The sequence below is a fragment of the Rhinatrema bivittatum genome, chromosome 2, assembly GCF_901001135.1.
Source record: "Rhinatrema bivittatum chromosome 2, aRhiBiv1.1, whole genome shotgun sequence".
NCBI lineage: Eukaryota > Metazoa > Chordata > Amphibia > Gymnophiona > Rhinatrematidae > Rhinatrema > Rhinatrema bivittatum.
In genome coordinates, this window is record NC_042616.1 from 740,186,221 (window position 1) to 740,330,399 (window position 144,179).

Sequence of the window (144,179 nt, forward strand, 5' to 3'; positions counted from 1 at the left end):
TTGTCAAAGTGGATGCTTCCGCCATCAGAGCTGGAGAGGTTCTGAGTCAATACTCCACTAAAGGTACCTTAGTACCATGTTCCTTTTACTCACAAAAATTCTCCCCCCCCCTGAACAAAATTATACTATAGAGGACTGTGAACTCCTAGCGGTGAAACTTGCCCTCCAGGAATGGTGTCCGTGGTTGGAAGGGGCACAACACAAGTTCACAATATTTACTGACCACTAGAACCTACAACATCTAAAGCCCGCTGGGCCCTGTTTTTTGAACATTTCAACTTCGAGCTCCGTTATCACCCAGCAGCTAAAAACCTTCGGGCAGATGCACGCTCTTGCTCCGTCGAGCCGGAAGATACACCCAAGACTCCTAGGCACATCATCGACCCCGACTGCATATCCATTGAAGTTACCACCACAATACCAGCTGGGAAGACGGTGGTACCCCGCCGTCTCCGTGAGCGTGTGCTCCTTTGGGCCCACGACTCTAAGCTAGCTGGTCACCCCAGATGAGCCCAGACTCTCGAGATGCTTCAAAGGCACTATTGGTGGCCTCCCATGTTAAAGGACTCCTGTGACTATGTGGACACCTGTCCAGTTTGTGGGCAACAAAAACCTACTACTGTCACATGGTAGGAGCACTGGATGGCCCGCGCCATTTTTAAAAATGGCACCGACCATCCAGTGCTCCCTCCATGTGACAGGGGCCGGCCAATGGCACGGATACCCTGTCACATAGTAAGGGCAAAGGCCATCGGTGCCATTTTGATTAGTGGCAGCCGATGGCCCAAGAGCGGGAGATCGCTCCCGGGACCCCCACTGGACCACCAGGTACCTGTAAAATGTTTTTGGGGGGGTCAGGAGGGTGGGGGAAGCAAAGGGATTAGTTTTAAAGGGTCGGGGTGGGTTTTTTGTTTATCAGCTCGGGTGCAGCCGATAAACAAAACCGCGATCAGGCCCGATTAAAAAAAATCCACATGTGAATCAGAACCGGAATCCGAACCAATTCTGGTTCCAATTCACATCTCTATTTATTTGCTAGACCTGTGTCTTTTAAGTGTTATAAAAGAAAAACAATTTTGGGTTTCTCTTGTTTCCAGTTATTGGATTTCTGATGACATGTCTGGTGTAGAGATACATTTGGGAAACATCAGAATAAAGATGATACTGAAAGGCACGAGAGGAAATCAGAGCACCAGTGGAATTAGTATTCAGAGAGAATAGAAAAGATGAAGGTCCCGGACAGAACCCTAAAGCACTTTAATTGATAGTGATGGTGGTAGAGGAGGATCTAGCCCTTGAAGATCTATTTATTTTGAATTCCTTGCTGTACCATAATCATTTACTCTTCTTGCAAGGATCTTAATAACACCTGTTTAATCATTGGTCCACAAAATGTCCAAATATTTCATGGGGGTTTTTTTTGTTAATTTTTATCAATTGCATATAAAAATGAAAAAAAAAAAAAAAACCTTCCCCATATTTATTGAAGGAAGGTGAATGAAACACAAGTATTACAATATATGTACTGTGTGAAGTGGTTCTGCTAAGGATAGTTGAATGTTTGTTTTAATGTATTGAGAGGTTGCAAATTTCTATTGGGGTTCCTGTTGGATTTGGTTATGTTTACCCCACAACATATGTGTGTTTGTAGGCCAAAGTGCAAATGCATGTAATGCATTGAAACTAGAGGTGTGCATTCGTTTCTAACATATTTCTCATCCACAACGTATAGGGTCCTTTTCGTTGTATTCGTGGGGAAGCGAAATGTATCGCGATTCCCCACGAATACATCGAATCCACCGAATTATTCAGCCATCTAAAGGACCCAATTTAAACAACCCTCCTGACCCCCCCAAGACTTACCAAAACTCCCTGGTTTTCCAGCAGGGGGTCCGGGAGCCATCCCCTGCACTCACACCCTCACTGCTGGTTTCAAAATGGCGCCGATAGCCTTTGTCCTACTATGTCACAGGGGCTACCGGTGCCATTGGTCAGCCCCTGTCACATGGCCATCAGCGCCATTTTGTGCTCCTACCATGTGACATGGGCTGACCAATGGCACTGGTAGCCCCTGTGACATAGTAAGGGCAAAGGCTATTGGTGCCATTTTGATTACTGGCAGCCGACGGCCCGAGTGCAGGAGATCGCTCCCAGACCCCCGCTGGAACACCAGGGACTTTTGGCAAGTCTTGTGGGACCCTCCTGACCCCCACAAGACTTGCCAAAATCCGGCAGGGGTCCGTGTACTTCCCCCAGTTCTCCCAGACTTCCCACCCAGTCATTATTAATGTACAATAAATATGTTTAATATCACTTATTCCAGATAATTAGCAGATGTAGAAATATGTAAGTTGGAAATATATATGCATGTTTTTCAAAATTGCAACTTACATGCAATTATAATGAAATCCCTGCCATGAAATGTCCCTAGCCCATCCCCTTTTTACATGTATATAAGTGCACGCAAAAGTGAAAATATATGCTTATCTTTGACTTCTAGAAAATATGAAATGCACAAGTAGAGGTTACTTATGCATATATACGTGAAGCTAAGAGGAAGTAGGACCCTCTGTACCTCTAGGCTTGGTTTGTGGGGAGACTGCCAGTGGTACCAATGGGGACGGGAAAGAAGGGGGATGCAGGGGAGCTAGTGGCTGCCTCTTACATTTTCTAAGTTCTGGAAAGAGGCGAGTTGTTTTTAATTTGAGAGGAATGGAGCGGAATGGGTAGGTACCAAGGGATTGGTAGATACACCCGAAATGTATTTTATTTTTCATGGAAGGAAGATGAGGTGCTTAAGAACATAAGAACATAAGAAAATGCCATACTGGGTCAGACCAAGGGTCCATCAAGCCCAGCATTCTGTTTCCAACAGTGGCCAATCCAGGCCATAAGAACCTAGCAAGTACCCAAAAGCTAAGTCCATTCCATGTTACCATTGCTAATGGCAGTGGCTATTCTCTAAGTGAACCTAATAGCAGGTAATGGACTTCTCCTCCAAGAACTTATCCAATCCTTTTTTAAACACAGCCGAAAGAGTAAATAACTGATTCACATCTACCCATTCTAGACCTCTCATAATTTTAAACATCTCTATCATATCCCCCCTCAGCCGTCTCTTCTCCAAGCTGAAAAGTCCTAACCTCTTTCGTCTTTCCTCATAGGGGAGCTGTTCCATTCCCCTTATCATTTTGGTAGACCTTCTCTGTACCTTCTCCATCACAATTATATCTTTTTTGAGATGCGGCAACCAGAATTGTACACAGTATTCAAGGTGCAGTCTCACCATGGAGCGATACAGAGGCATTATGACATTTTCCGTTTTATTCACCATTCCCTTTCTAATAATTCCCAACATTCTGTTTGCTTTTTTGACTGTCGCAGAACACTGAACCGACAATTTCAATGTGTTATCCACTATGATGCCTAGATCTCTTTCTTGGGTTGTAGCACCTAATATGGAACCCAACATTGTGTAATTATAGCATGGGTTATTTTTCCCTATATGCATTACCTTGCACTTATCAAATTAAATTTCATCTGCCATTTGGATGCCCAATTTTCCAGTCTCACAAAGTCTACTCTGAAAGAGCCTATATCTGGCCACTCAAGTTAAGTGCCTAGTGCTGGAAACCAATGTTAAGCATATAACTTCCTCTCCACAATCTGTCACTACTCTCTTTTAACACTCACTTATATATTTAGGCACCTTAAGATTAAGGCACCTAAATTTAAGCACGTGGAGACCGCATGTTTTTAGGTTCAGAAATTTAGGGTCTAACTATTAAAGTCAAGCACCGAGGGTCTTATGAATATCTACCTCAATGTATCTAATTTCAACTTTATAATGAAAGGTATATCTGACAAAAATGATCAATTGAATTTATGTCAGTTATATGCAATCCATAGAAATGTGATTAGTGTTCGTCCTGTTGTAAGAAGAAAAAATATTGGTCTTAGTGCCTGGAATACAGCACTGTATGTTCAAATAATAGTAGCAGCTGCTGGCATTGGCAAGAAGTGTTTCTGAGCCTACCCAACCATTCTTCTGGCTTTGGTAGTACTATCCACACCACAGAAGCCATATGTACCATCTGACAGCTTCCAGAGATGTCAAGCACATGCACTAAGAAATGGCATTGTACTCTAATAACTTGGACATGATTTACTGCAAACAGATTATGCATTTCCAAAAGCATTTCTGGCTTTCATTTATACAAATGCAATAAGTTTATCTTGTTACTGCAACTATTTCAATGTGTCTCTGTAGGAACAGAAGGAACTGAAAGGAATATGCACACAAAAAATGTACAGTCCATTTTGTTCTTGTTTTTTGGCATAAAAATATTTCCTTTTCAGTTCATTTCAGCTTTTCTTTTGGCACATCTTTTTTAATTTGTTTCATTTGTTTTAGTGTATTATGTGCATAAATATCATTTTATAGGTATAAAATCAAATTGTATGTAAAAAGTATACATGCATAAACTACCAAAATGGGTGAAAATGAACACACTTCCTTAGGAGATGACATTTGTAATTTCACAAAATATGGATTGGATAGTTTAGTTTACCAATGAAATTCATCACTACGATTCCTGATGTTCCTAATTTTACAGTTAAAAGGCTTTTCAATGTCTTGAGGGCAAACCCCAAAGAAATGTGTTATATATCGTTTAAATGAATGTGATTTCACATTTGGAAGCATACTCTAAAACATTAGACTAATAAATCTCTCTATCAAGAGGTCATAAACTTGCATGAATAGTACAGTAAGCACTTAATGAAAAGAATCATTATAAGGGGAGAGAAAGCAAATGTAGATTTCTCATAACTGAATTGAACCAATTATACCTAAGAGGAAATTACATATGCAAAGAGAATGGAGGTGTTTTGACATAAAAAGAGACCACAAAATGGATTTAAGGGAAGCCACAGCATATGCATCAAAATTCCATCTGCAATACTACCTTGAAAATATCAAAGGAAGAAGCCTGTCGCAAAATAAACTAAATTGAAAACATGGAAGATGCTGCCAACTATAGTAATAAAACAGAAGTATTTATGGGCAAACTCAATCTGCTGAATGAAATAGGAGAAAAGAAATAAGAATTCTGTTAATAGAAAAGGTGACAAGGAGAACTATGAATAACACTAATAAAATGAATTTATTGTGGGAATGCTATATCAAAGACTACACTAAACTTATCCTCTTATTTTTAAATTGCCATTCCTTGAACTACACATTGTTACTGCTGATTAAATGTCATTCAAAAGGCCTCTTCAAAAAGAGTAATGGCACTATTTTACATAGTAAGTATTCCAGGGTAACCCTAGAAAGCTTCCTCATTGTTTCATCATTAGCTCTTCAAGGAAGGACTCTTAGATTCTGAAAATGCTGATAATGAAAGGAAAGCTTTCATTTGCTTCATGTGAATCTGAATGTTCTGGAGTTTTTGTATATATTTGAATGAAAGGGGGAAGGGAGAATGTCAAAGAGAGAGAGGGAGAGTGTTTATGTGTGTGTGTGTGTGTGTGTGTGTGTGTGTGTGTGTGTGTGTGTGTGTGTTGGGAGGAGGAGGGATGGAATTCATAATCTCAGATATATGTTTCTACACAAATGTTCTCAAGCTGCCAGATTTGATAATACTCACTTAGCACAGTTTTTAATTCAACTCTATCAAGTGTATTAGCCTTGTCTGAGTGGTATAGACAACTTAAAGTCAGAATTTTCAGTCCTTGGGTCTCTGAAGCTAATTCCTGCTGTGCAAGTAGTGACTTGCAATAGAGATTACATGATACATGTTGATATTTATTATTATTATTATTTTTATTAAGTCACATTTTCTCCAGCAGGTAGTGCTAGAAGTCTTTCATTTCTTAAAGTTTTAGCCAAGAACCCCCAGCAATAAAGTAGGTATCAGCTGCACTGCATGAAAACATTTGCTATGTTTACTTCTAGGGACAGTAACTTTCAAACCGGCGCATGGGTGAACATTGGCCCATGTGTGCCAACGTGTGACCAGGGACGTGGCCATTTTATAACTTGCTCGCATATAATAAAATAGCCTGGGCATGTGCATAAGTTCTCCTAATTTTAACGGTCAATGGTTTTTATTGAGTAGCTCAGAAACAAGTGAACAGTGGCAACACCGATAATACATATGATCAATTTTAAATAGGTTTATACATAGGCATGCAAATCCTGCTGCTACTGCGTAAGTTGGGGGATTTTAAAAGGTGCCCATGCTCACGCCATTTCCAGTTCCACCAGTTCATCTACCACTTCACCCAAATAAAACCTAGGGCCCCCAAACCTCCTTGTTTAATAGACTATACTCCTCCCTAGTTACTCAAGACCTTAAAACCCCCTCTTAGAAGGCATTTTTCAAAGGGATCTCCATCAGTAAAAAGTATTTTACTTGGGTATATGAGCTGTTTGAAAATTTGGGTGTGGGTAAAGACTTGGAATCCCATCACTCTCATGTCTGGACCATTGTCCAGTGGCTTAGGGACCACCGTCTTTACGCCAAACTTGAGAAATGCCTTTTTGAACAGTCCGGTCTCCCATTCCTGGGCTACATCATCTCTAGCCAGGGATTCACCATGGACCCAGAGAAACTCCAAGGTATTCACAACTGGCCCCAGCCTGTTGGTCTACAGGCCCTGCAAAGGTTCTTGGGATTCACAAACTATTACCGTCATTTTATTGCAGGCTACTCCACGCTAGCCACTCCACTTACCACCATGCCTAGGAAAGGATGTAACCTCCGGGAGTGGAGTCCTAAAGCCCAGTCTGCATTCCAGGCCCTTAAGGAGGCCTTCCGTACTGGTCCCTGATTCCACCATCTGGACCCGAACCGCCCCTTCATCGCAGAGGTTGACCCGTCTGCCATTGGCACGTGGGGGCGGTCCTCAGCCAGTACTCCACGAAGGGAGCCCTAGTCCTGTGCTCCTTTTTCTCCCACAAGTTCTCACCCACAGAATGCAACTATACTATTGGGGACTGCGAACTCCTGACTATAAAGCTGGCTCTCCAGGAGTGGCACCCCTGGCTTGAGGGGGCTCAGCACAAGTTTACCATCTATAAGGACCACAAGATTCTAGAACATCTTAAACAAGCCCAGCTACTGAACACATGGCAGGCCCACTGGGCACGGTTCAAGTTTGAGTGCGCTACCACCCAGCTGGGAAATATTTCCGCGCCAATGCACTCTCATGCTCGGTAGATCTAGAGGATACCCCCGAAGGTCCTAACCACATCATTGATCCCGCATGCATCTCCCTCGCAGCTACTACCACAGTGCCACCCAGTAAGACAGTGGTGCCTCATCTCCTCCGAGAGCGAGTACTACGCTGGGTCCATGATTCTCGACTCGCTGGTCACCCTGGTCGGGCTCGGACCCTGGAGATGCTCTGCAGGCATTACTGGTGGCCCAGCATGGTGAAGGACTCCCGAGATTATGTAGATTCTTGTCATATCTGCGCCCAGCAGAAGACACCCATTAGACACCCATGGTGTCTTCTCCAGTCTCTTCAGGCGCCTACAGAACCATGGATGAACCTTGCCACTGACTTCATTGTGGACTTACCCCCTTCCAAGGAAAACACCGTGATTTCGGTCATCATAGACTGTTTCTCCAAGATGGCCCATTTCATACGTCTGCCTAACCTGCCTTCCGCTCCCGAACTAGGGCACTCTTCTTAACCCACATCTTTCACCTCCATGGGCTCCCATAGGAGATTGTGTCGGACTGAGGCCCAAAATTCGCTGCGAAGTATTGGAGGTCCTTATGCCACAAGTTTATCATCACTCTAAACTTAACCTCTGCTTATCACCCTCAGGCGAACGGCCAGGCCGAACGAACAAACCAGTCCCTAAAGGCCTTTCTTCAATCCTATGTAAACGACCAGCAGGACAACTGGGCTGATTTCCTCCCCTGGGCAGAATTTGTGCATAACACCCTCATTGCAGCCGCCACAGGGAGCTCCCTGTTCCACGTCGTCTACGGCTGGCAGCCCTGTCTGCCGCTTCCAGTCCCTCTGAATGTGCCATCTCCGGCAGTTCAAGCAACAGCCCAGTCAATTCAGCACCTCTGGGAGCAAGTCACACAAAGACTGGGCCAGGCCACCGAGTTGGCAAGAAAGATTGCTGATGCCCATCGCCCGCTGCCCCCACATTCCTTCCTGGCCAGAAGGTATGGCTTAGCACCAATCATATCTGACTTTGTTTACCTTCCCAGAGGTTGGTTCCAAAATATGTGGATCCTTTCCCAGTTTTGCGGCAAGTGGGGGCTGTCACATATCAGCTTCGCCTACCCGCCAGCTTAGGCATTCACAACACGTTCCACGTCTCGCTTCTTGGCCCTCACGACAACTGCCACCTCCGACCCAAGTCTCTGCAGATTCGGAAGCATGCCTCCAAGTAAAGGATGTTTTAGATGTCCATCAAAGGAGAAGGAGCTGGGAGTATCTCCTGTCATGGGATGGGTTCTGACCCGAAGAAAACTCATGGGAACCCTCTTACAACATTCTGGACAAGGAACTTCTGCGGACCTTCTGTCAAGGGAACCCCGAGAAGCCTAGGCCGATGAGGGGGAGGCCTACAGGGAGGGTACTGTTGTATGCCCCGGCTACGCTAGGGCTGCGACTGGCCATGCTCACCTTCAAGACCCAGCCTCCATTGCTACCCTGGTCTCTCCTGTGGTCATAGCTATCCTTCTGCGCCCTCGGGCTCCTGGCTCCTCAGCCTCCTCAACTCCAGACCCAGTTCCCTCCTGCTCAGGTGCTCCACATCCCTCGTGGCAAGGAGAGGCCCGCACGCCTTCCTGCAGTCAGCCCCTAGGTGCACACATGTGCACAGGGCTGACCTTTAAAGGCGCTGCGACAGGAAACCGCTTTGCATCACCCAGCGATGGTGTCACATGAGCCTTGCATAAATGGCAGGGCTCAGCCCTCCATTCCTTGCTTTGGCAGATGGGTCGTCACATTGTGTGAGCTAGTTGCCGTCCTCGTTCCTGAGTTCCTGTGCTTGTTTCAGCATTCCTGCGTTTGTTCCTGTGTTACTGTTCTCATTCCACTGTTCCTGCATTGTTCCACTGTTCCCGTGGTCCTTCCTGTGATCCAGCATCTGTTCCTGTGTTCCTTTATTCCTGAGTTATCATCATGTGCTAAACGGGGTCTAGCATGCGATACACGAGCAATGCTTACTGCAACATGCGCTGGTGTTTAAATATAATGATGAGTATGAAAAAATCAAGAAAACTATGCAAATGAAGGACTCCTACCACATTTTGTGGTAAACTATTGCATACTAATGCCAGATTTAATGTGTGAAATAACAACACCTCTTTGATTTGTGGTACGGTGGCAAATTTGATTTTATTTTGCCATAGTGGCCATTATTGCAGGCTAGCAGCAATTATCGTGCATGGTAAAATGAGGTCTTCTCTCTGACACACCTAAACAGCCCTTTGAAATCAGCCTGAACTTGAACCCTTCATTTTGCTATTCACTAATGTTTTTCAAGGTTATCATAGTTTGTATATTTTGTGGCAAATTATCAATTTAAGTGACAGTATTTTTCAAATTATTTTGATACATTGGATGCATTCCTAATATGTGTTTTCCATCTGATTTAATACTATAAAATTTAAAAGTATTTCTGAGGAGGTTTTTTTGACCAGTTATTGAGAGTAAGGCCAATTGTGGTTTCATACTTTTTGCTCCTTCTGAGGTCATTCCCCTTCCTTTTCTATCAGTTGAATAAGACTATATTAGTACGAGTTTTGGTTTACTTGTATCCATTATATGGAACCTTAGAATAAATAAATGTGAGATGATTATACTAATTTCCAATCAATAGTACATCAATGTAATGATGTCACAGGATATGGGTATAGCTAATTTACTAACATATTTATTTATTTATTTATTTATTTATTTGAAAGTTTTGCATGCCATAACCTACACAGAAAATTGCTTGGGGTGGTTTTCAAAATTACATTCATATTAAAACATAGTCAAACTAAATTGCATCAAAATAAAAACACTCATATAGAATCCTTTAGTGTCTGTAATTAACCACAGTGAGTGAGGTAGAGCATTCCAGAGAATAGGATCCACTTCAAGAATGCATGCTTTCTGTTAAGACTTAATCTTGCTACTTGTTACCACAAGATACATTGTACATTTGTGAAGTTATAAAAATAAAGTTATCAAAGAAAGAAATTATTTTGGGGCCAGCCCAGAGTCTCAACTGCAGTAATACATCAAGAATGCAGTATCAAAGGTAATGCATCTGTGTTCCAAGGACGATTACATCTCCCACAGGGAACCCTACTGCCTGAGAAGTATTGATGAAGGGCTTAATTTCAGAAGAGACTTCTCCTCCAGGCATTAGCATGCAAGATTACCCAGGTAAGTCATCCTATGGATGGAGAAAAAGAAAAAGATAAAACTTCAAAGACCCAAAAATGGGCAAGAATTTTGATAATAAATAAACCTCAAATTTTTAAAATTCCAAAAAAAAGAAACAGGAGAAAGATAAACAATATTCTCAAAAGGGAATTGGAGCAGTTATATTGACATTGGTTGGTAAGTGGCAGTACAGTACCACTAGTAGGAGACAATGACTATCATAATAATTTTGCATGCAACAGAAATAACATTATTGTTCAGATTTTCCCTCACCACCAAAATCGAACTTAGCAATGTCACAGTATGTTCCTTCAAACAGTGACAGGCATTCTATATAATGCCAGCAGGTGTAAAAAGTGAGTGTATAACAGTTAGTAACAATGCCACTGTTGATTTTTTTTTCACTTCATCAGAAAACCTTAAGTGCAGCCACAGTGGGAGCAGATCAATACCATAGTAGAAGCAAGAAAGATGTGTGCCTACATGAAAAACAAAATGTTAAAGGAAAAGCGGAGGCTTTTCACAAGTTGATCATTAGGTAATCCTTCTGTGTCATGTGGATATCTTGCCAACTATTAGTACAACAATGGGAGTGATAGATTTGATGATGTTAAGCACTATTCACTCCTACCTCTCAACCTAACATGCAACAAAAAAGTTCACAATGTGAACAAAAAAGTCTAAAATGTTATATTGATATAACATTGAAACTGTATGTTAAATGGCTCAGCTTAACTGGGCTATTCTCTTGCATTTAGATTATTTATTTATTTATTTATTTATTTATTTATTTAGAGTTTTTCTATACCGCATTCGTGATTAGAAACCACATCATGCCAGTTTACATACAACAAGGGATGAGAACAAAAAACGGAACATAAACAAGTGCAAAGAGATCAAAAGTTACATTACAACAAGGGTCTTAAAACTGGGAAGATAGTTAGAATAAGAAAGCCGAGCAGTTAGGATTATATTATTTACATTATATTGTGAAGTCTCTTATACAAGTTGCTATCTCTTATAAAATTGCTATCAATTATAGAATTGCTATCATTTAATTCGGATCTGGGAAGGCTTGTTTAAATAGCCAAGTCTTAAGCCTTTTTCTAAACGTAGGTAGGCATGGTTCTTGTCTCAAATCCGGAGGAATAGAATTCCATAATGAAGGACCGGCTGTGGAAAAGGCTCGGTCTCTGAAAGTTAGGTGGTGAGTGGTTTTGGTTTGGGGAACGAAGAGTGATCCTCTGTAGGCTTATCTGATGGGTCTGGTGGATGTGTGTTGTCTAAGTGGTATTTGTAAATCGAGCGTTGCTTGGTGATGGATAGCCTTGTGGATGATAGTGATGGATTTGTGGATGATTCTAAAGTGTATAGGCAACCAGTGCAGGTTCTTGAGAGTGGGGGAAATGTGATCTCTTCTCCTGGTGTTAGTCAGGATTCTCGCAGCTGAGTTCTGGAGCATCTGAAGGGGTTTAATGGAAGCGGAAGGGAGACCTAGTAAGATAGAATTGCAATAGTCTATCTTAGAAAAGATGACTGCTTGAAGGACCGTTCTGAAGTCTCGCACGTGAAGGAGCGGTTTGATTCTTTTAAGTACCTGAAGTTTATAGAATCCGTCTTTAGTAGTTTGTTTGATGAAGGATTTTAAGTTAAGATGGTTGTCGACAATTATACCTAAGTCCCTTGTTTGGGTGGTAGGTGGGTTGGTTGGAAGACACGGAGATGGGTTGCTATTTTCTGGCGAGATGATAAGAAGTTCCGTCTTAGCCGTATTTAATATCAAGTTTAAACTCGTGAGGAGGAGATTGATTTCTTTAAGACAGAATTCCCAGAATTCAAGCGTTTTGGTGATGGTTTCTTTAATAGGGATCAAGATCTGCACATCGTCTGCGTATAGGAAGTGAGTTAGTTTCAAGTGGATTAGCAGTTGGCAAAGCGGAAGAAGATAAATATTAAAGAGTGTAGGTGAGAGGGAGGAACCCTGAGGAACTCCTAAAGATGAGGAATGGCGGGTAGATTCCTTGTTGTGGATCTTGACCTTATAGCCTCTGTTGCTGAGGAATGAATTGAACCATGATAGAGCAGTTCCTGAAATTCCTTTGTTCGACAGTTGATTGAGGAGAGTGGAGTGGTTGACGGTATCAAAAGCGGCCAAAAGGTCTAAAAGAATAAGTAGAAAGGATTACACAAAGGGCCTAATTTACCTCTCGTATGCCCCTCATCATGTAGGTGTGGAGTGAAAGGGTGCTCCTCTCTAAAGCCATAGATTCTTCTCTGAAGCTGTGGGAACAGGAGATGGTGAGATGGGGGGCGGGGGTGGTGCTGAAGATAAGACACAATGGGCAGCTCCTTCACCTGCCTCTGGGCAACCCTCATTCTCTTTAGACCCCCTGCAGAAAAAAAGCACCTCCAAGTGGGTGACTACTCTATCTTAAATGAAAACCAGTCTTGGTCTCACACACACAATATTAGCAGTCCTAAAGAGGGTCAGTCAGGAGATGATGTCTGGTTCCTCTAGGGTCAATGCTATTCCTGCTCAATATCCAACCCAGTCCCTCCATACAGAATATGTATTTGAAATTGGTATTGAAAAACTTTTTTTTTAAAGTCTGCCCATAACAGCAGCAGTTACTGTTTCTAATAGCAGCAGCATAAATGTTTGGAATTGTCCATTTGAATAAAAATATGCATCAAAAGATTTTTTTTTAATTGTCTACTTCTTTTTCTTCTTTAACTAACTTCTTTTTCTTCTTGAATAACTTCTGGAAAGAATATTCTGATATATGCTGCATCTGAGATTGGGGCATTGGTGGCACAGCAGAGAAAACAAGCATCCAGTATGCTAAATTCAAGGAAAATGATTTTTTTTTTATGATTGTGAAGTTCTATCAGCTTGTTCATGCCAACTAATGCATTTGCAAGCCAAATGTCAGTAAGAGATTATGAAAAGGTCACTTTGGAACATTTGCTGTAATCAGACTCATGTGCTATAATGTTCTCATTGGCATATGGTATGATACTCGCCCAGCTGCAATCTCTTCTCCCATTCCAATTCCTCTTTTTCCACAATACAGTCCAGAAAAGGCAAACACATAGGGCAGCATTATCCCTATTGCTGCTTGCAACAAAGAAAAGCATATAGATCCTCTAACATTGACTCCATTCTTAATTCACCTGCTGGGAAAAATAAAATACAGGCAGAAAACATATCAATATGGATGGTTATCAATCCTAAATAAAACTAATTCCTGTTGTTAAGTCAATTAATAACATGAAAAGATAACAACAAGACCTACAAAATAAAGAGGAAAGGAAACTTTGATGGAGTAAAAATAAATTGTAAAATCTTAGTAAAATATGTAAATATAAGCTCTACAAAAGAATAGGCACAAAAAATGTGATGTACTTTTATGGCAAATTTTTAGAATATCATTAAATGGGACAATATGGGCATGCATGCCACAATTTTACTTTCCAGCTCCTTATTTGTTCCTTCCATTCTCCCAGTACCTGCAACCTCTAAATATTAAAGCCAGACAGCTCAAAATCCTGGAATGTTACTTTTTCAGTAGATGAAATGACCACAGCTTTATTTCAATATAAGAACTTCAAACCATAGGTTGCTATCAAGTATCCTAGTATTAAAGAGGTAAAAAGGAGCTTGAACAATCTGGAACAGCAGGTATTTTCCTGTCCTCAGAAGGCTTAAAATCTAAGGGGATCTATTTACTAAACCACAATATTTTCCCCAGTGGTAAAATACTGCAGCTTAGCTGACCTGAAAAAAACATTTGAAGGGAAAGCCCTATGTAGAGCTGGTAAATGAAACCTAGATACCGAAATGTTCAGATCCTCTGACTTCTCAAGATTAATTTTAAACTTGGAATCTCTGCTGAACCTGAGCAGTTCAACCATGATTTCCTTTAGGGACTCCTAAGGTTGGGATAAAGTAAACATAATATCGTCGGCAAACATTGAGGGCCGGATTTTAAAAGCCTTATGCGCGTAGGAGGGGTTATACATGCTGAGCCTATTTTATAAAGCCCCAGGATGTGTATAAATCCCGGGGCTTTACTAAAGGGGCGGTCCGGGGGCAGGGTGGTCCATGGGTGGGGCAGGGGTGGTGCCAGAGGCAGGCGCAAAATGTAAGATAACAATTTTGGGGGGGTTAGAGTAGGGCTGGGGGGAAGGTTAGGGGAAGGGGTGGGAAGGTTAGGTTGGGGGGAAGGGAATGGGGGAAGGCAATGCGGCTTGGCACGCACAAGCTGCACAATTGTGCAACCCCTTGCACCGATCCCTGATTTTATAACTTGTGCGCCTCTGCTGAGAACTCAACAATTGCTGAAAAAAATGAGGTCATCAAGAATAGGTCTCAGCGGTGTAACCTCCATATTCATGGCATTGAGGAAAACTCTGACTCCACTGATTGCAAGGCCTTGATCTTACAATTTTGAGCCTTCCTACAGACTCAGAGGAGGCTTCACATTTCACTTGTCTTGATGGCATCGCCATAAAGAGGCTCACAGTGCTTTAGGTCTGGTCTGCTTTTTTGATTCTTTTTTTTTTTTTTTTTTCAATTCTTTATTTTCAACTTTTTGAAATTTTTCCAGGAAAACTCCTTACAGAAAATTCAATGTCATTACAAAGAAACAAATCTAGCAAATATACATATTTCATCATATATATATCACTGACATTTTAATTATAAGAAAAATTACAGTTAGCAATTAGGAGGCAGAAGGAGCAAATCAATATATATTACCAGCATTATGATTAGCACGCCTTGGCTACTGCATCTTTTTTTTTCCTTTTTCACACTGGATCTGTTGGAGCATCAGTGAGGGTTCTTCCAGCTAAGAATGTTTTCAGTTGTTCTGGTTCCAGGAAAATTTAATTCATATTTTGGTACCTGATGCAAGCTGTACAGAGATATTTCAATGTGAACCTAGCACCTAGTTTCAGAACATCGGGCCACATCAAGAGGAATTCCTTCCTGCGTGTTTGTGTAGTTTTTATCACATCTGGAAATATCCAAATAAGAGACCCATAAAAGGGAATTTGATGATTTCTGAAGAATAATCGCATGACATGATTTCAATCCGTAAGAAATGCGAATGACACCAGCAAAGGTTTCCTCTGATTGACCTCCTGCTCATAAGACATTTCCAATATGTCAGTTAAATTCAAAGCTGAAATTGGTTCTTCCATCTGAATAGATTGTTGAAGATAGAATGCTTTAACTCTCACAGGTAGAGCTGACTCAGGAATTTTTAAATTTTTCTTCAGATAAACTTTAAATAATTCCAGCTGTGAAATGGATTTAATTACAGGAAAATTAAGTATGCACAAATTGTGAGCTCTTAAAACATTTTCAACGGCTTCTAACCTTTTGGATGTTATACAGTCAGAAACAATTTTTCTTGCTTAATTTCCACTGTGCAAATTCTTCTTTCCAATTATTCTGATTTACTTGTGAAATTTGCAATTAAATTATTATTTTTAACTGTTTGATTTTGAATTTCCACTGTTGTTTTAGATAAAATTTTTATAGAGCTTTCAATCGCACAACATATTCCAAATTCCTTCCAAGGATATAACATCAGGTCTTTCTGTTGAGGAATTTTCTGAAATCACTCAAAGCTGTCTTATTCCCTCATCTCCAACAGCTCTCCTGCTCAACCCGGTACCTTGAGCTGATAGTAAACCGGCTGCTTCTTGTTCCAGTGGTGTAGAAGCCCTCAGGGGATCCTCCAATCCACCGAGATGTTCCTCACTCCCCTCTACTGGGGTCTCAACCCATCGGTTTCCGAAGCCTCCGTCTCTGGCCATCATCATGGCTGCTTCAGCTTCCACCAAAGCTGGGCAAGAGATCGCAATATTTTGGCGGTGAGCGGGTTTTCACGGTGTATCCAGGGTCAAGGGGGATGGGCTCTTGCTCCTGAGCCGTTCCCCCAGTGACTGAGCTCTCCGAAATCGAAGGTGTAGTTCCCGCTAAAAAACAGGGATCGTAGGCTGTCGGGGATCCGCTACGGGTGTGCTAGTGTTCTTACCTCTTAGCTGCCCCTTTCGCTTAGTATGTGGCATAATTTTGTAGAGTAGAAAAAGAAATTCCAAGATTAAACAGCCCTTTCCTCCAGCGTTTCAAATGGGTTCATGCCGCGGCGGCCATCTTGCCTCCCAGCTTTGTTGATTCTAATATCTTTGTGGGATCTCAGAACTATTCACAAAACTCAGCACACAAAGGTAAGTCAGATTCCAGTTGTAAATACTGAGCTGGAGTGCAGCATTACCTTGGAGCAAATCAGCCATGCCTGCAGGCCCCAAGTCGCCATCAGCTCTGCTCAGTTTCTCTCTGATTTTGGAGAAAGAAAAATGTTTCAAGTCTACAGTTTTTTTCTTAGAAGACATCGCCGGTCTTTCAGCTACCCTCTAAGCCAACTGGTAAAGCTAAGACAATGCTGTGAGATGACAACAAACATAAAATGCTATCTTGCATTGGGAGAGAAATCTCAGGAAGCCATCCAGGCTGGTGACATCATCATCACCCCCCCCCCCCCCAGCTCCCGAGTCTGGTTTTCCACCAGCAGAGTCTATGAAAGTGGATCGTTTACAAATCTCAGTTGATGAGAGGCAGACATGTTAGACTCTGTTCCATGTTAAACATGGAACAGACGTCATTTCCGGTGTTATAATGTCTAAGAGGCTTATGAATGGTGACACATTAAATTTAAGTGTTACGTGGAAGTGTCCCCGTTAGAGAACGGGTTGAACTTTAGAGTGAGTTGAGAGATGAATGATTTTTGAATCTTCCTTGAAGGTACCTCGTATCGAACACATTTTGAAGTTTGATCGCATGTTGGAAAACTTGTTAAGAAATTGAAGTTTCGAAGCTCTACAGTTGTGTCACTCATTAATATTTTGAGATGATAGCTGTTATTCATTCAAACCAGTCCTATCCCTGATGAAGCCATTAAGATAAGCTTGGCGAAACGAAGATCTTTGTTGGATACGTTGAGGACTGACTTCGTTGGTTGATTTATTGTATAATGTTTAAAATATGATGTGAGCATTTGCACTTTATATTACAAGTGAATTATTTGATAATATTTCTGATTTTCATGTTTCTTGAAGATGTTTGTTTTTAAATGTGAGTGCATGAGTATAGTATGAGTGTGTTAGATAGTTTTTAATGTTAGATAGGTTTATAAAATGCAAATAAAACATTGATGCAATTTATTGTATTCCTCTTCTTATGTATGTTGTGTGTTACCCTCTAACCTAACATTACATTTACATGGGTATCTTAAACTAAAATATCCCCCTTTATCCACAATTGTTTTCCTATATTGTAGAAAGGCTTTTCTACGAACTTGTGTGGCACGAGTTAGATCGGGAAAAAGCCATACCTTTTGGCCATAGAAATTAACAACTCTATTCCGGAAAAAAGCTCTCAAAATATTTTCCTTATCTGTAGAAAAAGCTAGTTGAACCAAGAGTGTTCTCCTTATACTTATTTCTAATTCATCCTGTGATTTCTGAAGCAAATCAGATAAGTCAATTGACTCTTCTCCACTATCTTTCACCTACACATCTTCTAATTTTTCTCCCATTGCAGTTTTTATCTTTTTATCTCCCAGGTAAAAAGCTTTTACAATTACCGGCAGTGTTTTTTCAGGAAATTTTAATATCTGCATTAAATAGTTCCTGAATAACTCTAATGGGTCCAATTTATTAGAAAAAGGAAAATTATTAACCCTTAGATTCAATGATCTTACAGTGTTCTCTAAATTCTCTATTCTTTTATTAACTTCATCTTCTACTTTTATCTGATGGACTTGGATTTTTTCAACATATGAAACACGATTTCCCATATCATTTATCATATCTTTTTGCTTCCCTATTTCATTAGTATTCAATGCAAGCGATTTAGTAGTTTTCAGAACAACCTCTGTTAAGTTATTTATAGAAGTGTTCAATTTTGCCAAATAATTCCACAGAGTTTCTAGAGTGATATTTGCTGGATTTTTTGGCAAACTGTCTCTCTTATTAATTACACTGATATTCTCCTGATCTCCTTTTTCCACCTCATCATTCTTTGGTGTACTAAACTCTTTTGGTGAAATATTAAGAGTTTCCATGAAATCAAGTTCTCCTGATAATTGTACCTTCCGCTTAGAGGGTTCCATATTTTCATTTAAGTTCCCCAATTTCCCTTGTTTGTCCTGTGGGGTAGAAGCCTCCTCATATAGGCCACCTGGTATATCCGGGGAGTTCCCCCCACCAGGTGGTGTTGGTGGAACCGGCGCGCCCGGGCTTAATGTTGTTTCATTGGCTAGAGATGAAATGCTCCGTTCTAGAATTTCATCTACATCAGCCTGCTCACACGGGATTTTCTTAGGGTCCAACCACTCCAATACTGTTTTCTGTCTAGAATCTGTACAGCCGTCTCACCAACGGGCCTTATCCTGGCCTTCTGTTTGGTGTGCGGCATATCAAGGAAATGGTAAGATAACTAAACTTAGGACTTCAAAAAAGTATTGGTAATGTGATGTTTAATTTATAAGGATTTCACTAAACGAAGGCAGCAGGTTAGACTAAGCCTTATATTCCTACCTGAGACGAATTTGAAACTTTATAGGCAAATCCCGGCGAATTCCGTCGAAGCCCGTCAAAGCCCAGCTTTGACGTGCGCGCCCCTTGAGCGCGCGCGGCTTAAGCTGCGCGCCGGCGTCGTCTACGTGCCGCAGACGCCGCGGCTTTTATAGTCACTTCCTTGTTCTCCTCCCGTAGGTAACCAATAGGAAAGCAGCGTCTTGAGATGTTACACCGTTGGGGCCAATCAGATCACCCCCGGGTCCAGCTGGTCATTCAGAGGAATTAAACATAGAATTGAGAGGAGACCGCTCAGGTAGTAAAAAAGCCAGTTCTCACCTGCCTGCCTCGATTTTTCTAGGCAGACGCCGCGGCTTTTATAGTCACTTCCTGGTTCTCCTCCCGTAGGTAACCAATAGGAAAGCAGCGTCTTGAGATGTTACACCGTTGGGGCCAATCAGATCACCCCCGGGTCCAGCTGGTCATTCAGAGGAATTAAACATAGAATTGAGAGGAGACTGCTCAGGTAGTAAAAAAGCCAGTTCTCACCTGCCTGCCTCCTATTTGCATATACTTTTGATTCTCAAATTGTTCTATGTATCATTGTTTCATTTCAATGTAAACCGGGGTGAAGGCATGTGCTAAACCTCGGTATATAAAAGCTTCAAATAAATAAATAAATAAATAATTACTTTTATTAACTTATTATTATTATCTTTATCTTATTATCTTTCTAAATTATTACTTCAGTTACAATGTTACAATGTAAAATAAGCAGCCTCTGCCTTATTTATGTTCAGTTACATGTAAACCGGTGCCGATGGCCCTTTGCCCTTACCATATGACAGGGTATCCGTGCCATTAGCCGGCTCCTGTCACATGGTAGGAGCACTGGCTGGCCGGCGCCATCTTTAAAGATGGCCGCCGCCTTCGTAAAGATGGCCACCACTGTATTTAAAGATGCCTGCTGCCATATTTAAAGATGGCCACCACCATCTTTAAAGATGGCACCGGCCATCCAGTGCTCCTACCATGTGACAGGAGCCGGCTAATGGCACAGATACCCTGTCATATGGTAAGGGCAAAGGGCCATCGGCGCCATCTTTATGAGTGGCAGCCGACGGCCTGAGAACGGGAGATCGCTCCCGGGACCACCACTAGACCACCAGTTATGTTTTGGGGGGCTCGCGAGAGTGGGGGAAGCTAAGGGCTCGTTTTTAAAGGGCCGGGTGGGTTTTTTTTTTTATCGGGCCATCGGCGCCATTTTTGAGTGGCAGCCAAAATAGCGCCGATGGCCCAAGAGCAGGAGATCGGTCCCCGCGCCCCCACTGGACCACCAGGTAATCGTTAAAAGTTTTTTTTTGGGGGGGTTCAGGAAGGTGGGGGATGGTAAGGGCTTAATTTTAAAGGGTCGGGCCTCACTACAAAAAAAATAATGATGTGAATCGGAACCAATTCCGATTCACATCACCCACATCACCCACGATCAGATTTTTTCCCCCCTCTAGCCGAACCCGATCGTTAAGACGATCGGGCACACGATTCACATCTCTAGTTTCCAGAGACAGATCATGAAGATGTGTCTGCTGCTTCACTTATCCAGCAACATCATAAAGGTGGATTTCCAGTGGGTGCCAACATCTTGAATCAGATGATTTTTAGGCATTCCAAATTCTTCCTGTTTCTCATGGAGAAGCTGATCAACTTCATGCTTCAATGAACATGGCTTCTATTTTTCTGCATCTCTCTATCAAGTCTTTCAGGAATATATTCCCATGGTTGTTAGGACCCAGCTCCAGGGCATCTTTCACTGCCAGGTGCAGGAAATATACAAAGCAATGGATACCCTGAAATCCCACATCTTCTATTGCCTTTAGCATATTTGCCCCATTGTCTGCCTCAAAGAAACTTATCTGAAGATTCCTGCCTTTTTCATCTAGTTTCCAACCCTCCTTAATTTTTCTTATGGCTGATGGAATATTGCATGAAGGATGGGGGCTGTCCATCCACTAGGTGTGTAGCAAAGCCCAGCTGCAATCTGATGTTCTGACCTCTCTAGATCTGCTGCCTGCCCCTGCTTCAGCCCGGTCCCATCATTGTGCTTTCAGGGAGAGATAAGCATTCCATCTGACTGGATAGTAAATCCTCTTACCTCAGAACTGGAGCAGAGATAAAAGAAAGCTGGCTCTTGCCAGTAGCGCACATTCATGGGGAACCTTATGCTAAATCATTCACAGAAGACCTGATTCTGGGTCAAAATTTCATGCAAAGCAGAGAAACTTCAGTGCTGCTATTGAAAGTCATCCCTTGAGCCAAGCTTTAGTCTTAACCTAGTTGTGAAATAATGCCTCCTGCAAGAGGCTGATGGCCTAGCAGAAAGGAAAGCATTCTGTCAGGGGAGTGCTTCTGTTGCTGGGTTTCTGTCACCCTGGTTCAAAACTGGCAGATGGCCATAAATCTAGGGCATTATGGCTGTTGGAGACCTTGATCCTTTGTAAGGCAGGTATAAGGCTTAATAATTACCTACCAAGTTCATAAGAAGAGATGGTCAAATATCTGGGTGATATGGCAACTAAAGATTATAATCCTTTCTAAAAAGGACATGGGGTCTTAATAGTTATCCACTGAAAATAAAAGAACCAGATGGATGGAAATCCAGAGTGGCATGGCTGCTGGAGACTGTGATCCTTTTTAAGGAGGACACAGGGGCCTAATAGCCCAATTTGGGGCTTAATACTCACTCATCCACACTGGGTCTTAGTTCTCACCCATGTGCACTGGGGCTTAATTCTCACCCATTCATACTGGGGCTTAATCCTCACAAATTCAGAGCAGATACCGAAGAAGGAGGAGAATGGGAAAAAATACATATAAGATTTTTTTGATTTACGATAGATGTAATCTCCAAGAAACAAAAGAGCTAGGGTCATTTTAAAATGTCAGCACATCCCTAATCTTTTGCCAACACTGATATTCCTGAAGCAAAATGCCAAAAGAAAAATAACCCTTTGTGGTCATATATTGGTTTTGCAACCACTACTTATATACTTCTATGTTATTAATCTCCCTATGCTTTTACCATTGTGATACATTCATAATAGAGTATATTTAAATCTTTTATAAGTTCATGAACATCTACAGATGTTGCCCATCTGTGAATTGTTATGGAGTTTAATAAAACAGTAACTTCATTTCATATTTTTATATCTTTCTAGTTAACAGGATTCATGTTGCATGTTGTAGTTTAGATATTTTGTGTGTCTCTTACTGCAATTATTATTGAATACAAAATTAAAGTGAAGTGTTCCAATGACAAGTATACTATATAACACAAACTTGATAGTTTAGAAGTCATAGGGGCAAATGTGCAATGAGCTTTCTCTGATTTTGTGCTTATAAGAAAAATGGTTAGTACATCTGGAAAGCAATCTTATAACAAAATAATTTTGCAAAATTAAAAGCATTGTCAATTTTAGCAGCACAGTAATAAATTACAGTCAATTTTATCTACTGTTTCAGCATAAATATAACAATTTCAACAATAAAATATTCTGATTTTCTCAGTAGATAAAGAAGTTGCATGGAATGGGAATCTTTAGAACTCAGAACATTCTGAGGATAAAAGAATATATTTTACTTACAGTATGTTTTTCTAATTCATTGTCTCTCTTGTATTTAGCAAAATAACATTCACATTTTTCATTCAATGTAAAAGCTTTTCACTTTTAACTTCAGGCCCGATTCAGTAAATAGTTTTTCTGTACCACAGAAAAGGAAAACAAACTTTCTTAATAAGATCTACTATAGATGAGAAGATGGTAAAATATATTTAATAGAGAACAGTACTGGTTTTTTTTTTTTTGTTTCTTAGCTACTTTGCAGAAAATACATGCACATATTTTAGACATGTGGTAATGAATTTAAAAAGGTGTTGAATTAGTACAAGTTTGGAACTTTTAAGCAGTAACACCAGTCATCAAGGCTGCTTCTGCCAAGTTTCAAACTTGTGCAAATGCAAACTCTTTTTGTTTCTGTTAGCAGGAGTCCAATAAATGCTCACAAAGGGGCAGATTTTAAAAGCCTTGTGCGCGTAAGGGGGTTACATGCTGATTGAAAATAGGCCCGGCGGCACACATAAAGCCCCGGGACACGTGTAAGTCCCGGGGCTTTACTGAATGGGCGGGCAGGGGGCAGGTCGCGGGTGCAGTTGAGACCTCCAGCACAACAGCCTTTGCTACTTTGCCGGGGGATCGCATGCTGGCAATCGGCCGGCGCGCGCAACCTACGCCTGCCCAGAGGCAGGCGCAACTTATAAAATAAAGGTTAGGGGAGGGTTAGGTAGGGCTGGGGGGCGGGTTAGGTAGGGGAATTGAGGGGAAGATGGGGAAGATGGGGGGGCAGAAGGAGAGTTCCCTCTGAGGCCTCTCCCATTTTGGAGCGGCTTTGGAAGAAACGGGGAAAGCCGGCAGGGCTACCCAAGGGCTCGGCTCATGTAAGGTGCACTATTGTTCACCCCCTTGCTTGCGCCGACCCTAGATTTTATAACATGCACGTGGCTGCACATGTTTGTTATAAAATTGGGCATACATTTGTGTGCACCGGGTTGTGCGCAGAAATGTACGCCCACGCGTAAGTATTAAAATCCGGCCCAAAGGTTTCTGTATAATAACAGTTAGGCATATTTCGCACATGCACTGAGGAGAGTTTCTTTATTACATATCCAAGAAAATGGATCCCTTGAATAGATGACTTCACCACTTGTTGGTGTGAATGCCAGGAAATACAATTCACACTTAATTAAATTGTGTAGTCTAAAAGTCTATGTTGTGAGTGAACTGTTTAGTGGACCCTTGGGCCGACCTGTGAGAGACTGGGGAGAGGTGTACTATAGTCTATGGAGAGTGACAGGTCGGGAGGCAGATACCAGGCAGGAGCAGAAGGTGAGGTTCATCCTGGAAGCCGGTACTCCCTCGGGAGGAGCCCATAGGAGCCCAACCGCTGGGACTTAGGAGATCAAGGAAGCTGGAGCTGGAGCAGGCAGGCAGGGAACAGGAGACAGGCCAGAACTGAAGCAGGCTAGGATTGAAGCAAGCAGGAACTGAGGCAGAACTGGCAACTGGAACCAGACAGGAACTGAAGCAGGACTGGCTAATGGAACCAGACAGGAGCTGAAGCAGGACTGGCCACTGGAACCAGACAGGAGCTGAAACAGGACTGGCAACAAGAACCTGGAACCAAGCTGGAACTGAAGCAGAACAGGTTACTACAAGCAAGCCAGACAAGAGCAAGACTTTGGCACGGAGCGAAACAAGTCTCAGGCAGGAGTCGCTAACACAATAGCGCACTCCGGGGCACGGAGCAACAGAGGACCGCAAGGAACCCCGTTGCAAGGCAAAGTCCTGGGCTCCGCCACGGCCTTACTTAGGCCGTGGCGTCTGACGTCATCGATAGGACGGAGCTTCCAATGGCGGGAAACGGCCTTCATAAGCGCGGGTTGCACGTGCCTAGGGAGAAGGCGTCCAGGCAGGGCTTCTCAGCGGCGTTTCCCCCGCGGGAATGCCGCAAAACAGGCCGCAGACCCTCGGAGACGGGCCAGGACCAAGGAGGTAAGGGCCTAGTTGCAGCTGCCGTGACTGGGGCCACAACAGTCTAAACAGAATTAGACAAGCTTTTACATTTCAAAAAGAAGAGAATGGAGATTGCAACAGGATTAGTGGCAAAACAATATTTTTGCTATATTTTTTGTAATTTTAGCCTCAGTTCCCAAGCCATCATCCCAGATATATTATTTATGTATTTATTATTTTTATATACCGACATTTGATCTCAATTGAGATATCACACCGGTTTACATTCAGGTGCTGTAGGTATTTCTCTATCCCCAGAGGGCTTACAATCTAAGTTTTTGTATTAAAATAAATGTGCTCCTTTTCTAGACCCCATCTTTCTCCCCTCCCTGAAAATCACATCCCCTTTCAAAATTGTTTCCACATCGTTATTTACATTTCCTAAGGAAACTTTTAGATGATTTTATATTCTTTCTGATGCAAAAAAGAGGTTGAGTGAATGCAAGATGTGCTTTCATTTTAGAGAGATTTGTATATATTTTGTAAATGATTAAATTATGCATTTGTATAAAAGATGTATGACTGAATAGCATTCTTGACTATTGTCACTACTGGTTTCAAGTTTTGAAGTTGTGCAAATTCAATGACTTTTTTGGTTAGATACAAATTGGTATAAATTATCCTGATCAGCTGTGTACTTATCATAATTTTCTACTCTCCAAAAATAGGGTTTTTTTAGTCATATAGAACACGATTCACTCAAAATTATTTTGACCTTTGAAAGGTAAAGAGCAGAAAATTCACATATTTTGTCAAATAGCAAATGCATTAAAGCAGGTATTTAAAACAAATTAGGCTTTAAAAGACATTTTCTCATGGTCAAAAAAAAGATATTGAAGCACAGAGGAGGGGGAGTTACCATTTTGGAATGCCAGATAAAATGTATTCCATGCATGAAAAAAGATCAAAGGAACATCAAAGAAATAACAACATGGTTTAATGATAAGGTAAAGGAGGCAGTTTAAGCTGTAAAGTATGGCCGGTCATAGGGATGTCCTGCAACCAGCTGCATAAATCAGAGGTTGATGCCAACCTGTCCCAATACCATGCTTTGTAGCAAGAATGCCCCTGCTTCCATGCATATTCTTAGGCAATCACATTTATATTCCTTCCCATTCTTTAATGGCCACATGGCAGGAATCCCTTCTCAGTGCCTCTTGATGACATCAGTCACCTTGGACCATTTAAGCCCCACAGGAACCCAGGATCCTCACCTCAGCAACAGGCGCCCTGCCTTTTCTGCAGTGTATGTTGTTCTCATATCTCCTCCTTGTATTGTTTCTCTGCCTTTTGTATTAACTTTGTTCAGTCCAAGCCTGTCCCTGTGTTTGTTCTCTGGTCTGTGTCTGCTGCAACCCTGCCCTGGTTGAGCCTTGCCTGATCTGCCTTGTCCTGCCTTGCTCTTGCTGTCTCATCCTGCCTTGGCCTGCTTCTCTAGTACTGATCCCTGATTTGGGCCTGGAATTTATTGTCTTGCTGTCTGCCTAGACCCTTGGCCTACACCCAGACTTCATCTTCTCATTGCCTGCCTTCATTCCTGGCCCATAGCCAGACACTCCTAAGTCATGCCGGCCCCTGGAACCCAAAACCCATGGGGAATGGGGTTGGTACAAGTAATGTTCTAGCTTTTGTCCCAGCATGGGTGTGTCTGTCAGCTGTTGGCATGGGCCTAGTGGGTTCTCCTACTAGGCTGTGTCAAGAACGGCAGAGCCTAAGTGTTGCATGATAAAGCTAAAAGGGCATCAATGAAAAAATGGAAAGCAGGCCCAATTGATGAAAATAGGCAAGACCATAAGTATGGCAAGATAGATTAAAACAGAAGAAAGATAGGCCAAGAAAGACTTTGAGAAAATCTTGCCTATGAGGCAAAAACATAAGAACATGCCAATCTGGGTCAGACCAAGAGTCCATCAAGCCCAGCATCCTGTCTCCAACAGTGGCCAATCCAGGCCATAAGAATCTGGCAAGTATGCAAAAACTAAGTCTATTCCACACTATTGTTGCTAGTAATAGCAGTGGCTATTTTCTAAGTCAACTTAATTAGTAGCAGGTAATGGACTTCGCCCCTCAAAAACATATCCAATATTTTTTTTAAACACAGCTACACTAACTGCATTAACCACATCCTCTGGCAACAAATTCCATTGTGCGTTGAGTGAAAAAGAACTTTCTCTGATTAGTTTTAAATGTGCCACATGCTAACTTCATGAAGTAGCCCCTAGTCTATTTTCCGAAAGAGTAAATAACCGATTCACATTTACCCGTTCTTGAGTTGACCTCTTCTGATTTTAAACACCTCTATCATATCCTCCCTCAGCAGTCTCTTCTCCAAGCTGAACAGTCCTAACCTCTTTAGTCTTTCCTCATAGAGAAGCTGTTCCATCCCCTTTATCATTTTGTCGCCCTTCTCTATACCTTCTCCATCGCAACTATATCTTTTTGGAGATGTGGAGACCAGAATTGTACACAGTATTCAAGGTGCGGTCTCACCATGGAGCAATACAGAGTCATTATGACATTTTCCATTTTATTCACCATTCCCTTTCTAATAATTCCCAACATTCTGTTTGCTTTTTTGACTGCCGCAGCACACTAAACCGACAATTTCATTGTGTTATCCACTATAACGCCTAGATCTCTTTCTTGGGTGGTAGCTCCTAATATGGAACCTAGCATTGTCTAACTATAGCATGGGTTATTTTTCCCTATATGCATTACCTTGCACTTATCCACATTAAATTTCATCTGCCATTTGGATGACCAATTTTCCAGTCTCACAAGGTCTTCCTGCAGTTTATCACACCCGCTTGTGATTTAACTACTCTGAATAATTTTGTATCATCTGCAAATTTGATTACCTCATTCATTGTATTCCTTTCCAAATAATTTATAAATATATTGAAAAGCACTGGTCCCAAAATAGATCCCTGAGGCCCTCCACTGCCCACTCCCCTCCACTGAGATAATTGTCCATTTAATCCTACTCTCTAATTCCTGTCTTTTAGCCAGTTTGTAATCCACGAAAGGACATCACCACCTATCCCATGACTTTTTACTTTTCCTAGAAGCCTCTCATGAGGAACCTTGTCAAATGCCTTCTGAAAATCCAAATACACTACATCTACTGGTTCACCTTTATCTACATGTTTATTAGCTCCTTCAAAAAATTGAAGCAGAAATGTGAGGCAAGACTTGCCTTGGGTAAGCCATGCTGACTTTGTTACATTCAATTATGTCTTTCTATATGTTCTGTGATTTTGATATTTAGAACACTTTCCACTATTTTTCCTGGCATTGAAGTCAGGCTCACTGGTCTGTAGTTTCCTGGATCGTCCCTGGAGCCCTTTCTAAACATTGGGGTTACATTTGCCACCCTCCAGTCTTCAGGTACAATGGATGATTTTAATGATAGGTAACAAATGTTTACTAATAGATCTGGGGTATATACCATCTAGTCCAGGTGATTTTCTACTCTTTAGTTTGTTAATCAGGCCTACCACATCTTCTAGGTTAACCATGATTTGATTCAGTCCATCTCAATCATTACCCATGAAAACCTTCTCAGGAATGGATATCTCCCCTCATCCTCTTCAATAAACACTGAAGCAAAGAAATTGTTTAATCATTCCATGATGGTCTTATCTTCTTTAAGTGCCTCTTTAACCCCTCGATCTTCTAACAGTCCAACTGACTCCCTCACAGGCTTTCTGCTTCAGATATATTTAAAAATGTTTTTACTGTGAGTTTTTGCCTTTACGGCCAACTTCTTTTCAAATTCTCTGTTAGCCTGTCTTATCAATGTCTTACATTTAACTTGCCAATGCTTATGCTTTATCCTATTTTCATCTGTTTGGATCTTTCTTCCAATTTTTGAATGAAGATCTTTTGGTTAAAATAGCATCTTTCACATTTTACCTTCCTTCCACCTTTCTTAATGTGTGGAATACATCCGGACTATGCTTCAAGGATGTTATTTTTTAACAATGTCCACACCTTTTGCACACTTTTTACCTTTGGAGCTGCTCCTTTCAGTTTTTTCTAACTATTTTTCTCATTTTATCAAAGTTTCCCTTTTGAAAGTTTAGCACTAGAGCTGTGAATTTGCTTACTGTCCCCCTTCCAGTTGTTAATTCAAATTTGATCATATTATGCTACTATTGCCAAGTGGCCCTACCACCATTACCTCTCTCACCAAATCCTGTGCTCCACTGGAAATTAGATCTAAAATTGCTCCCTCTTGTCAGTTCCTGAACCAATTGCTCCATAAAACTGTCATTTATTCCATCCAGGAACTTTCAGGCCGATGCAGTAAAGTGTGCTCAGGCTGTGCGCACTGTTAGCCCCCGTTTGGCTGCATGTTTTTGACTCACTATTTTTACCCCTTATACAGTAAGGGGTAATAGTGCATAGAAAATGTGCAGCCAACCTCCCTGAAACTAATAGCACCCGCAACATGCAAATGCATCTTGATGGGCCTATTGGTCATTCCCGCGCGATACAGAAAGTAAAATGTGCAGCAAAGTCACACATTTTACTTTCGGAAGTTAATGCCTGCCAAAGGCAGGAGTTAATTTTGGCCAGTACTGGGAAAATGAACAGAAAAGCAGAAAAACTGCTTTTCTGTACACCCTCCGACTTAATATCATAGCGATATTAAGTCAGACGCCCCAAAAATAAAAAAAAAATAAAAATCTTCCCGCGGCCCGCAGGTTTGAAGATGGACGCTCAATTTAGCCAGCGTCCGTTTTCCGAACCCGTGGCTGTCAGCGGGTTCGAGAACCGATGCCGGTAAAATTGAGCATTGGCTGTCAATGTTATGGTTTTAAAGTGTTCGAGTTGATTCTTGGGTACTATGATGATGATCACTCCCACAGGGAGGAGCCCTGTGAGGAACCACAGTACTAGGCTAGACTCTAGGCATGCAAACACAGAGATTTGTCTTTTATTATACAGCAGAATGATACCACCAGAGGTGGCAGTAGTGAGGTGATCCAGAGGTAGCAGTCCAGGGACTCTCGACAGAGGAGACCCATCTCTCAATGATAGTATAGGGGGTGCAGGATGCAGGTTCCCAGGGCTGATCTGTAGATGAGACAGACTGACAATGTTAGATTTCTCACTAACAGGCCGATACAGTACAGGGTGCTCCGGCGGAGTGCACTGTTAGCCCATGTTTGGACGCGCGTTTTCGACATGCTAGCTTTACCCCTTATTCAGTAAGGGGTTATAGTGCGTCGAAAACACACCGCCAACCCCCCCCCCCCCCCCGAAACTAATAGCGCCCGCAACATGCAAATGCATGTTGATGGCCCTATTAGTTATTCCCGCACGATTCAGTAAGTAAAATGTGCAGCCAAGCCACACCTTTTACTTTCAGAAATTAGCGCCTACCCAAAGATAGGTGTTAATTTCTGCCGGCACCAGGAAAGTGTACAGAAAAGCAGTAAAAACAGCTTTTCTGTATACCCTCCGACTTAATATCATGGCGAAATTAAGTCGGAGGTCCCAAAAGTAAAAAATAATTTAAAATTAAAAAAAAAAAAAAATTAAAATCAGCCTGCGGCTCACTGGTTGAAAACTGGACACTTAATGTTGCCGGGGTCCGGTTTCCGAACCCGTGGCTGTCAGTGGGTTTGAGAACCGACACCAGCAAAATTGAGCGTCGGCTGTCAAACTTGCTGACAGCCGCCGCTCCTGTCAAAAAAGAGGCACTAGGGATGTGCTAGTGTCCCTAGCGCCTCTTTTTACCATGGACCCTCATTTGAATACTGAATCGTGTGCACAGGAGAGTGGCCTGTGCGAGCACCTGGAGAGCGGGTGCTCGCCTGCTCTCCCGCGACTTTTACTGTATCGGCCTGTAAGTTGGTAGCTGTATAGAAGGAGATCCCAGCAGGCAGAAGTAGTTGAATACAGGCACCAGGGCAGGGAGAGCAGGCCCTTGAGGAGCGAGTACCTGATCCCTGATAGGCACCTGAAAGAAAGCAAAGGGCCCCCGAGGAGCAGGTACCCAGGTTAGAGAAATAACCCGAAGGGTAGAGAGAGCTTCCAGTGGCAGCAAGGAAGCAGCAGAGTAGCTCAGACCAGAGTTGTATCTAATCTTTGTTAACTCAAGGGGTCATTTTTCAAAATGCGGTAAGGCGTTTTCGCATGCGTTAAGGGCTTATCGCATGCGAAAAGCCCCGTTTTCGCATGCGATAGGCCTTTAACGCATGTGAAAACGTGTTTACCGCATGCGACCGCACCATATCATATGGTGCGATGCAAATTCTAAAAATAGGAGGAGTGTGGGCGCGAAGAGCTATTGCACAGCCATAACGCAGAATTTAACTACACCTCTTTCAAATGCGTTAGTGGCCATGTGCTGAGGTTTCATTGCCATGTGTCCCGTAAAGCTTATTTGAAGGCTCTGGAGGGGGGACAGAGATAGAGAGAGAGAGAGAGAGAGAGAGAGAGAGAGAGAGAGAGAGAGAGAGAGAGAGAGAGAGAGAGAGAGAGAGAGAGAGAGAGAGAGAGAGAGAGAGACTGGCCATAATATCATGGCCCATAGGCAGGTATTTGTATCCCTAGGGTAGGCCCACCTAGTAACTCGAGGTGGGGATTAGGTAAGTGTGTAGGGGGTTAGGGGCCACTTTGACATGCTACGTGACACCTACGAACAGAACAGTGGTCTCTTGTGAAGATTAGCTGGCCTTCGGAGTGAGGAAACTCACTCCAAGATGAGATTTGGGCAATGTTCTCTCAACCTAGTTTGATGGACTCTCTACCTGGGTAACATCAAGCTAGGTTGAGAGAACATATTCCAAGATGAGATTTGGGCAATGTTCTCTCAACCTAGCTTGATGTTACCCAGGTAGAGAGTCCATCAAACTAGGTTGAGAGAACATTGCCCAAATCTCATCTTGGAGTGAGTTTCCTCACTCCGAAGGCCACATCAAGCTAGGTTGAGAGAACATTGCCCAAATCTCATCTTGGAGTGAGTTTCCTCACTCCGAAGGCCAGCAAATCTTCACAAGAGACCACTGTTCTGTTTGTAGGTGTCACGTAGCATGTCAAAGTGGCCCCTAACCCCCTACATACTTACCTAATCCCCACCTCGAGTTACTAGGTGGGCCTACCCTAGGGATACAAATACCTGCCTATGGGCCATGATATTATGGCCAGTCTCTCTCTCTCTCTCTCACTCTCTCTCTCTCATCATTGAAAAACTGGTCCCCCAGTGGTTGAATGCAGGAAATACATCAGGTTTGGCACTTATCACAGAATCTGAAATGGTATCACAATGTGTACTAACTTAGCTCTTTGCACAGGTAATTATTGCAATAAATACTATATTAGCATAAAACACGCCCCTTTTGCTATCACATGCGGTACTTACTGCATTTTGATAAATCCAGGCCTAAATTTGTTAGCATATGAAGGGCAGGCTAAATACCCGGATGGCGTGATGTCACTCGAGGAGGCTGCCCCCGAGGTTCCCGCCATGACGTCCTTAAAGAAGTGGGTGGTGTTGAAATTGCCTAATTCGCCCTGGATGAATGAACATCCCTAAAAATTTGTACTCCTGTATAGCACTGTCCCATTGGTTATCCTCCTTCCACCATGTCTCTGAGTTGCCAAATAAGACTATGTAATCATTCACTGCTATACATTCTAATTCTCCCATCTTACTTCTTAGACTTCTGGCATTAGCATACAAACATGTCTAAGTTTGTTTTTTGTTTGTATTTTCATTCTGCTTTTTAATTGATACAGATAAGTTAGAATATTTTAGCTCAGGTGAGTTTTTAGTTATAGGCACTTTGACTACTTTTCTTATTATCGGAACCTCACTGTCGGGATGCCCTAATTCTAATGCATCATTAGTATACTTTGAATATACCTCCCTCTGAACCATGTGCTGCTGAGCGACTGTTGGCTTTCCCCTTTGTTCTAGTTTAAAAGCCGCTCTATCTCCTTTTTAAAGGTTAGTTCAAGCAGTCTGGTTCCACTCTGGTTAAGGTGGAGCCCATCCACCTTAACCAGTTTTATGGTTTTATTGTTTTATGATTTTAACTTTATTTAATATTTTAATGTTATAATTTGACTATTAACTTGTCTTTGATTAGACTACTATATTATTGTATACAACTGTATTCTATGTACACCGTTGTGATGGTTGAATAACTGATGTGACGGTATATAAAAACCAAATAAACTATAAACTATCCCTTCAGAAGAGACACCCCTTCCCCAAAAGGTTCCCCAGTTCCTTACAAAACTGAATCTTTCTTCCTTGCACCATCATCTTATCCACACATTGAGACTACAGAGCTCTGCCTGCCTCTGGGGACCTGCATGATGAACAGGGAGCATTTCAGAGAATGCTAACCTGGAGGTTCTAGATTTAAGCTTTCTACCTAAGATCCTAAATTTGGCTTCCATAACCTCCCTCCCACATTTTCCTATGTTGTTGGTGCCCACATGATTCATGACAGCTGGCTCCTCCCCAGTACTGTCTAAAATCCTATCTAGGCGAGGCATGAGGTCTGCCACCTTTGCACCAGGTATGCATGTTACCAGGCAATCCTGTCGCCCACCAGCCACCTGGCTGTCTACATTAATATGGCTCACGCAGTTAGTGATTTTTTTTCTGTCTTATGGCATTATATTTATGGAGAAAGCAATTATACACCCTCTTTTAAAAAGCCTTCTTTGATCCTGGTCTCTTGGAATTCAGAAGTAAAACAAGAGCTACATGACTATTATTCAACCAACCCACCAGCACATTATATTACTGGACAATATGAATGTCAGCAAGCCAAAATGCATAAGACCTTAGAAGGTCACCTCTAGTCTTCTCAATCATGCACCCAGAAGTGTCTTATTTTAAGTTTGCTTATTTTTTATTGCAAATAAAACAATTTATTTTTTCATTTTATTTAAATCATGGACCACATGCTGGAACTACATATCCACCTGAAATCAGCTAAATGTTTCCTTAGCAAAGAACTTCTTCAGGGGCTAAACATAATAGAAAAGTACTTAGCTTAATCAGTGTTCAATAGGGATGCCAGGTTTTCATCCAACTTTAAGAAGCAGAGGCCATCTTATGCAAATATAAACGTCCATGAATGATGTTGTATAATGACATCAAGTAAACAGGACATCATCTGAGCTGAAATGGAAATTGTCTGTTTCAACAATACAAAAAATAAACTCAGTCTCAAGTTCAGAATAGTCAGAATACTAAAATGCCAGTTCACTTTGAGACTTCAACATAATCAAAATTGTTCACTATTAGTTATTTTACTCAAAACTGGAAAATTCATCTCAACATTCAGTACCATCAGAAAACCTGTCCATAACTAATGATTCTAAAATTGTTTTCTGTATTGCAAAATCCCCTCCCCACCAACTAGGCCTTAACTCTTCTAACACGTCAAAATTAAGATCATCAAAGGTATTTTGGTACTGTAGGCAATGAGACATGATCAGTGCTGTGATACATTGATTTTTTAAACTTTGGTGTTCTATTTTTCTCACCCTAATCTTGCACGTTGTCTTGCTGACATAAGCCTTACCACATGGGCAACACCACTATTTGTGCTGAAAGAAAAAATTACTAAAAGTGATATGAATGATATCGGTATTAAGGGTTATAGGACAGACTGAATATCAGCCACAGTGAACATAAGAACATAAGAAAATGCCATACTGGGTCAGACCAAGGGTCCATCAAGCCCAGCATCCTGTTTCCAACAGTGGCCAATCCAGGCCATAAGAACCTAGCAAGTATCCAAAAACTAAGTCTATTCCATGTTACCATTGCTAATGGCAGTGGCCATTCTCTAAGGGCCAGATTTTAAAAGCCCTGCACACGTAAATCTGGCCGGATTTACATGCGCAGGGCACTCGCACGCCGGCGCGCCTGTTTTGAATAGGCCGCCGGCGCGCGCACAGCCCCGGGACGCATGTATGACCCGGGGCTTCGTAAAAGGGGTGGGGTGTGTCCGGGAGCGTGTCCTGGGGGCGTGTCCAGGGTGTGTCTGGGGGCGTGTCCGGATAAGGGGCGGTTCGGGGCGGGACATGGGGGCGTGGCACCGGTCCGGGGGCGTGGTCGAGGCCTCCGGACCAGCCCGGGTGATGGCGCTCCAGCAGCCCACTGGTGCACGCAGATTTACACCTGCTTTTGGCAAGCGTAAATCTGCCAACAAAGGTAGGGGGGTGTTTAGATAGGGCCGGGGGGGTGGGTTAGGTAGGGGAAGGGAGGGGAAGGTGAGGGGATGTGGAAAGAAAGTTCCCTCCGAGGCCGAGGTGCACCCCCTTGTGCGCACCGACCCCGGATGTTATAAGATACGCGCGGCTACACGCATATCTTATAAAATCCAGCGTACTTTTGTTCGCGCCTGGTGTGCGAACAAAAGTACACGCTCGTGTAAATTTATAAAAGCTACCCGTAAGTGAACTTAATAGCAGGTAATGGACTTCTCCTTCAAGAACTTATCCAATCCTTTTTTAAACACAGCTATACTAACTGCACTAACCACATCCTCTGGCAACAAATTCCAAAGTTTAATTGTGCATTGAATAAAAAAGAACTTTCTCCGATTAGTTTTAAATGTGCCACATGCTAACTTCATGGAGTGCCCCGTAGTCTTTCTATTATCCAAAAGAGTAAATAACCGATTCACATCTACCCATTCTAGACCTCTCATGATTTTAAACATCTCTATCATATCCCCCCTCAGCCGTCTCTTCTCCAAGCTGAAAAGTCCTAACCTCTTTAGTCTTTCCTCATAGGGGAGCTGTTTAATTCCCCTTATCATTTTGGTAGCCCTTCTCTGTACCTTCTCCATTGCAATTATATCTTTTTTGAGATGCGGCGACCAGAATTGCACACAGTATTCAAGTGTTGATGATAGCCTCTATTAATCCTGTCAGTGGGTATTATACTAAAATCAGAATTTACTAATGTATCTTGTACATTTTTTCCCTTGTATAGACAATTCTAGGAAAAACTTAAAATTATGATAGAGCTGTTAGACTTGCCAATGTTTTAATATAGCTGCTCAAACTGTACTAGCTCTCTAAGAAAATGGCAAAACAAAAGAAAATGTATATTCCATGTTGTTTGTTCAGGATAAAAACAGTCAAGAGTGCCTGAAGTACTTGTTTGCTAACAAATCATCAGCTTATGTAGGGTAGAATTTTTGTTCCAGCATATATATGAAAGTAAATTTGGTTTTTTTTTGCAATAAAAAATGAAAAATAGACTTAAATAAGACACTTCTGGATACAGGATCAAGAAGACCAGTGATGACCTACTATGGTCTCACATGTTTTAGCTTGCTGGGACCCATATTGTACAGTAAGGAGTAGATTTTAAAAGAATGTGCGTGCACATCCATGTGTGCATATTACCCAGCACGTACATATTTTATAACATGTGCATGCCGGTGCATGCACATTTGTTCAACCTGTGCACGCCAAAGCCCGTGGCCTTCCACAGTTTCCTCGCAGTCTGCTCCAATTTAGGAGCGGCCTGGGAGGGATCTTCCCTACCCCCTATACTAACCTTCCTACCCCTTCCCCTAACCTTTCTGCCCCCTAGCTCTATCCTAACCTCCCCCAATCCTTATCTTACCTTTTGCGCCTGCTTGGAGCAGGCGTAAGTTACGTGCCACTGCACTCTGTCGGCACATGTTCCCCCGGCACTGCGGCAAATGGCCATTGTGTCGGGCACCTCTAGCCATGCCCTGCCCTGCCCCTTTCCCAAAGCCCCGGGACTTACATGCACCATTTAATTTATATTAGTGGCAGCCAAAATGGCGCCGATAGCCCAAGAGCGGGAGATCGCGCCGGGACCCCCCCACTGGACCACCAGGTAATTTAAAACATTTTGGTGGGTTTAGGGGTTGTTTGGGTGTGCTGTTTTTCCCACCCTCCCCCGATTTACGATTTTTCACGATAAATCAGGGGAATTTGTATTGTATCGCAACTCTGACGATTTTTGACGATTTAAAAAATATCTGACGATTTTTTTAAATTGTCAAAAAACGATTCACATCCCTGTAAGATATGTCATAAGTACTGCAATAATCTGCTGATTGAGATTCCAAACAAGAATATATATTGTCTATAGCTAGTACTACATGGAAGGAGCAATGGATGGCCCGCACCATTTTCTAAGATGGCGCCGGCTGTCCATTGCTCCTACCATGTGACAGGGGCCAACCAATGGCATCGGTAGCCCCTGTCACATGGTAAGGGCAAAGGGCCACTGGTGTCATTTTGTTTACTGGCAGCCGATGGCCCGAGAGTGGGAGATAGTTCCCGGGTCCCCTGCTGGACCACCAGGGACTTTAGGCAAGTTTTGGGGATGTCGGGAGGGTGGGGGTGGGGGGTGTTATAATAAACTAAATTTGAAGGGTTGGGGTGGGTTTGTTGTTTTTTTTTAAATAAATGTGCCCCCCCCCCGCAATATCCCGAACAACAAATTTTCCCCGAAGTTTGGTGAAAATCCGTCCCGGGATTCGGGTCCTCCAACCCATGCCGAATTGGACTATTTCTTAGAAATGTTCCAATTCGACAAAAACGATTGCACATCCCTATAATAGGAACACTTGTCCCCATTCAGAAATAGCTGCACTGGCTTTCTTCTATCAAGTTTCATATTCATTTTAGAATTTTAAGTTTCATTTTTGTATCTTTACATTATGAAGAAACAGGCTACCTTTGTGCTCATCTTCAATCGTATACCCTGGTAAGATCTATCTACTCTTCCCAAGCAGGTTTCTTATCTATTCCATCATTATTGTAAGCTCATTAAAATATACCCATGATCAAGCTTTCCTTTGTATTGAACACATTTCTGGAATAAAAATCACACATTATTACAAAATTAATTTTATATTTTATGAATTTATGACTTTTATGTTAAATCTACCTTAAGAACATAATTACATAAAAAAATGCTATGCTGGGTCAGACCAAGGGTCCATCAAGCCCAGCATCCTGTTTCCAACAGAGGCCAAACCAGGCCACATGAACCTGGCAATTACCTTATTAGCTACTCCATTTATTTTTTTTTTTTTACTTGAGAAGGGTTGGTAAATTTTTGGTTTATATTTTTTATTGTTTAAATTGTATTTTAAATTATTGTATCTAGTGATACTTGTATTTATTGAATATTGTTGAAACTGCATTTAATTCTGTTGTACCTCACTTTGGTGGTCTATAAATCAAATAAATGCATACAAATATACATAGATACATAAAATTGTCAGCAGAACACTGATTGGAGAAGCTGCAGTATTGTTTTTCTTGACCTAGCTGCAATCTATAAAATTATTGATCATGAGATTCTGTTGAGTATGTTGGCTGTTCTAGGTCTGCTGAAAAATGTTCTATCTTGTTTTAAATATTTTTGTCATCCAGATCTCAAAGAATAATCTTGGGGAGGGGGAGGCATGCATCCAGGGTGCAGCTCACAAGTTATGGGGTTTGGCCAGTTTCTGTCTTCTTCTCTATTGTATTTAACATTTCTCTCAAACCCTTATATCCCTTACTGGAGCAATTTAGGGGCGGATTTTAAGAGCCCTGCTCGCGTAAATCCGGGTGGATTTACGCGAGCAGGGCCTTGCGCGCCGGTGCGCCTATTTTACATAGGCCTACCGGCGCGCACAGAGCCCCGGGTCTCACGTAAGTCCCGGGGTTTTTCGAGGGGGCGTGTCAGGGGCGGGGCCGATCGGCGCGGTGTTTCGGGGCTGGCCCGGGGGCATGGCCGCGCCCTCCGGAACCGCCCCCAGGTCCCGTCTCGGCACGCTAGAAGCCCGCTGGCGCGCGGGGATTTACTTCTCCCTCCGGGAGGCGTAAATCCCCCGACAAAGGTAAGGGGGGGGGTCTAGATAGGGCTGGGGGGGTGGGTTAGATAGAGGAAGGGAGGGGAAGGTGAGGGGAGGGCGAAAGCAAGTTCCCTCCGAGGCCGCTCCGATTTCGGAGCGGCCTCGGAGGGAACGGCGGCAGGCTTCGCGGCTCGGCGCGCGCCGGCTACACGAAATCAGCAGCCTTGCGAGCGACAATCCAGGATTTTAGCGGCTACGCGCGTATCTACTAAAATCCAGCGTACTTTTGTTTGCGCCTGATGCGCCAACAAAAGTACGCTAAGGCGCGCTTTGTGAAAATCTACCCCTTAATGTTTGCCAAAATTGTTATGCTAATGAGGTCAACAGCTATATGCTGAGTAAAAAAGACTAACATATATAACATGGTAATAGTAACATAGAAAAGACTAACATATATACATACATAGGAACATAGTAATCACAGCAGAAAAGGACTAAATGGTGCAACCAGTCTGCCCAGCAAGCTTCTTATGGAAACAACTGCCATGCCTTACAGGTTACCCCCATTTTTGTTTTAAGGGTAGTAACTGCCACTCCGTGCAGGTATCACCATGTTACTGTTAAGAGTAGAAACTGCCACTCCGTGCATGTTACCCCCATGTTTCCCTTAAGGGTAGTAACTGCCACTCCATACATTTGTCTCCAAGCCTTATTGTAACCCATAAAAAAATTACTGCTAGCAACATTTTTATAGGGTGATAAGCCTACTTGAAAATTCAGACACTGATGTTTGACTTGCTTTGCTTGTGGACTTAGTTGTAGTTGCAGTCCTGTGCTTTTACCCTTATATCTGTGTATCAGTACCCCCAGTCTCTAAAATTCAGGGCCCAAAATGGTTGACATCTGAATCAAATTCCTTTTTCCTCCTCATCTCCACCGTCAAAATGAAGAATGATGTTGCAGCTGCATCAAAGCATCAAGGCTTATTGGTTAGAGGTAGTAAACTGCATGCCTTCTGTTAAAAGTAGTGATTGCCACTCCATGCAGATTACCCCTATGCTTATAAGAACCCCAGACCATAAAAGCAGAGCCCTCATTGGTTGTTGTCTGAAAACAATTCCCCTTTTCCCCCTGCCATTGAATTTGAGAGAGATGTTTGAAGTTGCATTAAAAGTATCAAGGTTTATTGGTTAAGGTAGTAATCTCCATGCCTTCTGCTAAGGATACTAACCACCACATCAGCAAGTTACCCCCATGCATGTTTTTATTTTAATTTCTGTCCTTTAGCTTTTAGGGATCCACAGTGTTTATCCAATGCTCTTTTGAATTCTTTGACTGTTTTTGTATTCAGCACCTCCAATGGAAGGGTACCACCGTCTCTGTAAAGAAATATTTCCTGATGTTAGTTCTGAGTCACCCCCTCGGGAGTTTCATTTTATGACTCCTAGTTCTTTTTATTTCTTTCCAGTGGAAAATGTTCAAAATTTTTGGATCAATGAAACCTTTCAGGTATTTGAAGGTCTGTAACATATCTCCACTGAACCTCCTCTCTTCCAGGGTATACATTTTGTATTAAGTCCTCCAGCCTCTCCTCATACAGACCCCACACTATTTTCGTCACTATTCTCTGGAGCACCTCCATCCTGTCTCTAAATGTAATGAGAGATGTGCTCCAGAACTGATCATAGTTCAGGTCTCACCAAGGACCTGTACAAGGGCATCATCACTTCCTTTTTCTTACTGGTTAATCATCTCTCTGTGCAACCCAGCATCTTAAGAGTAGTTTTCATTTACCATTACATGCTGCCTTTTCAGTCAACTAGATTGTAATTCATGTCACCAACTTGGCACTCACTCCTAAGCTTATTTTATTCAGAAGCCTCCTGTGTGGGACCATATCAAAAGCTTTGCTGTTATCCAAGTAGATCACAATGAACACTCTTCCTTGGTCCAATTCTCTTTTCATCCAATCAAAAAAATCAATCAGATTTGTTTGACAGGACCTTCCCATGGTGAATACATGCTTCCTCAGTTCTAGAAATCCACCTGATTGTAGATAATTCACCATCCTTTCTCTCAGCAGAGTCTCTATTAATCTTGGTCTAATTTAAAACAGAGTCTGGTGATTGTGGATCACTGGATGCATGGAAACAGATCTAAGTTAATTTGAATGAAACAGAGATTCTATACAGGTATGTAAAATATCCTGGAACTAACATTAGTGCTTAATGACACTCTTATAGTCCCAAGGAAAGAAGTGAACAATCTGAGAACTATTTATTATTTTATTTGGATTTATTACCCATCTTCCTGAATAAGAAATTCACCCAAGGCAGTGTACAATATATTAGAATGGCTGTTTACAAACAGAGATCAATCATAGCTTAACTATTCTAGACTGAAGAAGGTGCACATTAAGAACTAAACTTGAAATAAATACAAAATGACTACATTTTTAAAAATCATTTCAGCAAAAAAAAAAATAGGTTGTAGCAGAATGATCCAGACATTCAAAATGGTGCCAGGAAGTTCATCGCAGTCGATTTAAATCTAATGCATGTGTGGTACATTTCAGTTGCTTTCTAGGGAGGGCACTTATTGGTTTGACATTAAAGGCCTAGCAAAATAAGTAGGTATAGTCATGCTTTTGGCAAAGATTTTCTGGAGAAGGTTTCCACTAGCATATATATTTTTTCATTAGCATAAAAATATTTAAATGTGGCAAAACTTCTCTGTACATGAGTGTTTGTGGCCTGCCACATAATTTAGGCAGGGACATCTTTCTAGAACATAAAATCAGGCAAACTCTGAGAAAGCATGGAAAAATTCTAAGTCAAGAAATCTCACCCTGATATGGCTTAGAAAGATGTTTTTGTTTTCAGAAGACAAAATAAAATGAAAATATTCCAGAACAAGAGCATTAGGAAGCAAGGTATGGCCCAACAGTGGTGTCTTCAAGAATCAGGGAGATCCTGGATTTTTTGTGGATATCTTAACTACCTTGATGGTGCATAGCTCCTAATCAAACTGTTCAAACAATAAGCTTCTTCACAAAATACAATCTTATGAAGAAACACCTACACTTGTTGCACTTGTAGCAAGCAAATGAAGTTCAGCTTACTTTGGTGAAATGCTATCCTTGCAGTTTGCATCAGTTATCAGTCTAACTGCTGCATTCTGAACTAACGTCAGTGATTGTAAGAGTGATTTTGAATGTCCCAGCTACAGTGAATTACAATAATCAATTGAAATAGCACCATTGTTTAAACAATCACTCTAAAATCTGCTCTTTAAATGAAATGCATTAGCTGCTTTAAGAAGCCTAATTTATAAAATGCAGACTTTGTAACTCCCTTTGCTTGTGGCTTCAGGGTCAACCTTGAATGCAAAATAAAATGTAAGTGATGTTCTCAGTCACAACCAGTAAAATCAAATTAAAGAATGACATTGTAGCCATTTTTTCTTAGGGGAACCCTTTCCTAACCACAATAATATGCTCTTCTATAGATTTATAACAAACCCATTTTTAGACATCCATGTATTTATAGTATTGGAACAAGTTGTTAATATTAGTAATTTGGAGTAAGCCATCAGCATTACAAAAAAGATCAGAATTGCAAGGAACATAAATAAAACTGGAAAACAAACTTTAAAAAACTGCAGCATATACATAAAGTTAAATAAAACAATGCCATGATAGTGCAAAACAGCAAAAATGGTAATTAAAATGGTGAAAATAGTCATCCAACAAATTCACATAATCCCAACATATCCTTAGAACTACAAATGAGCTATTCACAAGAGGTCTATAAGACCAATCGGAGGCAATGCTAATACAGACATGTTTAATCATGGAGGAATATCTAACTAAGCTGAAGAAAAATTAGGGAAGATAAGATAGCAAGAATGGAATTAAAAATTGCTAAAACAGAATTAAGAGGTGACAAGTCTTTTTTTTAGATATGTCAGTGAAAGAAGGGAATGTTGAGACTGAATTGTATGACTGGGAGTAGACAAGTAAGATTTTATAGAGTGTGATGAAGAACAAGTGGAAATGTTAAATACATGTGTTCAGTATTCAAGGAAGAAAAGAATGGAGAAGAACTGTTAATTGTTGGTAGAGGTGCACATGGTAATGGTAGTGGGATAGATGTCAGCAATTATGGAAAACATTGATGCAGAAATGGTAGAATCCAAAATAGACAAAGCTATGGGGCAGGTTAGGATAAATCTTAAGATATTAAGAGAGACCAGGATGGTTCTGGGCCCGGTGTCATCTGAAGATCTTTCAGAACTGGGGAATGGTGAATGATGTTATTTGTCCTAAAAGTGGTACCAACGAGGAGATTTTAAAGTACAGGCCAGTTAGTCTGACCTCAGCAATGGAAAATTTAATGGCGATTCTACTGAAGGAAAGAATAATGAAACAACTAGAATCCAGCAGATTGCATGATCTGAGACAGAATGGTTTTACCAGAGGAAGATTTTGTCAAATGTAATCAATTTCATTGACTGGGTAATATTAAAGAATTAGATCAAGGGTGTGACTAGATGGATTATAATACTCTTCCTCATAGGAGGCTCATAAACTGAGAAGCTTGAGGTGGAATGGATTTGAAATCATTTGAGTGGTAAACATAGGGTAATGGGAAGGGAACATTTCTGAAAGGAAAGAAATGTAATTAATGGAATGCCTCAGAGATATATCCTAGAGCCAGTTCTGCTTAGTAACTTTGTAAGCAATAAAAGGTTAGAAGGTAGGGGATGTGAATCGTGTCCTCGATCGTCTTAACGATCGATTTCGGCTGGGAGGGGGAGGGAATCGTATTGTTGCCATTTGGGGGGGTAAAATATCGTGAAAAATCGTTAAAAATCGTGAAAAATCGAAAAATCGAAAAATCGAAAAAACCCCCTAAAACCCACCCCCGACCCTTTATATTAAATCCCCCACCCTCCCGAACCCCCCCCCCAAATAACTTAAATAACCTGCGGGTCCAGCGGCGGTCCGGAACGGGCTCCTGCTCTGAATCTTGTCGTCTTCAGCCGGCGCCATTTTCCAAAATGGCGCCGAAAAATGGCGGCGGCCATAGACGAAAAAGATTGGACGGCAGGAGGTCCTTCCGGACCCCCGCTGGACTTTTGGCAAGTCTCGTGGGGGTCAGGAGGCCCCCCACAAGCTGGCCAAAAGTTCCTGGAGGTCCAGCGGGGGTCAGGGAGCGATTTCCCGCCGCGAATCGTTTTCGTACGGAAAATGGCGCCGGCAGGAGATCGACTGCAGGAGGTCGTTCAGCGAGGCGCCGGAACCCTCGCTGAACGACCTCCTGCAGTCGATCTCCTGCCGGCGCCATTTTCCGTACGAAAACGATTCGCGGCGGGAAATCGCTCCCTGACCCCCGCTGGACCTCCAGGAACTTTTGGCCAGCTTGTGGGGGGCCTCCTGACCCCCACGAGACTTGCCAAAAGTCCAGCGGGGGTCCGGAAGGACCTCCTGCCATCCAATCTTTTTCGTCTATGGCCGCCGCCATTTTTCGGCGCCATTTTGGAAAATGGCGCCGGCTGAAGACGACAAGATTCAGAGCAGGAGCCCGTTCCGGACCGCTGCCGTTCCGGACCGCCGCTGGACCCGCAGGTTATTTAAGTTATTTGGGGGGGGGGTTCGGGAGGGTGGGGGATTTAATTTAAAGGGTCGGGGGTGGGTTTTAGGGGGTTTTAGTGTGCCGGCTCACGATTCTAACGATTTATAACGATAAATCGTTAGAATCTGTATTGTATTGTGTTCCATAACGGTTTAAGACGATATTAAAATTATCGGACGATAATTTTAATCGTCCTAAAACGATTCACATCCCTATTAGAAGGAAAAGTTTGGAGTTTTGAAAATGTCACTAAGACCTTAAAGACAGTTGACAGCCATGATGAAGTAAAAAGAATGAGAAGTGATGAAAAAAAGCAAGAAAAATGATCACGTGTTTGGCAGGCAAAAACCAATGCAAAAAGTGCAGAATTATGCATTTGATTTACAAAAAATCCAAGGACATAATCCACAATGGTAGGTGAAACAGATCTCAAGAAGATCATGTCTAATTTAAACAATGTGATGAAACAGTCAATACAGGGCCAGTGCAAGGGTGTTAGGTGCCCTAGGTGAACCTTCTGCCTGGAACCCACACCCCTTCCCCCATTCCTGGCCCCAGCCATCGAGATGCTGCTCATGGCCTGCCGAGTGTCTGCATTTCTTGGCCATTAGCAGGATGGGAACTGCTCGTGGCCCACCGAGACTCTACTCTTGGCCACCAGTGGGATAGGCTCCGCTCATGGCCCCACATGACTGCTCTTCACTGCCCCCTAATGGTTGGCACCCTAGATGACTGTCTAGGTCATCTAATGAGGTACCCCATCTCTGAGTGGCTAGAGTCAAAAGAATGCTAGGGTGAATAAGAAAGGCATAATTACCAGGAAAAGCCACTGGTGGGATCCCAACCTACAATATTGTGTCCAGGTCTAGAGGCTGTTCCTCTGAAAAGATTTAGGTAAGCTATTTGCAGTCCAGGAAGAAGTTGCAAGATATACACCTTAATTTATATGAGATGAGGGATAGAGAGAATCTCAGACATACATTCACACATTTTAAAGCATAAATCAGATATAAGAATCAAACTTTTTTCTGAGGAAAAAATGCTCTAGAGTAAGATATCATACTATGAAGCTCCAGGACGCCAGCATTAGGAACAACTTCAGAAAATATTTTTCACCAGAATTGTATTAGTTGAATGGAAAGGCCTCCCAGTGGAGGTGGTGGATACAAAAGAACTCAAGAAAGCAGAGGATAAGATACTTTGTGCTTTCAAAGAAGTAAAGAAAAAGCTACAGCAACTGAAATCTATGACATTGCATTAGGATTGAAACTGTCGGATTAGATGGCCTAATGATCCTTATTTACCATCATATTTCATGTCTCTATTTTCATCTTTGAGGCATTCGATCTATATGACAGTTTATAATAGGGAGGAAAATAAAGTAACAATGATTTATTTTAATTACTTTGCCCTTGTTTAAAAAAAATACAATATAAATATATTTCAGGCAAAAGTAAACAATTAACAGGCAGTAGTGATTGCAGACAGAGGAGCAAATAGAAAATAGATTAATGAATATTATAAATGGAAATATTTTTATTGACTGCATTATTTGATTTTTTTTAAATCCAAAAGGATATTAATGTACTGTGCTTTTATACTGAAGAGGACAAAGATAAATGTAGAAAACACGGACAAAGTGAAGTGAAGAAATCAATAGGTAACAAACATTGATTTTTTTTTTGTTCTTTTCTTATAAGACATTGTTTAGGGGCCCTTGCAGTTAATACATTTTCACCATCATGATAAAGGGGGTCTGATTTATTCATTATTAAGCCTATATATCACTGACTGTTCGCACTCACATGAGAGTTTTATCTAGGGGACATGTACAATGTCTTAAGCTCTAATGAGGGGTCTGAGAAATGGGGTAATCACTGCATGGTGGGTATCTATCACTGCTGATCAATCAACTATAGTATTTTGTCCAGCAAGAGTTGATTTATTTGAATGAGAAGACAATTCCTATGTTGTAAGTAACAAGTCGATGAAATGAGTTCGCCTTTCCTCATTGTGAAGCTATTCCAATATCAGACAGCACCCCAGCCTTCACAATTCTGAGACTGATTGCATAATGCACACACTATGCTACCTCTCTCTTTGTTAAAATGTATGACGATAAATAAAGGAACTCTATTGGGATAAAAAATGAACAGGCTTGTTACTTGCTTCAGTTCTTTAAGAATCAACAGGAAGTAAAATGACAATGTTTCTGATACTTAAAGCCCAGATGAAGGAAAATCATTGCTTTGCTATTTCCAGAATTAGAAGATCATATAGATCTCCATTCAACCAAAATCATTTTAGTTTTAAGAGGCAAATATCAGAGGATATTCAACATTTTTGTGCTTATTATTTTTGACTAAAGATATTAAGCTAAATTTTTAATATATTGGCCACAAGCACCATAGACATAGATGTCCACAAATTTACCCCAGCAAGACATCCCAAACTTACAGGCCAAAGTAATAATTAGTACTAAAGTTGTCCAATAATGTGCATAAATGGTGGAATTTAACACAGTCATTATCTTATGCAAAATCCCATGTTAAATTCCTAATGTATTCAAAGGCATTAAACCCTGGGCATTACAGTTGGTAACACTAATTTATTAGTACTTCTGGTAATGCATTGGCATTAGTCACTAGTCCACAATTTGATATTGCAACTCTCAAATTGGACTACAAACACCCCTTGTACCCCATCCTCCTAAAGCAAGTATTGTACCCTCAGGATCTACAACCCCCCCCCCCCCCCCCACCACCACCACCACCACCCACTCTGGATCTACCCCTTACTCCCTCTGTATCCGTCAAGGCTCTCTGGGCAAAATGAGCCCCCCAGCCTTCCTCTCCCCCCCTCAGAGAATTTCCCACCAGCACTTACCATATCTTCCTAAATTAAAAATTGTGACCTTACATGAAAGCATAACCTATTAGCATATGTTTAATGTGCGCTACATAAATGATTCAAGAGAGTTTAGGGCTCTCAAAATGAATGGCAAAGTGGAAAACATAAAATGCTAGAAGTGCTTGTAAAAATTTAGGCAACCATGCACTCACGTCTGCACTGATAGCATGAAATATTAGCTGGATCAGTATGGCAGGCTGAAATTGTAAAAAATAATTACAAGAACTGGTAAAAACATAAGTGGTCATGAAACCAAGTCTGTCTGACAGGCTATGAAGAGGACATGGCAGATCAGGTGTTCAGTCCACAGTCATGCTAGTATTGATAGCTGTTTCACAGGGATGTGCATTTGTTTGAAATGAAATAGGAAATGAAACTTATCCTAATCAAATGTATAATGTTTTCAAAATGTAATGATAAAAGAATTAACAAAATCTCCTTGCGTTTTTAATGTAAACAAAAGGAAAAAACCCTCGTCCCACCCCCAAAAAGCTGCAAGGGCCAGAAACCTTCCAGACCCATACTTACCCCATTTATTAGGGGTCCCGATGATTCAGCTTGCTCGAAGCATAGGATCACCACCAGGACTCGGCCCAAGCTTAACACAGGGGCTCACCTGAAGGTCAGGTCTTGATGACAAAGCCAAGGCCTAGGCCCAGGTACAGGCTCAATGCTGGTGACTGATCCAGAAGGCAGAGTACCATTGCCGAGGCCCAGGCCCTATCCTAATGCCAGGTACTAGGTCAAAATGATGAAATTAGCCTAGATATACCCCAAAGCTGATGATGGACCCGACTCAAAGGCTGAATACCATTTAAATGTTCTCGGCCTAGGCGCAGGCCCAAGCCTGATGCCAGGACCTAGAATGGATGAGGATCCTGTCACCGGGGCCTCAGCCTAGGCCTAGGCCCAATGCCAGGCATAGACTATTGCCCAAGACTAGGCTTATGACCAGGCCTGGCCTCTAGTCATCCTCTTCCATCTATGCCCTCTTCAATTGAGGCCCTCTACTTGGAGGATATGCCAGAGTAACTCCTTTCCAGTTCCTTCCTCCTGTGAGGAGGGTGCCATTTTGTTGCACCTCTGTTAAAATGGATTAATGGAACAGGATTTCTGGAGACCTCATGATTTGGCTCCAGACCTGGGCCTTTTCTGAGAACTGGGTCTACGCTAAGTCCCCATCATTGAGTATGGCCAAATCTTGACCTTAGCAATGGGACCAAAACTCCAGGAAAGACCCTGATGTCAAGCCTGAGGCTAGTCCAAGGCCCTGGTGATGGGACCAGCCTCCAGTCTGGGACCCCAAGTTTGGCCTGGGTCTAGGCTGAGGCTTTGAAAATGGGACCTTTTAGCTGGGCTGGGCCCCATCATTGGGCCTGCTCCTAGGCTGAGAAATCTGGGCCAGGCCCTAGTGTTGGGCCTGGGTGAAGGCCTTAGTAATGGGACCCAGTCTCTGGGCTATACCCCAGTGATGGGCCTGACCCTCGTTAATGGGACAAGGCTTTGGGCGGCTTGTCAACTTGACCTCCCATGGGATTGGTTGGGGATGGGGTTGGTGGGGGCAAGAGATATTCCTAGCCCACAACAATTTTTGAAGGCTGTTAGAGATGGGGTGCAGGGGATCTCAAGAGGCCACATTTAAAAAAATATTGGATTTGTTTCTGCAAAATAGAGACATCAAATAAACATTAAACAAAATGATAACCAAGTGGAAAAACCTAAAAACAAAGAAAAAAATGAATTTTCCCCCTACACATTCCTACTTCACAACTCTTTGTTTACTCCAAACAATTTCTTGAAGGCTGTTTTTTTTTTTTTTTCTGTGCAAAGCTTTAGAAAAATCTCATGCATGATACCATATGTAGGAATGAGCGGTGATTCCCAGAAGACTAGATGAAGAAATTCAGTCTGACTCCAGCCTTTCTTAAAGTATAATCTTTATTCACAGCTTAATCATGTACCCAGCAGTAGACTGCCTTTACCTTCAGACAGTGTACTCTCTCTACTCACAGTTTGTACTGCTTTTTCTCAGCTCAGTGTTTGGACAGTGTTACATTACAGGAGCTGCCTTCCTCCCAGAGACCTGGGCCTGGTCTGGTTATCCCCACCTGGATCCCTGCTCCTATTCCTCAGTCTCTGGTTATAACCTCCCTGCCCTGTAGGATCCCACCCATAGAGCATACTCTCCTTAAGGCATTTAAGATGGACCAGGCATCTAGATTGCTTCTGCACAGCCGAAAAAAGAAGCGGTCAGAACCACGGGAAACAAATATTTCCCGTGGTTCTATGAACACGATACCAGAAATGATTCCGGAACCGATTCACATCTCTAGTTAAAACTATTGCTAGAAAATAGGAAGAGATTACTCCCAATACCCTTAGTCCAGGAAAGATCTATCAGCGACTGAAATAAGTGTGATAGCTTAGTAGATGTGCTATAGCTGTCTTCATATTATTTTTTCTTCTTTCTCCTCAAAACATTGTACACCTCCCCCATAAATTTTGGGTTCAAATATAGAGTATTGTTTCCTTTTCTTAGATGCTTTTTAAAGCAAAAATGTTAAAGATGATTCTTGTTTTCTGTACAAAGTGAAAATCCTTTGTAATCGTCATTAAAATCAATAAAGAGAAATTAAAAAAAAAAAAAGAACTGCATAGGAGAGTAGAGAATATGTAGATGGAAATCTATGATTATTCTACTTTAGCATTTTCAGTTTCTCTTTGCACTACTAGACTTGCTGAAATATCTGCAGCAAAGTGATCTGAAAATGAGCTTTTACAAAGAATGGAACTTTCCTACTGTTCAGATAAATGACAGAAGGCAGTAGGGACTGAGCCCATCTCTTGTTCTTTCCTAATCACAGTCTTTGATTTCTGCCACTTGTAGGAAACATGCTGTTCTGCTCTCTGCAGTCTTGATTTTGGTGCGCTATTTCCATGGACTCTCTAGAGTTTTGGTCTGAAAGTTGGCTCTGACTTGCAATGTGCTCTTCTTCAGTTTATGTTTTACTATCTGTGTTCTGAGTTTCTTTTCAATCAGTGACAATTATGTGTTCTTTTTTTCAGGCTACACATCTCTATGTAATTTCATTTCTTGATTATATTTTATGTCCTGCATGCAAGTAGAGCTTTTTACTCTTTGTATTCAATTTTGGTTTATTTTCTTTAGTGGTTTGCAGTACAGCATTTTAGTGATTTGTGACTAAACTGTTTTCTAGTTAGTTGCATGCTGCAGTTTATCCACATGTATAAAAGCAAGTTGCTAGCTGAGCCGTTTTTCATACAGATTGTTTACTGGTCTGACAATTTTGAGGCTGGATTAAAGGATCTAGAAAAAATAAGTAACAAATCTGCAGTAAATCTGCAACACAATTTGTACAATTTTAAAAAATGTATTTATAACATTTACAATATAAATCAATAAAACATTCTTAAATAGAAATGACAAAAATAAAAATCTAATGCAGAAGGAATCCTATAGAAAAGAGAAAAATCATATTGATTAATGTCACCTGAAGTCCACAAAAGTGATGTAAAAATATTTATTTAGCATGTAAATATTACTAACCTTAACATAAAGCTTGGGGGTAATCAGAATGGAGCAGCAGTTACTGCCATACAAAACTTACTGTGCAGACTGGATGGATCATTTGGACTTTTTCTGCTCTCATTACTATGCTACTATGAAATCATGGAGCCTCCTTAGCTGGTTAGTACCTCAAGGGAACTAGGAAAGTAAAAATAAATATTAAAGGGAGGGCAACCAGGGTGCATGTACAAACTGAAACAAACTATTAGCAGACTCTAGCTCTCTGTTAGCACTGTGCAGTTTTGCAAAGACTCTTTGGAAAATGTTTCACATTAGGGATGTGAATGGTATTTCGGACGATTGAAAATATCATACGATATTTTGAAAATCGTCAGAAATCGGGGGCTCCCCGAAACCGATTGGAAAACCCCACGATATTGTTCGTGGGGTTCTCTTATCGTTTTGGGGGAGGGCGGGAAAAACGGCACACAAAAATAATCCCTAAACCCACCCCGACCCTTTGAAACTAATCCCTTAGCTTCCCCCACCCTCCCGACCCCCCCCCAAAACTTTTCACAGGTACCTGGTGGTCCAGTGGGGGTCGCGGGAGCGATCTCCCACTCTCGGGCCGTCGGCTGCCACTAATCAAAATGGCGCCGATGGCCCTTTGCCCTTACCATGTGACAGGGTATCCGTGCCATTGGCCGGCCCCTATTACATGGAGGGAGCACTGGAATAGGCTGAGACCCAAAGCAAGGGCCAAGACCTAGACCAAGTGTGATGCCAGGGCCTGGGCCTAGCCAAGTCCGGGGCATCACCTAGGCAAATGTTGCAGCCTAATGCATGAACCATGGCCTAGGCCCAAACGTGACACCAGTGTTTTGGCCGAGGCCCAGTCCTAATGCTGAGGCCTTGATAAGGTCCCCAAAAATATAAAATAAACTCACCTGCTCTGGGGATCCATCATTGAGGTCTAGGCCCAGGATTGACGCCTTACCGACACGTGTGCCTTGGCCTAGGTCAGGCCCAAACCCAGGCTGGACACCGCGACCAGGTCTGGGTCCCAATGCTGGGGCCTCAGCCTGGATCCAGGCCTAAACCAGAACTTGACCTGGCCTGGGTTGGGCCCAGGACCAGTGCTGTGATCCTTTCAGGAGACTGGGTACCAATGCCAGGGCATTGACCGGGACCCAGGGTTTCTATCCTCTGGGGTTTCAAAGGAGTTCATTAATTCCGGAGCATTCACCCCAGCAAATGGTGCCATTTTGTGGATGCCGCAATGAGTCACTAATGAGGCGGTGGCATCTGCATAGGGCCATGATTGCTGAAGCAGCTGCTGACCAGGAGAAAGACTGCGAGGGGGATATAATGAAAAACCCCAAGCTAATCAGAAGGAGAGGCACAGTCTGTGCTGTTGTGTGGTGGAGGCCTGGAGAAGCTGTGAAACTTTCGTGATGGAGGACTAGCTGACTGGCCGAGGTCAGTTGCGAGTCCAATCGCTGCAACTGCTGATTTTCCTTCTTGTCTGATATTCTGGGTGGTGAAATCCCAGGATTTATGCCACTGCAGTTTCATTTAACATGGGAAGTCCCCAGAATGCCTATCCCGCTTAGGCCGCAGGTCTTGCCGATGTCATTAATGACATCAGTAGGATCTGTGGCTTCTAGAGGGGGCCCACCAAATTTGGCAAAAATAAAACAAATTGATCCCTAGGTTCACTAAGCCATGATGCCTTATCAAAGAAGGGGGATCACACTATCACGGGGGAGGGTGACACCATGAAAGAGGGGCTTCTCCCCCAAAAAAGCACCACAGCTGTATGTCTTGAGGCCAAACACCACGGCACAAAAGAATGCAGCATGTGGCCATTTAACGTGATGGCAGCACCAACTTCAAGGGACACCATTACCTTAAAGAGCTCCTAGCCCAAAAAATAAAAGTTGTGGCAAATGGGGAGGTTGAGTAGGGGTCAGTGCTGACCCCCGTCTCAGCCTGGGACTGCCAATTGAGGTGGCCCAGACTCCCCTTAAAATGTTTATTTAAAAAAATCATCTGCATGGCTCTGGCCCCAGTCCACCCTTCCCAACCCCAACCCCTCTCCCACTTCCCCAGTAACTCTGATGACCCCCCTCCCCCACAGTGACTTTGAAGATCCCCTGATTTAAAAAATAGAAATGGCCCCTGGGCTCACCCCACCCCCAAAAGGAAAATAAAATAGTGTCCCTGCTCCCATGCCCACTTGCAACACTTGTCCCACCCTCGACCCCCCTCCAGCACCCACTGTCTCTAAAATTGGATTCTGTATCTGGGCCAGATGCACCCTCACAGTCATCCGTCTATGCCATTTTCCAAAATGTCGCCAACATGACCTTGACCTTGCCCCAGCCATGTGACTGGAAAATGATGCCAATTAAGCAATGTGTGATGGTGCATTTGGCCCTGACATGGGATGCAATTTTAGGTATGGGGTGTGATGGTGGTGTGGGACTGGGGCACTCATTTTTTTTTTAACTTTCAGGGGGAGGGTGCGTAGAGAGTGTAGAAAGAGAGTGCAGGGTAGGACCCGGGACAATTTTTTTTTAATTGGGGGGGGGAGGGGGGTGGCAGGCCAGAGCCTTTATTTAATTGGAGGGATTGTGGGGGACAGGGCATCGCGAAAGGGTACATATTTTTAATTTAAATTTTGGGGGAGTGAGGCCACCTTGACTAATAATCACAGGTTGAGACAGGGTTCAGCACAGACTCCCACTCAAGTAACCATTTGCAGCAACTTTTTTTTTCCAGCTGTTTTAAATGTGTGGCAGGAGCGATGTAGGTGATATACGTGATGTAACACGTGTTGGAGCACTAACACAGCTTGATGCTTCACACTGTGTATAAGGTTAATACAAATTGAAGTTTGGGAAACAGGACACCTGCCTGACACAGCCTTATATCCTCCAGAGCATTATTTAAAACTGAAAATTGCTATGACAGAGCCCAGCTGATTTTGGGGTCAAAACCCCCTAAAATGGATCAAAAATCTGGAAACAGGTGATGACCATAAGGACCCCTTGCACACCCCTTCCCAGACATTGCTTTAAAGTTTGCATGAGAATGCTTGCCACAAACTGGGAGATGGCTTTGGAATTGATGGTGTCCTATGTGTATGTGCTTGGACAGCAGGGATATTTTCGGTGCCCAGAAAAACACTTGGCAAGTACTTTTAAACTCAAAAGGTTGATAAAATACAGGTAATTGAAGTATCCATCCACTCCAAGCCTAATGGTTTAGTCCAGTGCATGCCTAGAAAACTAGGACCACCAGGTAGAGTCCTGAAGCCTTAACCCTGATGGCTTTCCCGGTTTCCAGCAAAAGGGCTAGAATAGCAATCAGCAGAAATTACAGAAAGACAGAGAAAATGCTAAAAAAATCCAAAGCAATCAAAAATTAAACATCAGTGACAGTAACCTCAAATAGAAAGTAGATACATAAGACATCCTGTTTCGCCCACCAGTTGCGGCCACCCGCGGCTGGCTCAACTCACCTTATGTCATGCTTGGCCCTTTACTCCCAGTACTCTCGCGGCCCTTTACTCCCAGTACTCTCGCGGCCATGGCCATTCACTGCTGCCGTGTTCCTCCTGGCTCCCTGTGCTCAATGTGGTGGCTGGGATGCCACTGACCAGCGTTCCGACCCTGGGCCTCCCTAGGCGCATGTGTGCACCATCTGTCCTCCCTTTAAAGGGCCAATGGCAGGAACTTCAGGCTCGGCGCCGGCTGATGACATCACTGGCCTGGGATATTTAAGGACTACCTCTTTCCACCACTAACTGACTTGGTAACGAGTTCCCTGATTCCTAGCTGGTGCTTGCTCCAGTTCTCCGGACCTGTTGTTCTTGTTCCACGGATCCCTGCTCTGCCCGTCGGATTTCTGTCTCAGCGCCCCACTCCTCAGGGTTCTGTCTCAGCGCTTCTACATCTGGGACCCTGCCTCAGCATCCCGCTCCTCGGGACCTGGAACAGCGCTCTTGCATCACGAGACCCTGTCTCGGTGCTTCCACCCCGCGGGGTCTGGCTCAGAACTTCTATGTCACAAGACTCTGTCTCTTTGCTCCTGCTCAGGACCTGTCTCAGCACCTTTTCAGTACAGGGCTGTGTTTCTGTGTCCCTGCTCCTCGGGGTATCTCTCAGCGCTTCTATTTCACAGGTTCCTGCTACTGTGCTGCCGCACCTCAGCGCTTCTACTCCAGTAGAAACTGTCACCGCGGATTCCCTGCTCTGGGCCTGCTTCAACATACCAGTACTCAGGCCTTTGCTCCAGCACTTCTTTCCCATGGGTGCTGTCCCACGTGGTCCTGCTTTACTGTCTCCGGAACTGCTGTAGCATCTCCTCCCTGGAGGCCTTCTCTCTCTCTCTCCTTGAGGGTACCTCGACCTTGGACTGAATCTGACCTCTCTGACACTCCCTGCTTCCAGTTGCCTGCTTCCTCCGGGACCAGCTACACAGAGGCCCACCTAAGACCAGATGGCCCCGGCACCCAAGGGCTCAACCTGTGGGGAATGAGGGCTGGTCCTGGCAAAGCTCCTGTTTGCCTCTGCTCCCGGCCAGCCTTGTCTCCTGATGGTGCGGACCTGCGAGGTTCAACCCCACCTCGGAGAAAAGGTCCACAATTCCTAACACATCCTTTAATAGGTAAACTATCTAATCTCCAGAACTATTTACTGGAATGACATCAGTAGAAACAGTAATCTCAAATGGCTAGAAGACCAGTGACAGTTTAGAATTTGTGGTAGTAGCTTGGAGAGTTTTGATCAGAGTAGTAGCCCTTTTCTGTTGCTCTATACTGAGACCAACAAAGTTTATAAAGCACTATTAAACAGACAAGGAGTGTATGGGAATAGAGTGTAGGTGAGTGAATGAGTGAAATAGGATAAATTGGGATAAGGAATCTGAAGAATGTAAGGTAAAGAATAGGAAAAGGGTAATGATTAAAATTCATTTGGCTCACAGGTATTGGCATCAGCTTTTGACAGGCTTCAGAGCAGATAGAATCTGTGATTACACCATAAGTGTTACTGAGCCACACAAGGGAAAGTGATTTTATTGGAAAAAGGGGAACAAGGAAAAGAACTTTATCACTGACACAAAATGTCCCCTGAAATGTGACACTTTTACAGGGAGACTGCCTTAAAGAGACTGCTTCTTTTACAAGAACAATCCTGTGCGTGGCGCTCCTACAGCAAACAGCAAGAGCTTTATGTAACGGAGAAAATCTCTTCCTTTATTTGAAATTTATGTGCGAGAATTATCAGGCTAAAGAAGAAAGTCACTGTGGCAAAGAAGATACAGAGCACACCTTCAGAGGCTGTTGCCCTCTTAAATGCTACATTTATTATGAAAAGAGAAATGAAATAGATACAGAGAGAAAACCATACAAAGAAAATGTATGAAACAACATAGGTAGAAAAAGACAAAAATAGTAAAGAAGTAAGGAAGCAAAAGAAACTTGCTCACCTTCTTGAATAGAAGCTCCTCTGAAAAATCAAACATATCACAAAGTCTCAGTTCTTAAAAGAGTAATAGAAGTTGAGGGATAGTCGAAAAAGTATGTTAGTTGTCAGCAGTAAAAGAAAACAAAAATACTTATCTGAGAGAGTACTTGCAAGCTGCAGAATCAGTTCTGGAGAATGATTACCTGTATTTGGAAAAAAAGTGGATTATTTATTTAATATACATGTTTTGATTGAAATATTTTGTTAATAATTGATCTTAAAAAACAGAATTTTAAAGATTATTTAAAAAATACTTGATTTATGTGATATCATATGATTTATTACTTTTAGAATCTCTGACTTCCCCCTCAACCCCTGAGGGACTGCTCTGATGGGTTTCAAACACATTTAGACCTGGTAAGGTACCCCAACAGAAAGGAAGCTATTCTTCCTAGCTGACCCCTTTGTATGCCATCTAGTGGTACCTGACTTTTAACATCTGGAGATTTTAAAGTACAACACTCAGCCACCTAGAATGTAAGGGTCACCACACAGAAAGGAGGTGGGTGAGAGAATTGAAAGTCAGTAAGGTTCTGCATTTCTTGCTTTATTTGATATATCCACTAGAGGGAGCCTTTGGAGGGAGACATGGCAGCTGCTTGCATTAAGGACAGAGAGTCTGGTTGTTGTTTCCTCAGTGAGACCCAGGAGTTCCTGATCAAGAAAAAGCTGAAAGTAAGACTCAAGAAAAAACTTAAGAAGAGACTGGGAGTTGTGCCAGGACTGGAGAATGGGTTTGAACTTCTGAAGGAAAGTATGGCTGCATAGTGCAAAGGTGCACTGAGTATTGGCCACAATTTCTGATATAATTTGTTTTAGAAACTGAGTTTTTATTAAAACTGTATGCACTAAGCAACTAGCAAAAGAGATTTTTTTTTTAATGAGATCTCCAATATTTATTATACTATCCATTCTTTGGGAAAAAATTTACATGGACAGGACTGCTATGCAAGTGGATATTTGCTACATATTATAAAATTAAGAGCCCAATATTCAGTGGACAAGTTTCTGGCTTAGGTTAGCCAAATAACTTGACCATATATTCAGTGGGATAAATGTCATACTGAATGTACTAGCTTAAGGTTATCTGGAACTGCTCTTGGGTATGGTGGCATGCCAAAAGATAACCAGTTAAGTGGCAATCCTTGTAAAAAAACAACACACACTCAAAACTGCAGGACAAGTGGTTCAATTCACACCCTCATCACAAAAGTCCAACCCTCATGGCTGCTCATGTCACCCGTGAATGATACTCCTTTCAAGACAGCCTACTGAACTCACTCTCATACCAGCACAGTGACCTGCAGGTAGATAGGCATGCAACTCTTTCAGTATTCTCTACTCTCCACTCAACTACATTTTGAGTATCTTCATTAAGCTCAAGTTTATTTACTCTAGACCTAGTTTCCCTGAATACATTGCTATGGTGGTCACAACACTACAGAGCTTTAAGTCAACTAGGTCTTGCCTCCTTAAAGGCACAGATATGTGTCTGCAGCCATGACACAAACATTGCTATAGCCTTTAGTGGGATACATCTTGTCTGCTTCACCACTATATCACACAATAAGGAAACAATGTGTTGAAATGTAGTGGCCCTTTCACCAATAGAAAACCTTCCAGCAGAAAATAAATGTCATATATATATGTAGATACCTTATGAGTTTTTGTCAAAAGAAGCTGCCTGTATGAAGTTCTAATCATCCACCTCCATCTCCCAAAAGCTAGTAATGTCAATGAAAATAATAAGGCTCAAATTTAGTCTTAGTCCATTATAATGATGGTTGGCAGTGAAACTCTGCTATGGGAGAGACTGGAGCAAACATCTGGGGCAAAGAAATAAGACAGAGGGAGAGAAAAGAACAGAAATAAGTTATCGTGTCATTATAGAGTGAGTAGCATATATATCTGAGCTGTGTCAGGGATCCAGATGAAATCTCACAAGGTGTGCAGATTGATGCCCATTCCCCAACTGGGTCACCTGTATAGGAAAGTGGTCCAGAACTCACAAAGGAAAATCTCCCACAGATTTAAAAGGAAAGAAGGGATATAATTTAAGAAGTGAAAACCTTTTAGGTTGTTATGCTAAGTGGATTACATAGTAAAAACATATAACATTAAAAAACATATAAAACATACAAGCCAATACAAATGAAACAAATAAAAACAAGCATATAGCAAATTCCGATCCCTGAACATAAATTAAACTGTTAGGTCCTTAAAAGCTTCATATTTTGTATTTATTCCTTCTTATTGAATATGTGTTTCTAATTGTGGTGTTTACATTTATAATTGATTCTTTGTGCTGTTTCTGTGCAAGAAGATGGATGTTCAGGATCCTTCTGCACATGTTTATTTTATTTTATGTCTCAGTGGTTGCTTGTATAAGTTACTTGGGATTGCTGCTAGGAAGTGCTGATTTCCTGTACCTATTGAGCTCATTGTAGAAGATGCTAGTGTGCGTTGCTTGGGCTCTTACATTAGGAATAATGGTCAAAACTCTTGAGCTTGCAGATACTCACTCTGATGTTCTTCCCTCTTCTCCCTATTTTACTGTACTTTACATAACTCAAAGGAAAGAAACTGACAACCTTTCACCAAGTTCCTTCCATTAGCTACTGTGTTCCTTAAGATGTAAGCCCAAGATGGTTTGTTATACTGAATTGAAAGATAAGCAAAGATCCCCAGTTTATATTGAAGGACAGCAAGTTCAGTGGTAGGAAATCCAATCAGTCTACTCATGATTTATTTCTCAGTTTTGTGGATTATTTTTTCTGTGGCTCAGGGATCTCTAAAACAGATTGTTCTTATATGACATACAACTTGGGAACACAACTTTATCTTGCAAATCTCCTTTTTCAATCTCGGTCTCCTAGAAATAAAACTTGTCAACAGTTTAGCAGTCTTTAACTTCCAATGGGTGTAATTTTTAGCCAATTGCTTACAGGAATCAGCATAGTTTTGTAACTGTTTTGCAGAAATAAAATGACTTCTTTGTGATTCTCTCTATGATGTTGATAGAATTAGTAGCCTGTCACGGTTTTGCCTGCCATGCAGCCTCACTGTGTCCTGGCTCTACCTGCTATACCTCCCAAGCAGCAGAGGCTTCCAGTGAGCTCTGCCCCCAGCTATCTGAACCACTTCTTCATTGACCACTTGACTCAGAAGTTCCTGTTCTACTTAAGCCAGCCTGTCTAGTACATCGATACCTCTTCATCAAGTCACCTTGGTTCCCTGACTTGGCCACCTTGTTCTTTCATTCCTGTCTTGATTGTAGCTTACCTAGGGTTTCTTCCTTCTCAGTGGCTTCTCATGGTCTTTTGCTTCACTCTCTGGCCTCCTAGGCCTCCTTGCCTTGCTGTCTGGCCTTCCTGGCCTCTTTGCCTTGCTCTCTGGCCTCCCAGGTCTTTTTACCTTGCTCTTTTGTCTTCAAGGCTTCCTTGCCTTGTTCTCTAGCCCCTGGGAGCAAGGCCTTATGGACTATGAGCCTGCTAGGTTCTCATACCTAGCCTTGTACCCTGTTGGGTTTCCCTAATAATTGTTGCCTGTTCTGTCTAGTCCAATCCTTGTTCTATCTTGTGCCACACTGTCCAGTTCCTTGTCTGGTTCCTATCCCTTGCTTTTGTCCCTGGTTCAGCCTGAGCCTGTATCCAATCCCATGTTAGAGCCTGTATTTAACCTTGTCTGACTCTAGCTGCTGCCATGCTCTCAGTATCAGTTTAGCTTCCAGCCTTGACTGTATCAAGCTGCTACCTGCCCAGTTCATCTAGCCTGTCCAGTCTAACTTACTGTATACCATGAGGTTTAGCCATAAAAGTCAAGCCCTACCAGTCCCCAGAACCCAAGGGCCCCAACTGCATGGGAGGAGGATGGCTAGGCTTGGCTTTGATGGACAAACATCATGGTGTAAGGCAAGGCAGGCTGGACAGGCCAGACAAGCTATGCAGGTTAGTGGAAGAGTAGCCTAATGGTTAGAAAAGTGGGCTATGACCCAGGGAAACCAGGATTGAATCCCATTGCTGCTCTTCTGACCTTGGGTACTTTACTCTCAGTACCTGAAAGTAATCTGCTTTGAAGTTCCAAAAAGTGGCATATAATTTTTAAAAAATGCTGGAAACTAAGCTGATACTGAGGGCATGGCAAGCAGCTAGATACAGATAAAAGTTGAATACTATCTCTCACTGGGGACTGGAGACAGGCCCAGCTGGAGACTAAATACAGGCTCAGGCTTCTGCCAAGTTGAATCAAATTTACTAGAAAGAATCTACCTGCAGAACCCAATTCCATAAATTGGGGCTCTAGTCAGGCAACTATCTTGTATTATTAGAAATATGAAACCTGCCATAACATGAGTCCACCTTTGGAACCAGTGTGTAGATTTTGTAAACTCCTGAATCTAGATACTTTCTTCTGGGAATGTAGCCAGTGTCATGTGCAAAAACAATTGCTCTGCAGAGACCTGGTTTTTTTCTGTTTGGCCCTGCAGGAAATAATCTGCAGACTCTTCTGGAAAAGTGCAATTAGAAATTGCCACACTGACTTGAGCAACGCTTCTATGAAGGCAAATTCAGCTCCAGCTGTGCACAGAAAGGCATACTTACATTATATTTGCTCTGGCTGTCAGCTCCAGAACCCTCCATCTTTTCCTGAATGTGTATATTACCACCTCCTTAATCCTGCTAAGGGAAGATGGAAACAATGTGTATATGCTATCTCCCAACATTTAGAGATTTGCAGTAATTGTGGAGCTTTAAAAACTTCTCTCAAGCTAGTTCCATTGGTAGCTGCCTGTGTGCAGTCTGCTAAAAAAAAAAAAGGTCCCAGAACCCCTGAACACCACAGTTCACCAAAGTAACTTAAACTGCACAGCTAACAAACACAATTTTTTCAATTAAGCCCAATACCTGGAAAGACAAAGTCAGTTCCAGCTGCAGCACTGAAAGCCATTCCTGACTCAGACTTTTATTATGTCTCTCCCGTTTGCTAAACCTGGAATCATCCGTTTACCATCTCCTCCCATTGTTTCATCCTTTACCCTGCTGATGAGAAAAGGGAAAAATCTCAGGAACTTACCAGCCCAAATTCTCTGAAAAAAAAAAAAAGCAGCTAATTCCAGCTGCTTTACAGCTGCAGCTCATCTACAATGGAGCAAACTCAGGCACAAAGAAATTAAAACAACACTTGTACCAATAACTCCTGTTTCTACACCTGCACAGCCTCTGTGGAGAACACAAACAAGTTAAGCACCTCTTGTCAATCAAAACTAAATGTCTTACCAGCAAAGGCAAGTTCAGTCTCTGGTTGCAGTAATCTTTTAATTCTGTCACCTCAGTCTCAGATGTCAGAAATTGTGCACAAGAAGGAAATAATTAATCCAAGAACACAGCAGTCATCAGTTGCAGGTAAGCCACCACTAATGAGATCTGCTCTGTCTCATGATTAAACAGTGAACCCTTTTAAAGCCTGCCTGCTCTGGATCCCTCCTGAATATTCAAGACTCAGAGACCAACTCCAATTCAACTGCACAGAATCCAACCCACTTGTTGTTCCTACAACATCTCCTGCACCTAGTCCATGTCAGAATACTATTCCCCCTGCATCTCTGTTTTTGTCTCCTGCTGAGCAAAGACTCTTGATGCCATCCTTAAGCAAGGTAAAATCTTCTGTAATGCCGGCTAATTCACTCTTAGAGTTGTCATGTCCAGATTATGCACTTCAGGAAGGGCAGTCCAGCCCTACTGATCTACTTCTGAAAGTACACTCAATTCTGGCTGAGCCATTCAGCCTGCAGCCACAGCCTTGCAGCCACAGCCTGAGTCTTGAATAATCAGGAGGGATCCAGAGCAGGCCGGCTTTAAAAGGGTTCACTCTTTAACCATGGCCACAGCCATTCAGCCTGCAGCCACAGCCTTGCTCCAGAGTCTACCTCACCAGCCTTAACGCCAAGGGACTCCAGTCCTCTAATTTAGTGCCAGCAGGGAAGTGCTATTCCAGTAACCCAGCGCCGCCAACAGGGAGGTGCCTTTCCAGACACCAAGCACCAGAAAGGAGGCACTCTGCCAGATGTCCAGCCTTAAAGATATCCTGAGCTGGCCATCCAATGCGGGACTATTGCTGGCCCAGCCACCCAATGTCTGAGAAACACCACTTGCTGCCAGGAAAGTGCTAGTCCAGTTAACTAGCCTTCAAGTGACCCTGAGCCAGTGGTCCAGTACTCGAGTATCCCTAAGCCAGTGCCTCGGTCATCAAGTAGCCCTAAACCAGCGGGCCAGCCCTCGAGACGCCCTGTGCAAGAGACACAGCCATCGAGATTCCCTGTGCGAGGCCCAGCCATTGATATACTTTGAACCAGCAGTTCTGCCTTAGCGAGAAGTTCTTTTTCTTCTGTCCAGGCTCAAAAGAGTGCTAGCATGGCCTCTCAGTGCCAATGAAATCCTGGCTCAGTCCCTCAGCCATAAGAACATAAGAAAATGCCATACTGGGTCAGACCAAGGATCCATCAAGCCCAGCATCCTGCTTCCAACAGTGGCCAATCCAGGCAACAACACCCTGGCAAGTACCCAAAAACTAAGTCTATTCCATGTTATCATTGCTAATGGCAGTGGCTATTCTCTAGGTGAACTTAATAGCAGGTAATGGACTTCTCCTCCAAGAACTTATCCAATCCTTTTTTAAACACAGCTATACTAACTGCACTAAGCACATCCTCTGGCAACAAATTCCAGAGTTTAATTGTGCGTTGAGTAAAAAAGAACTTTCTCCGATTAGCTTTAAATGTGCCACATGCTAACTTCATGGAGTGCCCCCTAGTCTTTCTTTTATCTGAAAGAGTAAATAACCGATTCACATCTACCCGTTCTAGACCTCTCATGATTTTAAACACCTCTATCATATCCCCCTTCAGCCGTCTCTTCTCCAAGCTGAAAAGTCCTAACCTCTTCAGTCTTTCCTCATAGGGGAGCTGTTCCATTCCCCTTATCATTTTGGTAGCCCTTCTCTGTACCTTCTCCATCGCAATTATATCTTTTTTCAGATGTGGCGACCAGAATTGTACACAGTATTCAAGGTGCGGTCTCACCATGGAGCGATACAGAGGCATTATGACATTTTCCGTTTTATTCACCATTCCCTTTCTAATAATTTCCAACATTCTGTTTGCTTTTTTGACTGCCGCAGCACACTGAACCGATGATTTCAATGTGTTATCCACTGTGACACCTAGATCTCTTTCTTGGGTTGTAGCACCTAATATGGAACCTAACATTGTGTAACTATAGCATGGGTTATTTTTCCCTATACGCACCACCTTGCACTTATCCACATTAAATTTCATCTGCCATTTCGATGTCAATTTTCCAGTCTTACAAGGTCTTCCTGCAATTTATCACAATCTGCTTGCGATTTAACTACTCTGAACAATTTTGTATCATCTACAAATTTGATTATCTCACTCGTCGTATTTCTTTCCAGATCATTTATAAATATATTGAAAAGTAAGGATCTCAATACAGATCCCTTAGGCACTCCACTGCCCACTCCCTTCCACTGATAAAATTGTCCATTTAATCCTACTCTCTGTTTCCTGTCTTTTAGCCAGTTTGCAATCCACGAAAGGACATCAACACCTATCCCATGACTTTTTACTTTTCCTAGAAGCCTCTCATGAGGAACTTTGTCAAACGCCTTCTGAAAATCCAAGTATACTACATCAACTGGTTCACCTTTATCCACATGTTTATTAACTCCTTCAAAAAAGTGAAGCAGATTTGTGAGGCAAGACTTGCCTTGGGTAAAGCCATGCTGATTTTGTTCCATTAAACCATGTCTTTCTATATGGTCTGTGATTTTGAGATTTAGAACACTTTCCACTATTTTTCCTGGCGCTGAAGTCAGGCTAACCAGTCTGTAGTTTCCTAGATCGCCCCTGGAGCTCTTTTTAAATATTGGGGTTACATTAGCTATCCTCCAGTCTTCAGGTACAATGGATGATTTTAATGATAGGTTATAAATTTTTACTAATAGGTCTGAAATTTCATTTTTTGTACTTTTAGAACTCTGGGCTGCATACCACCCGGTACAGGTTATTTACTACTCTTCAGTTTGTCAGTCAGTTCTACCACATCTTCTAGATTCACCGTGATTTGATTCAGTCTATCTGAATCATTGCCCATGAAAACCTTCTCTGATACGGGTACCTCCCCAACATCCTCTTCAGTAAACACCGAAACAAAGAAATCATTTAATCTTTCTGCAATGGCCTTATCTTCCCTAGGTGCCACTTTAACCCCTCAACCATCTAACAGTCCAAATTACTCCTTCACAGGCTTTCTGCTTCGGATATATTTAAAAAAGTTTTTACTGTGAGTTTTTGCCTCTACAGCCAACTTCTTTTCAAATTCTCTCTTAGCCTGTCTTATCAATGTCTTACATTTAACTTGCCAATGTTTATGTATTATCTTATTTTCTTCTGTTGGGTCCTTCTTCCAATTTTTGAATGAAGATCTTTTGGCTTAAATAGCTTCTGTCACCTCCCCTTTTAACCATGCCAGTAATCATTTTGCCTTCTTTCCACCTTTCTTAATGTGTGGAATACATCTGGACTGTGCTTCTAGAATGGTATTTTTTAACAATGACCACGCCTCTTGCACATTTTTTACTTTTGTAGCTGCTCCTTTCATTTTTTTCCTAACAATTTTTCTCATTTTATCAAAGTTTCCCTTTTGAAAGTTTAGCACGAGAGCCGTGGATTTGCATACTATTCCTCTTACAGTCATTAATTCAAATTTGACCATATTATGATCACTATTGCCAAGTGGCCCCACCACCGTTACCTCTCTCACCAAGTCCTGTGCTCCACTGAGAATTAGATCTAAAAGTTGACTTATTTGGTGTGATTGAAAAAACCCGACGCAGCCACGTTTCTGGTCCAAAACAGGACCTTTCTTCAGGGGATCTTCTCCTGTAAAATAATCCGTCATTGTACCGAAATAGCTGTGGGTAATCCAACCAAATATGTACGGTTTCTTGCAGGCGCAATTAGCGCCTCCGCGGAGTTGGGACATTAACTTATAAGCATGCTTTTTAAATAATTTTTGGCACAAAAAATATTTAAAAGAAAAAATGCAATTTCACCTATGGTGTATGTTATTATTGATGAAAACATTGGATGGAGGAGGTTTGGTTGATGATTATGCACAGAGTGAGTTCACCCATGGGGGTCTAATACTCCAATATATGAAACCCCTCCTCTGTCCTTTCAAAACATTTTTTCTTGTTATAAATGTTGGCACTGGGAGTCAGAAAAGACTCCAGCGCCTATTGTGAAATTATTCAGATCATTGTATGACTCATTTTTTTAGCACATATAGCGAGTATTGTTTACGTGGATGAAATACATTAATGGGGTATTTGTTTTTGATTTGATCATTCACTGCTAACATTCTAATTCTCCCTTCTTACTTCTTAGACTTCTGGAATTAGCATACAAACATTTCAAAGTTTGTTTTTTGTTTGTGTTTTCATTCTGCTTTTTAATTGATAGGGATAAGTTAGAATATTTTAACTCAAGTGAGTTTTTAGTTACAGGCACTTGGACTACTTTTCTTATTATTGGAACCTCACTGTCGGGATGCCCTAATTCTAATGCATCATTAGTATCCTTTGAAGATACCTCTCTCTGAACCATGCGCTGCTGAGCAACTGTCGTCTTTCCCCTTTGTTCTGGTTTAAAAGCTGCTCTATCTCCTTTTTAAAGATTAGCGCCAGCAGTCTGGTTCCACCCTGGTTAAGGTGGAGCCCATCCCTTTGGAAGAGTCTCCCCCTTCCCCAAAAGGTTCTCCAGTTCCTAACAAAACCGAATCCCTCTTCCTTGCACCATCGTCTCATCCACGCATTGAGACTCCGGAGCTCTGCCTGCCTCTGGTGACCTGCGCATGGAATAGGGAGCATTTCAGAGAATGCTACCCTGGAGGTTCTGGATATAAGCTTTCTACCTAAGAGCCTAAATTTGGCTTCCAGAACCTCCCTCCCACATTTTCCTATGTCGTTGGTGCCCACATGTACCATGACAGCCAGCTCCTCCCCAGCACTATCTAAAATCCTATCTAGGTGATGCATGAGGTCCGCCACCTTTGCACCAGGTAGGCATGTTACCAGGCGATCCTCACGCCCACCAGCCACCCATCTATCTACATTTCTAATAATCGAATCACCAACTATGACAGCCGATCTAACCCTTCCCTCCTGGGCAGGAGGCCTTGGGGAGATATCCTCAGTGCGAAAGGACAATGCATCACCTGAAGAGCAGGTCCTTGCTACAGGATCCTTTCCTGCTGTACCCGGTTGATGCTCTCCAATGATGAGACCTTTTTCCTCCAAGGCAGCACCAGGGCTGCTAGTCTGAAGTAGGGACTTGGCTACTATGTCCCAAAAGGTCTCATTTATATACCTCTCTGTCTGCCTCAGCTCCTCCAGGTCTGCCACTCTAGCCTCCAGAGATCGGACTCGTTCTCTGAGAGCCAGGAGCTCTTTGTATCGCATGCACATGTACAACTTCTCACCGGTGGGTAAAAAATCATACATGTGATACTCGATGCAAAAGACTGGGAAGCCCCCCTCTTGCTGCTGGACTGCTGCCTTCATATCAATTTTGATCAGTTCCTAGTTAAGTTTTAGGTTGCTATGGAGTAGGAATGTGTCTAACGTCCTTTAAATGTATTAGTGAATTAACTATATGTCTGGTAGTGGCCTACCGGGGTCTGATCAAACTCTTAATAAAGTTTTTGTTGTTGGATTTTTGTTTGTTTTTATTTTGTGAAAGTGGCACCTGCCTATAAATTAAAGGATGAGCTAGGGGTGGGTGGGTTGGGAAATCCAAACAGTCTAACTTCAGTTAGTCAGCCAGAGTGACTCACTGCTGTTCTGATTAACAAATGATGATACCCAATCAAATCAATCACACAACCTTAACACTTCAGTTAGTCAGCAGAGTGACTCACTGTTCCATTGATTAACAAATGTTGGTACCTATTCAAACCAAATCACACTACCTCAACACCTTTCCAAGGTGAGAAACTGAGCTGAACTTTTCAACCTTTTTACTTAGGTATATACTGCTCCTAGCTTATTTCTAGCTTCTGGCTACTTTTTGTGGGGTTTTTTTTTTTTTTTAAATACAAACACTCAGTTCTGCTTACTAGCTGCCTTACAGGCTTTTAAAAATAAATACACTACCTACTGCTTACAAGCTGCCTTATTGACTGGCTATTTAAAAATAGTCTAACTTGTTTATTCACTGCCTTATTGACTATTAAAAGCACAAACACAGTAAATAATATTTCCAAATAGTTAACTTTGCCCCAATACTTTTAAAAAAGACAATGTCCCAAGCAAAAACTTACTGATTCCTTTCAGCCACCAGCAAGGTGATCCTCTCCTCTCAGTGCTCCTTTTTACAGCAGGTATTCTCTTTCAGATTATAGACTCGACAGTTTCCTTATTTCCAGATCTTTCTGCTTGCAAGATGATTAATGTGTGTAATTTCACAATTTCCACAAAGAAGAAATGTCATAGTATATCAAAAAATATCTCAATATGTAGAATGGTGATGCGAAGCCTACTGAGGTAAATGTTATGGAGAACAGTACTCATCTTAAAATAAAGTGTCACATTAAAAAAAAGAGAATGAATTCCATAGTTTTCATTTCATGCAATGTAACTGATAAAGCAGAACGATTGTTAGCGAAAGATTTTCCTCTAAAGATGAAATTCTTAGAGAAGGGAGCTTAGTAAATCAGGCATCTTACTTTGCTTTCTGTATGACTGTTATGCATGAGAGAATATATTGTAAATTATAAAGAAATATACAATTTGAAAATTCTTAATGCTAATTAATAGGGATGTGCGCAGAAAATAATTGTCATTTCAGTTCATTAATTTATTTTGTATGGACCCTTTCTCTGACCCAGCATGGCAAGCCTTATGTTCTTAAGACAGATCCAATAATAGCCTCCACTTCAACATAAAATACCATTATTAGATAATATACAATTTCCCACATTTCTAAGTATCATGCTATAAAGCACCATCAGACTTGTGGGGCAAAGTCTTACATTTACATTTAGGGCAATGCTTCACAATCTTTTTTATGTTGTGGCACACTTTCAGGTTTGCTTAATCCTTGTCTCACACCATATCAAATTTTGTAAGATTCTTACCTTCTCCCTCTTTCCACCTGCAGGAGTGGAAGGTAAGAATCAGCCTGTGTTTGCCTCATACTGCTGACTTTGAGCTGACATTTAAATATGTGGGACAAGCTGGTCCTGAGAATTTGCAGTGCCCCACAGAACAAAATGAAGCTGGCAGAGGTGTGCACACTGCACACAAGTAGGGAGCACTGCCCCAGTGCCCCTCTCCTGCCAGTGGGAAGGAATAAGGGCAGATAACACTATCAGAGTTCTGATAGGTGAAGTCACTCCTATCTGTGCCCTTCTCCTCTACTGCCAATTCTAGAGTCTGTGCTTTCCACCTGGCTGTGCTAAGTGCTTGGAATAGTCTTCTTGAACTGGTGCATCATGCTCCCTCTCTTGCCCTGTTTAAATCCTATCTAAAGACCCAGCTTTTTGAAACTGCTTTTAAATCTTATGCCCAATTGTCTGCATTTAGACTTGTTAACTAACTGTCTTTTCTTCTTAACCAATATCTTGCTTTATGAAATACCCCAAGTCCTTCTCCTGTATGCTTGTCTTATTAGATTGTAAGCTCTATGAGAAGGGACTTGTATTTTGAATGTTGTACAGCATTGTGTATGTTGTGTAGCACTATAGAAATGTTAAGTAGAGGCAGTAGTAGTAGAAGTAGTAGTAGTAGTAGTGAATCTGGGAAACTTGTGTCCTGCAGTGCTAATAGTTAGAAAGAAGTTCAACTTGGTGGGAGCAAGGAAATCTGGCAGACTGTTTCCATGAAAAAATATATTAATCTACGTTAAATATAATAATTTATTTCCCTGGGTTCCTGAAGAATGGTCCTGGGAAAGAAAAGGAGAGTTGCACTAGCATGAATTGAGTGATCTTGTATTTTTAATTAATAGCTTACTGACCTACAGAGCCTTCTACAGAAAGAACACTTGGACAGGAAAGAAAAAGTAAATAAGTAATTGAGCTGAGCAGTGCTTGTGCTTATTGCTCTTGCATGTGGAAAATGAACATTTTAGAAGCAGAGTGCAGAGGATTTTGAGAAGACTCTAAGAAAGAAGAGTAGATTTATTTTGGTTAGAGGGCAAAATAAATTGTTTGGCTAAGGAAAGTACTTAATCCTGGAGGATGTGGGTTGCATTTTAACCAAGTGGTACAGCTCAACTAGAAAAAGGGAACTTTTAAAGAGAGGTATATTGGGTGGTATGGCCAGGCAAGGACCAGAAGTCCTGAGGACCAGATAACCAAAGATTTCAATACGAAGAAAATGCACCAGAAAGAACTGCAGAACCGTGAGCTATTTCTTGTATACTTGTCGTAAAGATAGTACATTTCTGGCCAAAAAAACAGGGAAGCTCAGACAGAAAATACACACAGAAATGCTCAGGGTTACATAGAAGTTGGTGCATAGAATGAAGAACAAGGAAAGAATGATAGTGCTGAGTCCAAGCACTAGCCCTAGGTCTAGGCACAAACCATGGTGATGGGAAAAGTCTCAAGACCAGGCCAAGGTGGAGGTCTAAGACTAGGCATCAGCACCAGGACCAAGTTTCAGGGCCAGGGTGCAATGCAGGGGCATGCCTAGGCCTCGATGCTTGGACCATGCCTCATGTCCAGGCCTTGGTGCTGGGACAAGGCCTCTTGGTTGGTTCCTGGTACCTGGTCTAGACTTTGGCAATGGGACTAGACCTCAGGGCCAGGAAGCTGCAATTGGCCTGGACCATGTCAATAGGACCAACCCCAGGGCCTGGCTCTGACAACAGGACCAGGCCTAAGCCTTGGCATTCAGAATAGCCCTAAGCATTGGCACCGGGACCACATTTCAGGGCCAGGATCAAGTTTCAACACCAGACCTGGCCTGGGCTTAGGCCTTGGTACCGGGCCCAGAGCTGAGGTCTTCTCCCACAGGATGCCTATTTTTGTTATTGTTGTTTATTTCTTTAAATATAGCAAATATGAAAATAACCATACATTTTTGAGAATTTTTGTAGGATGTTATTTTTTATTTGTTCTCAGTAAGGGTAGGGGTGAGGCCTACACCCAATCCTCATTCCTCCCGCTCATCTTTCCCACCCTTACTCTCCACTCCACCCCCCTTTCCATACCCTAATTAATTCACTAATACACGGGTTAAGTCCGAAAATGCTTTATTGTTGGAAAGTTTATGGCCGCAGCCCTTAAACAAACCAAACAGCAAACTTTGACACATTCATACATTGTCATAAATGTAACAATTCTACAATATGCCCTATCCTTACAACTATTCAGGGTTAACTCCTGGTGACCAGTGCCCCAGATTAGTAAGTGATAAGCAATCCATCACTGGCGAATGAGGATACACTGGGCTGTAGAAGCCGGGGTGCTGCAGAAGACACCTGGCTGTAATAGCCAAATCATCGTCGAAGGATGTGCTTACCAAGACCTGACCATAGAAGTCAGTGTCTTTTGGTCGAAGTGCCTTACATGCTTCTCCTTATCCCCCCTCTCAGCCGTAGAAGCATTGAGGGTCTGGATCAGAACCTGTTGGGCTGCCGGCCCGATCAGAGCCTGCCTGCTCAAACACCCCTGGGCCACTGGCCCATTTAAAGCCCTGGGTCCCCCCACCCACCTAGCTCTCCCCAGCTGGCAGCATACCTCTAATAATATTGCAAGGCTGGAGGTAAAATCTAGCAGGGGCCTTGCTAATGCACTGGTCACCGTGCCACGGTACCCTGATAGTGGACCCACTTACCAGGGGACCCCCCCAACAACTTTGGCTGTGGCCAATTTTCCCAAAAAGGCCTCAATCACATCCTGTAAGTCAATGTTAAATAGATCCCATCCTATGACAGACAAGTGTGCTCCAACTGGTCTAAACAAAACCATACTGTCATCTAGCAATTCATGCCTGGAATACATATCTTGTATAGGACATACATCTACTAACCCACCGATAAATTTTCTTTTTCGCTCACTCAACCACCTGATGACACCACTTCCCCCTCCAGATCCTCCTGGGGGTGATAAAGGACCAAATGATGATAGACTGTGGGAACATGCTAGCCAAACTGACAAGATCCTTCAGTATCTTTTGCTTGAGTTGCACACTACGGGTCAACGTCAAATCATTGCCTCCCAGATGAAGGATTATTGCCAAAGGGGACGCATGGATTTTTCCCATGTCCAGGACTGTCAGCATCAACTGGTACCATCTCATCCCTGGGATCCCTTTCCAAACCAGTGATACTCGATGAAGAGCCATGCCCAGGTGTTTGCCCTCAGACCGCTCAATGGCTCTCCAAGTGCCCACTGCACATAAGAGTGCCCTAATATCCAGATGAAGCACATCCGAGACCCCAGATCTGAAACAGATAATATATGTTACTGACTAATGCATGAAATATTCCTTAGGGTTCACATACAACCTGAACCTCCCACACCGCCATCTGCCAATGGCCATTATTTCTTTTGCCAGTAGGCCTAATTCAGCTGCCGTGGTGGCTGCTCCAATACGGAATGAATGTGTCGTGTAGCCCACGATATCAGCGCTCACCACCTGCAGGGCAAAGTGAAGCAGCTTACTGAATTAATACCCGGTTACCAAGCTACCATCAACATGCACAAGTAATTGCCTGCTACAAGGAGGGCACCTTTCCAAGTATGTTTTTGTGCAGCAGAATGGACAGGAGGCTTCTCCAGACCATTCCCATAAGACTATCTTAGCGCCGGTCCCTATTTTGTCTGTTTTGGACTTTCAAATACACAGCATTAGTTTGCCCTGCTTGAGTACTACATCTGCCCTCTGTAAACTGGGAGCACACGGCCTAGTACCTGAGTGTGCTGTCAGCTCACTAACATGCAATACCACATAAAATGCCAGTGAGAAAGCGCAGCAGAACAGGTGGGCCTCGAAACTATCGAAACCAACTGATTCAAGAGCCAATAACAGGCGTCACAACAAGCTGCATGTGATGGGCCTTCTGGAATCCCTGGGTCTGCTCGCCTCCTTTGCCTAGCCTGCCATTATTCTTTTGACAGGAAACAACTCGGAACAACTTGGGAATCCCAATGCCCTGGAAAAAAAATGACAAGCCCGCTAAGCAATTGGCCACCGATGATCTGGTTTTCCTTGCTCCTTGTAGTGCAAGATGTATCCTATTAGTGAGGTAACCGATATGGGCCTCATTTCAGCCCCTCTTTAATTCCAAGGAAGGTCCAGAAGTTGAACAGAGCCTGACCATAACGTTTCCTTGTGTTCTCTGATAGGGAGCCCAAAATCAATTTCCAAAATTCAGGGGGCCAAGTTGCCAAATTTCTTCCAGTATCGGGGTTGGAAGACGATCGGCCTTCAGTGCATGACATCTGAATACCACCCACTGGAAGCAGGTGACTGAATCTGCAATGTTATTCTGAACACCGGGAATATGAGCTGCGCGGCAAGCGATATTGTAATGTAGGTACGTGAGCACCAACTATCCAATGAGAGCACTAGACTTGAAGGTCCACGCCAAAAGCCCATTGATCACTTGCACTACAGCCATATTGTCAGATCTAAATATGATGTGAGACCTGACTAATGTCTTCCCCCATATCTTAAGGGCCGCTATGATTGGGAACAGTTCCAAAAAGGTGAAATCTCTGGTGATCCCGCATTCATGCCAACTGGGAGGCCAATGCTCAGCACACTAGGCTCTCTTGAAATAAATGCCAAAACTTATGCCCCAGAGGCATCTGTGAACAGTTGCAGTTCGCTACTTTGCCTAGGTGGATCCTACTACAATGTCACCCCATTAAATTCTCTTAGAAATAAATCCCATACGAATAAGTCTTGTTTGATTGCGCTAGAAACCCTTATACGATGATACTTTCTAACCACCCCCACCGTGGCTAAGGAAAGCCTACGCAAAAAGGCCCTTCACATTGGGATGACCCTGGAAGCAAAGCTAAGGTGCCCAATCAGAGACTGAAACTGGCATAGGGTCGCTTTCTAATGCTACCTAGGGCCCTAATGGCCTCACGCAGGTTGAAAACTTTGTCTGCAGAAAGCTTAGAAATCTGCGCCTCTGCGTTCAGCTCAATCCCCAAGAATGTGATCACTCTGGAAGGCCCTTCTGTTTTTTTCTTTTGCTAATGGGATGCCAAAATCCTGCGCGATGGCCTGAATTGTGACTAATAAGTGTTTGCAGTCGTTTGCGTCTCTGCCCACTAGCAGAAAATCGTCAAGGTAGTGGACAACCCACATGGATCCCGTTTTCTGCTCGACCACCCATTGGAGAAACAAACTAAATAGCTCGAAATATCACAGGATATCAAGCAACCCATTGGTATGCACTGATCATAGTAGAATTGGGTAATAGCCAGAAAGTGGCTCAATGTCTACCTGTGCCATCTCTGCCCAGTCTCCCGCTGCCTTGATAATTGCTATTGCAGAGTCAAATGATACATAGGATACAGAGCATAAGAGGGGATCAATTAGGACATTTACAGAATTACCTGGAGGGTAGGACAGATTATGGCTGAGCTGGAAATGCCTGGGTTCTTTTTTTGGAACCATGCCCAAAGGTGAGACTACCATATTTGGAAAGGGGGGTGGATGCAAATGGGCTGGCTAATCTACCCATTGCAAGCTCAGAGAGGATCTTTCTTTCAGCCTCATCCTCATGTGTCGACAGTGATTGAGAATTGCAGGAGGGGCCGGACGGGCAAGGAGGGTCTGCTTGGCATGGGATCTGAAAACATATGTGAAACCATTTATAAGCTAAGCAGCCTTATTGGGGAAAAGATAGAGCTATAATCAGGGCTTCATAGCGCTAACGTTGACTGTTGTTGGCATCAGGGACTTCAGAGGGGTGGCTAGCCGGGTGCAGTTGTAGCCTGTGGTTCCTCGTGCTTCGGCATTGAGTAGCCAGATGTTAGCTGAGATAGCAGGTGGAGCATGTGTTTAAACTTGCAATTTGACCATTTGTAGTGGCCTGCATTAAACTGTCTACATACGTCATGCCTCCCACTGTGGGGGTGTGGGATTTTTTCTCGAGGGTCACCTGAGCTAAACATTGACCTATCGGACCAGGGTGTTGTGGTTAAGTGGTGTTTGGGTGGATTCTGGGGTACCGTGGCAGATGACAACGCCCACAGGGAGGAGCCCTGCGGGAAGCCACAGCACTAGGCTAGGTTCAAGATGCACAAACACAGAGTTCAGTTCTTTATTAAACAGCTTGAGAAGTACCACCATGTAGTCTGGAAGTAGCAGTCTCGGGGCCCTCGGCAGAGGGACCCTTCTCACCCCATTGGTGTAGGAGAAATTCCGGTGTAGGGCCTCCAGGGAAGCGGTACTGTGGATGAGAGGAACTGAGAATAGATTACTCACTAGGTGTTTGCTGTAGGTATACAATTCCACCAAGTCGTAGAAAATAGTGCGGGCACCGAGGCAGAGAGAGCAGGCCCTCGGAGTGAGTACCTGTTTCGTGTAAGGAACCTGAAAGAAAGCAGAAGGCCCCCGAGGAGCGGGTACCCAGGTTAGTAATTCCCCGAAGGGCAGAGAGAGAGAGAGAGCCTCCAGCGCCAGCACAAAAGCAGAAGAGTAGCTTGGATTGGCAGAACCAATCAGAGTCCTTGCTAACTTAGGGCCTTATTTTCCAATATCGCATTGGTAACGCATTAGGGGGCGTTACCAATGCAAATGAGGCTTCTTTCGTGCAGTGGGGAAAAATCGCGTGCGGCGATGTTTTCGCCATTCACGAAAACATTAGCGCCGCACGCAATGTTTTCCCAGTGCACGATGATTCTTTCAGTCTTTTATCGCAGTGCACAATATTTGCCAGTTTCTTTTATCGCGGTGCACGATAGTCCCAGACAGCCTGTTTCAGGCTGAGAGAGAGAGAGAGAGAGAGAGAGAGAGAGAGAGAGAGAGAGAGAGAGAGAGAGAGAGAGAGAGAGAGAGAGAGAGAGAGAGAGAGAGAGAGAGAGAGAGAGAGAGAGAGAGAGAGAGAGAGAGAACCTTACTATAGTGCCTATGCCCTATATAGGTATTTTAACCCCTATGGGAGGGCCACCTACTAACTCGGGGTGGGGATTAGGTATGAGCGTCGGGGGTTGGGGGCCACTTTCGCATTCCACATGAGACCTACGGACAGAACAGTGGTCTCTAGTGCAGATTTGCTGGCTGTCGGAGTGAGGACGCTCACTCCAAGAAGTGGTTTGGGCAACGTTCTCTCTACCTAGCTTGATGGACACTCTACCTGGGCAACAACATGCTAGGTGGAGAGAATGTTGGCCAAATCTCCGCTTGGAGTGAGCGTCCTCACTCCGACGGCCAGCAAATCTGCACTAGAGACCACTGTTCTGTCCGTAGGTCTCATGTGGAATGCGAAAGTGGCCCCCAACCCCCGACGCTCATACCTAATCCCCACCCCGAGTTAGTAGATGGCCCTCCCATAGGGGTTAAAATACCTATGTAGGGCATAGGCACTATAGTAAGGCGCTCTCTCGCTCTCTCTCTCGCTCTCTCTCTCTCTCTCTCTCTCTGAGCCTGAAACAGGCTGTCTGGGACTATCGTGGATGGCGGTAATCCTTTTCAGGCCCGTAACGCAGTCCATAACGCGAGGTTGGAGTTGTAGTTATTAGCCGCGATAGCAGCCGCGCTAACACTGCGGCTGATTCGCCGCACACGATACACAGGTTCCCGCTTTACATATGCTCCGCCCCAACTCCGCCCCCTGAATACCAAATGACTAATTTGCATTCACGTTAACAGCTGTTAACGTGATTTGCGAATTTATCGCACGCGGTAAAGTGCTTGGAAAATGAGGCCCTTAGTGAGAGGTAGCAGGAAGGGGTTTTAAATACCCTTCCCAGGATGACATCATCAGGGAGGCTGGTCCAGAGTTTCCTGCTCTGGACCCTTTAATTCTCTTAGGTGTGGCGCGCGCACTAGCAGGCCGCAGGAAGGGCGGAGCCTGAAGTTGGCGGCTTTCCCTCCGTGAGGCAAGGCTTGTAGGCCCAAAAAGGAAACATGGTGCTTCGTGGGTGTCCCCAGTGGCCTGAAGTGGGTCAGAAACGGCCTCGACCAGGGAGGTAAATATGGTCGTTGCGGCTCCTATGGCCGACGGGCACAACACAGGGAGACTTGTGCAGTGTTATTCATCCAACCAAAGGTCCAGCATTCTGTCTCCTAGAGACAGAACTATCTTGGGCAGTGCTCTTTCAGAAATCTTATATCATAATTTAATCAGGCCCACCCATCATGCTTATGTGCTTTCATGATTGTATCCAGGTACCTGATCAGGTAAGTGGCCTGCTCCGGCTCGTGCTCAACTACTACACTCATAAATATATGAAAAGCGTTGACCCAATTATGTATATTTTTTAAGATTTTCGTTCGCTCCCCCCATATTTCTCCCATCCCTCTAGCTCACCTGCCTCAAGATCCTTTATTAACAAAGAGAACATATCGATAAACTCATGTTTCCAAATTTTCTTCTTAATTTTTCTAGGGACACTGCGATAATGAGCTAATCCCGTACAACACCTCTTCATTAGTAGGGGAAGCCGTCCCAGCCTGACCTGCAGAGGGGGTGGGAGGCTCCAGAAATCATAACCGAGTTAGACTTGGGGCCCATGCCCCACACTTTCACAGCAGTATCCATCCGCCTTGAAGCCTTCTTCTTCTTGAATGACTTCAGGGCATTCTGCATAACCGTGGCCAGGGCTACCTCATCGTCACTACTGCCAGGGGAAGAACCAGAGTCAGAGTTACTAATAGAGACTGCCGCCTTACTTCTGTTTACTCCCCAGTGGTTAACCCAGCCCCCACCGTGGCAGGTACCTCTGAGATCTCCATAGGTGGTCTCACCATACACTGACTTAGCCAGTCTGTGCCATGTGCCTGCACCTGCTCACGGAGCTCAGACATCAGCTCTTCGATATCAGCTTGGCTTAAGAACATAAGAACATGCCATGCTGGGTCAGACCAAGGGTCCATCAAGCCTAGCATCTTGTTTTCAACAGTGGCCGATCCAGGCCATAAGAACCTGGCAAGTACCCAAAAACTAAGTCTATTCCATGTTACTGTTACTAGTAATAGCAGTGGCTATTTCTTTTTTTTAATTTTTAATTTATGATTTTTCCTAATTAAAAAAAAAAATTTTGCAAAATCAGAATCATATGGCAAAACATTCAGTTATTCTTTAGAACAAAAAAAAAATCACTCACCATAGAAAAACTCCATTTAACCAAAATAGCAATATAGTATTATAATGTGATGATCCAATTAATTATGGAGAGATATACAAACACAAGAAATTAGAAATAATAAGGCATAGACATGGCTATCAGCTTCATTATTTCATTAAATATCTATGGGAGAAGAAGTGGTGGACGACTTTGATGCCAGAAACATTTTAAGCTATTCCAAACTGAAAAATATGTAAACTTCCTTCCCCCTCCTCAATATAAACTTACAAGGAAATTTTAATTTGAAGTTAAACCCCAAGGAAATTATTTGTTGGCATAGAGCTAAGAAACCTCTACGCTTAAGTTGTGTAGTTGCGGAGAGGTCTGGGAAAATTTTAACATTATCATTCATAAAGGAGATAGGAAATTTTCTAAAATAATTTTTCATTATATTTTGAACATCAAATGTTGATATTAATGAAACTAAAAGAGTATTTCTGTCCAAAATTTCTGAAGTTAAACTTTCTAAGATTTCCATTAGATTCTCTTGCAGGTTTAATCTGTTTGATGTTGCCATTACTCTAGGAGGAAAATAACATTTATTAATTGCTGGTGAGTTTCCATCTTCAAAACCCAAAGCTTCCTGAAGAAACCTTTTCAATGTAACATAAGGAGTCTCTCCTAAAACTCTAGGAAAATTAAAGCTTCTTATAATTAAGTGTCTAGAAGCATTTTCTAGTGCTTCTACTCTTCTGGCAATGGCATCCCGATCTTTAACCACTGTTACTTTAAATTTTAAATGTTCTTTCTCCTTCAGTTCAAGAAGTGAAACTTTAGAGGAGATATCCTCAATTTTTGTTTGCAGAACAGTTGAAGATTGAATGTTTTGTAATGCTAAACACTCCACTTTTTTACTCAAAATATTCAAGACACTCGCCATTCCCGCCATTAGGACCTATAGCTCAGCCATAGTGACGACCTCAGGGCAGTCTGGAATCACTAGGGGTTTAAACTCTGGGGGGGATTGAAGAATTTGCAGGTTATTCCCCGCTGTACTCACCCCCAGAGTCCCTTCTGCCAGCCCAGTTCTCGATGTCCCAGCGCCATTCAGGTCCTCCGGGGCGACCGCTATAGACAACTTTGCATAAGCAGCTGCAGTCAACGATGTTTGCTCTGCGATCCCGGAAGCAGTTCCCTCATTCAGCGCTCTGTTTTGCAACAGCCCTGCTTTCTGTGTCGGGGCTTGTCTCAGGTCTGGGCTCAACAAAATCTCCTCCGGTGCGAGCATGGCTCTCTCCATATCAGGCACAATGGGCTTCTCAATTCGTGGAGTTGTAGCTGATGTGCTTAGGAAACTAATAATTTCCTGCTGCATACTTGAAGATGGTGGGGGAATAGAGGGTTGTACACTTATTTTCCCCTTCCTTTTTGGCAGCATTTGAGTCAGGATAAACAGGTAAATTCAAGGAAGCAGCAGAACTGCAACTTGCTCCTACTCACAGCAAGTCGCCATCTTGGATCCTGCAGTGACTATTTTCTAAGTCAACTTAATTAATAGCAGGTAATGGACTTCTCCTCCAAGAACTTATCCAATCCTTTTTTAAACATAGCTATACTAACCACATCCTCTGGCAACAAATTCCAGAGTTTAATTGTCAGTTGAGTGAAAAAAACCAAACTATTTTATTTAGATTTTTATATTCTGCTTTTCACACTTTTTTCAGAACTTCAAAGTGGATTGTCCAAGCAAAGTCATCCACGGCCCGCCGGCGACCACGGTTAGACGATCTTTGCCTTCCTCACAGTGCCGCGTCCACAACCCAGTTGCTATTTCGTGCTCTGTCTTTCTTTAACACCTCAATTTTCTGGTCTACCATCCTCACTCTGCTACCTCTAGATTGCAGTTGGGCTACCAATGCATCTTTTCGCTTCGGGGCCATAGCAATGTCTGCCAACAGACATGACCAGGGTTCTCACTGGAAAGTGCTGCAAAATGTAGCATGGCAGGCAAATGTTTTTCACATTTTGAATAAGTTACATAGTGCAATTAGAACCTATCTCTAGCCAGTATAACTGCTCATGACCGGCATAATTGCCCTTAGCCGGTTACCCGGTATGGTCACCTTAACCTGCCTGCCGCACAACAACAATCTTCATAAACATAGCCGCCCACCCTGAACAAAACATGTTGGCCCTCCAAAAACATGGCCATCCCCACAAACATGGTCACCCTCAACCAACATGGCCACCATCGACCAACATGGCCACTGATATCCAACATGACTGTCCCTTAAAACCTATGGCCATCCCTTTAAAAATAAGGCATCCCCTTTAGAAATATTTCCGCCACTTTGCCAATATGGCCACCCCTTTACATGGCCCCCTATTCACCAACATGGCTCCCTAGCTAATAACAGTGAACAATGTTCTGCAGTGAGGCAAAAGGCTTCTGACCAGTGTGGCAGGGGCTCCCCACAGCCCATCCCCATGGCTCCAAGGACTCAACATCTCACTTCACTCTCTGCACACAAAGATTCAAACACAGGTCCATTACCCTTTCCCCTTCCTTTTTTTTTGTGTCTGGATGCCTGACCTTGTGGCAGCTTGATCGCATCCCACCCATCCTCATCTTTCAAGGACATGACCCCATCAGCCAGTATTCCACTGCAAGCTCCCCACACAACCCTGCATGACCAGCCAGACCGAGCACACAGTCCTAGCAATGTGGAGGGCGGGGCCGGTGCCGAACAACATTAAGCACCAACACCACCTCATGCCGCATTCTCAGTGGCCCATCCCCAACCGAAGAGCCCAGGAACCCAAGCTTAACCAAGGAGCCCGGGCTCCCCCATAAAGAGACAAGGCACTGGTCACCCAACCTCCAAAACAAATCATTCATTGCTCTCCCCCACCTGGGAAAACCTGGAGTCATGTGCTGATGCACCTCCAGCTGCCGGCAGCAGTCCGAGCAATGCAGAGGGGCAGGGGCCGGAACAAACAAGTCACTCTTGGCTCTCTTCCGCCTGGGTGCCGCAGCACATCCGGATGCCATGACAGTCCGAGCCATGTGTAGGGGTCAGGGCAGTGGCCGAACAGTGGTGAATACCAATGCTGCCTCCCGCCAGCCAAATGCCACGATCGTGGTAGCCCGGCCCCAACCAGAGAGCCGAGGAGCTTGGAAACCCCCCACTGATGTGACAAAAAACCCCCAGCCACCTATCCCCATGAATCATTCATCTTCGCTCCACTGGAGCTACGTGATGCAAGCGGCGTAGGAAACTTATTGCGCTCTTTGCTGTCAATTCGGCTGACACTGGACAAAAGGGAGCATGCTGAAGCATAGCTCCCTTTTGAATCCCAGCCCCGGCCAATTGAGCGCTGTTCTTCTCCCTCCCATGTCACCCTTCTCTCCACCTCCCCCCCCCTTTTCTCCCATGATTCCTGTCTAGCTAACCCTCCATGCCCACCCTGTCCCCATTATGCCCTGCTCCCTGATGAAGTCGCAGGGTCTATTTGCAACATGTTCCAATAACTAGGATGTTCTAGAACAAGATGTCATGATATGGAACTCCAAGAAAGTAGATGCTAGAGTAAGTCTTATTTTAAAATGTGGTGGTAGATGCATGGAATATAGTTCTAACAGAAATGGTGGAGGCAAAACAGTAACAGATCCCTGGCTAGAAAAATGTGGAAACCTCTCCTTGAGATTATCTACAGTCTATAGCACTGCAACGGGAAGTTTTGGCCAGACTATATGGGTCTTATGTTCATTATATGCCATATTTCTATAATTTTATTGATCACATTTCTTGAAAACTATATCTTTTTGATCATTTTTAAATCATGACTCATCAAATCTCCTTAACAGATGGGGAGTTTTATTTTTCTTAAACAATCATGACCATTTCTACTATTAAACAAAGTTTATTCTGTTGCACTGAGTTCATTTCTGTAATCTGTCCTGTTTGTCCCTTTTGTTGTGGAGCGCTAGGAGAGCGATCCCACTCCTGGGAAATGTGTGTGCCCTTGGGCCGCGGCTCGACGCCAGAGGGGTCTGAAGAGGTGCCGCGGGAGGCGTGGCATGCCCGAGCATGGGCTGGACGGGAGCAGGGCTGGAGTCACATGGAAGACAGGCCCTCCTCCGGACCTGCACGCTTCAGAAGACCCAACAACACAATGTTGGTCTTGTGAACAGTCCTCCAACCGTTCCCAGCCCTTTCGGACCTGCCGCAGGGTACGGCACGAAGCGGCAGGCCGGATGGAGGCCAGGACAGCGATGACTGGAACATAGATTCAGACGAGACTCAGGAACGACGTAGACTCAGGCATAGCCGTGGACTCAGGAACGAGGTGCAGGATCCATAGACGTGGACTCAGGCATAGATGCAGGATCCTTAGACGTGGACTCAGGCAAAGACGTGGACTCAGGAATGAGGTGTAGGATGCATAGACGTGGACAGGCACAGGTGTGGACTCAGGACTGGATGCACAGAGGTGGAATCAGGAACGAGGGCTGAAGGAAGACATGGGCACCGTCCCTCAGGGCGCCCTACTCAGACCACCCGCGGGACTGAGTCGCGGACCACCCTGCCTCATGCGCGCCCTACTCAGCCCTGGAAGGCTGGTCGCGGACCACGCAGAGAGCGGGAGAGCACAGGAAAGAGGAAGCAGGTTTGCTGCACTCCTGGCAGCACAAGGCAAGGATACGCTGCACTCCTGGCAGCTTCGAGGCAGGTTAACGCATCAGGATCAGGAACAAGGATTATGACAGACCTCAGTGCTGGAACAAGGACATCTGGAACAGCAGGAACAACAGGACTGGAACACGGATACTGGAACAGGAGACACACCTTAGGGCTGGAACATGGACATCTGAAACAGCAGGAACATCGGGACTGGAACACGAGTATTGGATCAAAAGACAGACCTTGGGACTGGAACGGCAAGCAGACATCAGGACTGGACGAGGAGCTCCGACAGGTAACAAGAAACACAGGACCTTGCAGAAGTGCTGGAACACGGCCGACTTCCTGGAGCGAAGGATCTCAGGAGTGACCAACTCCTTGCAAAGGCAAAGACAGACTGAACGTTGAATCCCTTTGTAGAGCTGAGGTGGACAACACCCAGGGAGGGGTCAGCAGGGGGCCACACCTGGATGGCCCTAGAAGAGAAGCAGAGAGACGCGCGCTCACGCCCTAGGGAGCTGGAGAGAAGAGCTGGAAGCTGGTGGCGTCCTCAGCCACGTGGAGGGACCAGGGAAGCAGTGGAGCAGCCCTGGACTGGAGCTGGGTGAAGGCAGGTCACTGGAGCAGCTCCCAGCTGCAAGGACTGAAGCAGGAAGAAGCAGAGAGAGGTAAGGCTGGCTGCAGGGGAAGCAGGGGGCTGTAGCAGGCTGCAGGCACCGTTCCACACAGCAAGGCTGAAGCAGGAAGGCAGAAGCGAGGTAAACTGGCTGCAGGGAGAACAGAGAGACTGCAGGCAGAGTAGAGAGCTGTAGCAGGCTGCAGGCACCGGCAGGGTCGGCTTCCCTGCTGGGCAAGGACCCGGGCTGAAGCAGGCACTGGCAAGGACGGCCTCCCTGCTGGCTGAAAGGTCCCGGCATCGCAGCAGTACGTTGGGGGAAGGCAGGAACAGAGAAGCCGGCCACATGGGAACAGCTGCGGGGACAGCCCCAGCTGATTCAGGGAGAAAGCAAGCAACAGCGTCAGCAGCCCGGCTGGCTGTCTGTGAGAAGGTAAGAGCCTGCCCACGCTTCTTGCGGGCAGGAGCATAACACCTTTATCAAAGATTATTCCTTAGGTTAGGGTTATGCACAGCATAAAATGTTTGAACTTTTCCAACAATGACATTCCTTTAATCTATGCCAATGTATATTCTGAATAGGTCTTTACTTTTGTTGAGCAAATATGTTTAGGTCAACATGCTTTAGTTTCTCTCCATACATGAAATATAGCCATCTGCTTTCAGTTTTTCTGAAGGAAAATATCAAGGCCATCTAAACCTCTAACTATAATTAGGAGACTAATTCAAAGACTTGGAAAATCTATCCCCCCCCCCCCCCCCACACACACACACACTAAGTGAATAACTGCAAATTCTAGGTAACCTAGGGTAAAGTTATGATGGGTAAAGAAAGTTAGCCATCTAGCACTAATCGTAATTATTAAGCTGCCTAACATAGCCAGTCCAACCTAGGTACAGGGATACGTAGCTTAAATCTAGTTTATATGCTTGCATCTAGAGCCAACAATTCACTCTTCTTCCCACCCTTTATAAAAATAAACAAGAGCTGGAACATCCCCTTGATTTACCCTTCCTCTGACTTCATGTAAATAAACAAAAGCCGGGACAGTGCCCCTAGAATCTTCCTAAACTTTCTGAATGCTGAACCAGCAGGATGACACAGTTACAACCCATAAGCCAGATATCTAACATTGCTCTGTTTCTAGGCATTGTCAAGAGAAACCCTGGATGTCAGACCAGTAGGTAGTAAGATTTTGTCCTTCTATCTTCTCAACATTAGGGCACTTTGGAGAGTTCTGAGGAAGTTGAAGAGGGGATGAGGGAGGGTTGTCCCAACTTTTATTTATTTTATCTTTGAATTTTTTTAAATTTTATATTTATTTTCATTCCATCTTTCAGACCCTTCAAAGTGAATTACACTCAGGTGGGTGAGAGAGTTTATGATTGGCTGTTAGTACTCAAGGATCCTTTTCTTGATCTGGACAGGTGGGACAAGGGCTTAGGATCAGCTGTGTGTATGTGGAGCTTTTTTTGCTTTGACATCTGGTGAGAAAATTGACTTCTTTGTGGATGGTGTTTCTTTAAGTGAATGGATTTAGCTGAATAATGCTCATAATCAACACACTAACCAGATACATTTAGGGGTTTGTATACTGATTATTTTCATTGAAGAGGATTTTACATGTGTGTAAAATTTGCATATGACACATACAAAAATGGAAAACAAAATGAAATTAATTTTATTGGCATTATTTATTTCATTTTATTTTGAAATGACACAAAATGAAACAACCTGTTTTGTTTTGAGTTCATGTCATTTTAAAATGAATGTACATCCCTAATATGAAATGCAGATCTGAGCACCTTAAATCTTGCTAGCTGCATTTTAGATGGCTAGATTTAGGTTGATTTTCAACTGAAATAAAAGGCAGCTAGGTCTAGCTGAATATGTGCTTAATTTAGCCACGTAATATCTAGATGGCTAAATTAGGAACCCTGGCTTTTTTTTTTTCAATGTGTACTTGTGTTAGTTAAGAAGATGTTCATTTACCCTTTTTATTTCTTCTCCTTCTCATGCATGTTTATTCAGTGCTAGACACAATCAGTTCTTCAGTTAATGAAAATTCATTTATTTGAACCAAAATTGCAAATAAATTGAGTCAGCAGCTTAACTAAAATAGAATGTGATGTACGGACTAAGCCCTAATGCTATTTAAATGTTAAGCACTGTTATTGGATGTTTGATTAGTATAATAAACATTCCAGTAAATAACTCTATTATTGTTCCAATAAAATGGTAAATACGAGTCTAGTTCTATTACTGAATGTCTTTAATACCAAATGTTCGTGTCACCTTTAAGATGAAAGGAATTTGATGTATAATTTGCTGTCAGAAATTCAAAACAGTTTGTTCTTCCCTCATATTTTATTGTGCAGACTGCATACACATTTTGTAGCATAGGAACAACTTTCATTAGCTTAAAGTTTACAAGGGTACTGGTCACATTTACTCAGTAACTGAAATGATGTGACTTTAAGTAAGGCTGGGCATTCATTTACAGTTAAATGAAATGCCCAATGATATTTCCTATTTCATTGCATTTCATGTGTTTAAAAAATGAAAGAAAAACCATGAAATGTTATGTTTTTTTCAAAGGTGCAATATTTATTATTTAAAAAAAAATGAACAGCGCAAAATCTGAGGCTGATTTTTTTTTATATTCTGCTTTTTTTTCAGTGTTTCAAAGTGAATTACATTCAGCTATTTCTCAGAGGGCTTACAATTTATGGGCTAGATTCATCAAACTATCACATGCAATAGTTAGAGGGGTGTGGTTTATGGTAATAGCCTATTTAATGAAACCTATGCTTTGATAGTTAATACTGCAAAGTGTGTTAATTTTTCATATTTTGTGGTTATACCAAAATTAATTATTGTATTTGAGAGAGAGAATCTATAGTTTCTGTCTAGTAGTTAGCTATTTATTTCTCTATAGGAGTCCCACCTAGTAACTCGAGGTGAGGCTTAGATAGTAGTGTAGGAGTTAGGGACCACTTTAACATGCAGAGTGAGAAGTACGAGCAGAACAGTACACTCTTTTGAAGATTTGATGTCCTTCGGAGTGAGGAAACTCACACAAAGATTAGATTTGTACAGTGTTCTCTCAATGTAGCTTGATGGACTCTCTACCTGGGTAAAATCAAGCTAGGTTGAGAGAACATTGTACAAATCTCATCATTGTGTGAGTTTCATCACTCCGAACATCATCACATCTTCACAACAGATTACTGTTCTGTTCGTACGTCTCACTCTGCATGTCAAAGTGGCCCCTAACCCCTACACTACTACCTAAACTTCACCTCGAGTTACTAGGTGGGCCTCCTATAGAATCATAAATAGCTGTTTACTATAGTGCTTTCACAGAGGCTCTCCCTCTCCTTCTCCCTCTCCTTCCTTTATCCCTCACCCCCATCCCAGGCCCTACCCCTATTCTCCCCATCTTAAAAATGCCCAAAATACAATTTGCATTATGGGCATATCATACAGTTTAATGCCAACAAAAAAGGTGTAATTATTTTTGGCAATAAAACTATACAATATGGCTTTGCAAAGCCAGCCCACTTTTACAAAAATTCTGCCTCTTCCCCTTTTAAAAATTAGCATTGCATCATGCATTATGGTGCTTTTCGCATGCAAAAACACCTTAATGCAAGTGAAAACGCCATAACACGAGTTAGAAAATAACACCCTAAGTTTGTACCTGAGGCAATGGAGGGTAAAGTGACTTGACCAAGGTCACAAGGAGCTGGCCTACCCTAACTCACCCTCCAGAGACCCCCGGACTCACCAAAATGGGCTAGCTGATACCATTTTGAATAATAGCACAGGCCACCCATTGCCCCTATCATGTAACAGGGGCTACCCAATGGCACCAGTAGCTTCTATCACATGATGGGGCAAATGGCAGCCTACATCATTTTGAATAAAGGCAGCCACTGGGCCCAGGAGCAGAAGGTTATTCCTGGGTCCCCACTAGAGCACCAGAGACATTTTGATGAGCCCGGGGGAGGGAGGGCTATGCTGGACTCATGTAAGCCAGATGATTGGGGTTGAATAGTTTAATAAAGTGAAAGGATTGGGGGTATGGTTTGCATTGATTTATTTTTCAACATAAAATAAAAGCCATCAATCCAGGGGAGGTCCCAAAATAACCCACCCCTGAAGTGTTAGGATAAAAATTACTTTTTTTTTTCCTACCACCCCCAACTTTAAGTAATACTTTATCAGATCAAAAGGGATTATGGGGGTAAAACACTTTAATGGTGAAAAATTGTTTCCGGCCCTTCAGTGAGAACAATTTTAAGAATTTCCATGGGTAAAAGACCATTTACCGAAAGAAATAGGATCTTTGAAAACTCGCCTCAACCCCTTGTTGGGTTTGGGATAGGGCACATATTTGAATGATTAGTTTTGAATTTTCAAAAGTATGCACATAACTTTACCCAGAAAAAGTATCCACACAGAAAGCAGGTACAAAGTTGCATGGTTATTTCTGCTTATTTAACTTTTGAAACCCGGGACAAAGACAATGCGTAAAATGTACCCATGGATTTTGCACTTCTGTGAGTAAATTTGGAAATTGCCCTTTCACTATAATTTCAGAACCTATAGCATGTGGCAAACGCATAATTTTGCAAGGATGATTTTCATCAGACATGTTTTAAGAAAACCAGAGCTGACTCAATATCATAGCAGCAGAGAACTTTGAATCTGAAGACTTTATAGAATCTACTACTCATAGCCTTTCTGCCTTATTATTACCCCTATTGGATTTTAAGAAAAGACATCATGCCATGAAATCTAAACTGTAATAGAGAGAAAATGTGGGCATATCTTTGGAGATTCTTAACAATTGCATCACTGAGAAGTCCATCATGAACTATAGTCTTATAATTTTAATATTTTTAATTTTTAGAGACCTAAGATGATGAGGCCAATGTTGGGGATTTCCCACAGGTTAGAGGCCTTGTTCTCTTGTCAGTTTTCTATGCATACAAATGAGCTGTGTAGAAACTTCTGGGGCTGGATGAAGAAAACTATATCTCACTGAGCTATAGTTATCTTTTATTAGAAAATTGGAATGCAAAGATATCTTTAGTGGCCAGTATAATACTAATTCATAATTATTTATTTATCTATTTATTTATTTACTTATTTACTTATTTATTTATTTGAACATTTTTATATACCAGTATTCGTCGAAACATCATATTGGTTTACATGGAACTGAACAGAGAAAGTACAAAAAACAGGGGGAATCGGAACTGGGGGGAGTAGCTAGTACAGTATTAACGGGAACAGGTATATAATTAATGAGCAGCCCCACCAACTTTTTGTCCTGGCCATCTCTAGAAGTACTGGTACCAGTTGGCACCGCATGGCTCTTTACAAGCTCGCACTGGTCTCACAAGACATGCAGATCAGCATGAATGATCTTATGCTGATTTGCATGTCACACGAGATTAGCACAAATATGCAGAAAGCCAAGTGGAGTCAGCTGGTTCAACTGGAGAGACTGAATGCTAGGGCATGCAGGCTGGCTTGGGTGGGAGAGTCCGAGGCTGTTAGCTGGGAGAAGGTCTGAGTTTATAGGCTCACTGCGGAAAGGGTCTGAGGCTGCAGGCAGACTGGCTGAAGGGTGGTTCTGTGGCTGCAGGCTGGTAAGTAGGGACTCTGAGGCTGAAGGCTGGAGGCTGATTTGGAAGGTTTCTGAGGCTGAAGACAGATGACTGAAGAGGTGAGCATGGGAGGCTGTCTATGGGAGAGGGTGGTCAAAGCTAGCTTATGACTGGCTGTGGAAGAGGGTTGAGAATAGCTGGGAGCTGTTGAGACTGACTGGCTGACATTATGTGGAAAGGAATGGAGAAGTAACCTAGTTGTTATAGAAGCAGGCAGAAAACCAAGGAATCCAGAGTTCAAATCCTGCTTATTGTGATCTTGGGAAAATCACTTCATTCTCCATTGACTTCGGTATAAACATATATTGTAAGCTCTTAAGGGACAGGGAATTACTTACAGTATCTGAATATAATATGCTTTGAAGTGGCTGACCAGTCACAAACAATGGAGCATACATCAAAACTTAAATTAAGTGGTCAGGTCTGGAGGAAGGCTGGAAAACAGGACTCAAGGATGGCTGACTAGAAAATTAGCTTGCAGGCTGGCTGGCTGGTTGATGGGGAGTAAATGGTTGGGGACAGGCTGACAAGGAAGAAAGGTATGTGGCAAGGCTAATTGGTGGAGAAAAATGATTGATAGCAGCAGACTTGCAAGCAGGTGGGCACAGAGGAGGGGGAGCATGCATGATCTGGGTTGAGAGAGAAAAAAATGCTAGAGTTAGGATGCAGATGTGATAGGGGGAAGGACCACCTCTCCACATCACATATTATCATGCTCTCCCATCTTCCCTCCCTCTAGTCTTCTGTTCAGACTCTCTAGATCTCCACTTGATGACCCTAGACCAAACCATAGATTTAGAGAATTAGGAGCAGGGCATCCCATTCAATATAACATCTCCTCTGAGGCATGCTGGAGTGGTGAGCTCCTGTTTGCATAAAGGGGATAGGGGTGGTGAGTATAATGTAGTATTTTAGGTTAGTGTTTGAAGAGGAAGGAACTGCTTGTGTTCTTGTCTTTTGTTTTAGGCCTCACAGCTTAAGACCCTTGGAGAAGTAGCGAGGTTTATCCTGCGCCGTGTACTCCCTATTCTTGTTGGTGATCCCGGCTGCGGCAGCCCTTGGCCGGTCTCCCCTACCTGCCTCGGTCATCAGCGCCTCAGGGCTTCCCCTCTCTTGGTGCGGCATGGCCCGGTGCCGAGCCGGCCGGCGGCGCTTCTCCCATACAGCCCAGGATGCTGCCGACTTCCTCCACTCATATACTCTCCTAGGCGCGTGCGCGGGACATGCCGGCATTTAAAGGGGCCGCAGCAGGAAACCACGGCCCGGCCCCCGAAGATAACGTCATGACTCCGAGCTTCTTAAGCCTGGCTCTGCTTCCTGTTCTTCACCTTGGCAACAGGTCCTGCTCTTAGGAGTGTATTGTTGCTGTGTTCCAGTGTTCCTGATCCTGATTTCCTGCTTATTCCTGATCCTGAGTTCCTGCTTGTTCCTGGTTCCTGGTTCCTGCGTCCCTCCTGGTTCTGACTTTGGCTTGGTTTCCTGGTTCTGCTCGTCTGCTGCCCGTCCTGACCTTTGGTTTGTCTTCTCGTCTCTGCTCGTCCGCTGCCTTCCCTGACCTCCAGCCTGATTCTCCGTACTGCATCTTCGCTGCCAGCCTCGACTCCTGCACTGTCCTCGACTATGCATGAACTCCGCCAGGCTCGACCTTGATCCCCGACATCATCTCAGATTCTTCCTGGTCTCTGCTTTGCTGGGAGACCCCAAGGGCTGAACCTGAGGGGAATGAGGGCTGTTATAGCTGAAACCCCACCAGTACCACCTCTCGACAACGAGGACCACTGGGGGCTGTCCCTCGGTGGTGGTTCCAACCCTTGTCTCGGCCCAAGGGTCCAAATCACTAACAATTCTGGGAGGTTTGCCTCAGGTTCTGAACTAAGTGAATAGTTTTGTTGTCATTTTTTGAAGTTCTTATTTTTTTCCTATTTTAAATCCTTAGTCTTGGCCACAGGAAGGACATAATAACTTAAGAAATTGCCATGCTGGGTCAGACCAAGGGTCCTTCAAGTCCAGCATCCTGTTTCCAACAGTGGCTAATCCAGGCCATAAGAACCTGGCAAGTACTCAAACACCAAGAAGATCCAATGCTACTGATGCAATTAATAGCAGTGGCTATTCCCTAAGGGGTAGATTTCAAAAATTTGTGCGATCGCGTACTTTTGTTCGCGCACCAGGCGCGAACAAAAGTACGCTGGATTTTATAAGATATGCACGTAGCCGCGCGTATCTTATAAAATCGGAGCGGCCTCGGAGGGAACTTTCCTTCACCCTCCCCCACCTTCCCCTCCCTTCCCCTACCTAAACCCACCCCCCCCGGCCCTATCTAAACCCCCCCCTTACCTTTGTTGGCAGATTTACGCCTACTAAAAACAGACGTAAATCTGCGCGCGCCGGCCGGCAGCCGTGCTCCGTCCTCCGGTCCCGGGGGCTGGTCCGGAAGCCTCGACCACGCCTCCGGGCCGGCGCCACTCCCCCGGGCCCGCTCCCGAAACACCGCGGCACGCCCCCGAAACGCCGCGTTGTTTCGGGAACGCCCTGGGCACGCCCCCTCCCGCCCCAAGGGTCCATCAAGCCCAGCATCCTGTTTCCAACAGTGGCCAATCCAGGCCATAACAACCTGGCAAGTACCCAAAAACTAAGTCCATTCTATGTTACCATTGCTAATGGCAGTGGCTATTCTCTAAGTGACCTTAATAGCAGGTAATGGACTTTTCCTCCAAGAACTTATCCAATCCTTTTTTAAACACAGCTATACTAACTGCACTAACCACATCCTCTGGCAACAAATTCCAGAGTTTAAGTGTGCGTTGAGTAAAAAAGAACTTTCTCTGATTAGTTTTAAATGTGCCCCATGCTAACTTCATGGAGTGCCCCCTAGTCTTTCTACTATCCGAAAGAGTAAATAACTGATTCACATCTACCCGTTCTAGACCTCTCATGATTTTAAACATCTCTATCATATCCCCCCTCAGCCGTCTCTTCTCCAAGCTGAAAAGTCCTAACCTCTTTAGCCTTTCCTCATAGGGTAGCTTTTCTATTCCCCTTATCATTTTGGTAGCCCTTCTCTGTACCTTCTCCCTCACAATTACCGTATATCTTTTTTGAGATGCGGCAAACAGAATTGTGCACAGTATTCAAGGTGCGTTCTCACCATGGAGCGATACAGAGGCATTATGACATTTTCCGTTTTATTAACCATTCCCTTCTTAATAATTCCTAACATTCTGTTTGCTTTTTTGACTGCTATAGCACACTAAGCTGACAATTTCAAAGTATTATCTACTATGATGCTTAGATCTTTTTCCTGGATGGTTGCTCCTAATATGGAACCTAACATCGTGTAACTACAGCAAGGGTTATTTTTCCTGTATGCAACACCTTGCAATTGTCCACATTAAATTTCATCTGCCATTTGGATTCCCAATGTTCCAGTCTTGCAAAGTCTTCCTGTAATGTATCACAATCAATTTGTGATTTAACTACTCTGAATAATTTTATTTCATCCACAAATTTGATAACCTCACTCATTGTATTCCTTTCCAGATCATTTATATATATATATATATATATATATATATATATATATATATATATATATATATATATATATTTATATATATATATATATTTAAAAGTACCGGTCCAAATACAGATCCCTGAGGCACTGCACTGTTTACTCTTTTCCACTGTGAAAATTGACCATTTAATCCTACTCTGTTTACTGTCTTTTAACCAGTTTGTAATCCATGAAAGGACATCGCCTCATATTCCATGACTTTTTAGTTTTCGTAGAAGCCTCTCATGACAGACATTGTCAAACACCTTCTGAAAATTCAAATATACTACATATACCAGTTCATCTTTATCCACATGTTTATTAACCCTTTCAAAAAAATGAAGCAGATTTGTAAGGCAAGACTTCCCTTGGGTAAATCCATGTTGATTGTGTTCCATTAAACCTTGTCTTTCTATATGCTCTATGATTTTGATCTTTAGAATAGTTTCCACTATTTTTCCTGGCACTGAAGTCAGACTCACTGGTCTATAGTTTCCCAGATCGCCCCTGGAGCCCTTTTTAAATATTGGGGTTACATTGGCCACCCTCCAGTCTTCTGGTACAATGGATGATTTTAATGATAGGTTACAAAATTTAACTAATCTATCAGAAATTTCATTTTTTAGTTCCTTTAGTACCCTAGGATGCATACCATCCAGTTCAGGTGATTTGCTACTCTTTAGTTTGTCAATCTGGTCTACTACATCTTCCAGGTTCACAGTGATTTGGTTCACTTTGTCTGACTCATGAATCATCACACATCTCTGGAACTGGTATCTCCCCAACATCCTCATTAGTAAACATGGAAGCAAAGAATTCATTTAGTCTTTCTGCAATGACCTTATTTTCCCCAAGAGCCCCTTTAATCCCTCGGTCATCTAATGGTCCAACTGACTCCCTCACAGGTTTCTTGCTTTGGATATATTTAAAAAATGTTTTATTATGAGTTTTTGCTTCTATGGCCAACTTCATTTCAAATTGTCTCTTCACTTGTCTTATCAATGTTTTACATTTAACTTGACAATGCTTATGTATTACTCTATTTTCTTCAGATGGATCCTTCTTCCAATTTTTGAAGGATGCTTTTTGACTAAAAATGCCTCTTTCAGCTCACCTTTTAAACATGACGGTAATTGTTTTACCTTCCTTCCACCTTTCTTAATGCATGGAATACATCTGGACTGCGCCTCTGGGATTGTATTGTCTTGGGAGGACATAGTAGAGAAGACTTCTTGTGCTCTTCTAACCATCAGTGAAGAGAAAGTAGTGACTTGTCATAAGGGAGGGACAGTTTTCCATGAAGTTGAGAAGATTTTAGGGTGTTTTGGAATTTTTCCCTGAGTAGGGAGGAAGTTTGAGGCCACCCTTCCTTACCCAAAGGTTGGGAAAACTGAACATCTTGTTTTCCCAGCCAGGAACTCTTCATCCACAGAGATCCAGTGGAGCATTTTGGAGAAGAAAGCAGGAAAAAAGAAGAATCATGGCATCAGGAGACCCCCAATGGAGTATCCGTCGCAGGACACAGGACACTGATTTGGCTTTGAAGATCTGGAATTCATCTGGGACTTCAGAAATTTAGTGGTGTAGCAATGTGGGGCAATGGGGCCAAGGCCCCCGGGCATAATACTGTAGGGGGCACCAAAGGGGCAGGGTAACACATTCTATCCAATGAAGAAAAGGTTCTATGGCTGCTGGGGGCACCTCTCCTGGCCAGCGGCAGAAGAGGATGAGGCCTACAATCACCATAGCAACCCAACCCACCCAGCAACAAAGAAGAAATCCCACCGAAGCAAGGCCGCCACAGAAGCCCAGCTTCCTGGTGGCCATCCCTGCAGCAGCAGAAAAAGTAGTTTAGCAGTGAGGCCGGGTATGTGTGAGAATGCAAAACTGAGTGTACGTGAGAATGTGAGTCTGAGTGTTGTATATGTATGTGTGAGAATTGTAACTTGGTTGTGAAAGAATGGGAGCCTTTGTGTGGGTGTTTGTGTGTCAAAGAATCATGGGCATAGCTGGGAACTCTCCAAATTTAATCCGTGGACTCCGGAATTCTAAACGAATTGCCGGGTCTGGGCCAATGTGAGAAAACTTTGGGTGGACTGAGAAAGAGCCCACACAGCCCAGGTTACTTTTTCCTGGCTGTGTGGACGTGAATGAGGAGCAGATAACAGTCATGTGGCAGGAAGGAGGAAGTAGAAGTGAGAGCAGTAGCGGCAGCTCCAACCCTGCCGCTGCAACACTGACAGTCTCCATGGCAATTTTATTTCAGCTGCAATAATCATGGCTCATGTCCTGCCCCTCCTCTCCTGTCAATTTCTTCACCACTGTGGCCCGATGGGCTGATGGACAACCCACTTCCCTTTGGAGCCATGGGGCAGGTAACCCTCACTGCAGTCCTGATCAGCTGGCTGCCTTCTTCTCTCTCAACCACAGTGATCGCAGCTGCTAAGATAAGCCAATTCCTGCCTCCAGCCTCTCCCCAGCAGCACCTCTCTGCCTGCCCCAACAGCCACAAATCAAGGCCTGGACATCCCATGACCCTGGAATCTTCCAATATGGGCCATGACAGCCCCAAAATATCTCCTCAGTGCCTCAGGAGGAGGAGGAAGCTGCTGCTGCCTCACAGGTGTAAAGGAGAAGGAAGAAGCTGCTGCTCGTGGCAGATTCAGGTTGGAGAAAGAGGATGGATTAGCTTGAATATGAGAGTGAATGGGAGATAGAGTATGTATGGGCATATGTGAAAGAGACTATGAGAAGGTTTCGGCATGTATGAGAGAGAATGGTTATGTGTGAGCGAGTGGGCATGTGCGTGAAAGAGAGAGAGAAGAGAGATAGCATGTGTGGGAGAATAAGAGTGAGTGACTATGGGAGAATGAGTATATGTGTGTGAGAGTGTGAACATGTGTGTGAATACCCCCCTCCCCCCCGCTAATCCATGAAAATTTCAGGGTGATTGGAATTCAAAAGTCCCCAGGTATGATCATGGGAACCTGAGTGTAGGTGTTTATGAGGGAAATAATCATGGGAGCCTAAGTGTAGGTGTTTGTGTGTGAATGAATCATGGGAGCCTGTGTGTTTTGTGTATATGTGTGTGTGTGTGTGTGTATGAATGGGAATGTGAGTGTTGTGTGTGAGAATGGGAGCCTGGGTGTGTGTGCGTGTGTGTGTGTGTGGAGGGGTTAAGAATGGGAGCCTGGTGTTTTTGTGTGTTTGTATCTGAATGGGAACCTGGGTTTTTTGTGTTTGTATGTGAGAATGGGAACTTGGGTGTGTGAGTGAAAGCTTGTGTGTATGTAAGGGATTCTGTAAGAGAAAGAATGAGCCTTTGTGTGTGTTAGAGAGAGAGGAAAGGAAGAATATAGGAGAGAGAAAAAACAGAGAGAAAGAATTAGGAAAAGACTGACAAGGTGAAAGTAGAAAAAAGAGACCAGGACTAACTAATTAGAAAAATAAAAAATCAGACAAGAAAGGTAAAAAAAAAATATTTTGAGATTTTAGCAGTTGGAATATGCCATCTTTGGGTATGTGCATTTCTTATAATTCTGTATTTTCTATTTAGCATTACACTGTTCAGAGTCTGTTTCTCAGGCTTTCTCTTTCAGTTTTGTTTGCATGTTTCTTTTTCTAAATTGTAATTCCTTATTTTTGTATTAGGTAAGAGTTGGTGTGTGTTCTGCCTGTGTGTAACTGAGGCGCAGTATTGCTGCTGGCTTTGCATTAGTTTCTCTGTAGGGATTTGTAGGCGTCTGTCTTGTTCTGTTATCCCAATAGGAGGTGTATTAATGTTCTAGGGCCTGGTGTAATATTTGCACTGCTTCTTTTTCATAATGTTGCTGTTATTTGAGTCCTGAGATTCAGTGTTGTTATGATACAGTATGGAAAGATTCTAGGCACTCTTTTTTGCAGGGGTTTGTATTACTTCACTTTGAGGTAAAATGTAAGACCAACGCACGTGCACATATGTCCGCACGTTTGGCATCGCGTGCACATGGAAGCGCCGATTTTAGAACATATGTATGTATATAAAAATTGGCTAACCACTCATACATGCGTGCACAATTTTATATTGAAACATGCTTCTGCACATGAATGTCATCTCAAGCTTGTAAGTGGGGGGGGGGGAGGGATTTTAGTAAGTATGCGCAGCGATGCAGTAGCCCTTTTCCCAGTTTGCTCCCAGTTTGCACCAGTAAAGGAGAGGACTTCCTAAACCCCATAGCTAACTTGCTTCCCTTTTACCCCTTTAGCCCTGAAGCTTAAAACCCTGCAGACTAGCCTAATTTTGTTTGTTACACTACTTTCACACTGTCCTTAGCAAAAGTAAAGTTACGCAGTAGGGGACCTCGGTGTGCACTTATGCGCATAACTACTTATACACTGACTTCATGGGGCAGTCCCGGCTTGCCCATGTCCCGCCGATGCCCCATCCAGACCACGTCCATGCCCCTCTACTTTATTGGAAAACTTTATTTTATGCATGTACTGAGAGATATGCACATACCCACTCAATTTTTAAAATCCGCACGGCGCACGCCAAGCCACGCATTTATCTCATGGCTTTGGGCCGCGTTGGGCTTTTAAAGTGTTTAGCAGTGGAGAGAGTCTTGGTTTTTTTTGCTGATATGACTCCAGAATTTAAATATATATTTTTTTCATGTTGGGTTGTAATTGTTATGTTTCAGGAGGCCTTAAGAGTCCTTGCATTCTGTTAGGGAGCGCTAGGAGAGTGATCCCATCTTGAGGGGGATTGTGTGCCCTTGGGCCTCAGCACGACCCCAGAGGTCTCCAAGGCAGCACTGAGGGTTGGCGAGGTGTGTCCCAGCATGGGTGGAGACAGACGGTCTGACCCTCTGCTGGACCCGCACGCTAACACTTTGGGGGTAATTTTCAAAAGGAGTTACGCATGTAAATGTAACTACTATTGTAGCCATTTCCAAAAGCCATTTACTGGAGTAAAGTGCACTTACACAAGTAAATCCTATGGACAATTCAATGGCATATATTATAGCAATTTTCAAAAGCCCACTTACTCAAGTAAAGTGCTTTTACTCGAGTAAAACCCTGTTTTACTCGAGTAAATGCTTTTTAAAATCAGGCCCATAGTGTAGGTTATTGAACAGTCCTCTAACTGTTCCTAGCCCTTTCGGACCTGCTACAAGGAATGACAAGAAGCAGCAGGCCGGACTACGGACGAGGGCAGACGAAGGCTTTGGAACATAGAGACTCTAGACGTAGACAAGGAACTTGGAGGTATAGACAAAGACTCACTTGAGTGTGTAAATGAAGACTCGTGAAAGGACTTTGGATGAAGGTTCAGAAGCAAGGTACTGCAGGCAAAGGTATTCAGGAGCAAGATCAAGCACTGGGTTGAGACTGCGACGCAGCACGCCCTACACAGCCCACTATAGGGTGGACCCACGGGACTGGTCGCAGACCATGCTTGAATGCGAAGCAGGCTCTAGACGAGGTGTGGAATAGATTAAAACTGGAACATGGCGAAGATTCGGTAGAAGCCTGTACCAAGGCGTGCCCTACACAGCCCATCCTAGGCTGGTCGCAGACCACACTGGAATGGCACAGGTTTAATCAGAGTCTTTGGCATGGATGAAGCAGCCCCAAGAACATCCAAGGGCCGGAACAAGAGTCAGGATGGAGGGCTAAGACGGAATTTGGCTTCAAACAGGAAACAGGACCAAAACAAGACATGGCTTTGGGCAAGGATGACCCTCTGGAGACTTGAGCTGCAGACGAGAAGACAGGCAATGTACCATGAGCATGCCAGGAAAGGGTGGAATCAAGGAACCTAGGGTACAGGACATCAGGAACAGGTGAGGAACTTCAGGATGGGATTACTGACATCAAAACAAGACATGGAGCTCCAACGAAGAACGAAGGCCTGATGGAGCGCTGGAAGGCGAGACATCCAGGAGCAAGTAACTCCAATGCAAGGCAAAGCAAAACTGAAAGAGAAGTCCTTTTATAGATCAGGAAGCAGGCAACTCCCTGGGAGGAGTTTAGATAGGCCACACCCGGCTGGTCCTATAACCAAAGAGAAGAGCTGCGGGCTGACCCCTTAGGAAGAAGGGGCGAGGCCCAAACCAGAAAGTCAAGGAGGAAGCAGAGCAGGCCTCAGGAAGGCCCAGATGGCAAAGGAGGACTCCCAGGCCATGGAGCAAAACCTGGATAGACTGTCCAGGCAAGGTCCCGGCTTCGGTGCGGCCTCCAGAGAAAAGGTGAGAGGCCTCTCGTGGCACAGCTACAAGAGGAATCGTAACAGTAATGTGAACTGTCATAGTTTTTCTCTGCACCCATTCTTATAATTATTACTATTTTATTGTAGTTATGGTGATCTCTGCCTTTCTGGAAAGAGGATTTGTGAAAGAATACATTGATATTTATTTTATGACATGATTAGACATGAGTCTAATCCTTTATTTGCTTCTGATGAGATTTCATTTAAAGATAACTGGAATGTAGTTACAGGATTAGACTCTAAGGGGCGGATTTTAAAACCCCTGCGCGCGTAAATCCTTCCGGATTTATGCGCGCAGGGCCCTCGCGCGCCGGCGTGCCTATTTTGCATAGGCTGCCGGCACACACAGAGCCCCGGGATGCGCGTAAGTCCCGGGGCTTCCTGTTGGGGGCTTGGCGGGGGCGTGGCGGGATGATGCGGTGTTTAGGGGGCGGGGCGCGGCGACATGGGCATGGTTTCGGCCCGGGGGCATTCCGGGGGCGTGGCCGCGGCCTCCAGAACAGCCCCCGGGACTGGACCACGGAGCGGGGCAGCCGGCCGACACGCGCAAAGTTACGCCTGCTGAAAGCAGGCGTAACTTTGCCAACAAAGGTAAGGGGGGGGTCTAGATAGGGCCGGGGGGGTGGGTTAGGTAGGGGAAGGTGGGGGGAGGGCGAAGGAAAGTTCCCTCCGAGGCCGCTCCGAAATCGGAGCGGCCTCGGAGGGAACAGGCAGCGTGCGCTGGGCTCGGCGCGCGCAGGTTGCACAAATGTGCACCCCCTTGCGTGCGCTGACCCCGGATTTTATAAGATATGCGCGGCTACGCGCGTATCTTATAAAATCCAGCATACTTTTGTTTGCGCCTGCTGTTGTTAACTGATTATTTTGAACAAATCACAGTGAATTTTGATTTGTAAAACCAAACCAGAATGTCCTGCCTGTTTCATTCAGCATACCTTGGAATCAGTAGTAAACAGCGAAGAGATTCCATCTTCATGCCTTGAGTTTTGAAGGATAGCCTTCCCCTCATTAAACAAAAACCCAGACTCTGGGGCGAAAGGACTGATGACTGTACAATTGGGACATAGTCTCAGAACTGAGAGTGGCCCCAGCAAAGTTTAGTCAACTCTCTGAACTGGGGTCATACTTATTTTCCCTTCCCTTCCCCTGAACTTCTTAATCTGACCTCCCCTGGATCTCTCTCCATCCCCAGTCCTCCAAAACAGGAGGTATAGAATTTATATTGGGTTTGTCTTGGCCATACAATTATAAGAATGAATTTCACTCATAAACCACAGTATGACATCAGTCTCTCATATTTACTGCTAGTGCTCTTCTTAATAGTAATTGCATTGTTCCAAACAGCTTCTTTCTGAAGCTTGTATGGTGTAATATACATAGGTCACCAAATAGAAGCAGTGTAGAACACAGATTAAAAAGTTCATTCAACTTAAATCATACATTGAAAGCAATAATTTGGTTTATAATTGCAAAGGCAATTTAGTCAATCCTTTAAAATAAAGGATTTCACAGATAGCTTTGAAAACATTGAGTCCAATGACACGTTTACATAGAAACATAGAAACATAGAAATGACGGCAGATCAAACGGTCCATCCAGTCTGCCCAGCAAGATTTTATACTTTTTTTTCATACTTTTCTGTTACTCTTGTCCCTTTAAATAATTTTTTTGGTTCTATTTCCCTTCCACCCTGCCATTGTAGATAGCAGTGCTAGAGCAGCATCTAAGTGAAGTGTCCAGCTAATTGGTTTGGGGTAGTAACCGCCGTAATAAGCAAGCTACTCCCATGCTTGTTTACCCATCCTGTGCAATTCAGTCCTTGTTGGTTGTTTGAATATAAATCCTCTTTTCATCATTCCCTCTGTCATTGAATCAGTGAGCTGCGCTGGATATGTATTCTAAGTGAAGTATCAGGCTTGATTTGGGGTAGTAACTGCCGTAACAAGTATCTGAAAGTCTGATTCATATCGCCCCTGCTCCTCCTTTCCTCCAGGGTGTACATATTTAGTTTCTTCAATCTCTCCTCATAAGTCATTTGAGGAAGACCCTCCACCTTTTTGGTCGCCCTTTTCTAGACCACCTCCATCCTGTCTCTGTCCCTTCCAAGATACGGTCTCCAGAACTGAACACAGTACTCCAGGTGAGGCCTCACCAAGGACCTGTACAAGGGGATAATCACTTCCCTTTTCTTACTTGATATTCCTCTCTCTATGCAGCCCAGCATTCTTCTGGCTTTAGCTATTACCTTGTCACATTGTTTCGCCGACTTCAGATCATTAGACATTATCACCCCAAGGTCTCTCTCCTGCCCCGTGCACATCAGCCCTTCTCCCCCCATTGAATACAGTTCTTTCAGATTTCCACACCCCATATGCATCACTCTGCACTTTTGGCATTGAATCTCAGCTGCCATATCTTTGACCACTCTTCCAGTTTCCTTAAATCCCATCTCATTCTCTGCACTACTTCCAGCATATCCACTCTGTTGCAGATCTTAGTGTCATCCGCAAAAAACAAACCTTACCTTCTCTCCCTTCCGCAATGTCACTCACAAAGATATTGAACAGGACTGGTCCCAACACCGACCCTTGTGGCACTCCACTCAACACCGCTCTCTCTTCAGAGTAAGTTCCATTTACCATCATGCATTGTCTTCTGTCCGTCAACCAGTTTGCAATCCAGGCCATCACCTTGGCACTCTCTCTTAAGCTTCTTATTTTATTCGCCAGTCTCCTGTGAGGAACTGTATCAAATGTTTTGCTGAAGTCCAAGTAGATGACATCGAGTGCTCTTCCTTGATCCAATTCCTTGGTTACCTAATCAAAAAAGTCTATCAGATTTGTCTGACAGGATCTTCCCCTGGTGAATCCATGCTGCCTCTGGTCCAGCAATTCTTCCGTCTATAGATAGTTCACTATTCCTTCTTTTAACAGCGACTCCATTACTTTTCCCACCACCGTGGTGAGGCTAAGCTATCTGTAGTTACCAGCCTCTTCTCTGTTTCCACTCTTGTGAAGCGGGATCACCACCGCTCTTCATCAATCACTCGGCACCACTCCCATTTCTAGGGATCTATTGAACAGGTCACACAGTGGACCCGCCATCACATCTCTGTATTCCCTCAGTATCCTGGGATGAACCTCATCAGGCCCCATGGCTTTGTCCACTTTCAGTTTCCCCAGCTCTTCCCATACATTCTCTACTGTAAATGGAGTTACATCTACTCTATTCCCCTCTAGTTTCTTGTTAACTAGTGATGGTCCTTCTCCAGAGTCTTCTTTAGTGAACACAAAACTGAAGTATTCGTTTAATATTTTTGCTATTTCTTCATCTCCACACATTGATCCTTTTCATCATTCAATTTCACTATACCACTTTGAACTTTTCTCCTTTCACTGATGTATCTGAAAAATGTTTTGTCTCCTCTCTTTACCTCTTTGGCGATCCTTTCTTCTGCTTGACCTTTTGCCATTTTGATTACCTTCTTTGTCTCCCTCAGTTCTACCAGATATTCTTCTTTGTGCTCCTCCCTTTGGGATCCTTTATATTTCTTGAATGCTGTTCTTTTGGCCTTTATTTTGTCAGTCACCTCCTTGGAGAACCAGATAGGTTTCATTTTTCTTTTGCTTTTCTAACATATAGATTAGTTGTCTTGGTAATTGCTCCTTTTAGTTTGGATTTTTTTAGTTTGTGTTTCATGAACATGCTACATCGATCAGGAGGGACAGATTACTGCTCTTGTCAACACTGCACTTGTATAGAGTTCTATATACAGCATCAGTCTGAAATATATAATATATATATATATATATATATATATATATATATATATATATATATATATATATATAGGTAACATATTAAGCTGAGGTTTCAAGTCTTTTTAATTCAGAGAGTGGTGCCCAAACAATTAGCACTGTTTCTGTATCTTTAGGTTATATTTGCTTGGCCTCCAATTATATTATAGTTCTTGAAGATTTTCTCTCTCTCGATACAAAGTAGAGGATTGTCACTGTTACGGCTATGGCTGCTGTGCAACCGCCTCACCACCAGGGGTCCCTCTAGAGCTGGATCTCCTGACAGGCCCAGTCCATCTCCCTTCTCCTCTCTATGTTCTGGGCTGTCCCTTATAACCCTGCCTGACAGTTCCCTCAGGGCTTCGGCATCGAGCTCGCCTGGGCTCCCTGCTCTAGCCTTCCTTGCTTGCTGTGCATTTGGTCCCTGGACCTTCCCTTGCCTTGCGCGGCCTTCGGGCCTTATTCCTTGCCTTGTCTTGCGCAGCCTTCGGGCCTTATTCCTTGCCTTGCCTTGCCTTGCGCGGCCTTCGGGCCTTATTCCTTGCCTTGTCTTGCCTTGCCTTGTGTGGCTTACAGGCCTTCTGTGTGTGTGTGGCCTACGGGCCTTCTGACCTGCCTTGCCCTGCTTACTGTGTGTGGCCTACGGGCCTTCTGTGTGTGTGTGGCCTACGGGCCTTCTGACCTGCCTTGCCCTGCTTACTGTGTGTGGCCTACGGGCCTTCTGTGTGTGTGTGGCCTACGGGCCTTCTGACCTGCCTTGCCCTGCTTACTGTGTGTGGCCTACGGGCCATCTGTGTGTGTGTGGCCTACGGGCCTTCTGACCTGCCTTGCCCTGCTTACTGTGTGTGGCCTACGGGCCTTCTGTGTGTGTGTGGCCTACGGGCCTTCTGACCTGCCTTGCCCTGACCCAGCCTGAACCCAGACACTGCTACTTGCCGCCTGCCCTGACCCAGCCTAGACCCAGACACTGCTACTTGCCGCCTGCCCTGACCCAGCCTGAACCCAGACACTGCTACTTGCCGCCTGCCCTGACCCAGCCTGGACCCAGACACTGCTACTTGCCGCCTGCCCTGACCCAGCCTGGACCCAGACACTGCTACTTGCTGCCTGCCCTGACCCAGCTTGGAACCAGACACTGTTTCTAGCCATTCCTGTCTCTCTCCACCTGGAGCCATCCTGCTGGGTGGTGTTCACGACTCCTGACCGGAGCCCAAGCGTAACAGTCACTTACTGGATAATTTTAAGAACCCTATGCGCGTGAAAACCAGGAGATACGCGCGTGATTTGGGCCAGCGCGTTGTGTGGATTTTAAAAAGCGTGCGCTATGCATGTATTTCATGTTATGCGCACAAAAATATTTTAGGGAGAAGGGGTGGGGCATAGGAGGGCCAGGTCTGTACATGATTCCAGTGCATAAGTATTTATGTCCATGAGTGGGGTCTCCTACTGTGTAACTTTACTTCTATGGATGGCAAGTGAGTTGTGAAATAATGAGGCTATGCAGCGGGGTTTTAAGAAGTCCTTTCCTTTACTGGGCAAACTGGAATCGGACTAAGGAACCTGCCAACTGTGTCGGAAGGCATATCTTATAAAATCCTTCCCCCCCCCCCCCCCCCCATGTACACGGTAGAGGCGGCATTTGCACGCACATGTGCGCATCGATATAAAATCTTGCAAGTAGGTACGCACAGATAGCTGATTTTATAACGTACATGGATGTCATAAAATTGCGGCATCCATGTGGGCAAGCTGGAAAATGGGCTCACATTTGCGCCTGCACGCGCCTCTCAAAATTCACTTCATAGTGAGGTATGGGACCTGTGTGGCCACACAGGGCGCCATGGTCAAGGAGCTTCCATTGCCCCCTCACTCCCATATCCTTTTATATGGTGTCTGTAAGCAAGAGGAGGAGAAAGGAGACTTCTGTCTGTGGCAGTAGGTGAAGCATCAGCATGCAAGGAGGAGGAAGGAAGGAAAAGAGAGAGTGGAAGAGAGAGCGAGAGAGAGGAGGATTCTAGGTGCAAGAGAGAGAGAGGGCGATGCTGGGCTCTCTGGGCAGGGGGAAGAGCAAGGCAGAGGGAACATTGGTGAGAGGAGTGGGTTTGTGGGGGACAGAGGGCGAGATAGTGTTCTGTGACAGCGTCACTGACTCTGCTGAAGAATGGAATGCTGTGGGCAATGGCTCTTTCCAAGGATTGGGGGGGGTGGGGAGGGGCAGAGTCACAATTTTGGCATGGAGCATCAGTGAGCCTAGAGCCAGTCCTGTACTTAGCACTAACCCTTCTGTTACTACTGTTATGTTTGTGTTTTGTTCCCTTATAATTATTTCTGGTTTTTTAGCATCAAGCTTTTTATTGATTGGTCTGGGAATGAATAATTAAACTCTATGATTGACAAGAAGAATATATGTAAGAATGAATGACTCTCTGTAAATATAAAGTTAAGAAACTGGCAGTGGGGGTGAGCTGGGGATGGAGCTTGGTTGCTTTGCTTGCTCCTCATCCAAAAAGGCATTCTGCTGCCCCTGAGCTGCTTTGCTTATTTTCACTTTGCAGCAGTTCATTATTTATGAATTTATATAAACTATTTAGCAGACTATGCATAAAAGTTTACTACTGATACTAGGTTAAACGTGAATATTTTCACAATAGGGGCTATACATGAAAAAAAAAAACACATAAAAATGTTTTTGTGCATTTTGGGCCATTTTCATGCCTTTTTCAGTGTAAACTCTCTTGCTCTCCATATGTCGTTTCACTAGAGGTGAATACAGAAGCATTATCAATTTCTTTTTGCTAATATATCTTCCTCTCCCTATGCACCCAAGCATACTTCAGAATTTTGTCACTGCATTGTCCTCCTGATGGACCTCTTCAGTTAATCAGATATGATCAACCTTAGATCCTGCTCTTCTTTTGTGAACAGAACTTAACCCTTTACTTTCCTGCTCCCTTGGATTTTTGCACCCAAGTGGTAGATTTTAAAAGGCTTGCGCGTACATGGATATCTGTGCGGTTCCCAACACGTACACATGGACGCGGCTGTTTTATGACATGCGCATGCATATTATAAAATGCCAATCCTGCGCCCATATGTGTGCCGGAATTTAATGTCCGCATCCACATGTGCTTGTAGGTGGCCTCCTCCATGTGCGGGGGAGGGGATTTTAAAAGAATCACACGGCAACGCGATCGGGCCTTTGCCCAGTTTCCTCCCAGTCCACTTCAATAAAGGAGTGGACTGGGAGGGAGCTTCCCTAACCCTAACCCTATCCTTCCTTCCTCTTCCCCTCTCCTCCATGATCACTAAACCTACCCTAGCTATCCACAATTTTTTTGTTTTTATTCTTACTTCTCCTCCGGAGCAGAAGTAAATTCCGCGCACTGGGGGCTGCTGCCATGTGCTTCCCTGGGACAGAGTCTAATGGCACTGTCCTGGCTCGCCCTCACACCCCACCTCTCGCCACCCAAACCCCACTCTGCCCTTTCTTCAGGCCTGGCGCTTCTGCACGTATCGGGAGTTTTGCACGTGGCTGGGCCCTTTCTAAAATGCGCTCGGCATGTGTAGTTCCGGCTATGCGAATAAACCCCGGTATTTGTGTGTGGGGGCCTTTTAAAATTGACTTGCCAATGTATAATCCTACATTGTGTAGCATTAAACTTTAGCTATCAAACTCTAAACCATTACTTAAGCTTCACTAGAGCCTTCCTCATATTTTCCACATCTTCCAGAGTTTCTACCCTGTTGCAGACTTTGATATTAACCACTGAAAGGCAAATATTTCCTGATAGCCCTTCCACAATGTATTGAAGAGAAAATGACTGAAGGTTGATCCCTGTGGCATCCCAGTAACATACCCCTTTTCCCGAGTGTGAACTCCTTTTATCATTCCCTTTTATTGCCTCCCACTAAGTTTTTAACCCAATCTATCAGTTTAGGGCCCATACCTAGGGTGCTCAGTTTGTTTATAAGCTGCCTATGTGAAACTGTTTCAAAGACTTTGGTGAAATTCACCCAGGTTGCCATTTGACATACAAAGTAGACTTTGTGAAATTCAGCACATTTTAATACATTGGTTTCTAAATTTTTGTCCTAGATGTAACCATACTGGAAGAGGATATTGGTATGACTGCAGTTATTAAAACATGGTTCAGTTATTAAATTGGTCTGAAAGGTGAAAAAATCAGGATATATTATTTTCATTAAAAAAACAGGATATGTAAAAATTTAAGAGGAGAAGCAAAGTAAGACATTAAAAAGTTGAATTTTAAAAGAGATGCACACTCCAAAAAGAGCAGATGCATGCACATCTATCACATGTGCGTGTCCAACCTATTTTATAAACCTCACATTTATACTTACGAGTACTAGAGCGCAAAAAAAATCAGCGCTTAATAATGGGGAGAGATAGGAGCTGCTGGGGGCGTTCCAGGGCAGGGACCAACATGTACATGCATCTCTTCTGATTTTATAACCAGCGCCCATTTACTTCTGATATTTATCAGGTATAAGTCACAATAACACTCTTTATAGCTAATTACAGACAGGGTCTGGGTAAACTGGGAGGAGTTCAGGCTGAATTATCAGGGGGGGGTTTGATGAACTATGGATTGACTAGGCAAACTGGTGGATTAATTTGTAAAACTGGTTATTTCCTGCATGTTCCTATGTTATAAAATTACTTCACTTTTGCATGTAAAAGTTGACATTCCTAAGGAAAATGCACAATTAGCAGATGCTTATAAAAGTGCTTAAAATTAGGGGCACACATGTATGCACTGGGGTGTACTTTTACAAAATGCACACAAACGTGTGCGTCAACGATACAAAGTGCAAGTGCCTGTACCATCCCTGATGGTAAGTGATCAAGAAGCAACTGAGCCACCATGAGTTCTCTTGAAAAAACCTCAGGGATCTGATATTCATGTAGGTATAATCTATAGATTGAAATAAAAGAAAGCAAACCAAACTCAAAGTTAAACAGCAGCTATTGATATAGCATAGGCTTCTAGATCATCTAAGAATTTCTCAAAACATCTGAATAAAAGAAAAACATTTTATTATATATTTAACAGTGCATATTTCAGTAAGGGATATTATTGAGAATATCTGGATAATATAGGATTCCTTGTCTACCAAGGTCTGAAATTATTTCTGAAAAATGTACCATTAACTATATCAAAACAGGTTTTTCTGGCGTTTTGAAAATGCTTAGATATTTTTGATACTATGTTGTAATATTGAACATGGGAAAGACAGGTACATAGAACCAACCTCAACAAGGTATTGGCCCAAATATTACAAACAAGCTTTTGGTACAGCCTCAAAATCAGTACATACTGTCAGGCCGATACAGAAAAACGCATGGGAGAGCTGGCAAGCGCCCGCTCTCCCGGCGCGCGCGCACAGGCCACTCTCCTGGGCGCGCAATTCAGGAGGGTGGCCTATGCAAATTAGGGCCTGCGGTAAAAAGAGGTGCTAGGGACACTAGTGCGTCCCTAGTGCTTCCTTTTTGACAGGAGCGGCGGCTATCAGCGGATTTGAAGGCCGATGCTCAATTTAACCGGCATCGGTTCTCAAACCCGCTGACAGCCACGGGTTCAGAAAACGGACGCCGGCATAATTGAGCATCCATCTTCCGACCTGCGGGCCACCGGCCAATTTTTATTTTTATTTTTTTAATTTTAAATTTTTTTATTTTGGGGGCCTCTGACTTAATATCGCTATGATATTAAGTTGGAGGGTGTACAGAAAATCAGTTTTTTCTGCTTTTCTGTACACTTCCCCGGCACCGGCAGAAATTAACACCAGCCTTTGGGCAGGCATTACTTTTTTAAGTAAAATGTGCGGCTTCGTTGCACATTTTGCTTTCTGGATTGCATGGGAATAAGTAATAGGGCCATCAACATGCATTTGCATGTTGTGGGCACTATTAGGTTCGGGGGGTTGGCCGCGCGTTATTACTGAATAAGGGGTAAAGCTAGCACGTCGAAAACGTGCGGCCAAACCCAGGCTAACAGGTGGAGCACACTGTACTGAATCGACCCGAATGTTTCTTAACTCCTATCTTTCATTCCCTTGAGCCCTGCTACCCCTAGCCCTAAAGGCTCTGATTCCTAGAACTGATAAATTGCTAGCAAGGTCCCCATATTCTGTTGTATAAATACAACTTCTATTGAAGAAAATATGTCAATTTCTCTACCACCACTATATCATGAACCTACCAGTGCGAGAAAAGCAGCTCTAATTCCCAGTGTGTAGCTATGGTAACCCATGCCACGTGTATTAATTGGTCATAGAGTGTTCGCTTCACCCCTGATATTGACACATCTCTCCTTAACCCAAGCAGGCAAGTAACAGGTTTAAAGTATATTTGGCATCCCAGAATGACCATGATCCTTTACTCCACCCTTCTTCTGCGCTAATGGGCATTCCCATCAGACATGCATGTCGGATCCTACTTCTTCACTCCCTCTCCAAAATAGGGGGCTGGGGGAAGAAGGAGAGAACATCACAAAGATTAAGTAGTATCTATAGGTTCTTCTAATCAGCTTGTACATAAATTCTGTTCTGTGGCTGCATATAGAGATTTTGTGACCCAGTGGGCATTCTCCTTGCCCATGTCATCTCTTCCTTCCTGCATATATGTTCCTTAATCTTGTCAAAGACTTCCCTTGACCCATTCTGCAATTCATATTCCTCCTGAAGGTCCTCAAAGGATATCTACTCCTCCTCGACCCATAACTAGCCAAAAAAGAGCAGACCAGCTCTATACCATTCTTTAGTAGCATTCTGGAAGGTGGCTGCCAATATGTTTTATTTATTTATTTAAAGTTTTTACATACCGACATTCATCAGTGACATCACATCGGTTCACAGTGTAACGCAAACAGACGCCTGGGGTGGCGTATTACATCGAACAAATAACATCAAACAAATATAACATGTTAACAAGAGAGTAATTGAGGGGGGGGGGGGGAGAAAAGATTTATGTTTGTTATGTGTGGGTTATCCCACAACACCGCCAACAGGGTCCGAGCTTCCCCTGGTATCTCTAGACTTTTGCTCATTTCCCTCAAAATCTGAATAGTGTGCACTATGATCGGGCATTATATAGTGGCCAGCCTGGCCTGCGAAGAGGTGGGATGCATAAAAGACAGAAGTACCAAGTCTGTCCCGCTCACCACTCCCGCCTCCAGGAAGAGCCAAGGTTGTGAGAAGTCCCTGCTCAGCCATCCCCTAATACATGCCAAATGAGGAGCTCTGTAATATCCCTGGAGATCAGGCTGTGCCATGCCCCCCCCCCCCCCCCCCACACACTTTTTGTTTTCCATAAGGTGCTAAAGGTAACCCTGGGCTTCCGTCCCTGCCAAATAAATCTTAAGATGTGACCATTTAAATTTGAAAATAATTTCACAGACAACCCTATGGGGATATGTTGGAATAAATACATAAGCCTGGGCAAGATATTCATCTTGAAAACTCCAGATTCCCCCTGTTCATGTAATCCACAATCCCGCCCAATTTCATAGCCTCAAGGACCCTGGTGTAGGCCGGTTGTTAGTTTGTCCTATATATGTCAGACCATTTGCTAGGCAGGAAGATACCCAGATATTTTAAACCTTTTTCAGCCACTTGAAAGCATCATATACACTACAGCAGGGAACACACCATCACCCCCCCCTCCCCCAAGAAGATACAGTTCCAATTTTTGATAGTTAGCCATATAACCTGAAACCTTGCTGTACTATGACTTATTAATACCCACCTCTTTTTATGGTTGTGGTATAATCTATAGGCTTTTATTAGGACGAGAAGAGGTAAATATGGGCAGGACAGAAATCATTAAAAGGATAGCATACAGTGATAAGGTACTGCTAATTGTGGAACTAAATCTACAGATGTAGACTGGAGAGTTTCAGCTTCTGTTCAAATAAGGGGGTAATATTAAGTTACTGGCCAGGTTGAAAAGTTAACTTGATAAACCTATCTAACTTTGGAGGGTATTTAATGATATAGCCTTACCATTGTATATAGTTGCTATCTTAAAGATAGCTGTATAAGTTTATCTGATTTACTTTTGAACTGATCTATGGCATGACCAGAGTTAGCAGATAAAAGAATATCAGGATATCTGAATATCAGAGTTAGCCAGCTAACCTTTCTCTGACCAGATGCTTCAGATCACCCAATAATTTTATGGATAAATTTTAGCAGGATAATAAAATATCTGGCTGTACTTTTCCTGGATAAATGCTCAAAATATTCAAAAGCCAGCATTTAGCTGGATAACTCACAAGTTATCCAGATGAATGCTTTTGAATATAGACTTCTAAGAGGATGGAGATACAGGAATCCTTGAAAAAAGTATCTTTTGAATGACTAATCAAGGAGCTCATTCATAGCCCAGTGACACTGAACATAGTAACTGTCAAACAGAGACAGTTTCACTGAGGTTATATTAGGGGACAACCTGGTCTCCACTTGTCACCACATGACACTGTGTTGATCAATGTAAGCAGTAAATCAGAACCACCTACACTTGAAGAGTTCTAGATTTCAGAGGGGCTGACATTAAGAAAATGAATGATTAAAGAATTATTGTCAGCAGCAAGGGATCTAAGACCTACAGGGGAACAATTAACATCAATATAAAAGAGCTTTGAAATAGCAACAAATCATTGAGTCAGCAAAGGAAAGAGAATAAAGAGATTACCATGGTTTATCAATGAAGTAGAAGAAAATTAAATGTGAGCAGAATAGAATTTAGGAAATACAAACAGACACAGAAGGAGGAAGATAAGGAACATTATCAGGAGAAACAAATGGAGGAATGAAAGACAATTAGAGAGCTGGATATATTGCCCAATCAGTAAAGGTAGAGGATAAATTGATAAAAATGTGAAAAGAGGAAGACCAAAAGAGGAATGAGAGAGCAATTTTGAATGCCATTTATTTATTTATTTTTCCTTGGTAAATTGGATGTTTGCAAATTACTCACCTTTTATTTGGCTAAAATTGTAACACTGGGTACAGCAACATAATATTAGCTGCAGTAGGAGGAGGCATTCCTGGGGAGTATGTTTAGATCAGGAAAGGAAATTCACGGATGTAGATTGTATTATTAAATTGATACATGCTATTTTTAAGAGGAAAAACTGCAAAAAACTGCAAAAAACAAAAACAGGTACAAATCTTCAGGTTCTTCTTGTCAAGGCAATGGTTAAAGTGAAAGTATGTTCATGCTTTATCATTGAGAACTGAGGCAAAGTCCACGGGTAAAAAGTAAGAAGTATCTAGTTTAATTACTATCCCTAACCAATTAAACTAGATACTTCACTTAGAAGCAGTTCCAGCACTGCTCTCTACATTAATGGCGGAGGTGGATGGGAAATAGAACCAAAAGGTAACTAAGTGCCAAGAGTAACTGATAAGCATGAGTTAGAGAAAAAAAAAAGTGTGAAAGTTTGCTGGGCAGACTGGATGGGACATTTGGTCTTTGCCTGCCGTCATTTCTATGTTTCTATGTTTCTATATCTATGCAGGTAGTGTTGAAAATTTCCCCATCAAAGGATTAAAAGGCCATATGGGTTTAATAGTGAGGAAGATAAAAAGGAAGAAAATATTGTAAAAATTGTTTGTTCAATATTAACACTTGTAGATATAGGTAATGGATCAAAAGCAATAGGAAATAACGGACTATGCAAAGAACCCATCACCAATTTAATGATATGGAATTACTCAAAATATTGAAAGCAAAAAAAGATACCACAATGGTATGGGGTACATCTCAGAACATTAAAGCAGCTAAAAGAGAGCTGGCAGTCAGGGCCAGTGGAAGCACTAGGCCAACTAGGCGACTGCCTAGGGCACCACCGATGGAAGGGGGGCAGCATCGGCATGGTCTTTCTCTCTTCCCGCCCACGCAGTACTGTGCCATGGTGCAATGACAGCAATGGGCGGGAAGAGGAAAAGACCATGCTGATGCCAACGTAGGCGGGAGGATGAAGAACGCGACCACGCCACAAGAAGATGTGGTACTGGCCCAGGCCATGCTGCAATGAAAAGCAGGAAAAGCAACTGACCACTGTGGCCCTGCCCACTCAGGAAGCCATAACATTGGCCCTAGTAGTTCCTGCTCAGCTGTAGGAAGCTGCGCAGGAGGCAGAGAAGCATCAATCCCCTCGGCCTGAAGAAAGAGGAAGAGCGCCATGGGCTGCAGGGTAAAGCTGTTGCTGTTGACCTTGAGCTGCCAGAGGGAAGGGAAGTGAGTGAGAGAGCATGTTCATGTGTGGGTGTATATGAGAGAGAAAGCATGTCTGTGTGTGTGTGTGTGTGTGTGTGTATGTATGAAGGCATGTCTGTGCATATGTGAGAGGTCATGCCTGTGTGTGTGTATGAATGTATGAGAGGGCATATATGTGTATGTATGAGAGAGCAAGCATGTGTATACATATGAAAGAGAGAGAGAATAAAGTATTTGAGCAACGATCCCTCTCCTATCCTCCTGCTAATCCACAACACTCTCAGGGCATCTGGAATACAAAAGATTGCAGGTGTAGACAGTAGGGGATCTATTTAATCTTTATTAATTTTAATTATGGGGTGCTCCCTGATGTGTCTGTTGTTTTTAAATAATTTGGAAAATTTGTATAGTTTTTAAATTACTGGATGTTATTCTAGTTGTCAACTGTTATGAAATATTTATATTTATTAGTATGTTTTTACTCTATTGATAATTTATATTTCTTGATTTTATTGTTTATGTTAAATTATTATAAATTCATAATTCTATTTGTGTGTAGAGAAAATGTGACGGGGGAGGGGGGTTCAGCAGGCTATAAGTTTCACCTAGGGTGCCTAATAACCTTGCACCGGCCCTGCTGACAGTATCTCTCACAGCTGTATTCATTTGGAGTGAGGAAAGTCTCACAAAGATGACATTTCTACTGTGTTCTTTCATCCTAGCTTGATAGACTCTTTAACAGGGTACCATCAAGCTAGGCCAAGATAACATAGTACAAAATTTCATCTTTGTGAGACTTTCCTTACTCCAAATGATGTCAAATCTTCATCAAAATGTACTGTGTTGTTTGTATGTCTCACTCTGCATAGAAAACTGGCCCCTAAACCATAAACCACCACCAACATCTTACCCTGAGTTATTAGATGGCCTTCCTTTAGAGATATAAATTCATGACTACTAGGAGGGTCTTATAGGTTCTCTCTCTCTCTCTTTCTTATCTTTCATGCAAAATAGCAATTGGTGTAAAAAGTTACTGCGGTATGTTATCTTGTGGTGCAGTAATTCTAAAATTTCCATAAACACACACCCCTTTCTTTGCCTAGGTGTTATTATCACATTTTGATGAACCTAGGAGTTGGTGAAGTATTGACTGATTAACAGCTCTTAGGTAATGGAAATCAATGGGGTCTACACTGGAGTTGAGAAAGAGAGACGTGGAGTTCCACAAGGATCAGTGCTAGACCCAAACTGCTTTGAACTTAGCATGTAGCACATTTAGAACTAATCGTAGAAAGTTTTTTTTCACTCAAGGCACAATTAAAGTCTGGAATTTGTTGCCAGGGGATGTGGTTAGTGTAGTTAGTGTAGCTGGGTTTAAAAAAGGTTTGGATAAGTTCTTGGAGGAGAATTTCATTACCTGCTATTAATCAAGCTGACTTAGAAAATAGCCACTGCTATTACTAGTATCAGTACCATGGGATATATTTAGCTTTGGGGTACTTGCCAGGTACTTGTAGCCTGGATGCTGGGCTTGATGGACCCTTGGTGTGACCCAGTATGGCATGTTCATATGTTCTTAAACAAATATTGGGGACATTTGTTTATATATGACATGACAAAATGCAACACAGTAAAAAATAGCTTGGGTAAGTGAGTAGAAATAGAAGTTTTAATAAGAGAATAAGACTGAATATATAATATATTCAATTTGAGTACATTAATGAGTAAAATGAAGAGGATGGCATACATATTTTAACTTTTCTATAATCATTTTTATACCTGAAAAATCATTGAGCATCCAATGTAATAAGGCGTGCTAAGCAGAAAGCACAGTTTTATCAATAGTTGTGTGCACAGTTTTTGTATGCAAACTTTATTCCCAATGCTGCAAGGCATTTTGCACATAAAAAATGTATGGATAAAACTGTGTTTAGGGTCCTTGCATGGAAATTCCATGCTAATGAAATAATTAACTATGGCCCTCTATGCAGAGAGGTGTGCTAGCTTAGGCCTGGATTTATAAAAATGCACTAAATATTGCATGTGATAGGAAAAGGGGCATGCTTTATGGTAATAGGCTGTTTATCACAATGTGTGCTATCTTAGCACTTCACATAGGTAAAACTGCAAACTGTGACAACTTTTTTGTACTACAATTGTTGCAATTCTGAGAGAAGAGAGGGAGGAGAGAGAAGAGAGAAAGAGGAGAGAGAGAAAGCTATATGGCCCTCATTCTAGGTAGGTATTTATACCTCTTAGGAGGACAACCTAGCTACTCAAGGTGAGGTTTAGCCATTAGTGTAGGGGTTAGGGGCCACTTTGACATTCAGAGTGCGAGGTACGAACAGAACAGTACACTCTTGTGAAGATTTGATGTCCTTCAAGTGAGGAAACTCACCCAAAGATGAGATTTGTGAATGTTCTCTCAACCTAGCTTGATGTTACCCAGGTAGAGAGACCATCAAGCTAGGCTGAGAGAACATTGCACAAATCTCATCTTTGGGTGAGTTTCCTCACTCCAAAGGTCATCAAATCTAATATTTGCATTGCACTAATATTTAATCCTCACCTCAAGTAGCTAGGTGGGCCTCCTATAGAGGTATAAATATCTACCTTATAGCAATTCTCTCTCTCTCTCTCTCTCAACAATCTATTATCACATGACTTAACACAAATGAAAAAGGTGTAGTTAAAGCTGTGCAATATGGCTTTGCAAAGCCAGCCCACTTGGCCAGAAATCCCTCCCATCTTCCTAATTTGCATTGCATTATGGTGTTTTCACATGCGAAAATGCCATATAGCATTTTGATAAATGACACCCTTAGTTCATATTTTCTTAGCATTACATTTTACTCCTGGTTAATGGAGTAAAATTCTGCATTAAAACATTTTTAGTGAGCATAAATAATATTATGGGGTAGATTTAAAAAGCCCTACATGTACCAAATCAAGGAGATACACGCACCTCTTGGGCCAGCGTACAGAGGGAGTATTTTAAGAAGCTTCCATAGACACTTGTATCTCCCACTACGTGCACAAAATAAATAGTCCAAAAAGGGGCAGGGAGTGGGCATGTTCTGGGTGGGGCATAGGCATTCCAGGAATTTAAATGGAAACCAGCACTTAAGTATTTACATGCACAAGTGCATGCCAGGGGTCTCCTACTTTACTTCTTGTATTGATGGCATGTAAGTTATAAAACAAACAAAAAAATGTGGATAGTCAGTGGGGTTTTAAGGGCTGGGGCACGTAGGGTAAAAGAGAGGTTAGTTAGCTAGGGGGTGTTAATAAGTTCTATCCTGTAACTGGTCAAAGTGGGTACAAACTGGTTGAACTGGTAGTTGCAACGGCGCATATGTATATTAAAATCTAGGGATGTGCAGAGGGACAGCATATGTTACATTCGATATTCATATTCGTCGGATGGCAGATACGTTGCATTCGGCAAGGGGGGCCCCTGATCCATTCATGCATTACATTCTTATTCGTTTCCCGGCTAAAATTTAATTAACTACAATCCCCCATCCTCCTGATCCCCCCAAAACTTTCCAAAACTCCCTGGTGGTCCAGCGGGGGTCCGGGAGCCATCTAATGCACTCATGCCATCGGCTGCCGGTATTCAAAATGGCGCCGATAGCCTTTGACCTTACTATGTCACAGGGGCTACCGGTGCCATTGGGCAGCCCCTGTCACATGGTAGCAGCAATGGACGTCTGGTACCATTGTGCTCCTACCATGTGACGGGGCAAACCAATAGCACCAGTAGCCCCTGTGACATATAAGGGCAAAGGCTATCGGTGCCATTTTGAATACTTGCAGCCGATGGCCCGAGTGCAGGAGAGTGCTCCCGGACCCCGCTGGACCACCAGGGACTTTTGGCAAGTCTTGTGGGGGTCAGGTCTTCGTGCTCTGTCTTCGTTGTATTCATGGGAATCACGATACATTTCGCTTCCCCACAAATACAACGAATATGGCCCTATACGTTGCAGATTGCCAATACGTTGCAAACGAATGCACACCCCTATTAAAATCCCCCCACTTATGTGGTAGAAGTGGCACATGCGCACATCAATATAAAAAGGCACACACATTTCCATGCATACAACTGATTTTATAAGATGTGTACATTTATGCATGCATATTATAAAATGGCTGCATCCACTGGGAGTGCAGTGTGGTAAAAATATTTTGCAAATAATTTAATCCATTGTGAACTGCTGAAACCACCTAATCAGTGCTTTTCTCTGTGTCGGCAAGAAAGGAGATAGTGTGGAATGTGAGCTGATGTTCCTAAGGGCCAGCATGTTTCAACTGGGATAAAAAGGGTTGCAATTGCCTGTGCTCTGTCTTCAACTTTGGACTGTAAAAAAAGTGCATTGTGGGTTCACTCAGCAATCAGTGGGGCCGATGCAATACAATGCACTCAGCCGAGCACACTCTATAACCAGCAGTGGGATGCTGGTTGAATAGCACTAATGAATTCCCTAATGCAATAAGGGCCGGATTTTAAGAGGTACGCGCGGGCGTACATTTGTGAGCGCAACCCAGCGCACACAAATGTATGCCCGATTTTATAACATGCACATGCAGCCATGTGCATGTTATAAAATCCAGGGTTGGCATGCACAAGGGGGTCCAAATTGTGCAACTTGCGCGCGCCGAGCTGCGCAGCCTTCCTCCATTCCCTCCGAGGCTGCTCTGAAATCGGAGCGGCCTCGGAAGGAACTTTCCTTCAGCCCCCACCACCTTCCCTTCCCTTCCCTTCCCCTACCTAACCCACCCCCCCCAGCCCTACCTAACCCACCCCCCAGCCCTACCTAAACCCCCCCCCCCCTTAACTTTATCTTATAAGTTGTGCCTGCCAGCCGATGGCCGTCCCACAATCCCGGGCCGTTTGGCGCGCTTAGGAGCACGTTTTCATGGTTATGCACGTAAAATATGCATGTAACCCTTTTCAAATCCTATCCTAAGGGGATTAGTGCCTATTCAATGTGCCTCCATTGCAGAGTGAGTCTATTAGCGCTAATCAGATGCAAATCCTTTCAGGGTTGACAAGGTATGAAATAGAGTAGTATTAGATAATATTAAATACTGGCTGAGACCTTGGACAATTTTCTCAGCCCAGACAGAAAGTGTGAAAGCTCAACTATTTAGAAAGAGTGGAACACATTTTTTGGGAATATAATTACAACACTCTAATATGGCAATCACACTAGAATGGTGAATTAAGTTTATTATATTTCCTGAATAAGTGTCTCACCTATCTCAATAGCTTAGAAATTTTTCAGTTTGCTCTGAAAAATCCCTTGCATACATTTCTGAAACAGTGAGTGAGGCTGGTTATTTTTTTCTCTGTAAAAGGATACCATCTATCTCAAATGCTGAGAGGTTCATAGTCTTATGGTAGCAGTTTCCTGAGAAATCCCGCATTATATTTTCTGGAGTCAGAATTCTATGTTCAATAAAGGGAATAAAGAGAGTTAAAGCCTCTCTAATATCAAGCCCAATGCTCCCATGGAGAAATTGAAATTCAGTCTTAAATAATAAAATCATCTTATACTAAAAAGTAAATGGTGCTGAAGTTGCATTGCAGATTCAAAGTCTCAGACTCCAGAATCAGATGTATTTACAGAGTCAAGTACTAGAGTTTCAGTATTTATCCAATACCTTATCTTAAAACTTCATATACATTATAGAGTCTCTATTTCTGAAAGATTGTAGATATTATATTCAAGTGACAACCTTTAATATGAAAAGAAATAAAGTGCTTGATGGTCTGGGTCACCATTTATACTTCATTAAACTTCTCTTTTTCTGAACTTGAAGTTAGAGACATTTAATTATTTTATTTGTAATACTCTAGCTAGCTGGAAGTTCCGTAAGCTGTCTGGACAACACAAGGGTGGTAACTTTCAAACCAGCGCACATGCGCACATTTGCGTGCATTCATCAATCCATGTGTAAGGCTGTGACTATTTTATAACCTTCAAAGCATATGCACAAATAGCTTGGCTGCACGTACATGTCCACCAAATTTTAAGTGAGTACGTGCAATTGCATACAAAATTAGAGATGTGCAGTCATTTGCAATGAAATAGGAAATACAGATGAAATTTCCTATTTGGTTGCATTTCTGGAAGAAAAATAATGATAGAAAAACCCACAAAATTTTGTGGGTTTTTCTATCATTTTCTTTTTTCAGGAACTGCACATCTAAGTAAAAAAACAAAAACACCTCAATCCTTGAAATTTAACATGCCCCTTATGGCTGTTTTTTTTTTTTCTTTGGCTGAAGAAGAAAGGGAAAAACTATCACACCATCTTCAGCAGTGACAAGAGGCCCAAATAACCATCATGTAAGCTGGCAGTCATTTGATACCAGTATGGGCAGAGGAAATTTAGCATCGGTGGGAACCCTATGCTTCATTAAGTCCAGGTACGAATCAAGTTTACCCCCATCTCAATCCTTATTAGAGACTTCTCAATTGAATGCCATTGCATGGAGGAGTTATTACTCCTAGTAGATGAAGGGGTTTTGAGACTAAAACAGAAGAGGTTCTCTCTGTGGTAACTTCTGAATTAGACACTGGTTTTCAGTTTGAGGGGAAGAATTTGATGAGCCAATGGAGGGAAATGATAATGGGAAGGGCATCTCTGCAATCAAAGCTTGGCCTCCCTTCTGCCACAGAAGACTTTTTGAGTCCAACTAATGTAACCTTGATGGATATATGGCATGTAGTATCCAAAGTAGATAGATCCTTTTCTGTGACAGTTCAGCAATTTAGTAAGATTACTGCTTTCACTACGGTTAAAATATGTGTGCAAGATCAACGCTTAAATGTGTTAGATAATTCCTTAGTTAATATTAATTTTCAGATAATTGCTCTCTAATGTGTAGTAGGTACCCATATTAAAGACAGTCTGATATTAGACCAACAGATTGAAAATATAGAAAATGTGTTAAGAAATAAGAACCTGAGATTTTTAAATTTTCCAATGTCTAGTCTATTGTCTGCAACCGAGCAGCATTATCTCAGCGTTCCTTGAGTCCTCTATGGATGATATTACCTCTAGAGCTACCCTTTTAGTTACCTTTGCATTACAGCAAGACACAGATGTGGGTATTCAAAAATGTTGTTACAACAAGCAAATATTGTTCTGTGATCAGCAGATTTATGGTTTTCCGGATGTTTCACAAGGTACACAAAATTGCAGAAAACAATTTCTACAGCTAATACAGAGAGCTATTGCTTTGGGAGCTACAATTTTCTTAAGTATCCCTGTAAATGTTTAGTGACATATAATAAGAATAATTTTATTTTTACTGACCCATTACATCTTGATTAAAGATAAATCTGATGAAGAGTAAAATATAAATTGTTTATCCTACTGTATTATAAAAACATTTAGCACTGTGCAACCCTAGATGGAGACCAAAATTTATTTTGCTGTAAACTTTTTGTTAAATTAGGAGATTTTCCGTATTGTGTTTGCCTTGGTTTACATTATACCTGTTTATTTAATTTATTATAAATAAATACATTATAATAGCATTTAAATTGAAAGCAAAAAGAAACAGAAACATGATGGCAGAGAAAGACATATGGCCTCATCTAGTCTGCCCATCCATCCAATTAATTTAACATTATAATTACCATTACTTTCTTACAGATCCCCTGTATTTATCCTATGCTTTTTTTGAAATTAGATATTGTTTTTTTCTCTATTACTTCCACTGGGAGGCTGTCCATGCATCTACTACCCTCTCTAGAAAAAATATTTCCTAAGATTACTCTTGAGTCTTTCAACCTCATCATATGACCCCCTTGTTCTAGAGCATCCTTTTAATTGAAAGAGGCTTGCCTTCTGTGCATGGAAGCCTTTGAGATATTTGAATGTCTCAATCATATCTCCCCTACTTTGTCTTTCTTCCATGGTTAGATCTTTGAGTCTATCCACATATGCTTTAGAAAGAAGACCACTGTCCATTTTAGTAGCCACCCTCTGGACTGACTCCACCCTGTTTATATGGGGATCAGTATGACACATATGAATTGTGGGTGAGTGAAAGGCCGGGGAGGGAGGGGGGAGGGGCGCGGGCAGCCCAATCTTTTTTATGGGGAAACTTCCACACCAAATGCATAAACACATAAACACTGTAATGCCCTGCTTATACACATTTTTCTCTAGTTGCATCCTATGTTTTCAAGAGAAACACAGGATAGTAATAACTGCACTAGCACAGAATGCAGCTTTGGAAGAACCTCAGTCTGTAATTGCACCCGTTTATGGCAAAACACAATCTCTGTTACTCACATTCTATGCATAATAAAAATTCACAACATCAGATTAATGGTAGAGTAATTAGAAATTAAAATGGTTTCCTAGTAAACAGGATACAGGATAAATTATTTTTGGGAACTTTTTTAAAGTAGTTATACAGAACAAAATGCTTAGAATTATACTGTAGTTTATGATTGAGATATAAATGTTCACATCCCTTTCCAACTGCAGTTTCATTGTCCTCTAGTGTCATTTTTACTGCTTTATTTTAGAGCTTTGATTGCTGTGTTAAAAGGGCATTTAAAAATGTATTTACTTTGGACTCTGTCCAGAAAATAAATATACATTTACAGAGGATTCTTGGTTGAGTCAGGAGTTTTATGATTGCATTGAATTCCATGCATGATCCATATAAATAGCAGGACAGACCTATTTGTAATTTTATGTTTGAAGATAATGAGTATTAGATTGTGAGTTTTGAGAACCTGTGATAATTTAGTTTATTTTATTAACTGAGGCAGAAATATAGGGCTCACAGAAATTCAACATGCATTAGAAGTAAGAAACTTCAGCATCAGCTTATTAAGAAGATTAATTTTGTGACTAAAACAAGGTTATGTTTATTGTTTATCATGCTAAAACCACTGATACAAAATTGATAAGAAAAAAAAATACAAGAAATGGGAAGATAATATAAATGGAGACCTAACTAAAAATGTTTCAACTACATATTATGTCAAATGTGGAACCCATCATTTACTCATCATTAAAGTTTATGGTAACTTTCAAGATGAATATTATTCTCAATATAATAATAAGATATTTTCTGCATCAGTGGACAGTCATGTAAAATATTTGGTAAGAAATAAAAACACAGTACATTAATGTAATCTGCTTTGAAATGCCTGAAAGGTGGAATATAAAATAAATAAATAAATACAACTGTATGGCCAATTATGATGTCTGCATGATATATGAAGTCTACACATGTGGGCACAGTATGAGAACAACTCTCAAACTTTGTGGATAAATTAGGGATGTGCATTTGTTTTGGACGAATTAGACAATTTCAACAAAATTGTCTAATCCTGGTTTGGAGGACCCGAAAAATGATCAGAATTTTTCCGAAATTTTGGAAAAATGTGTTTTTCGGGTTAGCGTGCACTAATAGGAGTTAGTCCATGCTAACGCAAAAATCGGGAGGGAGTGCACTAACTCCCCGAAAAAAAAAAAGCCCGATCCGCGGGAAAATGAAATTTCCTGTGGCGGGCCGAACCCGAAGCCCAAAACTAATATTTTACCAGATGCACATCACTAGGATAAATATACTTTTTGCTCAGAGACTTTACTTCAATTTTCAAAGGGAAATGTTTCCCTTTGAAAATTGGGTCAGAAAATGTAGACACATACACCCACATCTGCTTTTTGAGTGATTACTTTTTCAAGCAAAATTACATGCACAAGTGAATGTGCACAACTGGGTGTGCATGCGTGTAAGTGCTCTCCCTTCCTTAACTCTGCCCCCAGGAATGTCTCCTCTCGATTCATGTAAAAGTATACAAATTGTTACATTTTGTGGCTACGGCAGGCCAGCGGCTGGCTCCACTCACCCCCCAACACCCGGGTCCCAGACCTGGCCCTTCCTCCTTTGCAGTGGTAGGCAGTCGCTTACGTACTCACACTCCTGCTATGCTCCCAGGCTCCTCCAGCAGCTCCGTGGCCTTCTCTGGTTCTGATCAGGTCTCCCCATTTACATTGAGGGGAGATGCCGCCATCTCCTAGTTCCTGCCTGCCCTCCTTAGGTGAACGTGAACGCACCTTCTCTGACTTTAAAAGGGCCGCAGGAAACCTTCCAACAGCCCCGGATGATGACGTCTCTCTTACTATATAAGGCGGGCTCTCTTACTATATAAGGCGGGCTCGCCATTCAGTCTTTGCCTTGGCAACAGGTCTCCATGCTTCCTGTCATGTGCTTAGTTGCTGCCTTGTTCGTTTTCCTGTTCCAGCATTTGTCTTCCTGTTCAAGTACCTGTTTCTGTTCCAGTCTTTGTGTTCCAGTTCCAGCTTCCTATTCCTGTTACCCTTTGGACGGATTCCTTGGCTTCAAACCTCACTTGCACCTGACTACTCTGAATGGATTCCTTGGCTTTTGACCCTTGCTCAAACCTGACCTTGTCTTCAGTCGCCTGCCCTGACTTCAGCTTCAACCTGACTTTGTCTTCAGCCGCCTGCCCTTCCCACTGAACCTGATCTCATCTCCAGCTGATAGTCTTAGGACTTGGCCTATCTTAAGCATCTGCCTACTCACAAGTCTGGACTTAACTTGCTCCTAATCGCTCGCCTGCTTCTGTCTGTCCGGGCTTCAGGAACCTGGGCATGTCTTCAACTTTGCTCCTTCGGACCCTGCATCTTCGTTGCTTCCTGGCACCCTGCCTTGGACACTCTCTCCAGGATCAACCACATGGAGGCCCACCTAAGACAAGTCGGCCTTGGTACCCAAGGGCTCAACCTGAGGGGAATGAGGGCTGGTATTGGCAAAGCTCCAGTCGGCCTCCACTTCCCGTTTGGCCCCCCTCCCGATGGTGGGGACCCATGGGTGTTTACACTTGGGTAGCGCCAACTCCACTTTGGGCCAAGGGTCCACTTCCGCAACACATATACTGACACTGCACAGATACTTTTAGGTGCAGAGATAGTAGGCAATTTTCAAAAAGCCCATTTTCATACAGAAAACATAGTTTTATCTGCAGAAATGCTTTTTAAAATTGTCCTCCTGATGTAAGCAAGACACTGACAATAATTGATGAATGAATGTACACAAAACAGCAATTATTAAAGGTAATTTAAAATATATTGTGTCCATATATATAGGAACTGAATAGGAGGCAACATTTTCAAAGGCATTTACTGCTGGTAAATCAATGCTTTTTGAATGAACATAGCATTTACAAAATTGCCTGTCTATGTGGATAAAATTAAAATGTACCCTGAGGTCCATATTCAGTCACTAGCTGGATCATAATGTCAGCTGGATAAACTTACTTGGCTAACTTTGGAGAGATTTTCTGTAGTTCAGCTGCATTATTGAATGTTGGTGGCTATCATAAAAATTGCCAGATACATTTATCAAGCTAGCTTTAGACACTTTATGGTATGACCTGAATTATCAAAATGTTATCTGGCTAACTCTGAATATCAGCCAGATAACTTACTGCTAGATTTATCATTTTGCTATAAAATTGTGAAAAATAGTGCCCATGATAAAAAAAAGGGGTGTGATTATGGTAATTTTCTTGATATTGCATCGCATAGCTATATGTAATGGGCCGTATTTTAAAAGCTCTATGCCTGTAAATCGGGTTACGCGTGTCAGGCCTATTTTATAAAGGCCCGGCGATGTGCGTAAAGCCCTGGGATGCGTCTGTCCCAGGGCTTTAAAAATGGGACCGTCCAGGGGCAGGGGTGGGGCCAGAGGCCTCTGGCCCAGCGGCCATTTACCACTATGCCAGGGGATCGCGTGCTGGCAGGCTGTCGGTACACGCAACTTGTGCCTGCCTGGAGTCAGGCACAAAAGGTAAGATAGAAGTCGGGGGGTTATCTGTTTGAATCCATCAATCTATCTTAAAAAATGCTCGCAACGCGCTGCCTGTTATATTCAAAAACAGCTCTAAACAGCTCTAAAGACAATTAAGACATCAAATAGTCACTTAGGCAAATGTTATTCTGAATGTTACTTAGCTTGAGTTTAGATCCTGAGACTTCCATTCAACAATGGCAAATTTGCCCCAATGTGGCCCAGTTTCAAATTACTTCTTCATCAGGGGAAGCCACTTGTCCACTGCACATCTCAGCTCTCCACCGTCATCTGTTTGAATCCTTCAATCGATCTTAAAAAATGCTCGCAACACGCTGCCTGTTATACTCAAAAACAGGCAGCGCGCCGTGTTGCGAGCATTTTCCGTACCCCAATAATCCCAGCTCCACCTCCCCCTCTACATAACATGCCAGCTCTTTGATATACCCTATAAATAACGCTGTTACAACTTTCTGTTAGAACTACAACCATATTATTCCTATAAGTATTTATATGCCTTACTATTATTAAGTAGTTGATGTTTTTGCCTTTATTGCCTTATATGCCTGTTGCCTTATATGCCTTTTGCCTTATCTGCCTTTTACCCTATATGCCTTATTGTTATTAAGTAGTTGATGTTCGTTGACTGGCTTATCGTGTCTTTTCTTGCTTAATGTTCCAATGTATCCTATGTAGCCCCCCTTCCTGTTTAATGTAATTTCCACCTTTGTTACACTGTAAACCGATATGATTTTGCTATGAATATTGGTATAGAAAAGTTACAAATAAATAAATAAATAAATAAATAAATAAATATATAAGAAAGCATTTAATGTTGGTTGTGCAGTGCGATTGGATTTTGATTACCCCCATTTTTTGTGGATTAGTAGTAGCTAAATTTTAGCCATATAATAAGATATCCATCTAAGGTTTAGCCAGATAATTTGGAGAAATATTCGATAGTCAGCATTTATCCAGATAACCTGTGAGTTATTGTTACATCGGCCGGCCGCAGAGCTCGCGACCGGCCTGCCTTAACCCTCTCCTCCTCACAGCAGGGCAGGAGGAGCGCTTCCGGTGCTGTACCTTCTCTCGTGGCCTGGTCTGCCGCCGGAAGGCCTCTGCTCACAGCGGAGATGCTGCCACAGTTGGCTTCCCTCTCTCGGCCACCGTAGGCATGTGTGCACACCTCTCTGCCCTTCTTAAAGGGCTTGCGGCGCTCTATGCCTTCTGGTCCTCCTCCATGACATCACCCCTGCAGGAATATATTAGGCGAGACCTGACTGTCAGGACTTGCCTTGGAAACTGATCCCATTTCCTGGTGTGTTGGTTGCTTCCACGGTCTCTAGTTTCCCTGTCTCACCTGCCTTCGACCATTTCTACGCCTGACCATGCTACAGCTTGCCGCTTGCCTTCGACCATTGCTACGCCTTACCACGCTACAGCTTGCTGCCCTCCTTTGACCATTGCTATGCCTGGCCATGCTACAGCTTGCCGCCTGCCTTCAACTATTGCTACGCCTGACCATGCTACAGCCCGCCGCCTACCTCTGACCACTGCTTCTGACCATGCTGCGGACTTCTGGCTGACTCTCTTGTCGATCCTCCAAAGACTCCGGACAGAGGCCCACCTAAGTCCAGCCAGCTCCGGTACCCAAGGGCTCAACCCGCGGGGAATGAGAGTGGGTAGTGGTGAAGCTCAAGCTGGCCTCTGTCTATCACCTAACTCCGCCTGTCGACAATGAGGACCTGCAGGGCTCAACCCCTCTAGTAGTGTTAACCCTGCCTCTGTCCAAGGGTCCACAAACCCAGAATCCTGACAGATTCCTAACAGTTATCTGGCTAAATGCCTCTGAAAATGAATCTCTGTGTGTTCATGTATAAGTTTATCTAGACTGAGCAAGGTGGCAGTTTACCTCTGGCTGTTCATTGATACAGCAACTCTGCAACAGTGAACAGACAGATTAAACTGCAGTATCTCCTCTCACAGACTGGCACTATGACAACAGGAAATAACCCACCCACCTTCCTCAATCTCTCTTTTTTTCTCAAACAATTTTTTTAACCTCTTCTTTGGCTCTGAGAAAGAGCTTTAGAATCAAAGCATGTCTGAAATCCAAAAGAGAAAAGAGAACAAAAAGGTGACTGCTAAAGTAATATTTTGTTTTCAGTTTCAGGTTTAAAAAATGAGGAAGTCACACTGGTGTAGGCTCTGTAACTCCTGCAGAGTATAGACTAATATAGTTATTTGTCCTGGTGAGGTCACAAGGCTGTGCCTCAGGGTAGGGCTGGGTGGTAATGGGATATTGGGCCTCCTCCTTATTCTCTTGTTTTATATCCTCTACCTCTTCCTCTCCATAAACTCCACTTCTTCCTCCTCTGTTGCCACCTCCTACTTCATCGTCTCCTCCAAGGACTCCTCCTTCTCCATCAAATTTTAGTTTGTCCTCCTCCTCCTTGATGTTCTCCTCCTACTATCAGATGTAGGTCCACTGGTTAATATAATTTATTTCCTTCCTCAGATGCAAGATCCAAAAGCTCAAATGTTGTACAAACTTGTGCAGATTTAATGAATTTGATTAATTTCTTAGAACAGTCTGTTTTGAAAATTCAAGATAAGATGATTTTATTTGTTTCCATAATATTTGAACAAGGTTTAAATTCAGTAATGTGATATTATTTCCATAAAGTTAATACTTTCTTGGGCAAAGGGTCTAAATTTATTCAGACCTGGCCAAGATTACCCAAGAAAGAAGGCATACAATTCTATGTATGAACCAAGAGACTAGGTCTCTTGTCACTTCCTTTATATTACATTATCTATTTAAACACTTGGCAAAATATTATTTGATTGAATATGTTTTCTTCTTTTACAAGCAACTAAGTTCTTTTTTAGATGCTAAGTAATGTACAAGTTTGAGGCTAGTGATGATTAGGAATGACCCAGGATAATGGAATTTTGATCCAGCATTGATTTAGAGGGGTATTGACCATGTTGACTCCAGATTTTGTTTTTTAATTAATTTTCCTTTTTTCGCTTTATCAGTTTCATACTACGTACCCTTAATTGTGTTCTATCTATAACATATAAGCTCTTAAAGTCCCTAAAGAGTTGTTTTCTGCTGCTTTCACATTTATACATCAATTCTGTACACTTCCATGTAGAAAAAAATAGGGTAAACCACTACAATACAGTGGTTGAACACATATTATTCCAAGTATATGAATAATAACAATCATGAGTATATTTCCAATCTATTTTAAAAATATACATGTGCAATAATTACTTGCATAAATCCCATGCCTTTATACAGTAAATTTATTTCCATGAAATCATCTCTTAAACTTTCATTTGCCTTCGCTGTAAAGCTGGCACTCAGTAAATATACCACACCTAATGGGGTAATGGTGCACCACTGTTGCATACTAACACTAAACTGACATCTGGCAGGCTAGGTCTATTGATACCTGTGTTATACTGATGGTAGGAGTGTGCATTCGTTTGCAATGTATTGGCAATCTGCAACATATAGGTCCATATTCGTTGTATTCGTGTGTTCATGAAACATATTGCGATCCCCCACGAATAAAACATATCATACATTTTATACTTTTGGCACACTCGCAGTGATTTCTAAGTAGCCGTTGGAGAACGCCATTTGGGTGTATCCATAGCCAAAAACCAGCCCTTTCCTGTGAGTCATAAGTGACCTCACAGCCCTGTTATAGAGTGCATCGGACAGGTTGGCAAGGAGACCAGAATGCAACGTATCAGCGGTAAGAATTTTGACAGTGCAGCCAATCTTGCTCTCACTCAGTGGTCGGTGATGCTTTTGCTGATGACCCAGCACTATATATACTTAACCACGTGGTGTTCCATGCACTTTCTTTGCAGGGATGGTTTGGGGAGGTGGTCTGCAGAAGGTGGCTGCACTCAGAGCTAGTCTGAGTTCTCAAATCTGTATTCAATTGCTAGCTAGACTAGCTACTTCTATAGAAAAACATATTTGTTTTGCATTTGGCTGCAGTGCCAGCTACTAGCCCTGTGTTTTTTTACTGCAAAGTTTCTTATTGATCTGGGACAGTTTGTCTGTGTCACTAAGAGAAGCTGCTAGCACTAGCAGTGACATTTTGCTGCTTATTTTACCCCCTGGGGTCGGTTGCAACCAGCATTTGGGTGTTGTGGGTGGCAGATATATTCAATTTCTAGCTAGTTTGACAGAATTGCTATTGGAAAAGATATTTCATCAATTTTGTTGCTGTGCCAAACAAGGGTTTTTGTTAACTGCAGTTTTTGTTTTTTTTTAATTGAACTCTCTGCCTCTCTGTGCTATTTTAATCCAAGAAGGCGCTAGGCAGTGCAATGGGCAACAGTGACAGTGGGCACTGGGTAGTCTTGCAAACTCACGTATATTGGTACAGTGGTGGTCTGTGAAGCCAAATCCCCAGTGGGCCTCTTTTGTAGTTATAAGCTTGGTTGTGCACATACATTACATTAGTGCACATCAAGGCACTGTGCCTGTGGCTAGGCAGTTTTGCAGACTCACATATAATCGTATATTGGGACAGCAGTGCTCTGTGAAGCCAAATCCCCAGTGGGCCTCTTTTGGAAATAATTCTTTTAATTGAAATCCCTAGTAGGCAATGACATTAAATCCATAATGTTAGGGAAAGCTAGACATGGTTGGGTGATTGGGACTGGGAGAGGAGACACCTCCCCCTCTCATGATTTGAGCACTGATATATACCTCGTTATATTGTAGATATTGTTTTGGATTAAGTTGTTGTTTGGAACCAGTTTCAGCTATTGTTAAATGCTTTAAATCTAACAGGTTGTTGTAAATGTAAACCGGAGTGAACGCAATTTCTGCTATACCTCGGTATATAAAAAACTGCTAAATAAATAAATAAAATAAAAAGGGTGGCAGTCCCCCATTAAAGTTAAAAATGTGACCTGTTGCAATCTAAAATCTTTGGAGGGGCAGGCAGTTCCATCCAGAAAAAAATGAAATCTAAACATGATGCAACGCCACCACCTGTTTCTGATCCTGTAGTTTTGGAGGTGAGGGAAGGGGAGGCTGAGTCATGCAAGACAAAATGTCAACACCCAAAAGCAGCAGTGGGACAGCAGTCTCGACTTAGCATTGACAATGTAGTGCAAGCACTGTTTGCTTCTGATTCCGATGAAGAATCATCTTGTGTGGGATTCTCATCAGAAATGGAAGAAGAAATAGCTGACGAAGTTTTAGGAGGATTCGTTAGTCCTGTCCTAGCCTCCACTTCAGCGCAGCAGGGGAGAGATGAAACTGATGATGATGAGGAGGAAGAGCAGTCAGTGCAGGCACAGAATGTGACTGATGCCCCTGGCATTGCTTCTCAGGGTGCACCCACTACTTCAGCTCCAGTGCCAGCATCCTCCCCCAAGGCTATACAGAAGGGAGGATCATGAAATATATCTGCAATCTGGAGCCACTTTAAAGTGATGGGGGATCCGTGTTTTGCTCAGTGTAATTACTGTGGCAGGGCTATTAGCAGAGGCAAGCAAATGGGCCATCTATCTAATTTTGGCTTGACGCAACATATGAAGAGGCAACATCCAACAACAGTACTGCCATCTGGGGATGGTGGCAGTACCAGTCAGGGGACCCCTTCCAAGCAGTGTAAAGTGATTGAAAAGGAGCAGAGTCACCCCACGCCCTCAGCCCCTTCTAGCAGTCATATGGCAGGCCAGCAACCCCCTGACATATGGCAGAAGTGACAACCCATCATGGAGGATATGGGGTGCAGTGCGGTAACGCTAAGAGGCAGCCTCAAAAGTTGTATCCAGGATCATTGGGGAAATGATTGCCCTTGATGACCAGCCCTTGCAGATTGTGAAGAATGTGGGTTTCAAGCATTTTCTGAAGGTCGTACTTCCAAATTACAAAGTCCCCTCCAGAATCACATTTAGCAGAAAGGTCATCCCCAGCCTGTACAAGCAGTGTTGCAGTCACATCCAAAAGCTGCTAGCTAAGGCAGAAGGGAGTGTGCATTTCACCTGCGATATCTGGACTGCCATGAATGCTACACACTCTTACCTCTCACTGAAAGCACACTGGTGGGACCTGGCTGAGACAGGGGCAGGGGCAGGCAGCAGCTCTATTAGTGAACAAGAATCAGGGTGGAGGTCGGCTTTACTGCACACCTACCTGACGGACCAGGCCCATTCTGCAACCAATATTCTAGAAAGCATCAGACAGATGCTGGAGGGCTGGCAAATATACCAGCGAGGCAGGAATCCTCAGGCACAGTTCTTTGTTACAGACAATGGTGCAAACATGGTTAAGGCAATAACCGAGGGGTGCTTTAAGAACATCCGATGTTTTGCACACACTATGTGCCTGGTAGTAAAGTCAGCTCTGGGGTTGGAGTCCAAGCACCAAGAGAATGAATACCTGCAGGACTTAATACTCAAGTGCAGGGACATAGCAGGGCACTTCCACAGAAGTGTGAAGGCGGGACAGGTTCTCAGACAAAAGCAGACTGATTTGGAGATGCCTCACAAGTGTCTCATTCAAAACATTGCCACCCGGTGGAATTCCACCCATATGATGTTGCAGAGGTTAGTGGAGCTGCAGACACCCCTTCATGAACTTTCTGGTTGAATGGGCATAGGTGTGCAGAATCACCTAGGGCATCATGATTGGTTAGTCATGAGTCAGCTGGTAAAAATCCTGCATCCCTTCAAGGATGTCAAGGAGGAGCTGAGTTCCAGAAGAGCCACCTTGACTATCATCATCCCTATAGTTAATTTCCTGTATGAAAATTTTGAAGTCTTTAAACAGGAAGAGGGAATGACAGCTGAGGTGCTGCATTGTCTGGACGTTTTACAGCAGCAGGTGCAAGACAGATTAAGGCTTTTAACAGAAGACCACACATACATGCTCGCCACAATCTGTGATCCCTGTGTGAAAGGGAAACTTGCCCTACAGGCCAATTGTCTCTCATTTGTGAATGACCTGATGTTACTAAAAGTCCGTGAGCAGGAGTGCCATAGGCAGAGACAGATTAGGCGTTAAACAGAGGAGGAAACAGCGGGCACCTCAGAGAGTTGTGCTAGCCCAAGCAGGAGCAGCACTCTGTCAGCGACAGCTAGTACCTCCTCCTCCTCCACTTCAGTACACCAAAGGCATGTTGCCCATGTAGAATCATCTGTTCTGCTATGGGCTAGAGAGAAGGCAGCTGGCATGAGTGACTCTTAGCCCACCCAAGCAAAGGAGACAACAGCACAACTGTCAGAGACATGGTATCTCTCAGAAACCACAGAGGACATGCAGAGAGATCCGCTGTCATATTGGGCACACAAGTCCACTGTCTGGTAACACCTAGCCAAAGTGGCTCATTGATATCTGTCATGTCCACCAACCAGTATGCCCATTGAACGTGTATTTTCAATGACAGGGGATATCATGAGCCCTCACCGCTCAAGGCTGGCACCAGAGATGATAGAAATGTTAGTGTTTTTGAAAGTAAACCTACCTTTGCTTGGGTTTCCAAATTTTCCCTGTGGATGGCAAGATGAATAAAAGCAATTGAAAGCCTTGCAGCAGCTCCAACTGCCTCCTATGCTCCATATAATATAAGCACTGCAGCACATGTACCTGACCTGAAATGCTGTGCCTGCCCATCCACTGTCCAGGCTGTACGTCCCTACAAGGGCCTGACCTCAAACACTGTGCCTGTCCGTCCACTGTCCAGGCTGTACATCCCTACAAGGGCCAGACCTGAAATGCTGTGCCAGTCCGTCCACTGTCCAGGCCGTCCGTCCCTACAAGGGCCTGACCTCAAATGCTGTACCTGTCTGTCCACTGTCCAGGCCGTACGACCCTACAAGGGCCTGACCTGAAACACTGTACCTGTCCATCCACTGACCAGGCCGTATGTCCCTACAAGGGCTGACATCTAACACTGTCCCTGTCTATCCACATTTGGAATGTAGGAACATAAAAAGCTGACTTAAGATGTTTGGAGCTTGCATATTTTATATGCTCAATAGTTTTCATGACCTTTATAATATGGGCCCTGTTCCCTAAATCTTTCTTAGCTGCCAACAGTAATGTTTCTAGTATTATTGAAAACTGGTGGTAATTGCACTCTAATTCATCCTCTCTGTTCCCATTGTTTACAGAGGCACTATGTAAACCACAAAGTCAACATAGGTTGATATTGTAGATTTTGACTTGAGTAGCGGTTTTCTTATTTCTGAGAGCTCTTCATGTCCCTTTGTCCAGCTGAAGTGCATAAGTACAGTTAATATTTATTTATTTATTTATTTATTTATTTATTTTGTATACCGACATTCGATCGAGATATCACATCGGTTTCCAGGTAACAGGTTGAATAGGGTGAGGTCTGCCCTATTTTACATTTAACAAGATAACAATTAATTAAACTATTGAAATAAAAAACATTGTAACATATGAATACATAGGGGTGTGAGTATAAATTTGTAGCATATATCCTATATACAATATATACAGTATGACTAGGTTACGATTAGGTTTGGTGTCAGAGGCTATGGAGTGAGAGGGAGGGAGTGGGAATGGGATAGGGGTGGGTTGGGGAGGTGAAGGGGGGTGGAGGGGTATTGGGGGGGGAAGGGGGGGTGGTTGTGAGGGGGGGGTGTTATGCGTTAGTGCATGTAAGGAGTCAAGTGGGAAGATTTTCAATAACATGCATTTGAGAAGGTTGGGAATCCGGAGGGAATGCTTTCAAGAACAGCCATGTTTTGAGCTGTTTTTTAAAGACTTGTGGTGAGGGTTCGTTTCTGGGATGTGTGGGGAGGGAGTTCCATAGGGTAGGGCCAGCTAAATAGCTTCTGGGTATTCACAAATAATCTCCAGCTCAGTTCTTGCTTCACAAATGGCAGTCTCTATTGCTCTAAAAGCATCCTCTGTTTAATTATCTTTCAGAAATGAAAAAGATACATTTTCTTCTGGCAGTGAACCAGTTCAGGATGAAGTGACAGATCAACCACAACATACCTACACAAAGGAAATCCACTAATGCTGTGCCTGTCCGTCTAGGATTTACGCCCCTATGAGGGCTTGACCTCTATCCTCAAATGCTGTGCCTGTCAGTCCAGGTTTTACGCCCCTATGAGGGCTTTACCTCTAATGCTGTGCCTGTCCATCCAGGCTTTATGTCTCTATGAGGGTTTGACCTCTAATGCTGTGCCTGTCTGTCCAGGATTTATGTCCCTAAAAGGGTTTGACCTCTAATGCTGTGTCTGTCCATCCAGGCCTTACGTCCCTATGAAGGCTTGACCTCCAATGCTGTGCCTGTCAGTCCAGGCTGTATGTCTCTACAAGGGTTTGACCTCTAATGCTGTGCCTGTCCATCCAGGCCTTACGTCCCTATGAAGGCTTGACCTCCAATGCTATGCCTGTCAGTCCAGGCTGTATGTCTCTAAAAGGGTTTGACTTCTAATGCTGTGCCTGTCTATCCAGGCCTTATGTCCCTAAAAGTGTTTGACCTCTAACGCTGTGCCCCACCGTCCAGGAGCCCTTTCCTGATCAAAGGAAAGGGAACTCTCCCCAGGGTAGCCTATCTCTTAGTACCTGTTGACCCATGTTAAACCCCTGTTCACAGTGAGACCTCCTCCACATCACCATGCTTTGAAAGCTCGTGCTCCACTCTAGGGGCCAACCCATTGTGGGGAGCTCTTTTCTGCTCAAAGGAAAGGGAACTCTTCCTGGGTGTAGCCAGCCTATCTCTTAATACCCGCTGACCCATGTTGAACCACTGTTCACATGGAAACCTCTTCCACCTCTGCTGTGAATATTCTTGTTTGTATGTCCACCAGATTTTAAAAGACCAGTGAGAGTTCACTAGATGCCAATGGAAACTCCCCACTCTAGGGGCAAACACATTCTAGGGAGCCCTTTCCTGCTCAAAGGAAAGGGAACTCTCCCTGGAGCCAGCCTGTTTTGCCCCTATCAAAACCACAGGGATCTGACTACCTCGGCTCTGCCAGCCTGTCTTGCCCCTATCAGCTTTATGCCACTCTGCCTTGCTGCCATACACCAGATGACTCACTCAACTCCTTGTGGTGCTCTTGCCACTATCATGGTTCCTCAGTGTGTTGGTGATAGTCTTTCTGCTTGACTTCAGTGCTGGGAAAAATAGTGGAAACTATTCTCAAGAACAAAATTGTAAAGCATATAGAAAGACATGATTTAATGGAACATAGTCAACATGGATTTACTCAAGGGAAGTCTTGCCTAACAAATCTGCTTCATTTTTTGAAGGGGTTAATAGACATGTGGATAAGGGTTAACCGGTAGATGTAGTATATTTGGATTTTCAGAAGGCGTTTGACAAAGTCCCTCATGAGAGGCTTCTACGTAAACTAAAAAGTCATGGGATAGGAGGTGATGTCCTTTCGTGGATTACAAGCTGGTTAAAAGACAGGAAACAGAGAGTAGGATTAAATGGTCAATTTTCTCAGTGGAAAAGGGTAAACAGTGGCGTGCCTCAGGAATCTGTACTTGGACCAGTGCTTTTCAATATATATATAAATGATCTGGAAAGGAATACGACGAGTGAGGTTATCAAATTTGCAGATGATACAAAATTATTTAGAGTAGTTAAATCACAAGCAGACTGTGATACATTGCAGGAGGACCTTGCAAGACTTGAAGATTGGGCATCCAAATGGCAGATGAAATTTAATGTGGACAAGTGCAAGGTGTTGCATATAGGGAAAAATAACCGTTGCTGTAGTTACACGATGTTAGGTTCCATATTAGGAGCTACCACCCAGGAAAAAGATCTAGGCATCATAGTGGATAATACTTTAAAATCGTCAGCTCAGTGTGCTGCAGCAATCAAAAAAGCAAATAGAATGTTAGGAATTATTAGGAAGGGAATGGTTAATAGAACGGAAAATGTCATAATGCCTCTATATCCATGGTGAGACCACACCTTGAATACTGTGTACAATTCTGGTCGACGCATCTCAAAAAAGATATAGTTGCGATGGAGAAGGTACAGAGAAGGGCAACCAAAATGATAAAGGGGATGGAGCAGCTTCCCTATGAGAATAGGCTGAAGAGATTAGGGCTGTTCAGCTTGGAGAAGAGACGGCTGAGGGGGGATATGATAGAGGTCTTTAAGATCATGAGAGGTTTTGAACGAGTAGATGTGACTCGGTTATTTTCACTTTCGAATAATAGAAGGACTAGGGGGCATTCCATGAAGTTAGCAAGTAGCACATTTAAGACTAATCGGAGAAAATTCTTTTTCACTCAACGCACAATAAAGCTCTGGAATTTGTTGCCAGAGGATGTGGTTAGTGCAGTTAGTGTAGCTGGGTTCAAAAAAGGTTTGGATAAGTTCTTGGAGGAGAAGTCCATTAATGGCTATTAATCAATTTTACTTAGGGAATAGCCACTGCTATTAATTGCATCAGTAGCATGGGATCTTCTTAGTGTTTGGGTAATTGCCAGGTTCTTGTGGCCTGGTTTTGGCCTCTGTTGGAAACAGGATGCTGGGCTTGATGGACCCTTGGTCTGACCCAGCATGGCAATTTCTTATGTTCTTATGTTCTATGTTCCCCCTTCATTGTGCTGTAGGATATTGATGCCACTTGTCTTGCCACTTCGCCTGTCATGCTGCCTTCGAGGGTTCATGCATCTGTTACAGGTGCTCTCTTTTCAAGCTGTGGTGTGTTTTTGACACTCTCGCTGCTGCTTTGTGCCTCTGTTAAAGCACTCTTGCCACTTCTGGTACCCCTTTGCCCCTTTACACTGCCTTAGGCTATTCATGTCACTTTGGTGCCACTTTGCCACTTGGAGCTCTTTTCTTGTTCTGATGATTGCTCCACAGAAGTTTCATCAGAATTGATAAGAAAACCCCAATTCTGCAGCCAAAATTAGACTGCAAATACTTCCACCATTGACTTTAATGGGAATCGGAAAACGAATAAAACTTATCAACAGATCAGATTTTTCCCCATTGAACAAATGCAATGTATTTGGGTCCTGATGAATACAAATATCGAATCATATGAATCTGTCCCTTCTGAACATCCCTAACTAATGGTACTTAGAATAGCCAAAGCCACATGTATGATGTAGGTATGGGGATAGGACATATTTTGAGGTCTTCAATATGCTCTCAGAGTCTCCCCCCTTACATAATGATATTGTTAATGATTAGTCTAATGAAATGGTTCACAAATAAGATAATGAGGCAATTTTCTAAAAATTTGCTGTGTTAAAACTGGTTTTACACGTATAAATGCACGCATGTAAATGGGCTTTTGAGAATTGCTATGATTGCACATTACATTTTTAAGCATAATGTCTTTGAAAATTACCTATGAGTAATGAAGAGTAGGGTAGCCAAGTGGCTCAGGAATATCTTAACAAGTTTATTTAATCCTGATTTTACCACATTCTATGCAGGGACTAGTATCATAGCTTTTTTAAAGGAATGCAATAGGGAAGACCAAATTACAACTCCCAGAAAGCTATTGGATACATCTAGGACTATGTCCAGGGCTGGCACGTCCATTAGGTGAATTTAGGCGGCATTGGTGCAACCAGTAGGTGGCACCAATGAGCAGCCGTGTGATGCCACGAGTAAAGACCAATAGAGATTTTTTGGGCCTCGAGCAGTGCCCAACCTGCTCATGGCCCTGAGAAGCAAACAGTCAGTAGTGCAAATAAGGAAGGAGTCGTGGCAGAACCAGGGGCTTGCCAGCACAAAGCAGAAGAATTGCTTAGGGTGCCTACTACCCTTGCACTGGCCCTGACTATGTCAACCTAGATTGAAATTCTGGAGCCTGTTGGCAACACTAATCAAGATCCACATCAGTTAGTGATTCATCTCTGTGTTTTTGTGTGCTGATGCTTTACAAGTGTATCAAGGGTAGATTTAGGTACCAAAAGAATGTTTTCTATACATCAGTTAGTGATTCATCTCTGTGTTTTTGTGTGCTGATGCTTTACAAGTGTATCAAGGGTAGATTTAGGTACCAAAAGAATGTTTTCTATACTGTTTGTGGTATAGCTGAAGAGCCTAGCATAAAGACTATGGAGCTATTTGGTTAGGCAGAAAGAATGATCAAGTTCATGAAGAGAAAAATTCACATAGCATGTATATTAAAAGTATGTGCACTTGTCTTTTTCTGTAGGAGAGCAGACAGGTGATGACCATAAAGCCTTAAAACACAGTGGCCACCAACAAGCAATGTGGCACTCTTACTAGCCTATTAGCCCAGAAGAGGACAGTAAGGAAGAGCACCCAGTGACACAGCATAGCCACTAATAGCAGGAAGAGATGGAGACCCAGCACACACTAACTTAGCTGTGCTTGGCAGAACTCTGGCAGCATGCAGCTGGCCCAGAGGAGGACAGCTGCACTGAGGAAGACCTTTGATCTCAGAGGGATGAAGAGATGTAGGCCACCCCAGAGGAAAGGCATAGAATGGACCTGAATGCTTGAATGCTGGAAGAGTTCAGTAGGCTCAGGCATGACATGAGGAAAGTAGTCCAAGCAGAAATGCAGGGTATGTGGCAGGAGATGCAGGGTATACAGCAAGAGCTATGGAGAAATGGAAAGATATGCTGCAGATGCTACCCCTCTGCCAGCCACATCCCCACCATCTTATTCTATATGATGCCTGTTGAGATCAGCAGTGGCCGATTCCCAAGGCCAGGCGCACCTACCGGCAGCGACAGCTACGGCAGGGAGCCGGTAGGCCGGCCCCTGCATCACGGCTGCTTCAGCTCTCCTCGACTTCCTCTGGCTGCCGCTGGCAGCGGCAACTGCAGGTCTCCTCAGCACTCCCCGCACGGTCCTCCTCAGCAGCAGAGAGCTAGCAACACGGCTCCTTTAGGGTCAGCCTCAGTCCCCATCCCCATTTGCAATACAAAATGGCGCCGGCCGTATGGCCATATTGCCGTATTGCAAAATGGCGCTGGCCGTATGGCCGTATGGCCGGTGCCATTTTGCAATACGGCAATACGATTCGAGTGCAGGAGGTCGCTTCCGGACCCCCGCTGGACTTTTGGCAAGTCTTGTGGGGGTCAGGAGCCCCCCCAAGCTGGCCAAAAGTCCCTGGGGGTCCAGCGGGGGTCCGGGAGCGATCTCCTGCGCTCGTGACGTCGGGGGACAGGAACCAAAATGGCGCCGGCGCCATTTCTATTAACGCACCCATGGCCCGAGAGTGGAAGATCACACCGGGACCCCCTCACTGGACCCCAGGTAATTTAAGACATTTTGGGGGGGTTCGGGAGGGTGGAGGATTTATTTTAAAAGGTCGGGGTGGGTTTTAGGGTTGTTTTAGTGTGCCGGTTTTCCTGCCCTCCCCCGATTTACGATTTACACGATTTAAAAAAAAAAAAAAAAAAACCGCGACGATCCGATTCCCTCCCCCCCAGCCAAAATCGATCGTTAAGACGATCGATCACATGATTCACATCTCTAATAGATAAGCATTGGCAGCCAGCACCTCAACTTAAGATTGGAGAAAGAGTTTGGCTTAGCACTTGCAACTTACGATTACAGGTGCCTTCCATGAAGCTAGGCCCTTTCTACCTGGATCCTTTTCAAATTCTGAGACAGGTCACTCCTGTCACCTATCAACTACGCCTGCCTCCTTCATTCAAGATCCATAATGTTTTCTATGTTTCCCTTTTGAAGCTGGTGATTCTATCATGGACTGCACGTAAGCTGCCTGCTCCCCAGGAAATCTCCACAGAGGAGGAAGAGATGTATCAAGTAAGAGAGATCCTGAATGTTTGCTGCCAAAAGAGACATTGGGAGCATCTCATAACCTGGGAGGGGTATGGTCCAGAGGAAAATTCATGGGAACCCATGAAGAATATATTAGACAAAAAACTCCTTGTGGATTTTCATTCCGCTCATCCAGGAAAGCCTAGGCCTCAAAGAAGGGGTCTTAGAGGAGAGGGTACTGTTGTGATTCCCATGGCCAGCCACACCTACCAGCGGTGATAGCTGTGGCAGGGAGCTGGCAGGCTGGCCCCTGCATCATGGCTACTTCAGCTCTCCTCGACTTCCTCTGGCTGCCGCCGGCAGCGGCAACTGCAGGTCTCCTCGGCGCTCCCCACGCGGTCCTCCTCAGCAGCAGAGAGCCAGCAACACGGCTCCTTCAGGGACAGCCTCAGTCCCCATCAGACGTGGGCACTTGGCTCCTCCCCCCAGTTAAAGGAGCCATGGCAGGAAGTCAACAGAGCTTCCAGGAACCACTTCCTGTCCAGGACTACTTAAGTAGGCCTTTGAGGGTTCCACAGTGCCTTGTTTCACAGTGCCTTGCCTTGTGTTTCTTTCCTTGATTGCTTTGCGTTGACCCTGCTTCGAAACTGGACTTTGTCTTTGCCTGCCACCTGCCTTTGACCCTGCTTTGGAACTGGACTTTGGTTGCCTGCCGCCTGTCTTTGACCCTGCTTTGCAATTGGACTCTGCTTGCCTGCTGCCTGCCTTTGACCCTGCTTCAGAATTGGACTCTGTCTGCCTAGCCGCTGCTTCCGCTGGCACAACCTTGTCCTTGGTGGCTGTCACTGAGGGCCATTGCCCGTTAATGAGGAACTGTGGTAAGTCCTTTTTACACATTTTCATTGTGGCCCAAGGATCCACCGATTCATGAATCACAACAATGCCTCGCTGGATGCAGCACTCACCAGACTTGGTAGCACCACAACCCTGGATGGTGCTTCCCCAGGCCAAAGTCTGACCTGCCCTGTGGGCTGCTCCACCTATTGCTCAACCACTGCCCATAATAGTTCAACTCTTCTTCTGCCACCACTACCTGTAATGATGCTGCCTGTAGCATCACAATGAGAACCACCACGGAGGACACAGGTGGCTGATGAGGAAAAGCCCAAATAATATGATAAGGTGGGGATAGAGAACAAAATCAATTCTAGAGCTCACAATGTTTGGTAGACAATTTTACTTTCTTTTAAAAAAGTGTGAGAGGGATAGGGATATGCAATCGTTTTTTGGAATGGTTCAGGAGAACCGAAAAAAGATCAAATTTTTTCCAATTTCATAAAAAATTCATTTTCTGGTTAGCGTGCACTAACTCCCTATAGTGCAGACTAATGTGGCAGGGTTAGTGCGCACTAATGGGAGTTAGTGCGTGCTAACTCCCGATAGTGCAATAGAAAATCGGGCCCCCCCCCCAAAAAAAAAAAACCCATGAACCACGGAAAAAACAAAATTACCACGGGTGGGCCCTGAAATGAAGCCAGACACGATATTTAGACCTGAAGCACATTTCTAATGAGGGAATCTATAAGAAACTCTCTCAAACCACCTTAAAGGACTGGCCACAGGTGTCTGGCCCAGTACTCCTTAAGGACCAACACCACAAGGGATTTTGGTTCAGGGAGTTCCTTCTATTCTGGGTTAAGATGGCAGGGCTGAGAGGGGTAAGGCAAGGCCCAGGAAGCAGAGACAGCAGTACCGCATGAAAGGACCTTCTATGTTTCAAGTACTGCTCATTAGAGATGTGTTTAGGGATCAAATTTTGTGTTGTGCTTCGTTTCAGGGCCCCCAATGGGAATTTCATTTTTCCCATGGTTCGGGGGCCCCAATTTTCACTTTAGTGTGCACTAAAACAAAAATGAATTTTTTCCGAAATTTCGGAAAAAAATTGAATCATTTTTCGGTTATCCCAAACCATTCTGAATTAGGCAATTACGTTGCAATTACGTTGCACATCCCTACTGTTCATTAGCTGAAGTAAGGTGAGCAGTATTGTTTATTTTCACTCCTAAAATGAAGGAGAAGGTCTACTGCCATATTAGTTTTTTATTTGTTTCACTGTAAATAATGTGCAATTAAGTAACAGCCAGGGTCTGCCTCTTGTTTCCTCTGGCTGTTATCAAGCCGCCTACTGCTCTAGGAACCACAAAGTGCTAGAAAAAACAACCAACCAACATGTTTCACAGAGTCATTTGCTTCTTCAGGGATTATATGCAATTACTCTATTACACATATGGATTTTATATAAACTTCAAGAGTATGTGTGCACTTTCCGTATTATATGTAAAACTTAATGGGGGAAAAAGGGGCAGCTAGGGGTTCTGAAGTATGTGCACAAATTACTTTTTTTTTCAAATTAAAATGTATTTTGTTAAACACAAAAAAAACATAGTGACTACCACAGTTAAAGTGAGTACATGAGAACTGTTCAACACACAAATGTTATTTCTCTTAATAATCGCCCTATCCCAATCTCATCCCCCCTAATCTTTCCATAAATCAAGGATCAAATGATGTCAGCATAGCTAATCCTAAGGCAGCAGAATGCTCCAAAAATATTTTAATTACAAACATGTATCCATCATTACATTTGAAATAATAGAAGAGACCAAACTGACATCAACAATAAGTATCAATCATGAGTGGAAGTCTGATCCTTTTTCCATTGTACATATTGTGACCATATCTTCTCAAATTTGGAAGTCTTATAATTCCTAGATGCAGTAATTATGTTAACCTGCATATATAATCAATGCATCTATAGACTGCTGCCATTGAGGGACCCTCAGAATTTTTCCATTGATAAGCTAGTTCACATTTCTCAAACAATAGTAACGGCTGCAACAATAGTTGTATATGTTGGTCACCATGCTCTGTTGTATTGTTTAACAATGCATGTTTGGAAGAAATATGAAGTCTAACCTCACTACTTTTTTCAAGAAATAATACATTTTGTCCCAAAACACTGAGATAGTAGGACACGACCATCACAAATGATAAAACGTGATAGTATTCCCACATCCTATCCAGCACCTATCATCAACTTTCAGGAATTCATTATATAGTTTCTCAGAACTGAGATACCAACGCAAGAGAATCTTATAGCTGTTTTGAATTATAGATGAGGAATTGAAGTATTTGCTATTATACAAGAAGAAAAGATTCCATTCATCCTCTGATATTTTAGCACCAATATCTCTCTCCCAAGCAAGTACTTAAGAAGGATCTCAGACAGATCTTTATACCTCTTAAATAATCTGCTACATTGCATTACCCTTCAAATATAAACTTGCTTTTCAACAGGTCATCCCTAATCTGCCTTGTCATTCATAAATGTATCGTCTGGGAATATAAAAAATAATTTTGGGGCTTTAGATTTAATCTTCCAATCTCAAAACCTTTCACCTATTATCCATCCCACAGATATTCCATCAAATGTGATCCACTATCATATCAATCCTGGTAATGTTTCCTCTTAAGTCCAGGGGAGACATCAGTGCTATGATATATTTCAGAGCTATAAAAGAAATATCCTTGTCCCACCAATTGAGACTGCCAACAGTCTTGTAGTCACAGAGTAAATAAGGTAGTTGGTGGAATTATACTTATAGGCCTCCAAGTTTTCTTGGATTGACAAATCATTGCAGATAAGGGCATATTGCCGACCAAAATTTGTTCCAACCTTATCTACAACTTATTGTTCTTCTTTCTATGACAATCTACCAGGGCTGTCATCTGTGAAGCAACATAATATCAGATAATATCAGATAATGTTTGGAGTCATGGGATAGGAGGCGATGTCCTTTCGTGGATTACAAGCTGGTTAAAAGACAGGAAACAGAGAGTAGGATTAAATGGTCAATTTTCTCAGTGGAAAAGGGTAAACAGTGGAGTGCCTCAGGGATCTGTACTTGGACTGGTGCTTTTCAATATATATATAAATGATATGGAAAGGAATACGACGAGTGAGGTTATCAAATTTGCAGATGATACAAAATTATTCAGAGTAGTTAAATCACAAGCAGACTGTGATACATTGCAGGAGGACGTTGCAAGACTTGAAGATTGGGCATCCAAATGGCAGATGAAATTTAATGTGGATAAGTGCAAGGTGTTGCATATGGGGAAAAATAACCGTTGCTGTAGTTACACAATGTTAGGTTCCATATTAGGAGCTACCACCCAGGAAAAAGATCTAGGCATCATAGAGAATAATACTTTAAAATCATCAGCTTAGTGTGCTGCAGCAGTCAAAAAAGCAAATGGAATGTTAGGAATTATTAGGAAGGGAATGGTTAATAGAACGGAAAATGTCATAATGCCTCTATATCGCTCCATGGTGAGACCACACCTTGAATACTGTGTACAATTCTGGTCGCCGCATCTCAAAAAAGATATAGTTGTGATGGAGAAGATACAGAGAAGGGCAACCAAAATGATAAGGGGATGGAACAGCTTCCCTATGAGGAAAGGCTGAAGAGATTAGGGCTGTTCAGCTTGGAGAAGAGACGGCTGAGGGGGGATATGATAGAGGTCTTTAAGATCATGAGAGGTCTTGAATGAGTAGATGTGACTCGGTTATTTTCACTTTCGAATAATAGAAGAACTAGGGGGCATTTCATGAAGTTAGAAAGTAGCACATTTAAGACTAATCGGAGAAAATTCTTTTTCACTCAACGCACAATAAAGCTCTGGAATTTGTTGCCAGAGGATGTGGTTAGTGCAGTTAGTGTAGCTGGGTTCAAAAAAGGTTTGGATAAGTTCTTGGAGGAGAAGTTCATTAATGGCTATTAATCAAAGTTACTTAGGGAATAGCCACTGCTATTAATTGCATCAGTAGCATGGGATCTTCTTAGTGTTTGGGTAATTGCCAGGTTCTTGTGGCCTGGTTTTGGCCTCTGTTGGAAACAGGATGCTGGGCTTGATGGACCCTTGGTCTGACCCAGCATGGCAATTTCTTATGTTCTTATGAGTTCCAATACCTGCCAATTTTGGCTAAAACAATACATTATGTACTATCCTAGGTGGTCTCATTTTCCTAATAAAGCCAAATATTTTTTTTCAGTTTTAGCATAGTGTTAGGTTCTGAGATTGGCAGCATCTGGAACAAATAAGAAATCTAGGTAAAATATTCATTTTTATCATGGCCACATATCCCAACCATGATAGCAGGATCCCATCCCATTTCTCAAAGTAATTTAGAAAATTTTCATTCAACAGGGAATTATTATAATCAAACAAGTCATTCAACTTCACCCCTATATGAATACCAAGATACTTTATATTCCCCTTAGTCCATTTAAAGGGA